Source organism: Eptatretus burgeri, chromosome 4 (genome assembly GCF_056783735.1).
Source record: "Eptatretus burgeri isolate ZD-2024b chromosome 4, Ebu_testis_v1, whole genome shotgun sequence".
Taxonomy (NCBI): Eukaryota; Metazoa; Chordata; class Myxini; order Myxiniformes; family Myxinidae; genus Eptatretus; species Eptatretus burgeri.
In genome coordinates this window covers 45,723,423-45,860,922 of record NC_140964.1, presented here as the reverse complement: position 1 = coordinate 45,860,922, position 137,500 = coordinate 45,723,423, and the positions used below count along the sequence as shown (strand labels likewise).

Genomic DNA, 137,500 nt, shown 5'->3' with positions numbered 1-137,500 from the left:
CATGTGGCACAGGAAAAAGGTTTATTGGGTGTGTTACGCAGGGGAAGATGAGAGAGGTGTGGTGCGACAATTATGCAAGCAACTTATAAAAGCAGACACAGTGCAGACTTGACGTGAGATTAATACAAACAACAATCACAACAATAAAGATCTTGAACAGGCTTATCTAACGGACAGGCACCACACTCTCAGACACACACTCACACAAAATAAACCCAATGAAAAGAAAAGGGGACCTTTTGCAGCCAGGAAGGGAGGGAGTTGAGGTCACAATTTCTCGTACCTGAGCGTTTCGGGGGAAAGGGTGCTCCGTGGTGCGGCATCTGACAAAGGTCGTGCAGTTCGGTCCACAGCCGCACGTGTGGAGATAGTGTCCATCAAGGAGCTTGAGTGGAGAGAACGGAGTCCAAGGCAAGAAATGGAGCAGTCGACAGGACCAGGCAAGAGACCCGGTCGAGGTCGGTGTGCGTGGACCAGCAGTCGGGCCGTCGAGGCGGGACGTGGTCAGAGCCAAGCAACGGAACACCTTCACAACGACCCCGTCAATAACAACTGCAACCTTCCAATCCTTCTCCCACTCCAACGAACTCCTTTTCATCCCATACCACCCTACTCTGAGGATTGCTTTGTATTTTATAGATCATGGAGCTAGGGGGTAGAGCCATGGCGAAGCCGATGTCATCGTTCATCCCGATTGGACCGGGCCTTCATGCGGTCCGCCTTCCTGGGTGGGGTCTCACCAAGGCTGGCAAGGCCCGTCCACACCACGTGTCTGAGTTTGGGAAGGTGGAAGCCGAGATGGAACTGCCACAGCGAACGTCAGGATTCTGACTCGGAAAACGAGCCTCTGGATAGGCGCTCGTCATGCTGTGGTAAGCAAGGCGAGGGTGCGAGGCAAGCGAGATGAAGGTACCGTGGTTCAAATAAAATGGGAAATAAAATAAAAGGGGAGAAAATGATTTATTAACCGAACTAAAAGCCCATCCCAACACACCCCCCGTGTTTTCCCACTACACACAACGAAGGGATCTATCTGCACGTATATTAATGAAATAACTGACTCGGGACAACTATATGTTGTATGCATACGGTTCTGAGAACCGTAACAATATATATATATATATATATATATATATATATATATATATATATATATATATATATATATATATATATATATATATATATATATTGTTGCGGTTCTGGAAACCGCATCCCTCCAACACCAATGACAGCCAACATCCAGTGGTCCCCAGACAGTTTTTTTCATTAATGTACGTTCAGGTAGTCCCTTCCTTTCTGTCTCGTGGGTCGAATGGGACAGTGTGTTGTGGAAATCTCATGTTTCGGTCTGATTAAATCTCTGAACTCATTTGTATTCGTTTTCTTTTATTCCTGATGTAAATACAAGCAAGGGTTGCTTGCGTGAGCCAGCAGGTGCTACGTTTGGACACCTCTTGGTAAAAAAAAACCGCAGCCTCGCGCCTGTACTAAAAAAAATAAATAAAGGAAATTAATTAATTAATAAAGGAATTTATTAATAAGAAAATAAAATAAACTGAAGAACTTTATTTCTTTGTGGGGTAAATAGATGAATTCAAATCAATCAAAATAATCTCAAATAAATAAAGAATTAAACAGGCATTGATAGAAAAACAAAGAGCAGATGCTTATCACTTTGCCTTACTTAACAATTAAACACGAGACAATGGTACCCAGCAGATCATTCAGGGGGAAAAGAAATCTGGTCTCGGCTTACCAAGTCAGAAGTCATCGTGCGTCCAATAAAATGTCCCAAAATGTGTGATCGTGCCTTGGTCCACTGCCAGCGCCCTGCCTCGCCGTGCACCCACCCGCAAACAGGCTCTAACACCAATAGTCCAGGAGCCCAGAATGTTTATTCAAGTGAAAAGCGCTGGAACGTTTGACCTAATGGGCTGATGGGGTCATCCACGAGACAATGGGTTGTCATCCATCCATCACAAAAATGCATTGCTGCCGGGTCTGACCCGTGGCTTTCCCCCCGAAATCACCCAATTAGTGACGCCATTACCGAATAACCTAATTTCCTCAATATCTAGCAAACTATGCATGATAATATCACGAATAAGGTGTCCATACCTATGTTTTCATGGCCAATCATTACCCTGACACATGTGTTATTACTGGGAAATGTGTCGTTTACCATGTAAATGTGTAGCCCACCCACTCATTAAGCGACACCATTACCGAATAACGATATATGGAAAACTTGCAAATGTGCAGTTCACATCATTAACTTGATGTCCTCTTGGCATTACAAGTCTTCTCTATCACTTTCATCACTCTCATCACTGTCTCTGTGTATGAAAGGTGGCTTGGCGGGTGACTGGTGGTAAATCATAAAATAATGAGTCGAGTTGAGTAGTGAGGAAGACATCACACTGGGGATACCCAAAATAATCTCAATGCATGTCCCCCCCTAAACTATTATCCAAGGGGCAAAGGTCTACCTACACAGAGACTCGTGAAATAATTCGTCCTCGGGTCTCCTACGTGTCCACGTATATTCTCCCCCAGGGTACATTTCCAAAACCGTCAAAATATATATATGTATGTATGTATGTATGTATATATATATATATATATATATATATATAGATATATGTATATAGATATATATATATATATATATATATATATAGATATATGTATATAGATATATATATATATATATATATATATATATATATATATATATATATATATATATATATATATATCTTTTGTGAACCAGAAAGTTCAGAGAACAACTTACCCTACATAGTCTTGAGAAACAAGGACATGGGTGGGGTCTATGAGTGGAAAATTTGAGTGGTCATGATGACATAAAATGCCTAATATTTTACGAAAGTACTGCTGAACAGAAGGGTTTTGAAAGTGACAAAAAGGAGATTTGTGTTCTTCAGTGTTCAAGTATATAATTCAATTTAAATACTAGAACGGCACTCGGTAGAGCGCATACCTCCACCAGGATAAACAGTTTATGTTTTGTATCCCACTGATCGGCCGGATATGCATCCAAACCTGAACCAAAATCGAATCGGCTTGTTCTTGTGACCTCCCTAACTCATCCACCAATTTTGTCATAATCCATCCAGAACTTTTCAAAATATCATGCTCCATATTATTTTTTGGTCCCATCTCTCAATGGCGAAGAATCACTTAAAAATTCTAGTGTTTGGATATAGATGCAGATCCTCACCAAAATCTAATCAACTCGTCCTTGTCACACACCCAACCTGTCCACCAAATGCCATCCGAATCTGTCCTCAACCTTTTGAGATACCCTGCTCACAGACAAACACACAGACAGGGGTGAAAACATAATCTCTGTCCACCTACATTGGCAGAGGTTAAAAATAAAGATTTTAAAGGTCGTAGAAAAAATATTTTTGGAAGTTTACGTCTGTTGACGCAGTCTTTGACACCCCCTTATTTAACATGTTACATTAGTTATTTGTGCCTGTTGTATGTATCGTAAGTCCTTTATGACGTCCTTAAAAACAGTGAATTTCCTATTTGGAATGATTTTCAATTTTGTTAGACTGCCAGACAGGCAGACAGTAACAAAATTATCTCACTTCTCTCTGTGTATGTCGATCTGGACGAATTCAGAGCCGAAGTACTGCTGAACTGCAGGTTCGTTTTCAGATTAATGTTGAAAGTATAACGTTCAATTGAAATGAAGTTGTTCGTCGATCATTAACTGACGCTTGTTCACAGACAGTCAGAATTGAAACAATTGGTTAACCCAGTTTTTCACTTTGTGTGCATGGAGTAAATATAATTCAGAAAAATATGGATTAATAAAGTCAATTTTTTTTTTTAACTGCGTTGCTTGTTGAAGTCATCGTGACCTCATTGCATTTACTTTAATGAACATCTAAAAATTTCAAATGTGCTTCTGGTCTTTGAGAAAATGTATATTTAACACTGCTGATTGTGTTTGAATCAAATCAAGGCTTTCATCTTGCATAAACAAGACATACTTGCAACAATGAATGTAATACCTCCCTATGGTGCATGGAGCCAGCAGGACAGGCTTGAACAGGTGTGATAGCTGTTTGATTGTCTTCGACATGCAAGGGTGAAACACACACACACTGATGTCTCGCCCTGACTGTGAAACACCAGGGTGACAGTTTATAGCTGCTTCGAGGTTCGAACCCAGGTAAGAGAGCTCAGAGGCATGTGCACGTTCCTCTCGGCTATCCTGCGAGCCGGTTAAAAGTGAGGACGAAAAATTCTTCTTTTTTTGTGTAAATTACAGGTGTCATGGCTCAGAGAAGCAGAAACATTTTATGGGAATAAATGAGTCAATCCATTGATTTGCATCGAAACAGACAGCATCGTCCAGGGAGGAAAACAACAAGTTTTTAAATGGTAAGGGAAATCATGATGAACGGAAAAGTATTTAATCATTGTCAATATGAAGCAAACAAATGGTCAGCCGTTGAAATTCCGTTTGAATATTTAATTTTCTGATCAAAGTTTTACAACTTCGTGAGTCAAAGCAACTCTTGCCTGTTGGCCTCATGTGAGTCATAAGGCTTCCAAGAGTTTGTTTGTTTATTGTTTTGAATGTCCCTTGTGAGGTCAGTTTTTTATGTTACTCGAGACCTACTTATTGCCTTCAATTTGCATTTCCTTTAACTCGGCAGCGTGGGGGGAATCACAAACCTGGCAGGTGAGCCCGATTCTCCTTGTCAATGTTGTTTTGGAGTCTATCCGTCCTCAGGATGAATTGTTTAACATCTCATCGAAAAGTGTTTCAGTCGAGCAACACCTGCTGGGAATCATCTCATCTCAATTTATTTGATCTTCGGTTATTGTATAGCTCAAGGTGGGGTCTGAATGAGACGTTTTGGTCGACCCTCTGGATATCGACTGACACCAAGAATGTAGATTTTTTTTTCAGGCAGGTGTATCTACTCCAAAAATTCTTTCTAACCTAGTACGTGCCGTACGTGCCGTACGTGCAAACCCCAACCCCAACAAAAAAAAAACTTTCAAACCGCGTGCCAGAAACAACAACCACACAGGCCGTTCCTTCGTTCTCGTAAACGATGACTGGATTGGGGCATTGTGTTTATCTATAAATGCACATAAGAAATCAAGAAATTATTAGAATACAGTAAGTTATCACTATCCGGAAGTCTGTACGTTGTAACCAGTCATGGGGAACGTAGCTGAGGATCTCTTCCCCAACGGCCATGCCTACGCAGCAACGTGTCCTGTTATTGGTAACTAAATGGTGCCCTTTCCCCCATCGGCCATGCCTACACAGCAACGTGTCCTGTTATTGGTTTGGTATATAAATGGCCATAACTTGGGCCAGTCCGATTAATATCAAACCTTGAAAAGGCACATACTCAGATCCCCAGCAATATACCTGGCAAGTTTCGATAAGATCGGACCAGTGGTTGTCGAGAAACAGCTGTCACTCACACACACACACACACACACACACACACACACACACACACACACACACACACACACACACACACACACACACACACACACACACACACACACACACACACACACACACACACACACTGCTGGAATTATAGATAGATAATAACGCGAGACCCTTGATTTCCTCAAGTGGGGGCGAGTAAGCAAGACAGCATGCTTAAAGCCCCTTCTGAAGAACCATACCCACTAAGCATTGTGCTGCACAATAGCAGTCTCAACCTCGATTTTCCCATCAAATCAATCACAGAAATTCACAGATGTGGTGAAATTATAAATAGCCAAATTAATTCGATGAAAAAGAACAACACGACAAACAACTGTTCTTTAAAACATAACACCTACTCAACTCACAATCCTGGTGTACACTCAACTCACAATCCTGATGTACACTCAACTCACAATCCTGGTGGACACTCAACTCACGATCCTGGTGTACACTCAACTCACAATCCTGGTGTACACTCAACTCACAATCCTGGTGTACACTCAACTCACAATCCTGGTGTACATAACTCACAATCCTGGTGTACACTCAACTCACAATCCTGGTGTACACTCAACTCACAATCCTGGTGTACACTCAACTCACAATCCTAGTGGACATAACTCACAATCCTGGTGGACACTCAACTCACGATCCTGGTGTACATAACTCACAATCCTGGTGTACACTCAACTCACAATCCTTGTGTACACTCAACTCACAATCCTTGTGTACACAACTCACAATCCTGGTGTTGCTTAACGGTTAAGGTCTGGGGTTCAAGCCCCCTGTCCACCGTTGAAATAACACCAGGTAGGTTGACTCAGCTTGTCATCCTTCCGAGGTCGGCAAAATGAGTACCAGCTTACTGGTAACAGGGCACTGCATCGGCGGCATGGCGGCGCTTCCAGAAGTGATGCAGCCAAGCAGCCAAAGGTTGCATACGAAATAAGAGCTCAACTCACAAGATGGTTAAACCACTGCTGGAGGTGTTCACCCAGGTACATGATTACCTGTATAATGGCCGAGAGGTATACACATTCGCCTCTTAAAACTGTCTCGTCTAGCCTAGGTTCGAATCCCGACCTACATATAAACTGCCATGTTGGTGTTTCACAGGCAGGGTGATTCATTTAGTGTGTGTGTGTGTGTGTGTGTGTGTGTGTGTGTGTGTGTGTGTGTGTGTGTGTGTGTGTGTGTGTGTGTGTGTGTGTGTGCCCCTCGACGGACGTTAAACCGGGCGTCCCGTCTGCAGCCATTAGTTGGTGGATGTTAAAGATCCCACGGTGTCCTTCGCGAATAGTAGGCGAGCTATCGCCGGCACCCTGAACAAATTCCAAATTCCTTCCCCTTGTCTGTGAAACACCAGGATGACAGTTTATAGCTGGGACCAGATTCGAACCCAGGCAAGACAGCTTCGAGGGAGGTGTGCGTACCTCCAGCTGTAAGCCACCCCGCCAACAACCCCACCTCGTGTTAATTCAACGACGGACGGGGATCGAACTCAGGGCCCGAGGACCCCAATCCAACCAGGCTTGATGGACAAATCGAGCGGGCCAATGCACGCGCAAGGAATTATGGGTCGCTCAATGTCTCGGAAACTCCCTCTTGGATTGTTCTCGGGATCGGGGAACTTCCCCTTGGTGTTCTATTAATGGATCAGACCCCGCCCCATGCAAGGGCAGATACGGAAGTCTTCCGTGTCGTTCCATTCAATGCTGCGATTAATCCGACGGCTGCCCATACTGCAGTGCGTTGGAGCACGAAAAGATATCCGACGGGTGCACTGGCCACGGTAAGGACGAAGCAGCTGGAGAGAGAGAGAGAGAGCCGGTTATGTGGAAGCGGGAGGGTTTAAACCCCCAGATAATTATATGTAATTATATAAACCGCGAGGCACAGCTCTTTGTCTTGTGTTTTTAATCTCGACGCGTGGGAAGTCAAAACTTGTTGCAAAGTGTATGTTTTCCTGAGCTCACATCACGCGTGTTAATAATAACAACAATGTACCCTTAGTGACGTGTGGTGGTTTAGGGGTGTGGTTTGAGAAGAGGGTCCTTGTGATGGGGGGGGGTGGTCATTTGAGCAGTAGACTTCCGCTTATGCACCCGCACTCGCGAAGCGAAAAGTAAATTTTCTTCAGGGGCGTACACATCAAGGACCGTTGAAAGGAGGAAATTGAAACTTTACCACATGTTACATGACCGTATGACAGAGCGCATATTGAACGTACATGGAAAACCGTTCGAAATTAGAATCATTATAATCCCTTCAGCCTTGATTGCACTCCGCTGGTAAAAAAAAAAAAAAACGAAGAAGAAGAAGAAGTACAATTAGGCGTTTTAATAACGATCTCGCGATTTATACATTTAAGCGATTCGATTCCGTCGTCTTTATCAACCTCGGTAGTTGAAAAAAAAAACTCGAGACCGAGAATAAAAGCCTCTTTGTAAAAGGTTTATGAATGTACTCCATGACAGAATTTTCAAAGTATCATTTGTACACATTTACCTCAGACTGCAGAATGGATAGGAATGAATTGGAAAGGGGGAAATAAACACCAAGAGTGGATTATAAGTCAGAGTGAGATTCAAGGGACGGGGGAGAAGGACGCATGGGGGCGAACAAACTGTACACAAACTACATGAAATGGAAAGAAGAGGAAGGGGAAAGCAGGAATGAAACAGAAAAGGAACAAACAACAAGGACGAATGTGTCCAAGAGCCGCGTCATAAAGGTTTTGTCTTCACCAGAAGAAGAACAAGAAGAACAACGCGGAACTCTCTTAAGCCGCTGTCACACCTTGTCGTTTTAGCCAGCGTATGCCGACGTATGAAAAAATTGGCGAATACGCTGGCACACGTCGAATACGTTATGGGTACGTTTTGTATACGTTCAGAGCACGCTGGCATACATTGTAGTACGCCGAGCTCGCCGACAAATTTTGTGCATGCACAAGATTTGTCGACGTGCTCGGCGTATGACTCACTCGTTCCGCATACGCTGGCCATAAGCTGTAGGCACGTTATGCGATCATTGACACACGTTGACACAAGTTACTTGTAAGTTACTCATAAGTCGAAATACGTCGAGGTAATGTTTAGCGTACCCGAAACTTATTTCTAACCTATGAGTAACGTGCTTTGAACCTATGAGTAACGTATCTCCAACGCATATTGACGTATGTAGACGTATTTGACGTCTTCGGGACGACCACAGAACTTACTGAACGTGTTTCTAACTTACAGCTACCGTATAATGGCGTATTGGCAGCGTTTAGGGGAATTGGTATATAAAAATGGGTTTCACAGGAGGAACCCGTCAGTGTTCCAGACTCCATGGTGAGCAGATGTCCATGTCATCCGAGAGATGAGGATCCGGCAAGGCTGGGACGAGAATACCTACTAGCTGTCCTCCAACAACAACATGACCTCATCGATTTGACACTGTACCAGTTGCGTGCCAATAGAGCCAGGAGAAGAAGAGGTCAACGGAGGAGAAGGAACTGGGTGAGACCATGGATCGGGAGACGACGGCAGTTTGGCATGTATGACCAGCTCATGGTGGAACTCCGTAACGAGGAGTTCTTCGAAGTTTTCTTCGGCATGACGGTGATGTTGACACTTCGATGTCGAGTGCGGTTATGATTTGAATCGTCGAGCGGCAGCCTTTTAATAGGCTACGCCACGTGATCGTCGGCGATACGCTGCCGCGCGCTCTGCATAAGTTAGACTATCGTTGGGCATAAGTTGTGAATGCCGACAACACGCTAAGCATTAGTTGGCATAAGTTATCTATAAGTTATCAAAACGTTCTGTGTACGTTGCTAATACGTTATGCATACGTCCAACTCGTTATGAATACATTATTATACGCCCAAAACTGAAGAAAATAATAGTTCAGCGTATGCCAGGGTTTTAGATAAATTTTGATACGTTGCCATACACTGGCTAAATCGTCAAGGTGTGACAGGGGCTTTAAAGCCAGCGCTTGGAACGTGGCGTGGCAAAAAAAAGGGGGGAAAAAAAGCTAAATATATAAATAAAGGTTTTGTCAGAAGAAGAAGAAGGCGGAGCTCTCTTAGAGCCAGCGTTTGCAACGCGACACGGCTAAAAAGAGGTGAGGGGGGGGGTAGAGGGGGAAAAATTACAATAACCTGAAAAATGGGTCATTTGGGGGTTGAAGATTTCATGAGTATCGACCTGAGGTAGGGGTGAACAATTAATTGTCTTGAAGCCCTGAAGGGAGTAATGACATTGAAGAGAATGTGGAATTTGATTCCACAGGTGAGAAAAAGAGGAACAAATGAGTGGAAGTGAGCAGTGAGTGTAGATTGTGGGATTTTAACAAGAAGAGGATTACTGGCAGACTGTCTGCGTCCTACAGAAACCTGGGAGGGACAGAGCCAAGAGGGGGGCAGGGGAGGTGGTAAAATCCGGAGAGGCCACCAACCTTCCTGCGATGTGAGAGTAACAAGCCTTGACACTCAGCTTCAGCACAGGAGATCCCTATGATTTTGAGAGCCTTGCCTCTTCACAGCATCGATGAGGTCAAGTTGTGGGGCAGGGGCACCAGCCCAAAGAGGAGAGCAGTACTCCAAGCTGTGAACGAAGGCCTTGTATGTTGTCAAAAGTTCAGATCGGCCAAGGAAAGACCTTGCACGACGGAAGATGCCCGGTCAACGGCTGGCTTTGGAAGCCATCTTGCAAATATTGTCTGCCCAAGAAAGATCATGGCTGATGGTGAGGCACAAAAGTTTGAGTGACTTAACCTCTTCAAGTGGTCCGTTGAGGAAGTAAATTGTGGGGTTTGTTTGACTTTAGTTGTATGGAAAGTGCTAGAATTGTTAATTAAGGATAGGAAAACATTTGAATAATTTCAAACTATTTAATGGTGGTCAGTACAGATTTACTTAAGGGAGATCATGTTTAATAAATTTATTGGAGTTCTATGAATCGGTTTCTGATTGGGTAGATGAGGGAAGTGCAATAGATGTAGCTTATTTTGACTTTCAAATTGCTATTGATGAGGTACCACATCGGAGGTTGTTATCTAAGGTGAGGACTTGTGGTGTGGCTGGTAGAGTAGCAAACTGGATTCGTGATTGGAAGCTAAGAGTGGCCTGTGAATGGGAGGATGTCTGACTGGGAGTACGTAAATAATTGGGTGGTACCCCAGGGATCAGTTCCTGGACCCTGACCATTCATCATTTACATCGATAATTTGGAAAGTGGGGTAAAGAGTAGGCTTTGCCAATTTGCAGATGACATGAAGCTTGGAGGTAAGATAGATCGCATGGCTGGGGAGGAGGAGTAGGAGGGGATCAGATACAGATACCTTTATAGATTGGGCAAAGATTGGAAGGTGCAGTTCAACACAAGGAAATGTAAGGTGTTGGGGTTTGGTAAGAATAATGAAAATAGGGATTACGTAATGCAAACAGCAGTCTTGGGGCGTGACTTGGGAGAAGGATCTGGAGGTGGGAGGGTGTTGTACATTAAGAAGACTGCATCGTGCCAGGCTGCCATAGGTAAAGCTAATGGTTTTTTGGTTGTATTTGTAGGATCCTAAGCTCAAATCCCCCTTCCCTGTTGAATAAATACCAGGTGGGGTTGACTCTGCTTGTCATCCTTCTGAGGTCGGCAAAATGAGTACCAGCTTGCTGGTATCCTGTGTTGGAGTGGCGACCCGTCCAGGATTGTTCCCAATAGCCATGGAGACTGCTTAGGTAGCACCAACGCTCTGCACAGAGTATGGTCCTAATGGATGGATTATGGTCTTTCACTCAAAGAGTGGTGAATGCATGCCATTGTTTCCCTGCAATGGTAGTGGCGGTTGAGTCAGTGGATAGTTTTAAAATTGAGCCGAATAGGTCTCCTGTAGTAGTGGGATGAGAATTGGTACTAAGATTTTGGTGTTACCGCCCAGGCTTGATGGGTCTAATGGTTTCCTCCAGCAATGAAGTTCCTTCTATTTCTTTGTGTATATATATATATACAACATGGTACACTTAACTGTACCGTTTTGTTGTAGGTGTGTGTAATGAAATGAAAGCTGTTTCCTCTCTCATCATAGCATTCAACGTTGTAAACTTCAGATGCTGACGCAATGTCATTACAATTCCGATGAAAAGCCAAGCCATACAATTCAGCAATGAAATACGTTTTGGACATTATCTAAATATGGGGATCATTGAGCAGTATTTTGAACTATGTTCTTCTTCTTCGTTCGTATGCAGCACGTGGTTGCGAGTGCCATCATTGACCGAGGGCAGGGCTGTGCCGGTGATGCTCCACCCTCTGTAGGCCAGGCAGGAATTTGTAATTTGTTCATAGTGCTGGCCATAACCTCGCCTACTCTTCGCGAAGGACACCGCAAGATCGTTAACATCCACCAACCAATATTGGCAGATGGGATGCCCAGTCTAACATCCATCCGAGGGATGGCACACACATTGATGAATCACCCTGCCTGTGAGACACCAGATGACAGTTTGTAGCTGGGCTAAGATTCAAACCCAGAATAGATGGCTCGGTGGCGAGTTTGCATACCTCTAGGCCATCCTTGCCTGCCCTTGAACTACATTGGAGTCAGGAGAAAGTGTGAACTTTCAGATGACCAATGGGGTACAGGTATACCCCCAAATCACGTTTGAGCTTCAATGTTTTTTATCTGAAAAGTTGGCCAAAGGTTAAAAGAACGGAACTCACTTATTTTATTGAAATCTGTCTCATAAAAGGTCCATGAATCACTTATTACGGACAGACAGGAAGGTTTAGGCATGGGGAGAGTTAAATTTCATTTATAAGGGAAAAGGAGGGAAAGAATCAAAGGAGGAAGGGGCATAGATGGAGCATATGAGAAAGTAAAGGAGGAGAGTCCAAATTTACACCATATTTGCATACGTAATACATAGATTGCCCCCAAAACATCGCCTCTCTTGGGTTGTGGGATTTATAATACTGTACTGAATTACAAATTAATATTTCCAGTGCCCTTGTCCTGATGTCTTCGGTTCGACATCTTGTCAGGTTTCACACATGAGGGGCACTTTTGTAATACAGTGCAGACATGTACTGATGAGGAACCACACACTTAATCAGAAACTTTATTAAATTTGGGCAATGAATGTACTCGTAATGTTTTTCAGCCATGCCACAATGGAAGTTATTGAAATATAGCAATATTGAAACAAGCATATCTATCTAAAGGTGTAAATTGTATGATAAAGTCCAGCCGGCTCCAGCAGCTGCGCAAAACCACATAATTAGGAAGAGGTTCTTCTGGGAAAAGCTGACTTTGTGTGGGAGGGCTTCAGAGGGAGTAAATATATGCTCCCTCCATTGAGCCCTCTATCTAATCCTTTAGTCCTCTCTGTCGTCCTTTCACCCTCTGTTTATCCGTCTATCTAGTCCTTTATCTGTCTATGTAGTCCTTTTGACCTCTCATTACCCCTATATCTAGCCCTTAAGCTCTCTATCTAGCTCTATATCTAATCCTTTCGCCCTCTCTTGCCTACTCCATATCCTACTCTCTACCCCTCTCTTTTCAGGTTCTGGTACATTCGCACGACGGGTGACATCCAGAGCAATCGGCTATTCACAATGGATGAAGGCGACCAATTGTTTCCATTCATTAGCGACCTAGACACACGTGAAGCTGTTCGTGAGTCTCAAGTGTTTTTTGTCTTGAGAGGCCCACCTGGCAGCGGCAAGTCGACAGTAGCGAAGAGTATCCATGATACATACGGCGACATTTCTACCTTGCTTTCTGCAGATGATGAGGGGTTGCGGCCTACCTGTACTCCCCACAGCGATCAAACCGATTGCGATACGCATGCAGGGTATTGGTGTTGTCCACATGGTGGTTCATCTCTCGATGGCATTTTTAATAACATATCATTGGAAGTAAAGTTCTTGAAGCTGATGGTTGTTAAAGTGAAATACAATTGCTTATCTAGACTGTGAGTGTGCTTGGAAAAATAAACATGCTGAAAACCGCATTTTACTATCTGATTAACTGCATCAGGTTTTCACGTATTATATTATCTTGAAATAACATGCAGTGATGAGGAGGGGGCGGTGGAGTGAACTTAAGCTCAGTCATAAATATAGTCCTCGATACCATTTTATGTACATCTGCACTCAATTTCTGTTGTGCTAAATATTGCAGAAGCCAGAAATAACCATGGTACTTATTTATATTATATTATTATTCATAGTAGAGATATTAATGATGATAGTTGTGTAACAGTTCTCCCCACTATTCTTGTCCCTACTTTCCTTCTCCCCCAACCCCATACCCCCATACTCAGGAGACGTTAAACGAATACAGAGTGCCCTTTAAATATCTATCCATATTTTATTTATTGAACACTATCAGGGGTACCCGGCCCGGCACTGCCCAGTGCTGTTCTTGTCCTGTTGGCATTTTGAAAAATATCTGATTTGTTTTTTTTGCGATTTTTTTTTGGGGGGGGTGGCGGGGAGAGGGGATCTGAAATACTTCCCTACATCCACTAAGTACTAAGGTCAGGGATAATTTAATATTACCTTTCACATGGTTACAAAGACTTCAGCACTGTAGAGCTATTTTTTAAAGTTTTTTTTTTAATCCAACTTGAAAGAATATATATATATATATATATATATATATATATATATATATATATATATATATATATATATATATATATATATATATATATATATTGTGTAAAACATTCCCTGACACTCACTGATGAACCTCTGGAAGTTTGACGAAGATCTGTTCAGCCATCTTTGATAAAAATGGCGACACAGACAAACACCTCTCTTATAGTATAGATATCAAGCATAAACAACTTTCCTGTTGAATATGGAACAGTTGGAGTAATTTTTGAATTTTTTTTTGTGTTCAGCACATTCACCTTCACTTTCAATACACGTCTGGAGACGTTGAACAAAATTGTCCATAACTTTTGTACAGGTGCCATGCCGTGAACAACATGAGCGATGTGATCTCGTAGCTCATACAAGGACTGCTGTATTAATTCATGTTCCCCATGTTTACAAACCAGCAGCCTCATCTAGCAAGGAACCAAGGATAATGGTGAATTAATTAGCATCAGAAATCAGTGATGACTTATTTTTATTATTATTTTGTACAGTATACAATATTATTAAATTATTTATTTAAACATGGCATACCGGGACATCACACTACCCTGGGGTGCTGCACAATATAACACACTTGGGGAAAGAATGAACAACTGAATTGGTAGCATGCAACATGTTCTCATGACTTGTGGTTATTGACTAAATAATAGCCTGAAGACCTGACGTGTTTTATCACTGTTATAACAAACCATTATTAGTGTAATAATGGTAAACTATGATTATTATTATTATTATTATTATTGGGATCTTTCTGAAGGAAAATAAAATGAATGTGAGGATATCAGGAGGTGGGCAGGAATGAGGGGCATCAGCAGAAAGGCACAAGAGGCCTGTCTGCATTGGTACAGAGGGAGTATGGGGATGTCAGGCAGGCTTTTGTTACCTCCATCACCGAATATGGATGGAGGTTGTGTTTTCACCCCTGTTTGTCCATGAGCAGTATATCTCAAAAAGTTATGGATGTATTCGGACGGATCTTGGTGGACAGGTTGTGTAGGTGACAACAAGAAGCCAATTCGATTTTGGTTAAGGACCAGATGCAGATCCAACCTATCGATGGAATACAAAACAAAATGTTCAGCCTGGCAGAGGTATGCACCCTACCAAGTGCAATTATAGTAACGGATGCATTTGGCAGGAGAAGGGGCAGACCAAAATGAAGGTGGAAGAAAGTGACATGAGTGGAGGGTTTGCGGGTGAAGAGAGAAGATGCCCAGGATAGAGTGGTGTGGGGAGGGAGAAACTAGTGTGTCTGAGCCCACAACTGGTGTGCCTGAAGGTGGGATTAATTGGGGCCATGAAAGTCGTGGTAGTATGAGTAGTCATAGTGGTAGATTATTGCTTCTAACAATGCACTTTAAGTAACTGTGGAACTATACCATCTGGAGTGTATATGATGATAGAAATTCTGAGAAAGCATGTGTTTTTGTTCTTATTTACATTTTGGGAGGGAGATGGATTGTAGAAAAGCATGTAAAGTATAACTTGCTTAAAACCTATAAGACAACTCAAAATAAGCCCAAAGTGAGCACAGAAGTGAGCCTGTTATCAACTTGCATAAAAACCCAAGGACCCTTCCTTACTTGTTGCCATGCAGGTTCCACACAAAGGTTTTGAAACAGTGCAAGGAGAGCAAACAGATCATTGTCGTTGATGATGCAAATCACAATGATTTACAATTCCAACGCCTGCTCAACATTGCATGCACCTTCTCATACGTGGGAATGCTGGTGGAGCCGCACAAGCCGTGGATGCCCAACCTTCAGGAAGTCTGTCAGCGCAGCCACTGGACCTTTACGGCAGATGAACTCTTGGAATTTAAAGCCAAAACTGAGGTAGGATTGGTTCATTCTTAATTGGACTTCCATTTGATTTCTTAATTAGGTTTCTTATGCTTAGCTGTTATTACCTCCACCACCGAAGGTGAAGGAGGTTATGTTTTCACCCCTTTCTGTCTGTTTGTCTGTTTGTCTACAGGATATCTCAAAGTTGTGGACGTATCCCGATTAAATTTTGTGGATGGGTTGGGTGTGTGAAAAGGACGAACTGATTAGATTTTGGTGAAGATCTGAATCCGGATCTGGATACGAGAAATGAGAGTTATTTAATTGTTAAAGTGATTCTTCACCATTGAGAGACAGGGCCAAAAATGATATAGTACTGTATAGCATGATATTTCAAAAATTTATTGGGCCTGATCTGTTCTCATGGATCAGGCATTACATGGCGGAGGATTGCGCTCTACCGAGTGCCCTTCTAGTTTATTTATGTTTCCATCACGAACTTTTTGTACTGTCGTTGAGGGTAACCTCTTAAATTGTCCTTCTAACCCCAGTGATGATGAATTTTGCACATGTCCATGCAGAAGCCAGTAATCGCACTGTTCTATGGCTGGTTCCTCACCAAGAAAAGCGTGGATTGCTTGCTGGAGTACTACAAAAGTTTTTTGGAAGATTTGCAGAAACGACCCCTGTTTCTCGAAGAGTTCTCTCCATACATTGTCCAAGACACACCTTTGGGTACATAACTTTATCCTGCACTTTGCGCATGCTTGTGGTCACTAAATCTGCACTTCTCACAACAAAAAATTAACAAAAAGAAAATAAATTAAGCAACAAAGGTTTTGAGGCTTTGATAGTTTTTTGATGGTCCGTTCAATACTTGGTCATATTCTGGTTGAAGAGGACCAATACGTTGATCTTTGTACTCCACAAACAAACCACTTCAGTGGAAGCGACAAAATAAGTTGGGATGGGAAAACAACATGGCTGTCTGAAATGATTGTGCAAATTGTCAATGGTGTCAGTCTACAAATGATCATTAAGAAGTTCCCATTGGCTTCATAATAATGTCTGTGGCACACAGTTAACCCCAATGCAAGCTTGTACACATCTTGCCATGGACCAAATTGGATGATCCAGCCCACGCTGTGGGATGTGCCATTCTTCGACCAGGGCCACTTCCCAGTTGATCTGAATATTGTGGGAAGATCTATCAAACCACAAGCACACTCCTAAACACAAGTACCAACTTTTTGAGATATCGTGCTTTATATCATTTTGGCTCTATCTCTCAATGGTGAAGAATAATTTAAAATATTCTAGTATCTGGATCTTCACCAAAATCTAATCAATTTGTCCTTGTCGCACAACCTACCAAATTTCTGCAACAAAGTCTACCAAATTTCGTCCGAATCCATCCACAACTTGATTGAGATATCCTGCTCACAGATGAGCAGACAGACGGATGAAAACGTAACCTCCGTCCCATTCGGTGGCAGAAGTAATGCTGTTATATCTGTATCTGGCACCAAGAATGATGACGGGATCAGTTCTTTGGCTGACAATTATTAAATGCCAGCCTGTCCGGTCAGGCTGGCAAAAAGAAACTGATCAAGCTACCAAATGACACGATTACAAAATCACTCCCCACCTCGTCTCCAGACTTCCGTCGAGGAAGAATAGGCATAATTTAGATGCGCCGGTGAAAAGAACATGGTGCCCGTTTGCGATGATGTGTCATCAATTGCAGGCACTGCTGCCGATGGCACTGATTTAGAGGGATATGGAGCAGTGTCTTCTAAATTGTACACTGCAATCAGAAAGCCTGTTCTGAATGGTCTGGGTTGAAATTTGATGGTCGATTGTTCTTTGCAAGTCATTTTCGAGAGATCGTGTTGTTGAAAAGCAGTTCCTTCGGTAAAGGATCACCAGATAACGATACAAACAAGAGGTTGTAACCCTTGGGTGACCCGAATGAGGTCTCTCCATGAACTGTCCAGTCTGGCGGTGTCTTTCCAGAGAAATGAGATTGTGTTGATTATTGTACTGGGAAGCAACGATAGTCTGATCAAACCCTCACCCCTTCTCGATGATGACATGAGCCAACTAATCTGGTGTTAAATGATTCCAAGCCAATTCTAAACTGACTGACCATCTGATTGGCCAATTTATAGAGGGCATTGATACGGGTCGTGTGCAAACTTGTCTGCAGATTCTGTCGGAGACACGATTTGTACGCAAATGTTCCATTATAATCAGTTAAAGGTGAGGTTAAGTGTGACATTACATGTCACACATTCAATTTCCTAATCAGGGTTTTTCCCCCCAATCAGCATGGTTTCCATACACAGTATGAATAAATTTCTGAACCTTTGAATCCATAATTTATTTCACAGTTTTAGAATTTTTTGCTCAATTTTTTTTTTTGTAAGGAGTATATGTTGAGTTCGCAACATGCTGAACAATTTCATGCATGTATGAAAGACGAGCAGTGTGGCTCAGCGGTAGAATGTTTACCCATCAAAGTGATAATATTACAAGGTTAAATGTACCATCAATGATGCAAGTTCTAAAGGACTATCTCGACCTTTACTCCAGGAGATCAGAAGCTACCTCCAATACTAGATATCTACTTCAGCCGATCCAAGTTTTCTGGGGGGAGAAACTTGCTGCACTGCACCGCCAACTTCACCGATTATGGACAGACGCCTGGGGCTGCTAATTACGTCAAATCATCGGTAAATCGAATCCTCCATCAAGGAGCATGCCAATTCAATCAGCCTCTACATCACCATTCATAAACTCATGGATGCCATTTTTCTTTGTTTGTGTTGATATACAAAGTCTACTCCCTCCATGAGTGGTGCTATATGATACACATTTACACTGAGATTTGCATGCTCCCTTCGCCCTGAACCCCGGGGCCTATGCATTTCTTTTTTAATCACTTTAAGCCTTCCCAGGAACACCCCAAGTGCAACTACCAGTTTTCAACTGATTCCGTTCAGGGGTTTAGGAGTGCAGAGAAGTCAAACAAACACTTTTCAAAGAATATACACTGTAGTTTGGTTGGAGGATAACATTGCTATTGCATTCTGCAACTTTTTCATGGCCTAAAATTAGCAAAATTATTCCTGTCAAGACTTGGCTTGGGCATTAGACTCTGTAAGGGCCTTCATTGAAGCCTGGTGTTCGTTTAATGGTTAAAGAGGCTGGTTTAAGATCTTAGATTGTTGAATTTGTGCCTCTGTCATGCCAATGCAATGACACCAGGTGGGTTGACTCAGCCTGTCATCCTTCTGAGGTTGGCAAAATGAGTACCAGCTTACTGGGCTAAAAAGCCATTCAAGTATCCTGCGTCAGAGTGGCGACCCATCTCGGGATTGTACTCTTTAGCCAAATGAAACTGCCTTGGCAGCTCTATACACTTCACGGCATGAAAGTGTGAGGTACACACACACACACACACACACACACACACACACACACACACACACACACACACACACACACACACACACACACACTTCTATCACATGAGGAGACTCAACACAGGAGGAGAGCATTTGGCCCCATCATGTCTGTGCTATATCAATATCATATTAATTCAATATATTTTCTTATCCACTTCTGGGGAGGAGTAAGGGGAAAGAAGGAAGAAGAGTGGCTTCGCCAGACACAGAGCCATCACCTGGCTTATATGTAGTCACATCCACAAATGGTTGTTGTACACTTCCCTTCTCTCCTCTCTTCCTTCCCACCTCCACAGCCATCCCTTGGCTTCACTTCCTTTTCTCAATTTCCCCATCCCAAAATATGTACATAATCTATTTGGGAGTTTGGACCTTTACCAGGAAAGTAAAGATCCCTTCAAAGTTATAACTCAAAGAGCAAACTATATGACTTTCATGAATATGTTTCATATTGTGAAAACTGTGCCATTTTATCAGGGCAATTAAATATATTTCCACGAGAGGACAAAACAAACCCAAAACTATTTTTGTTCCAAAACCTCATTGGCAGACTGTTCAACAAACTGCCAGCATTTTACTCGCATGTGTTATTGCGCATCCTGTTTGATTTCGAGTCGGAAAGCGAACGGATCACTTGTTCTTTTCAGCCATGAATGTTGTCAAAGCCAAGTCGGTTTCTCACAAATGAGGAATATTTAGTGTCTGATTACTTTTCCATGAGTTTTCCTTCTGCCAAGTGGGGGGATGTGCCTTTTTATTGACATAACATTCATGTAACATATTTGGGTAATGAAAAGCCAGTGTTCGTGTGATCTTTTGTGTGCGGTCCCACAGGTTGTGCAAGAGGGCTTGGGCAGAGCCTTCAAGCTGCAGCTCACAGCACTCTTTGTGACTCCACGTACCGTCGGAGCTCGAGTCAAACTCTCCAGAGCTCAGCTGCCACTCTTTAATTTTGACGAGTCGGTTTCAGAGCCGACCACTGGGGATCCGGTGACGCCAGATCCCGGTAGCCGTGCCCACGTAACGCTGGGCTGTGCGCCAAATGTAGAGCCAGTTCAAACTGGCTTGGACCTCATGGACATTCTGAGGAGCATCGAAGGTGATGAAAAACCTAGCATCACGTTGAATATGGACTTAGGAAAGCTCTGCTGCTACGGAAAAGGCCGCTGGATGCTCGACCTCACAAAACCCATCCCAGTCAACTCTCTTTTCTCTGGATTCTATGCAAAGTCTCCACCAAACGATGACTCTGCATCGCATACCTTGTGTGAAAAAGAAAGCTTTTAATTGGTTTGGTTGTTCAGATTAGATGCATTCTGGCTTTATGTTGCTGAAACACCCGACCTCGTGTGTCAAGATCCCAGTTCTATGTCCATCGCGCACTTCAGGCGAAGTGTGATGATCACTATCACTCAAATTTTTTTTTGTTTTGTTATACATTTTGAGCTTTTCTTTTCTCATAGATATATCCTAATAGATAGACCAGCTCGGTTTATCAACAATGGGGTATTTTGGTTTACCTTGGCGGAACCGTTTGTTTATCTGCAGGCTGAAGTTAATTGCGTCTATAAAGAAAATTGTTCGTTTACCTTGCTTTGTTTGTGTGCTTTGAGACGGTCAACACTCCGCTGGTACAACTCGGTCCACTGTACCACGGGGATGGTCTCCATATAAACGGCTTGGCATTGGGATTGCTCGGAATCTTAAATCATGCAAGAAGCTTCAAGGATATGAAAGAACAAAGGCTATAGATGAGCCTTAAAGCCTTCATGTAGTCATTAGCACAGAGTCATTTCCCAGATGTTTCCCGAGAAGTATAATCCCAAATGTTATTTCTACAATGATTTATTAAAAACAGCCACAACTGGTGTTCATTTTTTTTCTTCTTCTTCCTTTTTATGTCAAGAGTGATGTAGTTAAAGCTTTTGACAGAGCCCACATTGTACGAGCGTTTCAACCCAGGAAACCTTCAGTTAGGTAAGCTGTAAACCCGACTCCAGGAAATTGGATATTGTTATTTTATTTTTTTTTGCATTGGATATTGTATGTCAGACATATCATGTTATGGGTAAAACTATTTGACATTTGAGAGTCAAACAAAATTGGTTTCATTTCATCCTGCTGCCCCCATAGCAAATGAAGTGGAAGTAACACTTGCAGTATACTTGGCTTGGATTGTGGTATTGGTGTCTCTATTGTCAGGGAGAAATGAATGGGAATTACTTTCTGACTGGCTGTTGGGATAGCCTCGAGGTACGTGCACTTGTCTTTGAGCCGTCTAGTCTGTGTTCAAATCTCGACCCATCTATAAACCATCATCCTGGTATTTTGCATTGAAGCACCCTGGACATATTTCAAATCCCTGCTTGAACTGTTGAGTAACGAGTAACAGAGCGTCGATCGAGGTATGCCCACTGTAGTGAGAAGCAAAGAGAAGCTGACATTTCAGGCGTTAACCCTTAATCGGAGCATTTCAGGCTTCATTCCTTTCTTGCTCCGATGAAGGGTTAATACCCAAAATGTCAGCTTCTTGCTTCCCATGGCAATAAGCATACCTCGATTGACGTCCTCTTGACACAATTCAATTTGTTTTCATTCAACAACGGCACCGAAGCCCATTTCAAACAGGTTTATTAGAAAGGAAATATTCCATACCGTATATCGAAATATAATGTATGAAACTTTCAACTTTTTATTTTATTGTTTCTTATTATGGGATTGCTAATTGTGAACTGAATTATATAGTTAAGGATCCTGCAATGCACAGCAATTACTATAACCACTCGAAGAACCCACTCCTGCCGGGAGGGGGTGGGGGTTGGGGGTATGTTATTCTTTATGATTATTAATACCAAAGCAGCCTACCCACCCTACAGGCGTTCTTGTTCCAAGCTTGCGACACGTTCTGACATGTCCCTTTATTTGGGCGGTGTATAGGCAACAGACCGCTGCCTCAATTGCTCTAAAAAAAAACACCCCCAAAACCCAGATTACATGTATTAAGCAAAAACCTTTGTACTACTTATGTGCATATATAATACATCATGGTTATATGGCTTGGATAATTCCAATTGCACACCCCCACTTCCCCCAAAGGAAGAAAATGGCGAAAAAACATTATTCTTCAAAATTTGATGGAATCAAGCAAAACTTGCGCAAGCACAACTTCAAGGTGTCCTCATTAATGTCAGCTTCCCAGGTCAAATCATCTCGAAGGATTATATGAAACGTACAACGCACATGAATTCAACATACTTTTCATTGTATAAAGATTTTCTACATTTGGTCTGCTCTTCACGGTCCACAGTAACTGTCTTCGTTTTTTTTCCATTTCTGATAACATTAATGAATTCAAATAATAATATATAATTGTGGATAATTTTCTTCGTGGAGGGATCACCATGAGAATATCCTGGCTTCACTGATCAGTTTAGAACCATCTACGTCAAAGGGCAGGCATGATAAATCGATGAAAAGCAAAACAACTTCAAAGAATGGTTAATGTCCGAAACGTCAGCTTCTTCTTGCCTTCCATGGCAGGTTGGTGTACCTCGATCAACGTCTTGTTGATTCCATCCATTGGCCTCTTGTAGGGATTACTGCAATATATTCTTCTGCATGTAAACATTTTCAGTTCAACGGGATTACTTAAACTGGAACAGCTTCATTAACCTGAACACAGCATCCCATCCGTACAGCTTTGCTGACATTTTATTTATTTATTTATTTATTTATTTATTTATTTATTTATTTATTTATTTATTTATTTATTTTCTCCAAGTCTGTGCTCTATATTTTAAGCTGTCATCCAAAACAAATGACCTTTATCTTAAGATAACTCTGTAACTTGACTTGAAGGTGTTTCTACCCCAGAATTGTGTAAGTACATCCGATCAAAGGGGGGTGAATGATGTTCCTGATTTGGAGTTTCATTGAGGGGTTTTTGACTCATCAGGACCTGTACCTTAGGCTTGTTATGAATCTTTTGTATTTGGATGAGACTGACTGTTTCCCTCCAAACAAGTCAGGTAAACCCCTGGAATGTAAAGTCGATGCTTTCACTGGGTTTACCTTCAGTACTGGCAGATAAAGGGCAGTTTACTAGAGCAGTCAAGGTCATTCCAACGATGGCCATACTTGGCCATGGTGATGTGCACACAGTCTTCATCGCGGGTCTCACCCCGAGGTTCCCCCTCATAGAAAAACTTCCATCCGTGCTGCAGAAGCGTTCCGTCATGCCATTTGAATTGTCCTTCGTTGTCACGGTCGTCCAGGCCGATCCAGTGTGAGGTGTCCTCCACTCTCTGGATGTATCTGAAGAAATCACATGAGAGTCTATTAATAATAATATATTTGCTGTAAATAATTGTTGTTGGGTTTTTTTTCTAATTATACTGCTTAAATTGCTAAAAAAATAATAATAATAATTGTCAGTGGTTCAGTCCTGGAATGTTATCAAACTTCATCACTCCGGTGATGCGGACACTTTGTACTCCGGTGTGCTGAGCGAGCCAGGCATGTCGGAAGTACATTTCCTTTCAAATTGTATTTCTGTTCTTGACTGGAGGAGACATGCTGTACTCGAGGAGGGTATCCAAGTCGGTGCAGTGGAGGATGCAGTGATAATTATGCATGTTGACAATGTATTCTCAAGTCAAGAATCAAGAAAAAAAAGAAAATGGTGTGGGCAAGTGGAGGTGGGGATGGGGGGGAGAGGATGTTAGGTCATTTTTGGCCTTTACGTCCTCTCTAAAATCTGGATAATCTTCTGGAACTTGTTGTGTTTTGGGAGCTGTGTTCGGCTGTGTCATGCACAATGCAGCTGCTCTACCCTCCAAAAATGCCAATATTTAATGAAAACAATCAACCCTTGATGCTTTGAAGAAAAATACTGAGATGTTTCTTTGATTCTAAGCTTTTGTTGATGGGAGTTTCATAATGGAGTTTTTTGTTAAATATTAGCTTGTGGGCTGGCATGATGGCCCAGAGGTATGCACTTTGGCCTCTGAGGTCTCCACCCTGGGTTACAATCTCGGCCCAGCCATAAACTGTCATCTCGGTGTTTCGCATGCAGGGCAAGGTAACGACGCGTGCTCCATCGGTTCAGCAGATGGACTTTAAGCTGGAGGACCCATCTGCCAGAACTGGTCGGTGGTGAATGTTGAAGATCCCACAGTATATTTTCCTGGCACCTGGGGAAATTACAAGCTCCTGCCTGAATCATCTTCAATTGAATGTCATTCCTGACCAGCCGGTTCGTGAAAGACTTGGGCCCAAATTGTTCTGTGGCCAACCTAACAAGGTGGGAATAATTATTGTGCTAGACAAGTAATAGTAAGAAAAAGGAACTTCAAGGCAGGAGGAGACCACTCTGCCTATCAAACCTGCACAATTCTGCCAATACTCATGAACTATGTACCCACTACTTCTAGATACCTGACTAACTCAAATTTCAATCTCTCTACTGTGTTGACTGCCACTACTTTTCCAGAGAGACCATTAAATGCATTCAGCACTCTCTGAGGGAAAGACCCCTGCCTAACTCCCATCCTAACTCTCCTTTTTTTTGTATATATTATATAAAGAAACGGTCCTTTCGGAGAGATGTGAGAGTGTGAGATTTGTCCGGATTGAAAGAAATGTTCCACGTGTTGGACCAGTTTGTGATTTTATCCAGATCTGCAGAGAGCAAAGAAGCTGCGGCTTGCCGGTCTGAGGGATGACAGGTGGTACGACAGAGGGTGAGTCATCAGGAAAGAGATAAAGAAGATTTTTACAGAGAGTCGGAGAGATCATTGAAGAAAACCAGAAAAAGAACAGGGCACAGAACGCTGCCTTGAGGAACTCCAGACTGGACAGGAAAGAGGATGAGAGAACTCCATTTAGGGCCACAATTTGGCTGTGACAGGAGAGGAAGTCTGAGGGGAGATGGCCTTGGCTACCATCGGAAGAGAGTTTGGTGAGCAGGGCAGGGTGCCAGACCATGTCAAAAGCACGCGATATGTCCAGGGATATGGCTCTGATTTCATGTCTGGCATTGAGTGCGTCCATCTATTGTTGGGAGAGCAGAAGCAGCATATCCAGGGTAGAGTGACCTGGTCTGAAACCAAATTGATGATTGGAAACTAAGCCATTGGAGAAGAGGAAGGATTTAATGTCTGAAGCGATGATGGATTCCATAACCTTGCTGATGATTGGGAGAAGGCTGATTGGTCTGTAGTTGCAGGGATCTGTTTTTTCACCTTCTTTATGCAGGGTGGTGATGTTTGCTGATTTCCAAGCAGATGGCAGATGACCTTGAGCAAATGAGAGGGTGAATAGAACAGAGAGAGGGTGAACAAGAGTGCAGGAGCAGTTTTTTAGGACATGGGGGCTGATGCCGTCTGGACCGGTTGCAGAATCTGAGTCGAGGTTTGACAGCAAGCTCTCCACCTTGTCAGAAGAAAAGGACACAGAGTCCAGTGACAGTTGGGTGAGACTGGGTAAGGTGGGTACAGAAAGTGAAGGGTTTCAGACACAATATTTAGATGCAAACACCGAGTTTCGGCTTTCAGCGTTTTCATGTGCGGTATCAGCAGTGCTGCCATTTGAGTTAAGGGAGGGGATGGAGGGGGAGCATACACCAGAAACAGATTTGATTAGACTAGATTAGATCTCTTTACTTTTAAACTGTGACCCCTTGTCCTATCAGTCATTGTCCCTTCTGTTGAAAAACTCTTCTGCATTGATTTTGGCTGAACCCTTCATTATCTTAAAAATCTCCTCACAATCACCTCCTTTTTCATGGAAAAGGTCCCATCTCCTTCAGTCTAGCTCTGCCTGGAATGAATCTCATTGTTCTACACTGCAACCTCTCTATGGCAACTGTTCTTCCCCAGATGTGGTGACCAAAACTGAACACAATGTCCTCGATGAAGATCACTCAATTCCTGTATAAAGTTAACATCTTAACAGTAATCGGTTCAAATCCTGAAACAGCAAAAAAAAAACTCATGACCTCGATCCCACCCACCTTTCAAGGAACCTCTGAGTCTCCAAATCCTTGATGATAGCCAAAGTCCCGTTACGTCGAGCGCAATATCGCTCAGCGTCCCGAAAAGTGCGCCTCTGCTTTGTGACGTCATAGCAGGCCAATCGAAACTTTTTTCCCCAGCGGCAGATAATGGGTAGATCTGGGAGACATGTTACAGACACTTATAATTACTTTGTCCTGCAAAAATAAAGAACCCTGATACAATTGATTAGGATAGCAGATTGGTTCTATTATCGGAATCAGGAATGTAAGCATGAAGAGTGTCATGAAGGATTTACAATCTCGAACCCACCTTCTAACCTGCGTCTCAATAACGCGAGTCGCTGTCCCCAGGGCTCCGAACCTGTGACCTCTTCATTGGAACGGAAGCTGCGTGCAGATTCGATCCCCTCCAACGACTCTCTGGTACACCGTCACGAAAGGTTTGTACAATGTGCATTTAATAAAAACACCTTGATTTGGTTGATACGTTCATTTGTCTTTGCCAAGAACATTCCGATCTCTAAATCGAGCATAAACTATATAAATGAGAAAGTGGCATCATTTGGAAGACCATTGGTATTTCATAATGAGAAATGATATTGACTGAATATAGACTTTAGATAATGTGGAACATTTAGTGTGTGCACTTTATCAATGTTTCGTCGTTTCAAAAGGGAAGTTAAAGTCGTTTCAAAAAAAGTGGCATTCAAAAAGATTTAGAAACGACTTTTTGTATGAGTCCAAGAACAGCATTAAAAAAAAAAATCCAGCAAGTATAAAGAATTACTGAATCATCATCATCGTCATCAGCCTTTGACAATCCACCGCTGGACAAAGGCCTCCACAAACATCTGTTTTTGACAATTATCATCCAACTTGCTCCTGCAAACATTTATTTCATCTTGCCATGTTCCAAGAAGTCTTCTTCTCGGTCGTTTGTTGGTCCAACGATGATCATTTGTTGCTACGTGACCGGTTCGTTAACCTTTTAGTTTCTTTACTTTTCCAACTGGAGTGTTCATAAAACACCTTAGTCCTTACCCCACACTGTCTTTATAAAAAGGACATGGGAAGGCTGTTTTCAACTCTTGCTCTGCATTTCCGAGCATTGTCTATATTTCTTACCTACCATCCGTAGTTTTGTCTGAATCTCGATATTCCCAATGCAGAGAGTGCAATCAGTAAATTTGATTGGTCGAGATGGTGTAAAATGGCAATATATTTTGTCCAAGTACTACCAAACTGGAGGTTTTTGGAAGTGACAAGAGGGTGATTTGTGTCCTGCAGTGTTCAGGAATTTAATTTAATTTATATAAAATAAAGATTTTAAAGGCTGCAGAAACTTATTTTTTCAAACGTTTACGACCACTGATGCACCTTATTTTACACCACCTTATTTAACACGTTACGTTAGTTATTCGAGCCTGTTGTTTGTGTCTCATTTAAAACATCACCAAAAGCAGCAAGTTTCTTGTTTGAAATGATTTTCAATTTTGTTTGATTGTGAGTCTGTGAGACTGTGAGACAGGCAGATAGCTCGACTGAAATGATTACCTTACTTCTCTGTGCGCATGCGCGATTGGGACAAGATTCCGTACAATTTGCCTAATTCAGAGAAGTAGTGCGAAACTGCAGGTTTGTGTTCCATGGTGTTCAAAACATGAAATTCAATTTAAATTAAGTAGTTTCTTGATCATAGACTGATGTCTGTAGACAGATGTATAGAGTGAACCAATTGCTTCAGCCCGTACTTTGCGGTTCGCACGCAGGGTAATGATGTCAGGTACTCTCGTTTGTGCACAAGCTCAGATGAAATAGAAGTGACAGGAAACTTAATTAATGGGTTGTAATTAATAATGACAAAAATTGTATTTTCTTCCAAATTATATACAGTACTGACAGACACCGCTATCCGTGGGGGATACGTTTCTGGAAAAAGCCAGGAATAGCTAATCCGCGAATAGTGGGGCATTGTTTCAATGGAAAAATGGGGGGATAGCTTCCCAGCAGTTCGTGATTCATGAGGGAAAATCAAATATCCTGTGAAAAAGAGGTGAATACGTGAAGCACAGGGCCACGAATGTCAAAGGAGGTCAAATTTTGTAAACCGCGATTATGCGGGGTCCACGAATAACTAATCCACGAATAGTGGGGCATTGTTTTTGCAAAAACGTCGACGAAAACGTGAAAAGAAACGCAAAAAAATGCAAAAACGCGAAAAAACGCAAAATGGCCATGAAAATCCAAAGAAAACACGAACCCCCCCCCTTCGCGAATATGCGAAAAAAACGCAAATATGCTCGCGAAAAATTGCGAAAAAACCCCCAGAAAAACGCGAAGCGCAGATTCGCGAATGTCGAATTGGGTCACATTTTACACTACCGGTTGAAAGTTTCAGAACACCCCCATTTTTTGCAGTTTTTACTGAAATTTAAGCAGTTTAATGTTTCAATGTACACTGAAATTAAAGCATAGAACAAATAAACAATTGCAGATAAAAAATAAATCATGGAATCGTTTTGTTGAACAAAATTTAATCTAAATTTTTGACTCATCAAAGTAGCCACCTTTTGCAGATATAACAGCGGAACATACTCGCGGCATTCTTTCTACAATGGAAATCAAATATTGTTTGGAAAGTTCTTCCCTGAATCTGAATCCGCAGAAGTTCCCACAAATGTGTTGCACTTGTAGGTTGCTTTGCTTTCATCCTTCTGTCCAGTTCTTCTCAAACCAGCTCGATGGGGTTTAAGTCTGGAGACTGTGCTGGCCATTCATTGATTTGAAGCCTACCGTCTTGTTCTTTTCTTCTCAGGGAGTTCTGACATTGCCTGGAGGTATGTTTTGGGTCGTTATCTTTCTGCAGGTTGAACCCCTGATCAACTAGGCGTAGACTAGAGGGTATTGCATGGTGCTGCAAAATGCTGTGGTAGCCCTTCTGGTTCAGGGTGCCAGTCATCCTGTGCAAGTCACCGACTGGATTCAGCAAAAGAGCCCCAGATCATCACGCTTCCTCCTCCATGTTTGACAGTTGGTGTCACACACTGAGGAACCATCCTTTCTCCTACTCGATGGCGTACAAAAACCCTGCATGATGAACCGAAGATTTCAAATTTTTATTCATCGGTCCATAAGATCTTCTTCCAGTTTTCAGTAGTCCACTGGCGGTGCTTCATGCCCCAGGCAAGCCTCTTTTTCTTATTTTGCCATCTTAGCAATGGCTTTCTTACTGCCACTCGACCTGTCAAACCTGCAGCTTGAAGTCTTCTCTTCACAGTTGAAACTGAGACTTCCTTACTTCGACCGGTGTTAAGCTGTGCTTGAAGCTGCTGTTCTGTGAGCCACCTATCACGCAAGCTGTTGATTATCAGAAACGTGTCTTCTGATTGTGTTGTGGCTTTGGGTCTGCCAGACCTCTTCCTGTCAGAGTTTCCTCCAGTTTCCAAGTGCCTTTTGATGGTGTAGGAAACTGTACTCACTGACACATTGGCCTCTTTGCAATTTCTCGAAAGGAAAGACCGACACTTTTAAGGGTTATAATGGTCTGTCTGTCTTTCTTTGTTAATTGTCTTTTTCTTGCCATTATGATGGCAATATACTACCTCCTGCAGTGCAATATTGTCCAAATAATGCTTCAGAGGGTGCAGCAACACAGTCTGTTCCAACACTGCTTTCATACAGACAGATGATTTGTAACTAATGAACAAAAGTTGGGACACCTATAGAAATTGTTTGCATCAACTTTCAAGGCTTACTTCCATTGCTGCAGAATAGCTGCAGTTGCTAACCCATTACTTGTTCCTTGAAAAGGGCCTTTTTAACAACTCTAAAATTTACATTATTTTTCAGTTTTTGGTAACCTAAACTTTTTTTTTTTAACTATGGCAGTTTACCGCTTAGATTTTGTACCATTTCAGGTTATTCACTGGACTTGAACTGCTTACATTTCAGTAAAAACTGAAAAATGGGGGTGTTCTTAAACTTTCGACTGGTAGAGTATGAACCGCAAATATGCAGAGTCCATGAATACTGAATCCGTGAATAGCGAGGTCTGACAGTACAGTATTTACATATACGTATTGAAACATAAATGACCGTTGACATTTCTTTTGAAGAAGACGAAGAAGAGCCACTCCTTTCTCATCTTCAGATGCATAGGGCTGTCGAGGCAGTTTATCCTTGGCGAGGGGGCACAATCCTGGATGGCTCACCACTCCAACCCAAGATACTCAAATGGCTCATTCTTTCCAATAAGCTGGTACTTATTTAATTGCCAACCTTAGAAGGATGACAGGCTGAGTCAAGCCACCTGATCGGTATGACTCAACATGATGGGCTCAAACTCAGGACCCTAAGATCTTAAGCCAGCCACCTTCACCATTAAGCCAACAACAACTTTTTTGTCATTTCCTTTGGACTTGCATATCTCGTTTTTAGAACTTTTTGAATGCCAAACACACCTTTTCACATGGTGCTCCACAAACCAATTTACCTTCCATACACTGCCATGGGAATGCAGCAATTCTGAGTAAGTACACTCTGTATTCCCATTGCATTTCTTGGGAGGAAAGAGAAGGAAAAGAGTAGGGGAGTATGAGGAGGGGTAATTCGGATGGGCTCTCACCGCATATGCACATGTACAGTCCTGAGCTGGCGCATTTGCTCCCTCTGGCTGTGCTGCTCCTGGTTCAAGCGTACGACAATGCGCTCCAGCTCGACGAGTCGTTTCCACATAGACAGGGCATCGCTCTGCTCTTCTTGCATCCTTTTGATCCTCCTGCTCCTGCACCCAACTGGTTCCATTTCAGACAGACCATTCATGCTAAACAGACCACTCAAACCTGATAAAGTGAGCTCCATTTTTTTCTGCAAAGCCACAAATTGTGACATTGTTCTCTCTTGAACCTCCAGCCTGGATGAGCTTTTGTTCGTGGTAGATGTGGCTAACTCCAGCGCAGTGTTGAGCTTCTCTTCTTCAGCATGGATGGCATTGAGCAGTGAGATGTTGAGATCTCTTAAGTTCTCCAGAACATTTAACCTTGAGTCTCTGAGGTCCTTTAAAGCCCTGTCCAGGGTCCTCAAACCACGAGATAACCTCCAATTGCTCTCCCGAAGATCTCGAACTGCATTACTTGTGTTTCCTAACTTATAGATCTCATGGTACCAGTGGATCACATCGTCTTTCAAAACTGGGTCCAGCACCAGGGGATTATCTGCAAGTTTCAACCCATCATCTTCAGGAACCTCAATATTTCTTTGATACACATTAACTGTGCTGCTAAGTTTCTTGTCAAAGTGAACTTGGGCAGAATCCTTAGGATTGCTCAAATTCCCAGTCTCCATGCGAACAGTCGTTACACTCAGAATGAGGAGCACAAGTAGATGTCTGCTGGAAGTCATGATCGCACCATGTGGAGTTGTCCTCTACTGCAGAAAGGCTGAGCCACAAGCACTGCGAACTGATACTTCTTTCCCTGACCCCCCCCACCCCTCCCCCATCCCCCCCACCCACTCCAACCCTCAACAACCCAGCACCCGGGGCACCCATATGATCCACCTTACACCAGACAACAGTCCGGTCTCACCCGCCCACTTGCTTTGCTCCCCCCTCCCTTCCGCTCCATTCCGCAATAAACGCATGGCACTGTGCAGACCGGGATGTGGAGAGGCGTGGGGGGTTGAGGAGGAGAAGGGGAGGGTCAGAGCATTGCCAATGCAGAGGCTTACTGCAGTGAGGACGCCGGCTTAGAAAATACCGATCACTCTCATACAGTAAGTCTGCATGCAGTGCTTGGTTGACGTGGGTCTTCACCTTAAGCACCGTACGACTGAGTACACTTTGGACTTCAGTACTGTACAAATAATTACCTTCGCTTCTGTGTCACTTCCAAGGACACAACGGCCTGCTCTGTAAGTGGCTTTTGATTTGCCCTTCAACTGCCTTTGTGTTAAAGCTAGCGAACCTGCCTACTGTGTTTATTTTAAGAACCATCAAATCCTCCCTTACACAATCCCTGTCTGTAATGATGTATTGTTTATAATGCATTCTGAATTCTTTTCCTCTGTGCGAACATGTCACGCGGGACAGGTGGGTGCACCTCACGTGACAACCCCTGTTCTCCCCCTCTGCACTGCTGTGCAAGGGTTGGAACTTCACTGCAACAATGGGCAAGGGCTGCAGGGTTCTGGTATGCGGACTCGCATCTGTGGGCAAGACCGCAATCCTGGAACAACTGCTGTACGGCAACCACAAAGTCGGTGGGTGAGCTGGGTAGCCACAGCTTAACGTGGGTATAACCATATGGAAATGACAAACTACCCTATATTATGTATATGCTACAGATATATCAGATTGCACCAATGCTACTTGCTGTCGGTGTTGTGTACCAGGCCAACCGAGCCCACCCACAGTCGAGGACGTGTATGTGGCCTGGGTGGAGACGGAGCGAGGTAGCCGTGAGCAGATGAGGTTGTACGACACACGTGGCCTTCGAGGGGGCAGTGCGGCAGATCTCCCACGACACTACCTTGCCCAGGCCGATGGCTTCGTGCTCGTCTACAGCGTCGATTCCGTGGAATCGTTTCGTTGTGTGGAAGCGATAAAGAGGGAGATTGACCGTGTGCGAGACAAAAAGGAGGTTGTGCTTTCATGCCTTTTCTTCCGTTTGCAAGCTGTGCCATGCTGTGTTGTGTTTTGAACCCAAGCATAAACTTTAAATTTGCATTGAAGTTTGAGGTTAGGCGAGCTATCGTAGCAACCCTGAGCAAATTCCAAATTCCAGGTTTAACCTGCAAGGGGTACTGCATGAGCGGCGCAGCTGCACCCCCAGGAAATGATGCTACCCGCAGGCATGTGCTGCATACAAAATAAATAAAGCTTTATGTGTTTTGTCTTTTACAGGTAACAGTGGTGGTTTTGGGAAACAAGAGTGACACAACAGGACTGTGCCGTGCTGTGCGTCCCGACCATGCCCAGCTGTGGGCGCGTGCGGAGCGTGTGCGCCTCTGGGAGGTATCCGTAGTTGACCGGCGCAGCCTTAGTGAGCCGTTCGTTTACCTGGCCAGCCGAATGTCTCAACCACCCAGCAAACCCACTTTCCCACTGAGTCGACGCAGCAAGGGGGGTACTTCAGACAACTCGTCTCTGCATCAGTAGAACCGAGTCCTGGGTGGACTGCGGTTGGTAGGCATAGACCTCGCTCTAGTGTGGGTTTGTCCTCGGTCATGCAAAGTTTACCTCATCTCTAATTGTAAGATTGGTCATCTGACCTGAAACCTTGTTATACCGCTCAAAACACTAATTAGTCAGTTTTGTATTCTTGTTCATTGCCTATTCTAGCCAATCCAGATGTCTTCCTTGGGCTTCAAAATATTTCATTATTAATGTGGAAGTGTTTCCATTTTGGGAGCAATAATGTGTAACTCTCTTTTTTTTTTTGTTGCCTTGAGGCCTACCATCTAAATTTGCAGATCAGATTACATGTAACCTTACAATTATTTTCCTGTTTCTCAAGTTACATCATAGAACTTGCTGTGCCTTCATATAAGATATTCATGAACATATTATATGCCTTTCATTGACTCCATTTCGTGTAGTTATCGACTGTTTGTAAACCCCTTAACCTTCGCTTCAGCATCTAGTTTGGGGTCACTTATCAACAATTTATACTTTAATGACTATGACCTGATATGTATGAAACGATTTTAGTTTCATTCTTCCCAAATTATAACCTTGTTTTTCCTGTAATTTATGACGTAAGTATGTTATTTCCACTTGTACTTCAGGTCTGGGTATGTCATTTATCACCTCATATCAAAGCAGTAGCTTTTGACAAGTGCCATGCCAGACTTCACTGTTTTTTATTATTTATTTTGCAGATATTGAGGCTCATGGAAGAGCGGAAGGGTCAACAGACAGACAGAGGGATCTAATGGGGGAAACAGGTGTACAAGAATGCATGGATGCACCACGGCACGATCACAGGGGTTCCAGGTAGAAGGGGGACAGGATCTCAGTGAGTGGAGACAATATCATATGTAGATATGGGACACCCTGTGAGGTTGCAGGAGGCAGCAGACTCAAAGGCATAGAGAGAGGAGCTCAAGACAGCAAACTCTGGAAGACAACACTACAGGTGAGAGAAGACGTTGATGAAAATAGAGATGAGCATTAGGTTTAGCTGTGAGTAGAGAAACAAGGTAGGGGTTTGTGGTAGAATGTGTGTGATCCTGAAGAGCAGATCTTAAGCAGAGAGGTGAGAGGGCAGGAGGAGCAAGACCAAAATAGAGCCAGGCAAAGACCACGAGCCTGCCAACCTGACTGTGGTGAGTGGGAAGCAGACTCTGAGACTCAGATTCATGTTGCGGGTTGTCAATGACATGGAAGACCTTTGGCTCCACAGCCTCAAGGAGAGCAAAATGGGAAGTAGTAGCACCAGTCAACGGTGAGGAGTTGCATTCCATGATACTTTGGACAATGGAATTGAACACCAATGTATAAGTTGAATATCACAGAAAGATTTAGCCCTCTGAATAATTCCAAGGTTGTGGCATCTGCCCAAGACAGGTCTCAGCTAAAAGTAAAGCCCACCAGAGCCGTTCATTTACCTGGCCAGCCGAATGTCTCAACCACCCAGCAAACCCACTTTCCCACTGAGTCGATGCAACAGGGGGGGTACTTCGGACAACTCGTCTCTGCATGTGACCTCCCCCAGAGGCTAAGAACATAAATAAATTTGAGGATTTTCCAGACACTCCTTATAGAGAGACGAAGCAAGAGGTGGGACTTTCCTGCACTGAAAGATGTGTTCCAGGTGTAGCATGAGCAGCTGTTTATCTTCCCTAGATTGGAAGAGAGAGAGAGAGATAGAGAGAGATAGAGAGAGAGGACAGTGAGAGAGAGAGAGAGAGAGAGAGAGAGAGAGAGAGAGAGAGAGAGAGAGAGAGAGAGAGAGAGAGAGAGAGAGAGAGAGAGAGAGAGAGAGAGAGAGGAGAGGTGAGAGTGAAAGAGAGAGTCTGAGAGTGTGAGAGAGTGAGAGTGGAGAGAGGAGAGAGAGAGGAGAGGGAGAGTAGAGTGGAGAGAGGAGAGGGAGAGTAGAGTGGAGAGTGGAGAGTGGAGAGTGGAGAGTGGAGAGTGGAGAGTGGAGAGTGGAGAGTGGAGAGTGGAGAGTGGAGAGTGGAGAGTGGAGAGTGGAGAGTGGAGAGTGGAGAGTGGAGAGTGGAGAGTGGAGAGTGGAGAGTGGAGAGTGGAGAGTGGAGAGTGGAGAGTGGAGAGTGGAGAGTGGAGAGAGAGAGAGAGAGAGAGAGAGAGAGAGAGAGAGAGAGAGAGAGAGAGAGAGAGAGAGAGAGAGAGAGAGAGAGAGAGAGAGAGAGAGAGAGAGAGAGAGAGAGAGAGAGAGAGAGAGAGAGAGAGAGAGAGAGAGAGAGAGAAAACAGACACTGAGGCACCTTTCTGGCAGAGTGGTGAGGGAATATCCTACACAGTTACTAAATTAGATTATTGTATGAAGAATTCTTATTCTCATCACAGGTTTGTAGCCTCTGTATTCCATCATTAATCTTCAAGTCTTCCTCCCTCTGTCTCTTGCTATTCACGAGATATATCTAGGGACACAGTGCTGAACTCTAGTTTGAGATTTAGGGCCTCCAACCACAGCTGAGAGGGAAGCAGCAGCATGTCTATCTGTAGTTGAGTGACTGGAACGGCATCTAAACAGATGGTTTGCTGATCAGATTGCTTGAAAAGAGGAAAGACTTCACATCCACCGATTATGGTCTGCATGAGTTTGCATTCAACTGCAACTTCACTTGTTGGCCTGTTGGTGACGAGATGTGTTTTTGCACTCCTCTTGTGAATTTAAAGTGATGTTCGCTGATTTTGAGGCAGATGGGAGAAGCACAGGCTGAAGAGCTCAAACAGAGAAGAAACGAGAGTAACAGAGTGGGATTTGAGACACACACACACACACACACACACACACACACACACACTCATGCCCACCTGTACCAATTTCCAATGCTGGGTCGAGGCTGACAGAAGGCTCATAGATTTTTATCATTTCATGTAACAAAAAATTTCATAATACTTACTTTATCATCACAGAAGTAATCGAAAATTAGTTAATATGCAGGAAGCGTAAATTATTATGATATTATTATTTACTATAATAGAAGTCTGTTGTAAAAAAAAAAAAAAAAAACACAATATAAGGAAGAGAAAAGAAGTAAACCTTTTATTCTTATACTGGTTGAAAGAGCTCAAAAATGGGAGGTTTACAATGGCCTGCAAAAATATTCATCCCCCTTCCAAAGTTTTCACATTTTGTGCCACCTGAGTTTATTTAATGATGCTTTCAAATCAAACTTAATACACAGTCTTCACAAACTACTCCAACATGATAAAGCTATAAAAAAAAAATCCAGATTAAATGTGAATAAGTTTGATCAACACAGAAAATCAGATGATTCTCAATTGCACACATGGTATGGGACTGCTTTTCATCAGCAGGGACTGCCAAGCCGGTGAGGATAGAAGTGACAATGGACAGTACAAAGTACAGGAGAATCCTTGATGAAAACCTACTTGAGAGCCATGAATATGAAACTGGGTAAGAGATTCACATTTCTGCAGAACAATGATCTGAAGCACAAAGATAAAGCCACACTGGAGTGGCTGAATAAGAAGAAAATAAATGTTCTTGAGTGACCCAGTCAAAGTCGTGACTTCTTGAACCCAATTGAGCAATGGGCATCGGACTGCAGTGCTTATGACCCATTGGTCATGCCCTGCCTGCCTTGGGATTGCACCAAAGGCCTCCCTGGCTATCCTGGCTCAACCAATGGACTTTTCCACTTAATTATTGAGATATAATAATTTTAGGGTCCTTCATAAAGTACCCATGGGTGCTCGTATCCCTGTTGCCGATGTTCTTGGCAAATTTCATGACGTTGTCCTCGAAAACCAAGCCCCCTTGGCCTGGTATTGCCTCCTTGTTTTTTGTTACTTTGGCCTTAGAGTGCCTGATAAAGAGGTGCCGGACTCCCCCATGTCTCATTGACTTCGAAAGTCAAGCGTCAAGTGGCCGATTTTTTGGCAATGGACCTCTTGCCACCGCTTCCAGTCATCCTTTCTGGCAACTCCATAATTAACCCTCGTAAAGCCGATAACTCTCAATGTAACAACAGAAGAGTGAAAGCAAAACTTGCTGATATGGATATCAAGGGGGCCATCAGAGAGTTGGTGTCTTGTGAGGGGCATGCCTCACAATCAGCCAAAATGATTGAAGCCCTCAAAGCCATACACCCAGCTTCCTCACCTGACTTCAACCTACCGGCCGTGCCTGACAGAGAATTGGCCACTCCGGTGGTTCTTTCTGAGCATTACATTGAAATTGTTGTCAACCCTTTTCCATCTGGGTCGGCTGCAGGCCCCGATGGGCTCAGACCGGGACATCTTCAGGCTATTTTGGGCAAGGAATCTGCCGATGCGTGGACCCGCTTACTCTCTTCTTTTACCCTGTTCATTGACATGGTTCTGCAGGGAGAGGTTTCCAAAGCCGTGCATGCTGTTTTTTTCAGTGCAAATTTATTTGCTCTAACCAAGACGGTTGGTGGTGTTCGTATGATCGCTGTGGGTAATACATTGCACCAGCTCGAGAACAAAGCCGCAGTCCGATCCTTTTCTGAAGATCTCTGGGCTGAGCTACGTCCTGTCCAGTTGGGATATTCAACTAAAGGTGGGTGTGAAGCAGCTGCCCACGCTGCCAGACTTTATCTGGCAAATCCACCTTTTAATCGTGTCTTTCTTAAGATAGACATACGTAATGCATTTAATTGCTTGAGGCGTGACTTTTGTCTGAAGTATGAAGGCGCACCCCCAGTATCTATCCGCTCATCTGGCAGGCATATGCCAGGCCTTCTGATTTGTTCTATGACAATGAGGCCATTTGTTCAGCAACTGGCATTCAACAGGATGACCCCTTCGGGCCAGGTCTTTTTTCCATGGGCATCGACTCAATAGCCAGGGGGGGGGGGGGTTCAGTCAGAGTTCAATATATTTTACCTCGACGACGCATCATTTGAGGATGAACTCATGAAAGTGCTGGCTGACTTCCGGAATGTCATTGCCCGGTTGACCGGCATTGGCCTTGAGATAAGTGGTGGCAAGTGCGAGTTGACCATCCTCAACCATGCATCGCTTGATGACTGTCAGCTTACCGAGGCCATATTTGAGCTCGTGCTCCCTGATATTAAAATTGTTTTGATGAACGACTGTACTCTTCTTGGTGCTCCGATCTTCCCGAGGCCTTCTCCCAAAGATATTATCAAGAAGCACGATGACTTGATCAGTATGGCAGGCCATCTGGAGCAAATTCATGCAAACAAAGCATTTGTACTGCTCAAAAACTGTTTCACTACGCCCAAGCTTCTGTATATCTTGCGTGTGTCTCCCTCCTACTTGAATTTCTGCACAGCTAGGAGCTTTTGACCGCACCATTTGCAAAACCATCAGTAAAATCTCTAATGTTGCTTTCAATGATTCTACTTGAATGCAAGCTACACTCCCAGTTAAGCAGAGAGGTCTGGGTTTCAGGAGGGCTATTGATATCGCTCTGCCTGGCTTAATCTCCTCATTGCTGGCAGTCTGCCCCTTAGTTGATGCCGTTCTGTCCTGCATAAGTGGTTTGGCGCAAACGGGGAGTTTACAGCAGCGGTGTTGTCATGGAGTTCAGCCCATATTGGTGTTTGTGAACCCGAAGGCCTGTCCCGGCTTAGCCAAAAAGCATGGGGCATTGAGGTGGCAAAAGCTTCTTTTGTCAGCCTGTTGAACAGTGCACATCAGGTTACCAGAGCCTGCCTCTTGACTACAGCCACTAAGGAAAGTGGGATATGGCTTCATGCAGACCCTGTTCCCTCTTTGGGAACACAGCTTGACCCTGAGACTTTACGGGTTGTGGTTGCACTACAAGTTGGAGCATCAGTCTGCGAGCAGCATAAATGTTGATGTGGCAGTATGATGGATACACATGGGCACCATGGTCTGTCATGCCGTTTCAGTGCCGGTCGATCTTTTAGACATTCGACCTTAAACGATGTGGTCAAACATGCCCTTTATGGGACAGGGATCCCATCTGTCCTGGAACCCCTTGGTGTAGACCTTGGCGAAAACACCTGCCCGGATGGCTTGACCATTGTCCCATACAAGAATGGGAAAAGCCTAACCTGGGATTGCACTGATGTCAATACTTTCACCAAATCACACATTTACAATGTAGCCTCAATGGCTGGAGCGGCTGCCACCGATGCGGAAGTTCTGAAACGCAAGATATACGCCGGCCTCAGCCAAGCTTTTTTAATCAAACCAATCACCATCGAAAAAAGCGGAGTGTGTGGCCGATCTCCGTCCAACATCATTGGTGATATCGGTAGAAGGCTCGTTGCATCCACTGGCGATATAAGGCAACTGATCTGGTTCAAGCAGCGATTGAGCTTGGCCGTCCAGCAGGGAAATGCCATCAATATTCTGACTTCGCCTTGGGAAGAACAAAATCTCGCAATTGACACCATTTTAAAGTCTGGTTTTTTAGTGGGGGGCAGGGGGGAGTGTGGGGGTTTTACTCATTTATTTTGTTTTATTTTTTTATTTTTTTTCAAAACTTCCATTAACTTAGAGTAAAAAAATTATTTATTATTATTTAATTTAATTTGAAAATTTCTTTTAAAGTTAACAAATTCATTAAATTATTAACTTATTTATAATTTTTAATATAATAAAAATAATTAAATATTGTATATAAGCAAAAATAAACAACAAAATTGAGAATTTATCGTGAGACGAAGATTTCAGTCCATTAACGATCCCCATCAAACTTGGCAGAATTGGAGCAATTTTCACGTGAAGAATGGGCAAAGATTTGACCATCTCACTGTACAAAGCTGGGAGAGACCTTCCCAAAAATACTCAGAGCAGTCATTGCTGTAAACGGTGCTTCCACCAAATACTGACCCAAGGGGCTGAATACTTTTACAACCAGTGAATTGTGATTTGTACTTGTTTTGTTGTGGGTATCCCTGACATGGTAACCTCCTTCAACAATAACAGTGTTTAGTTTGATCTCTTCAGTTATGAATAAAAAAGTACCTTTGGAAAAATTGTTTCCACATAATTCGTAAATCAGCTAAATGTGGCATTATTGGGAGGGGGTGAATACTTTTGCAGGCTACTGTATACACTGATGAGCCAAAACATTATGACCACTGACAGGTGAAGTGAATAACATTGATTATCTTGTTACAATGGCACCTGTCAAGGGGTGGGATACATCCGGCAGCAAGTGAACAGTCAGTTCTTGAAGTTGATGTGTTGGAAGCAGGAGAAATGGGCAGGAGTAAAGACCTGAGCGACTTTGACAAGGGCCAAATTGTTTTGGCCAGTCGACTGGGTCAGAGCATCTCTGAAACGGCAAGGCTTGTGGGGTGCTCCGGGTCAGCAGTGGTGAGTACCTACCGACGGTGGTCCAAGGAGGGACAAACCACAAACTGGCGACAGGATGTTTTGGCGCCCAAGGCTCATCGATGCGCGAGGGCAATGAAGGCAATCCCATCTGGTCCGAACCGACAGAAGGTCTATTGTGGCACAAGTCACAGAAAATTTTAATGGTGGTTACGGGAGGAATGTGTCACAATCCACAGTGTATCACACCCTGCTGGGTATGGGGCTGCGTAGCCACAGACCGGTCAGAGTGCCCATGATGACCCCTGTCCACCATCAAAAGCGCCTACAATGGGCACGCGAGCGTCGGAACTGGACCTTGGAGCAGTGGAAGAAGGTCACCAGGTCCGATGAGTCCCGTTTTCTTTTAAATCACGTGGATGGCCATGTACGTGTGCGCCGTTTACCTGGGGAAGTGATGGCACCAGGATGCAATGTGGGAAGACGACAAGCCAGTGGAGGGAGTGTGATACTCTGGGCAATGTTCTGCTGGGGAACCCTGGGTCTGGCCATTCATGTGGACATCAATTTGATACGTGTCACCTTACGAAACATCGATGCAGACCAGGTACACCCCTTCATAGCAATGGTATTCCCTGATGGCAGTGGCCTCTTTCAGCAGGATAATGTGCCCTGCCACACTGCACACATTGTTCGGGAATGGTTTGAGGAACATGATGAAGTGTTCACGGTGTTGCCCTGGCCTCCAAATTCTCCAGATCTCAATCCGATTGAGCATCTGTGGAATGTGCTGGACCAACAAGTCTGATTCACTGCGGCTCCACCTCACAACTTACAGGACTTGAAGGATCTGCTGCTAATGATTTGGTGCCAGATATCACAGGACACCTTCAGGGGTCTTGTGGAGTCCATGCCTGGGCTGGTTGGTGCTATTTTGGCGGCACACGGAGGACCAACAGCATACTAGGCAGGTGGTCATAATGTTTTGGCTCATCAGTGTATAATATTTCTTAACAGTAAAGAAAAAAATTTTTGGGAGTGATCGAGGCAGCAGTCTGTTACCAATATGCCACCTGGGTTCAATTATTATATCTGATTAAAAAATATGTAATTTTCCTGTGGGTTTTGATTCATTTGAAGCAACTTTTACTTCGTATTTTTTTTTCTCCGAGGAGCATTTCCATGTTTCAGGGTGGGACAGATGGACAGCATTATCCGATTATATATATATATATATATATATATATATATATATATATATATATATATATATATATATATATATATATATATATATATCTTCTTCTTCTTTCGGCTGCTCCCGTTCGGGGTCGCCACAGTGGATCATCCGTATCATCCACATAGTGATTTGGCACATGTTTTACCCCGGATGCCCTTCCTGATGCAACCCTGGTCGCCTCTTACGACACAGGGATATGGTACACCGATTTTAACTGGGGTATACACCGGCCCAGTGCACTGGTACTCACTTCGCCGACCTCGGAAGGATGACACAGGCTGAGTCAACCCCTTGGTGTATTAATTCAGTGGCCCAACGGGGCTTGAACTCGGGACCTTTTGGATCCCAAGCCGCTGCCCGAACCACTGCGCCAACACCAGGCTCAGAGATATATATATATATATATATATATATATATATATATATATATATATATATATATATATATATATATATATATATATATATATATATATATATATATATATATATATATATATATATATATATATATATATATATATATATATATATATATATATATATATATATATATGTATATGTAAAAGAAAGAAGCAGCACACTGAGCAATAAAATTTAAATTCTTTATTTGAAGCATGACGATTCAAGAACAAACTAGTTCTCTTCCTCAGAGGCATTGAGAGTGCTTTGGTGATAACATCATGAAGTTCCGTTGGGGACAGTTCGTGTCATGGATTGGTCCCAAGTCCTAGCCAATCACAAGGCTTCCTTTCAATTCCAACGTCAACCCAAACAGCAGAGTCCTTCAAGTTGGAAATGTATGTTGAGGTATTATATGAATGTTGAAATGTATGTTGTTGAACAAATGAACTCAATATATATTTATCCTACTTTATCCTACAAATGAACCTACTTTATCCAAATGTATGTTGAACCATATATATATATATATATATATATATATATATATATATATATATATATATATATATATATATATATATATATATATATATATATATAGTAAATGTATGTTGAACCCTATTTATATATGTATATATATATATATATATATATATATATATATATATATATATATATATATATATATATATATATATATAGTAAATGTATGTTGAACCATATATATATATATATATATATATATATATATATATATACATATATATAGTAAATTATGTTGAACCTAATACATATATATATATATATATATATATATATATATATATATATATATTAAATGTATGTTGAAGTATATTTTAAAGGACACTCCAGATGTTATTGTTTAACCATGTCACACATGAAATCAATCTCCTGCTGTGGCAAGAAAGGCGGCTTTGTTGGTTTTTCAGTTTGAGTGAGTCAGAAACGTTTTGAGCATGCCATACTGCAAAGCTAACCTTCAAATCTTGTGGGCAAAGTCAATACAGTATATCCAAATGTCCTCATCCTTCATATAATTTATGTATAAGCTACTTAATGAGCTTTTGTCATTGTAGCTAACACAATCTAAACGTACGTTGGTTTCTGTAATTATGTGAAAAGTGCATTGGCTTGTTTTGGTGTTGTCATCTGAACCGATCGATTGCCCCTAATGTCTGAAACACAGGTGACAATCCCATATACTTTTTGTATTTAACTTGTGTCTCCTACTGTCCTTGTAATTCACATTAAACGAAACTGATATCTACAAATAATTTTGTCCTGTATGTGATTCATGTAAAAGCTCCTACCTGAGCCTGAGATCATTGTAAAAAGAGAAGAAAAAAGTGTAATTATTCGTTTCTACAAAAGGACGTTCCTATTGAACTACTTGGTCAATTTGCATATTGTACAGAAGCTGCTCCCCAGACCCAGCCAGCAACCACACTCTGAGATAGCAAGCAGTGTAACTTGGTGTCAACAAACCTCTAAGAAGACCTGACCACTTGCTTCTGGTGGTTTAGTTCAGCCAGGAATTTGCAGTTTGTTCTGGATGCCATGTCATAACTTACATACTCTTCGGGAAATACACCTTGGGATCTCCAACGTGCACCAACGTCCAATGCTTGCAGATGGGACACCCGGCTTAACATCATTCCAGTGAATGACACAGACACCGATGCCATTCCCTGCATGTAAAACAACATTGTGACAGTTTATGAGTGAGTTCAAGGTTTGAACCCAGGTTAGACAGGTCAAAGTGAAGTGTGTGTATATCCAAGCAATGAAGCAAGCCCATCAGTGTACATACATACATATGTATGTAATGTAAATAAATACCACCTCTTCACTGGAATGGTGACCATGAACCCATGGGTCACACCAGAACTTCCTGCCAAGTTCCTCACTGACAGCTCTGGAATCCATGCATCCACCCTTTTTTGTCCTCCATTATACAGGGTGTTCCAAAAAGACCTGGACAACTTTGGTTGTTAATATATTTAGTACCACAAATGATATAATGATACCCTTTATTTTATATGATACAGAAACTCATGAAGTTTCCTTTATTTTCAGTTCTGGTGCTTTAATGTAAAATAAAATGGCGACTCCACAGGAGAAAGCTCAGTGCATCGAATGGTTCATCGAGATGAGATCCGACACACAAGTTCAGCGTAATTTCTTCACAGGGTACGGAAGGAATCCACCATCACGGACTAGTATTAGAGAGTGGTACAGGAGGTTAAAGTGGAGTGGAAGTTGTCAGAAACAGAAAAGTACCAATTGAGCAAGCACAAGTGCAACAGACGTTGAACGAGTACATGAATCATTTCAACAAAATCCCAGAAAATCAATTCGCCGCTCATCCAGAGAACTGGGACTACCAACCACCACTGTACACAGGATTTTGCATGAAAGACTGAAGCCTTATGCCGATAAGGTGTAGATTCTGCAGGAGCTCAAACCAAAGGACTGACCCAAATGCAAGGCATTTGCCTTGGAAATACTCAGCCCATTCGAGGATGACGAAGATTATTTGAAAAAGGTCATGTTCACAGACGAAGCTTGATTTCATGTATCGGCGAAGGTCAACCAAAACAATGTGAGGACCTGGGACCCTGAAAACCTCCATGTGATCATTGAACACATACGCGATAGTCCAAAGGTCAATGTGTGGTGTGGTCTTCTCCAAGACCGCTTGGTGGGTTCGTTGTTCTTTGCAGAGGATACAGTAACCTCAACAATTTAAATGAACATGTTGGAAGGATTCGCCTTCACACAGGTTGAAGACTTGCAACCCGATGTCATTTTTCAACAGGACGGCACTATCCCTCACTGGGTCTTAGTCATTTGAGCCATCTTGAATGAAAATTTTCCAGGTTGCTGGATTGGCCAAGATAGCCCAACTGCCTGGCCCCCATGATCACCAAACATAACCTCCTTGATTTTTTTTTTCTTCTCTTGGGGTTTGTCAAAGATGCTGTCTGCAACACTAAGATGGCAAACCTGCAGGATCTTTGTTCTCGGATCACAGCTGCATGTGCACAAATTGAATCAAATCTTCCTTGTCACACACCCAACATACGGATGGTGGATGAAAACTGTGCTGAGCCAAACATGGCAAGAACTCATGTATCACCTTGATGTCCTGCATGTGACAAACGCAGCTCACATTGAAGTGTATTGATGGTGTGCACAAAATATTATGAATTTCTGTATCAACCTTTTAGAATTACCCGTGAGAAGTACCCTTTAGAACTTTAGAATATACTTTTTAGAACCCTTTATAAATGACCCTTTGGAACGGACTCTTGAGAACACTTTAGCATTACCCTTTAGAAGTTACTCATTCAAATTATCCTATAAAACCCTTCAGAATTTATTCTTTCAAATTAGCCTTTAGAACCCTTGAGCATTACCCTTTATAACCCTCCAATATTACCCTTTAGAACCCTTTAGCATTACCCTTCATAACCCTCCAACATTACCCTTTATCATTACCCTTTATAACCCTCCAATATTACCCTTTAGAACCCTTTAGCATTACCCTTCATAACCCTCCAACATTACCCTTTATCATTACCCTTTAGAACCCTCCAACATTACCCTTTATAACCCTCCAATATTACCCTTTAGAACCCTTTAGGATTACCCTTCATAACCCTCCAACATTACCCTTTGTCATTACCCTTTAGAACCCTCCAACATTACCCTTTAGAACCCTCCAACATTACCCTTTAGAACCCTCCAATATAACCCTTAAGAACCCTTTAGCCTTACCCTTCATAACCCTCCAACATTACCCTTTAGAATTACCCTTTAGAACGCTTCAGCATTACCCTTTATCATTACCCTTGAGAACCCTTCATCATTACCCTTGAGAACCCTTCATCATTACCCTTGAGAACCCTTTATCATTACCCTTGAGAACCCTTTAACATTACCCTTGAGAACCCTTCATCATTACCCTTGAGAACCCTTCATCTTTACCCTTGAGAACCCTTTATCATTACCCTTGAGAACCCTTTATCATTACCCTTGAGAAACCTTTATCATTACCCTTGAGAAACCTTTATCATTACCCTTGAGAACCCTTCATCATTACCCTTGAGAACCCTTTATCATTACCCTTGAGAACTCTTCATCATTACCCTTGAGAACCCTTTATCATTATCCTTGAGAAACCTTTATCATTACCCTTGAGAACCCTTCATCATTTCCCTTGAGAATCCTTTATCATTGCCCTTGAGAACCCTTCATCATTACCCTTGAAAACCCTTAAGCAATACCCTTTAGAACCCTCCAACATTACCCTTAAGAACCCTCCAACATTACCCTTTAGAACCCTCTAGCATTACCCTTCATAACCTTCCAACATTACCCTTTAGAATTACCCTTTAGAACCCTTCAGCATTACCCTTTATCATTACCCTTGAGAACCCTTCATCATTACCCTTGAGAACCCTTCATCATTACCCTTGAGAACCCTTTATCATTACCCTTGAGAACCCTTTATCATTACCCTTGAGAACCCTTCATCATTACCCTTGAGAACCCTTCATCTTTACCCTTGAGAACCCTTTATCATTACCCTTGAGAACCCTTTATCATTACCCTTGAGAAACCTTTATCATTACCCTTGAGAACCCTTCATCATTACCCTTGAGAACCCATCATCATTTCCCTTGAGAACCCTTTATCATTGCCCTTGAGAACCCTTCATCATTACCCTTGAGAACCCTTTATCATTACCCTTGAGAACCCTTTATCATTACCCTTGAGAACCCTTTATCATTACCCTTGAGAACCCTTTATCATTATCCTTGAGAAACCTTTATCATTACCCTTGAGAACCCTTCATCATTTCCCTTGAGAATCCTTTATCATTGCCCTTGAGAACCCTTCATCATTACCCTTGAGAACCCTTAAGCAATACCCTTTAGAACCCTCCAACATTACCCTTTAGAACCCTCCAACATTACCCTTTAGAACCCTCTAGCATTACCCTTCATAACCTTCCAACATTACCCTTTAGAATTACCCTTTAGAACCCTTCAGCATTACCCTTTATCATTACCCTTGAGAACCCTTCATCATTACCCTTGAGAACCCTTCATCATTACCCTTGAGAACCCTTTATCATTACCCTTGAGAACCCTTTATCATTACCCTTGAGAACCCTTCATCATTACCCTTGAGAACCCTTCATCTTTACCCTTGAGAACCCTTTATCATTACCCTTGAGAACCCTTTATCATTACCCTTGAGAAACCTTTATCATTACCCTTGAGAACCCTTCATCATTACCCTTGAGAACCCATCATCATTTCCCTTGAGAACCCTTTATCATTGCCCTTGAGAACCCTTCATCATTACCCTTGAGAACCCTTTATCATTACCCTTGAGAACCCTTTATCATTACCCTTGAGAACCCTTTATCATTACCCTTGAGAACCCTTCATCATTTCCCTTGAGAACCCTTTATCATTACCCTTGAGAACTCATTATCATTTCCCTTGAGAACCCTTTATCATTTCCCTTGAGAACCCTTTATCATTACCCTTGAGAACCCATTATCATTTCCCTTGAGAACCCTTTATCATTTCCCTTGAGAACCCTTTATCATTACCCTTGAGAACCCATTATCATTTCCCTTGAGAACCCTTTATCATTACCCTTGAGAACCCTTCATCTTTACCCTTGAGAACCCTTTATCATTACCCTTGAGAACCCTTTATCATTTCCCTTGAGAACCCTTTATCATTACCCTTGAGAACCCTTTATCATTACCCTTGAGAACCCTTCATCTTTACCCTTGAGAACCCTTTATCATTACCCTTGAGAACCCTTTATCATTACCCTTGAGAACCCTTCATCTTTACCCTTGAGAACCCTTTATCATTACCCTTGAGAACCCTTCATCTTTACCCTTGAGAACCCTTTATCATTTCCCTTGAGAACCCTTTATCATTACCCTTGAGAACCCTTCATCTTTACCCTTGAGAACCCTTTATCATTACCCTTGAGAACCCATTATCATTTCCCTTGAGAACCCTTTATCATTACCCTTGAGAACCCTTCATCTTTACCCTTGAGAACCCTTTATCATTACCCTTGAGAACCCTTTATCATTACCCTTGAGAACCCTTTATCATTACCCTTGAGAAACCTTTATCATTACCCTTGAGAACCCTTCATCATTACCCTTGAGAATCCTTTATCATTACCCTTTAGAACCCTCCAATATAACCCTTCATAACCCTCCAACATTACCCTTTAGAACCCTCCAACATTACCCTTTAGAACCCTCCAATATAACCCTTAAGAACCCTCAAGCATTACCCTTCATAACCCTCCAACATTACCCTTTAGAATTACCCTTTAGAACCCTTCAGCATTACCCTTTATCATTACCCTTGAGAACCCTTTATCATTACCCTTGAGAACCCTTTATCATTACCCTTGAGAACCCTTTATCATTTCCCTTGAGAACCCTTTATCATTACCCTTGAGAACCCTTTATCATTACCCTTGAGAACCCTTCATCTTTACCCTTGAGAACCCTTTATCATTTCCCTTGAGAACCCTTTATCATTACCCTTGAGAATCCTTTATCATTACCCTTTAGAACCCTCCAATATAACCCTTCATAACCCTCCAACATTACCCTTTAGAACCCTCCAACATTACCCTTTAGAACCCTCCAATATAACCCTTAAGAACCCTCAAGCATTACCCTTCATAACCCTCCAACATTACCCTTTAGAATTACCCTTTAGAACCCTTCAGCATTACCCTTTATCATTACCCTTGAGAACCCTTTATCATTACCCTTGAGAACCCTTTATCATTACCCTTGAGAACCCTTTATCATTTCCCTTGAGAACCCTTTATCATTACCCTTGAGAACCCTTTATCATTACCCTTGAGAACCCTTCATCTTTACCCTTGAGAACCCTTTATCATTACCCTTGAGAACCCTTTATCATTACCCTTGAGAACCCTTTATCATTTCCCTTGAGAACCCTTTATCATTACCCTTGAGAACCCTTCATCTTTACCCTTGAGAACCCTTTATCATTACCCTTGAGAACCGTTTATCATTTCCCTTGAGAACCCATTATCATTTCCCTTGAGAACCCATTATCATTTCCCTTGAGAACCCTTTATCATTACCCTTGAGAACCCATCATCATTTCCCTTGAGAATCCTTTATCATTACCCTTGAGAACCCTTTATCATTACCCTTGAGAACCCTTCATCTTTACCCTTGAGAACCCTTTATCATTACCCTTGAGAACCCTTCATCTTTACCCTTGAGAACCCTTTATCATTTCCCTTGAGAACCCTTTATCATTACCCTTGAGAACCCATTATCATTACCCTTGAGAACCCTTCATCATTACCCTTGAGAACCCTTCATCATTACCCTTGAGAACCCTTCATCATTACCCTTGAGAACCCTTCATCATTACCCTTGAGAACCCTTCATCATTACCCTTGAGAACCCTTCATCTTTACCCTTGAGAACCCTTTATCATTACCCTTGAGAACCCTTCATCTTTACCCTTGAGAACCCTTTATCATTTCCCTTGAGAACCCTTTATCATTTCCCTTGAGAACCCTTCATCATTACCCTTGAGAACCCTTCATCTTTACCCTTGAGAACCCATTATCATTTCCCTTGAGAACCCATTATCATTTCCCTTGAGAACCCTTTATCATTACCCTTGAGAATCCTTTATCATTACCCTTTAGAACCCTCCAATATAACCCTTCATAACCCTCCAACATTACCCTTTAGAACCCTCCAACATTACCCTTTAGAACCCTCCAATATAACCCTTAAGAACCCTCAAGCATTACCCTTCATAACCCTCCAACATTACCCTTTAGAATTACCCTTTAGAACCCTTCAGCATTACCCTTTATCATTACCCTTGAGAACCCTTTATCATTACCCTTGAGAACCCTTTATCATTACCCTTGAGAACCCTTTATCATTTCCCTTGAGAACCCTTTATCATTACCCTTGAGAACCCTTCATCTTTACCCTTGAGAACCCTTTATCATTACCCTTGAGAACCCTTCATCTTTACCCTTGAGAACCCTTTATCATTTCCCTTGAGAACCCTTTATCATTACCCTTGAGAACCCATTATCATTACCCTTGAGAACCCTTCATCATTACCCTTGAGAACCCTTCATCATTACCCTTGAGAACCCTTCATCATTACCCTTGAGAACCCTTCATCATTACCCTTGAGAACCCTTCATCATTACCCTTGAGAACCCTTCATCATTACCCTTGAGAACCCTTCATCTTTACCCTTGAGAACCCTTTATCATTTCCCTTGAGAACCCTTCATCATTACCCTTGAGAACCCTTCATCTTTACCCTTGAGAACCCATTATCATTACCCTTGAGAACCCTTTATCATTACCCTTGAGAACCCATTATCATTACCCTTGAGAACCCTTCATCATTACCCTTGAGAACCCTTCATCATTACCCTTGAGAACCCTTCATCATTACCCTTGAGAACCCTTCATCATTACCCTTGAGAACCCTTTATCATTACCCTTGAGAACCCTTTATCATTACCCTTGAGAACCCTTCATCATTTCCCTTGAGAACCCTTTATCATTACCCTTGAGAACTCATTATCATTTCCCTTGAGAACCCTTTATCATTTCCCTTGAGAACCCTTTATCATTACCCTTGAGAACCCATTATCATTTCCCTTGAGAACCCTTTATCATTTCCCTTGAGAACCCTTTATCATTACCCTTGAGAACCCATTATCATTTCCCTTGAGAACCCTTTATCATTACCCTTGAGAACCCTTCATCTTTACCCTTGAGAACCCTTTATCATTACCCTTGAGAACCCTTTATCATTTCCCTTGAGAACCCTTTATCATTACCCTTGAGAACCCTTTATCATTACCCTTGAGAACCCTTCATCTTTACCCTTGAGAACCCTTTATCATTACCCTTGAGAACCCTTTATCATTACCCTTGAGAACCCTTCATCTTTACCCTTGAGAACCCTTTATCATTACCCTTGAGAACCCTTCATCTTTACCCTTGAGAACCCTTTATCATTTCCCTTGAGAACCCTTTATCATTACCCTTGAGAACCCTTCATCTTTACCCTTGAGAACCCTTTATCATTACCCTTGAGAACCCATTATCATTTCCCTTGAGAACCCTTTATCATTACCCTTGAGAACCCTTCATCTTTACCCTTGAGAACCCTTTATCATTACCCTTGAGAACCCTTTATCATTACCCTTGAGAACCCTTTATCATTACCCTTGAGAAACCTTTATCATTACCCTTGAGAACCCTTCATCATTACCCTTGAGAATCCTTTATCATTACCCTTTAGAACCCTCCAATATAACCCTTCATAACCCTCCAACATTACCCTTTAGAACCCTCCAACATTACCCTTTAGAACCCTCCAATATAACCCTTAAGAACCGTCAAGCATTACGCTTCATAACCCTCCAACATTACCCTTTAGAATTACCCTTTAGAACCCTTCAGCATTACCCTTTATCATTACCCTTGAGAACCCTTTATCATTACCCTTGAGAACCCTTTATCATTACCCTTGAGAACCCTTTATCATTTCCCTTGAGAACCCTTTATCATTACCCTTGAGAACCCTTTATCATTACCCTTGAGAACCCTTCATCTTTACCCTTGAGAACCCTTTATCATTTCCCTTGAGAACCCTTTATCATTACCCTTGAGAATCCTTTATCATTACCCTTTAGAACCCTCCAATATAACCCTTCATAACCCTCCAACATTACCCTTTAGAACCCTCCAACATTACCCTTTAGAACCCTCCAATATAACCCTTAAGAACCCTCAAGCATTACCCTTCATAACCCTCCAACATTACCCTTTAGAATTACCCTTTAGAACCCTTCAGCATTACCCTTTATCATTACCCTTGAGAACCCTTTATCATTACCCTTGAGAACCCTTTATCATTACCCTTGAGAACCCTTTATCATTTCCCTTGAGAACCCTTTATCATTACCCTTGAGAACCCTTTATCATTACCCTTGAGAACCCTTCATCTTTACCCTTGAGAACCCTTTATCATTACCCTTGAGAACCCTTTATCATTACCCTTGAGAACCCTTCATCTTTACCCTTGAGAACCCTTTATCATTACCCTTGAGAACCCTTCATCTTTACCCTTGAGAACCCTTTATCATTTCCCTTGAGAACCCTTTATCATTACCCTTGAGAACCCTTCATCTTTACCCTTGAGAACCCTTTATCATTACCCTTGAGAACCCATTATCATTTCCCTTGAGAACCCTTTATCATTACCCTTGAGAACCCTTCATCTTTACCCTTGAGAACCCTTTATCATTACCCTTGAGAACCCTTTATCATTACCCTTGAGAACCCTTTATCATTACCCTTGAGAAACCTTTATCATTACCCTTGAGAACCCTTCATCATTACCCTTGAGAATCCTTTATCATTACCCTTTAGAACCCTCCAATATAACCCTTCATAACCCTCCAACATTACCCTTTAGAACCCTCCAACATTACCCTTTAGAACCCTCCAATATAACCCTTAAGAACCCTCAAGCATTACCCTTCATAACCCTCCAACATTACCCTTTAGAATTACCCTTTAGAACCCTTCAGCATTACCCTTTATCATTACCCTTGAGAACCCTTTATCATTACCCTTGAGAACCCTTTATCATTACCCTTGAGAACCCTTTATCATTTCCCTTGAGAACCCTTTATCATTACCCTTGAGAACCCTTTATCATTACCCTTGAGAACCCTTCATCTTTACCCTTGAGAACCCTTTATCATTTCCCTTGAGAACCCTTTATCATTACCCTTGAGAATCCTTTATCATTACCCTTTAGAACCCTCCAATATAACCCTTCATAACCCTCCAACATTACCCTTTAGAACCCTCCAACATTACCCTTTAGAACCCTCCAATATAACCCTTAAGAACCCTCAAGCATTACCCTTCATAACCCTCCAACATTACCCTTTAGAATTACCCTTTAGAACCCTTCAGCATTACCCTTTATCATTACCCTTGAGAACCCTTTATCATTACCCTTGAGAACCCTTTATCATTACCCTTGAGAACCCTTTATCATTTCCCTTGAGAACCCTTTATCATTACCCTTGAGAACCCTTTATCATTACCCTTGAGAACCCTTCATCTTTACCCTTGAGAACCCTTTATCATTACCCTTGAGAACCCTTTATCATTACCCTTGAGAACCCTTTATCATTTCCCTTGAGAACCCTTTATCATTACCCTTGAGAACCCTTCATCTTTACCCTTGAGAACCCTTTATCATTACCCTTGAGAACCGTTTATCATTTCCCTTGAGAACCCATTATCATTTCCCTTGAGAACCCATTATCATTTCCCTTGAGAACCCTTTATCATTACCCTTGAGAACCCATCATCATTTCCCTTGAGAATCCTTTATCATTACCCTTGAGAACCCTTTATCATTACCCTTGAGAACCCTTCATCTTTACCCTTGAGAACCCTTTATCATTACCCTTGAGAACCCTTCATCTTTACCCTTGAGAACCCTTTATCATTTCCCTTGAGAACCCTTTATCATTACCCTTGAGAACCCATTATCATTACCCTTGAGAACCCTTCATCATTACCCTTGAGAACCCTTCATCATTACCCTTGAGAACCCTTCATCATTACCCTTGAGAACCCTTCATCATTACCCTTGAGAACCCTTCATCATTACCCTTGAGAACCCTTCATCTTTACCCTTGAGAACCCTTTATCATTACCCTTGAGAACCCTTCATCTTTACCCTTGAGAACCCTTTATCATTTCCCTTGAGAACCCTTTATCATTTCCCTTGAGAACCCTTCATCATTACCCTTGAGAACCCTTCATCTTTACCCTTGAGAACCCATTATCATTTCCCTTGAGAACCCATTATCATTTCCCTTGAGAACCCTTTATCATTACCCTTGAGAATCCTTTATCATTACCCTTTAGAACCCTCCAATATAACCCTTCATAACCCTCCAACATTACCCTTTAGAACCCTCCAACATTACCCTTTAGAACCCTCCAATATAACCCTTAAGAACCCTCAAGCATTACCCTTCATAACCCTCCAACATTACCCTTTAGAATTACCCTTTAGAACCCTTCAGCATTACCCTTTATCATTACCCTTGAGAACCCTTTATCATTACCCTTGAGAACCCTTTATCATTACCCTTGAGAACCCTTTATCATTTCCCTTGAGAACCCTTTATCATTACCCTTGAGAACCCTTCATCTTTACCCTTGAGAACCCTTTATCATTACCCTTGAGAACCCTTCATCTTTACCCTTGAGAACCCTTTATCATTTCCCTTGAGAACCCTTTATCATTACCCTTGAGAACCCATTATCATTACCCTTGAGAACCCTTCATCATTACCCTTGAGAACCCTTCATCATTACCCTTGAGAACCCTTCATCATTACCCTTGAGAACCCTTCATCATTACCCTTGAGAACCCTTCATCATTACCCTTGAGAACCCTTCATCATTACCCTTGAGAACCCTTCATCTTTACCCTTGAGAACCCTTTATCATTTCCCTTGAGAACCCTTCATCATTACCCTTGAGAACCCTTCATCTTTACCCTTGAGAACCCATTATCATTACCCTTGAGAACCCTTTATCATTACCCTTGAGAACCCATTATCATTACCCTTGAGAACCCTTCATCATTACCCTTGAGAACCCTTCATCATTACCCTTGAGAACCCTTCATCATTACCCTTGAGAACCCTTCATCATTACCCTTGAGAACCCTTTATCATTACCCTTGAGAACCCTTTATCATTACCCTTGAGAACCCTTCATCATTTCCCTTGAGAACCCTTTATCATTACCCTTGAGAACTCATTATCATTTCCCTTGAGAACCCTTTATCATTTCCCTTGAGAACCCTTTATCATTACCCTTGAGAACCCATTATCATTTCCCTTGAGAACCCTTTATCATTTCCCTTGAGAACCCTTTATCATTACCCTTGAGAACCCATTATCATTTCCCTTGAGAACCCTTTATCATTACCCTTGAGAACCCTTCATCTTTACCCTTGAGAACCCTTTATCATTACCCTTGAGAACCCTTTATCATTTCCCTTGAGAACCCTTTATCATTACCCTTGAGAACCCTTTATCATTACCCTTGAGAACCCTTCATCTTTACCCTTGAGAACCCTTTATCATTACCCTTGAGAACCCTTTATCATTACCCTTGAGAACCCTTCATCTTTACCCTTGAGAACCCTTTATCATTACCCTTGAGAACCCTTCATCTTTACCCTTGAGAACCCTTTATCATTTCCCTTGAGAACCCTTTATCATTACCCTTGAGAACCCTTCATCTTTACCCTTGAGAACCCTTTATCATTACCCTTGAGAACCCATTATCATTTCCCTTGAGAACCCTTTATCATTACCCTTGAGAACCCTTCATCTTTACCCTTGAGAACCCTTTATCATTACCCTTGAGAACCCTTTATCATTACCCTTGAGAACCCTTTATCATTACCCTTGAGAAACCTTTATCATTACCCTTGAGAACCCTTCATCATTACCCTTGAGAATCCTTTATCATTACCCTTTAGAACCCTCCAATATAACCCTTCATAACCCTCCAACATTACCCTTTAGAACCCTCCAACATTACCCTTTAGAACCCTCCAATATAACCCTTAAGAACCCTCAAGCATTACCCTTCATAACCCTCCAACATTACCCTTTAGAATTACCCTTTAGAACCCTTCAGCATTACCCTTTATCATTACCCTTGAGAACCCTTTATCATTACCCTTGAGAACCCTTTATCATTACCCTTGAGAACCCTTTATCATTTCCCTTGAGAACCCTTTATCATTACCCTTGAGAACCCTTTATCATTACCCTTGAGAACCCTTCATCTTTACCCTTGAGAACCCTTTATCATTTCCCTTGAGAACCCTTTATCATTACCCTTGAGAATCCTTTATCATTACCCTTTAGAACCCTCCAATATAACCCTTCATAACCCTCCAACATTACCCTTTAGAACCCTCCAACATTACCCTTTAGAACCCTCCAATATAACCCTTAAGAACCCTCAAGCATTACCCTTCATAACCCTCCAACATTACCCTTTAGAATTACCCTTTAGAACCCTTCAGCATTACCCTTTATCATTACCCTTGAGAACCCTTTATCATTACCCTTGAGAACCCTTTATCATTACCCTTGAGAACCCTTTATCATTTCCCTTGAGAACCCTTTATCATTACCCTTGAGAACCCTTTATCATTACCCTTGAGAACCCTTCATCTTTACCCTTGAGAACCCTTTATCATTACCCTTGAGAACCCTTTATCATTACCCTTGAGAACCCTTTATCATTTCCCTTGAGAACCCTTTATCATTACCCTTGAGAACCCTTCATCTTTACCCTTGAGAACCCTTTATCATTACCCTTGAGAACCGTTTATCATTTCCCTTGAGAACCCATTATCATTTCCCTTGAGAACCCATTATCATTTCCCTTGAGAACCCTTTATCATTACCCTTGAGAACCCATCATCATTTCCCTTGAGAATCCTTTATCATTACCCTTGAGAACCCTTTATCATTACCCTTGAGAACCCTTCATCTTTACCCTTGAGAACCCTTTATCATTACCCTTGAGAACCCTTCATCTTTACCCTTGAGAACCCTTTATCATTTCCCTTGAGAACCCTTTATCATTACCCTTGAGAACCCATTATCATTACCCTTGAGAACCCTTCATCATTACCCTTGAGAACCCTTCATCATTACCCTTGAGAACCCTTCATCATTACCCTTGAGAACCCTTCATCATTACCCTTGAGAACCCTTCATCATTACCCTTGAGAACCCTTCATCTTTACCCTTGAGAACCCTTTATCATTACCCTTGAGAACCCTTCATCTTTACCCTTGAGAACCCTTTATCATTTCCCTTGAGAACCCTTTATCATTTCCCTTGAGAACCCTTCATCATTACCCTTGAGAACCCTTCATCTTTACCCTTGAGAACCCATTATCATTTCCCTTGAGAACCCATTATCATTTCCCTTGAGAACCCTTTATCATTACCCTTGAGAATCCTTTATCATTACCCTTTAGAACCCTCCAATATAACCCTTCATAACCCTCCAACATTACCCTTTAGAACCCTCCAACATTACCCTTTAGAACCCTCCAATATAACCCTTAAGAACCCTCAAGCATTACCCTTCATAACCCTCCAACATTACCCTTTAGAATTACCCTTTAGAACCCTTCAGCATTACCCTTTATCATTACCCTTGAGAACCCTTTATCATTACCCTTGAGAACCCTTTATCATTACCCTTGAGAACCCTTTATCATTTCCCTTGAGAACCCTTTATCATTACCCTTGAGAACCCTTCATCTTTACCCTTGAGAACCCTTTATCATTACCCTTGAGAACCCTTCATCTTTACCCTTGAGAACCCTTTATCATTTCCCTTGAGAACCCTTTATCATTACCCTTGAGAACCCATTATCATTACCCTTGAGAACCCTTCATCATTACCCTTGAGAACCCTTTATCATTACCCTTGAGAACCCTTTATCATTTCCCTTGAGAACCCTTTATCATTACCCTTGAGAACCCTTCATCTTTACCCTTGAGAACCCTTTATCATTACCCTTGAGAACCCTTCATCTTTACCCTTGAGAACCCTTTATCATTTCCCTTGAGAACCCTTTATCATTACCCTTGAGAACCCATTATCATTACCCTTGAGAACCCTTCATCATTACCCTTGAGAACCCTTCATCATTACCCTTGAGAACCCTTCATCATTACCCTTGAGAACCCTTCATCATTACCCTTGAGAACCCTTCATCATTACCCTTGAGAACCCTTCATCATTACCCTTGAGAACCCTTCATCTTTACCCTTGAGAACCCTTTATCATTTCCCTTGAGAACCCTTCATCATTACCCTTGAGAACCCTTCATCTTTACCCTTGAGAACCCATTATCATTACCCTTGAGAACCCTTTATCATTACCCTTGAGAACCCATTATCATTACCCTTGAGAACCCTTCATCATTACCCTTGAGAACCCTTCATCATTACCCTTGAGAACCCTTCATCATTACCCTTGAGAACCCTTCATCATTACCCTTGAGAACCCTTCATCATTACCCTTGAGAACCCTTCATCATTACCCTTGAGAACCCTTCATCTTTACCCTTGAGAACCCTTTATCATTACCCTTGAGAACCCTTTATCATTACCCTTGAGAAACCTTTATCATTACCCTTGAGAAACCTTTATCATTACCCTTGAGAACCCTTAAGCAATACCCTTCATAACCCTCCAACATTACCCTTTAGAACCCTCCAACATTACCCTTTAGAACCCTCCAATATAACCCTTAAGAACCCTCTAGCATTACCCTTCATAACCCTCCAACATTACCCTTTAGAATTACCCTTTAGAACCCTTCAGCATTACCCTTTATCATTACCCTTGAGAACCCTTTATCATTACCCTTGAGAACCCTTTATCATTACCCTTGAGAACCCTTTATCATTACCCTTGAGAACCCTTCATCTTTACCCTTGAGAACCCTTCATCTTTACCCTTGAGAACCCATTATCATTACCCTTGAGAACCCTTTATCATTACCCTTGAGAACCCTTCATCTTTACCCTTGAGAACCCTTTATCATTACCCTTGAGAACCCATTATCATTACCCTTGAGAACCCTTTATCATTACCCTTGAGAACCCTTTATCATTACCCTTGAGAACCCTTTATCATTACCCTTGAGAACCCTTTATCATTACCCTTGAGAACCAATGCAAGAACTGAAAAACAGCAACCACGTGCTGCATCCAAAAGACGACGATGATTGATTTCACACACTGGTTTGGGTGATGGGGGAAGCGTGGGGTTGTGGTTTGTGGGGATTGAACTGTCGAAGAGACTGAAAGGATTATCCGCATTCACGGTGCACGCGCCGTTGTGTCGCCACCTCACAGACTCTTTTCTTCGCACTCGCCGCCATGTTGCTCGGCCCAGTGCGTGAGTCACTGCATCCCGCGTTGCGTTTTGTTTATGTGAGAAAGTGTTCACATCGACTTTGACTTTCAACTCAAAATTAACATTCAACACTCAAGATCTCACGAGTATTTATCACGCGAGTCGAAATATATATATATATATATATATATATATATATATATATATATATATATATATATATATATATATATATATATATATATATATATATATATATATATATATATATATATATATATATATATGTTACGAGTGGGCCTCCCAAGATGGCGCTTGGTGGCAACAAATTGGCACGGTTCATAATCTTTCCAATTCAACAGAGTTCAACGCTTGTCGGTTGTGGGGTGTGGAGGGAGGATGCTTTGAACATCACTTCAACGAGTCTGTTTTAAAAAAAAACAACAACAAAAAAAATTGAAGTTCCCTGACCGGGAATCGAACCCGGGCCGCGGCGGTGAGAGCGCCGAATCCTGACCACTAGACCACCAGGGAATCCATTTTCAGGTTGATCAACATGTTATTTCTGACCACGAGGGCTATATCTATATGACAGAAGGTATGAATTATTGGGGGCGGGAAGTAGTTGGTAATTGTGAGGCCAAATGGTCGTTTTTAAGACGAAAATGAATAAAGGCACAAAGATCAACCAACCGACATATTTAAATAAGCAATTAGCACTCATACCTCAACTAAATAAACTTCTCTCAGTTTCATATTGTTTCTTGCATAATCTTTCCGTTGAGGTGCTGTTATTATTTTTTATCTATATATTATTTCTGTTAACGTCTGCGTGTAATTTGACGTTTCTCCTCCGATACTGCCGGACGGATTGTCACCACTTTCGGCATGAGGGTGTTCTGTGGTCGAATGAACAGCATGGGCTATGTGAGATAGCGCCACACGGAGAGGTTTGGGAATTTTTGGCGATTTCCTCATTTTTACATTCGTTTGCATGGCGACGTGTGACGTCACCGCTGAGAGGCGTAATGACGTCATGATATCATCGGTCATTCGCTGATGTTATTACGTCTGTCGTCGACAGACCGTCACCGCTGAGAGGCGTAATGCCACTCCGAGAAAACAGCGTCTGCAATGTAAAACCCTCTTCTGCACGTTCTGACTTCCTCAGAAAGTGAATTTGACACAAAAAATGTAACAAGAAACATTGTATATAAAGAAATTCGATAAATCACATTGTGAACACTGGATATATTGACGTCCTAATGAACCCTCACTTTCGAAACTTCGCGCAGAGCGCGGGTTTGGCATATATATATATATATATATATATATATATATATATATATATATATATATATATATATATATATATATATATATATATATATATATATATATATATATACATATACATATACATATATATATATATATATATATATATATATATATATATATATATATATATATATATATATATATATATATATATTTGCGAAGCCTGGTGTTGGCACAGTGGTTAGGGCAGCGGCTTGGGATCCAAAAGGTCCTGAGTTCAAGCCCCGTTGGGCCACTGAATGAAAACACTAGGGGGTTGACTCAGCCTGTCATCCTTCCGAGGTCGGCGAAGTGAGTACCAGTGTACTGGGCCGGTGTATACCCCGGTTAAAATAGGTGTACCATATCCCTGTGTCGTAAGAGGCGACCAGGGTTGCGTCAGGAAGGGCATCCGGCGTAAAACCTGTGCCAAATCACGATGCGGATCATACGGATGATCCACTGTGGCGACCCCTAACGGGAGCAGCCGAAAGAAGAAGAAGAAGAAGATATATATATATATATATATATATATATATATATATATATATATATATATATATATATATATATATATATATATATATATATATATATATATATATATATATATATTGTTGCGAATTCGCGCCCGCCGGCGTGTGGACGGCCGCGTAACTCGAATCGCGGCACGTCGCCCACCGGACGGACAATTCTGTCGTGACCCTCTCGGACCAACGCCGGGAGCTAGTCACGGGTGGGCCTTTCGACCTCACCACAATCGTGCCAATCGGCCACCTGCGTAGGATAGGGTTGTTCGCCAAACTCGACCTACCTAAGTACCCACGCGGATGGTAAACCGGGCGATCGTACCTCGCCGCAGGTCGACTTCGGACACGAGCCGCTTGGGCGGCCCGTTCCACACTATCGGGATAACCAAGCGGTGTTATCGTTGACCTGGACGGTTCAGATTAATTACCGGGATGTTGCACCCACTAGGAATCCCTTACGTGAAGCAAGATGGAGGGTCAATAAAGAAAAGACGAAGCGAAATGGGCACAGTTAAACAAGCAAGCATTTTATTTCCCGGCACACGGAAAGCACGTATATACAGCCATACAGAATCAAAATGCACATAAAGCAAATGTAAGAGTTACAACCGACTACGCGCACACACGCCAACACTTGTACAGTTTTACTTTAAATACAGCGCCAACACACATTTACACAAAAGCAAAGGAAAGAAGCCACCCTCACAGACAAGGAGGCAGACAGGCCCTTCGGCCAAAGGTGCGCGTGACCTGGAGGAGCGGCCAGGTCCGCGAGACCGGGGAGGTCTTACCCGCGTCCTTGTGAAGCATTGGCGGGCAAGCCGCAAATGTGGCCGCGCCACTGTGCCCTGACTCCGTGCTCCTTGGCGGGTTTCGTTGGCACCACGTTTGGAGTTGGGGGGGGGACGGGGCCCCCTTTTGCACTATCTCAGCGCGGGGGAAAGGGGGAATTGTTGATGCCCTAGGGGAGGGGAGTGGCTGGCTGGCTTGGGTCCCGCGATGAGACGAGTGATCCCCCACACCGCAACCTCATCGCCGACCGCCATCCTTCTTGCCTCGGACCCGAGCTCCCTTGCTTGCAGTTCCACCACGCACACTCGACTCCACTCCGCCAACGCAACGCTCCTTGTCCCCCAAGAGAAACCTCTCGACGACACTCTCCAAGCAACTCCAAAACACAACTCTCTTCATTCGCCTTGCGCTTGCCTTTTTATGGGCGGCAGGAGCAGCCAATATGCAAATTTTAGGATCAGAACGCGATTGGAGGCGGGGCCACGCCGCCCTCACCCCCGGTCAGCCATTGGTCGGGCAAAAATGGGCGTGAACCTCTCCTGATCCTAAAATTTGCATATACGGACTTCACATGCACACGCTTGGAGGCGGGGACAAGCCGCCCCGCACTCGCCAATTGGACGGAGGAGAAGTGGGTGTGAAGCATTTCTGATCCGAATTTCCCCTTGGAAAGGCTGCCATTCGCGCTCGCGGCTCGGTGCGTTCAGCACCAATCGCCGAACAGGCCCGAGACAGCCCGACGTTCAGTGTTCACAGGTGGTGCGGGAATGGCCGTGGAAGCGATGATGTGGGATGGATTCGTGAAGGTAAAGGCAAAGGTGGTGGAGGGTTGGTGTTGTGGTTGTTGTCTGCGGGTTGGAGCGTGGTTGTAGTTGGTGACGATGGCTGGCGTGGTGGTTAAGGTGGTTGTTGTGTGATGGTGGTTGGGACGTGCTTGGTTCAAAATAATGACAGAACAGAAAAACGGATATCTCAAAGCGTCGCAGCCCGGATGAATCACATAAATTCCCTCTATACAACGGGTTTGGGCTTACTACACATGTAGCTCTGAAGATATCTCACCTGAGGGTCCTTTATGGTGTGTTAAAACCCTCACCCTCACCATTACTCTCACCTGAGGGTAATGCGAATTTCCACAGCCGTAACAATATATATATATATATATATATATATATATATATATATATATATGTATATATATATATATATACATATATATATATATATATAAACACATATATCCTTACTTCATCGTTCAGTTGGTTCATCATCCCTCCTTTTCCAATTTTCCTTCGTCTCATAAATATAACCTTGTGTATGAAATTACTTTCGGGGAAATGGTCACTCCATCAAGATCAGGGATTTGTTCCATTACCAACTGGAAGGGCACTCGGTGGAGCATTTGTCTCCGCCACGTCATGCCTGATCTACAAGAACATATCAGGCCCATGACATCTTTGAAATGTCATGCCACACATCGTTTTTGGTTCCATGTTTCAATGGTGAAGAATCACTTTTAAAATTAACAAAATTCCTGCGTCCTGATCTGAATCCAGATCTTCACCAAAATCGAATCAACTCGTCCATGTCCCACACCCAACCTGCCCACAAAGTTTCGTCCAAATGCGTCCATAACGTTTTGAGATGTTGTGCTTTATATCGGTTTTGCCCAATCTCTCAATGGTGAAGAATCAATTAAAAAAAAAACTCTGGTAGCTGGATCCGGATCTTCACCAAAATCCTAATCAGTTCATCCGTGTCACAAACCAAACATGTCCACCAAATATCATCCGGATCTGTCCACCACTTTTTGAGATATCCTGCAAACACACAAATGAAATTGCTCGTTGAGCAAGGAATTGCCGGACTAACTTTGTCATATCTCCATGATCTCTGAAAAAACAAAAACCTGGAAATCAATTTGGTTCTTATAAGTCGATAGTGCTACTGTTTCATGAGTTATAGCACTTACTTTGGTCATGATCATAACTTGGAAGTCAATCGGACTTGAAATGGCGTTTTTATCACAATTTGAAAGTTTTGACCCGACCCCCCCCTGACATTTGACCCCCGATCGCGAAGAAGGCTGTTGGCGTGACACCCCAATGAGACATATGGTTGGATGCAGAATTGGAAGATGCACATTTTGGATTTGGTTTGAAGTCGATACGACCATTTTAGCGGACGTTATTGCGAAAATAACAATTTCGGTTTTTCGGTGACCTTGACCTTGACCTTTGACCTAGATTCACCAAAAACGACAAGTGTCTAAATTGGACCATGGCCGACGTCTCTACCCAGTTTGGTAATGATCGCTGAAATGGTGTGGCTGCTACAGGGTAAACAAACACACAAACAAACAGACAGACACACAGACACACAGAATGACACACACAACCGACCAACATAATTGCCGAAATCCAAAGGATTCTGGCAATTAATGAAAAATCACTCACGGAGTGACAACTTAGCAAAACAGCACAAAGTGGAACGGCACTCGGTGGAGCGCACACCTCTGCCAGGTGGAACAGTTGACGTTTTGTTTCCCACTGATGGGCTGCATCCAAACCAAAATCCAATCCCCTTGTTCTTGTCACCTAACCAACTCATCCACCTTGTTTTGTCATCACCTGTGCACGACTTTTTGAGATATCATGATATATATATATATATATATATATATATATATATATATATATATATATATATATATATATATATATATATATATATATATATATATATATATATATGTAATTTTTGGCCCTCTCTATCAATTTTAGAAATGAGGCCAATGATGTCCTTTGAACCTTAAAAATAATTGGTGGTTGAATTAATTGACTTGATATGCAAATCCTGCTCAAATTTCATGTTAATTGGATGAAAATTGAGGATTTTAGAAACTAAAAGCAAGCACTCCATTGAAATTGCTGATAAGGAATGGCTGGCTAAGCAGTTTTTAGTAACAATGCTTCACACCCCTGGTCATGGAGGACTGAGAGCCCTGCGTCCACTGCAAGGATGGCTGAAATTGAGATTAAAATAAAAATAAACAAAACGCAATGAAGGAAACATAGAATATTGTTTGTTATATGCATGGATCGTACATTGAGTTTCGATTCTACATTTTATTTTTATATTTTCTGCACAATTGTTGAAGAGCATTACGGTGTACAAGCAGTATTGTTTTCAGTGAGGATGGCGATTCACTTTTTTTTGTTTTTCTTCATCAGTGAAAAACACAAAACAACCATTTTAATGCTTCTCTTGTGTAAAACAAGAAAACCGTCCTGTCTTTTCCAGATGAAAATGTGTTGTTTTTTTTTTACCGTCTTTTGCGCACTTTATCAAGGCTTTTAAATTTTAAAACTGAACCGACTGAACCGAAATTTAAAAATTGAACGTATTATGGTCGATTTGGTCGACGACATCCTTCCAACCGCACTGGTGAATCGGCTTTCCCGTTGCAGGTTGCAGGCTGCCGCTGCTGTCGTTGTTGTCGTCGTCGTTGTTGTCGTCGTTGTTGTCGTCCAACATGTGGTGTCCCAGGGTATTGAATATTATTTCCTCCGTTTGTGAAATCAGGATGTATTTAAAGTGCGGTCCATGTGTGTTCCATTTCGCTTCGACGTTGAAATCTCTGCTGATCTCGGATCAGGACCCGCAGGTTCTCAGTCCTGTCTGAGGGAAGACTCTGAACACTTCGTGTGATTACACAGGGATTTACAAGGAACAGGAGGAGGTAATTTGGCCCGTCATGTCCACGCTCCATCTCCACCAATCACTCGAAACTCTTCATGAGATCTTATTAATAATTGTGACTATAAAACACCAATAATAATAATAATAATAATAATTTGTTTGTTACAAACGGTTCGGGTTGTCGCTGTTTCCGTTGCAGGTTGCAGGTTGCAGGTTTCAGGTTGCAGGTTTCAGGTTGCAGGTTTCAGGTTGCTGCTGCTGCTGATTTTGCAGGTTTTGATGTTTGTGCTTCCCGCGGGTTCTGCGGAGACATGACAGGTACGTTATTTCGTGACCACAACTTCTTAGTCTCCTCAACTGGTTTATAATTAATAAACCTCTTCTTAACGAGTGGGGAAGATTTTCTCAGCTGATTCGGCACCGACAATGGCGTGTGGTCCTTGGCCCACGTACCACGGCCCGCGTGTGGTCCTTGGCCCACGTACCACGGCCCGCGTGTGGTCCTTGGCCCACGTACCACGGCCCGCGTGTGGTCCTTGGCCCACGTACCACGGCCCGCGTGTTGTCCATGGCCCACGTACCACGGCCCGCGTGTGGTCCTTGGCCCACGTACCACGGCCCGCGTGTGGTCCTTGGCCCACGTACCACGGCCCGCGTGTGGTCCTTGGCCCACGGCCCGCGTGTGGTCCTTGGCCCACGTACCACGGCCCGCGTGTGGTCCTTGGCCCACGGCCCGCGTGTGGTCCTTGGCCCACGTACCACGGCCCGCGTGTGGTCCTTGGCCCACGGCCCGCGTGTGGTCCTTGGCCCACGTACCACGGCCCGCGTGTGGTCCTTGGCCCACGTACCACGGCCCGCGTGTGGTCCTTGGCCAACGTACCACGGCCCGCGTGTTGTCCATGGCCCACGTACCACGGCCCGCGTGTGGTCCTTGGCCCACGTACCACGGCCCGCGTGTGGTCCTTGGCCCACGTACCACGGCCCGCGTGTGGTCCTTGGCCCACGTACCACGGCCCGCGTGTGGTCCTTGGCCCACGTACCACGGCCCGCGTGTGGTCCTTGGCCCACGTACCACGGTCCGCGCGTGGTCCTTGGCCCACGTACCACGGCCCGCGCGTGGTCCTTGGCCCACATACCACGGCCCGCGTGTTGTCCATGGCCCACATGTGTTATTTGCGCTAAACTTGTGACATCAAAAGGGATGGGTTTATTGTTCGAAAATTTTGTCGTGTTTCACTTGATGAGGGATCTATTTATTATGTGTAAATATGAGAATTTGTCCTGACCTACTTCCCCTTCACACGGCGCCCCAAACGCCCCACACTCCATCCTATATACACCACACATGCATTCCCATTACAATTATTGCATCTTCCAAGGTTACTTCCTATCTCTCCCCCCCCTCCCCCCCACACTCCTTTCATTCCTCCTATTCTCCCTCTATATTATCTGTTTACTACAAATGAGAGTTCATAATGAATGGAAGTTTTTCCAGATTATTAAGGTCATGTAACTTTGTCATGTGTCATGTGGTGCACTTGGCAGTCAGGTGGGGTAAAGATGACCAGTTGGTGCTTCTGGAGAGGATAGAAAATACTTTACTTGATGAGGAGGACTCCGCGAACTACAAAATGACTGTGAGATGTCTGGACTGGAATTCCATCAGCTTTCCTGGTTATTCACCTGCTGATTGCAAGCAAAAGTTCACCGCTCTGTTAAAAGAGGTAAGCTTGTGATGCTGCACTTAGCCCTAAACTCTCAAATGGTAAGATTGAATGAACTGTCTTCTGGAATGATGTGAAGGAAAAGTTTGATGTTCAGACTTGAAATCACCTTTCCTGAAGTTTTCATTAACCTCACCAAAGGAGAGGGTGTTTCATTTCTGTCCATTTGTTGAATTCGCTATATATGCTAGATATCCCTAATTGTGTGTGTGTGTGTGTGTGTGTGTGTGTGTGTGTGTGTGTGTGTGTGTGTGTGTGTGTGTGTGTGTGTGTGTGTGTGTGTGTGTGTCTGCAACGCGAGGCTCCACAGCACGAACCAGCAGACCGATTATTTTTCAAATGGTAGTCCTTCAAAAATAGTGTGTCTATTCACCGTTATTTTTTACGAGAAGTGCCAGTTGGCAAAATACGCAAGAGGAAAAATCTTGCCAGGTAGAGGAACAATTTAATGTGAACCAAATCATCTTGGCAATGAATCTTCGTCGGTGGATCGGTCAGAATGAAAAGCATCGTATCCATCGCTTCGATCCTCGCGAATCCCTCATCGCCTACCGGCTTGTCCTTCCGTCTGTCTCTGTCTGTCTGTCTTTCTGTCTCTGTGTTTGTCTGTTTGTCCTCACATAACTTTCGTGTTTTTCTCCACAACCGCATGTTGGTTTGAGACAATTTTCACCACTGATAGTCCAGGAGCGGCAAGGGTGAACCTGGTTTTGTCGGATAAAGTTTTTTTCTCTCTCTTGTTTCTGGTAGCCTGGGGGTTGCTTATCAAGAATCAGGAGGGTGCCAGTTGATAGATATCCTTTGGGTAAATTTTGATATTAACCCCTTCATGTCCGACACGTCCAAACCGTGGAAACTTGGAAATTTCCTCTCGTTCCATGGTATTAATTCATATGAAATGCATCAAATTTGTGAAATCTGATATTTATTCACACAATGCTTAATGCTGGATGATATATGGATCACAATATAAAAAAAATTAACCCTTTCCTCGTCATTGATACGAAGCAATTTTTCACAATTCTATTAGCATAACTTCGAAGACCTGAAGTAAAGAGGAAAGAATAATGTAAAATAAGTAAGAAAGACAATAAGATGAAGTTTCAACCTACTTTTGTCAAGGCCCAGAAATCTAGCATCTGTAATCTGTATGCATTGTATATTTCAAAATGTCTCACTTTAAAAGCCCCAGAAGTGAGCACATGACCAAAACATGGTTACAAACACTTACTGGCAGATTGCTGGCATGTAGAGAACTGACATTCCGAGTTTAATGACACCTCAATGGCTAGTTCAGGTTACTGTGGTCCTCGAGCATCCTACACTGAAACATGCACAAAACATGGTGCAAGGTAAGCCTTTATCCCGACAACTGCATCGCTTGGAGCTACAAGGGGGTTCGCTTTTACAGCCGCATCTGATCATTTCCAATATGAAATCAGGGGCAGGTTTCGTGTTGGCCGGTAGAGCAGTTGGGCAAAGTGATTTGTTAGTTATGTCCCTCTTCCATCCAAAGTCTTCTGGGTTTAGTGGTGGAGGATTAGAACTTGGATTTCGCCATAGAATTGTCTGAAAATGGGCCCTCTTCACATTTTCAATGAATGCTTCTCTTGTTGGTGGAAGAGCAGCCAAGTTTATAGGGGAAGACGAATGACCCTTCCCATTCTTTTTACCCCATACAAGCAGCCTTGTGTTGGACATGTCTGTGCTGTCCTTCATGCCATAGCAAGCTGAAACGAAGCGAGTGGCTTGATCAATGACTTGTTGAATTGGAGCATATACATTTCCTATGGCTGATAAGTCATGTCCATCACCTTTCAGGATCTTGACTACTTTGCCCTTTCCAATACCTAGGTAACACGCCACTGTGTCACATCCTGATATAGCATGGGAACTAACAGGTTCTTCACAACTTTCTGGTGCCTCGCCAATGTCGATTTGATGTCAACAATTGCCCTTTCCTTGCTTGGAGATTCCATAGTCATTGGAACTTGCATCCCCGCCATTTGGTAGTGATGTCGTAGCAATACAAAGACTTGCAACTTGCAGCAACTTCTTCAGTTTGGACTTGGCTTTAGCAATCCGCATTCCATCCTTCGTGAACATGGCAGTTGGTACAGGTGCAAGCTCATAGGCAAACACCTCCTTCACATCAACATCTCTGTCACTGGCTAATAATGCAATGACCCTTGAGTAGATGGCATTCAGGTCATAAACTTTGGTGTCACCAATGTTCACAGATTTGCTGGTTACTGACATCGTTTCTACCGTCTTAGAGATGGTACTGTAAAATCCCTCAGGCCATGTATTGTCAAAGTCTTTTAACATTGCCTCTCCAATCATGACAGCATTTTCAACATTTACAGATGCTGGTGCTAGCATTCCACTGACAATGTTGACAAGACTCCCTTCAGGATGTTCCTTTGGATCCATAGGATCAGTGCAAGTCTCAAGTTTCTGATGCAGACCAGCCCTGTCCGTGGCATCAGCCAGTATTCTAGCCTTGGACTCCTTGTGATGCTTTTGCAGTCTGGTAGCATCAGTTGTTTCCTCTTCTTCTAATTCCATAATGTCCGACTCAATCTTGCAGCAGATATGGCGGCTCAGTGCCCAGACTTTCAGAGCATTCGACTTCAGGGTTATCCCAATGATTCCACCAGCACTATGACCGTATCTCATGAACGTGGACTCGATGAACTGGTCGCTCCAGATGCCATTACACATCCCTCGAATATGTCTCGTCACATGCTGTCCCTTGAGGAATAGACTTTGGACTTGGTCAGGCAGCTTCTCCATGGACCTCAGATAGTACAAACCATATCTGGCATAGTTCACGTGCCTGGCCGCAACCTAATAGGGCAACATTTTTTCTAAATGTTGCCAAGTGAAGTAACCAGTCACCCTCTCGTTCAGCCCTAATATAGGACATCATCAATAAAACAGGGTTCACCAGTACCTCCACCCACAGTTTTACCATCCTGCTCTCTCTTGCACTCTGATGCAAGGCCTTCATCAGGTCATCCTCATTCTCAAATTGATGATCTGCGAACAAGCTGCGGAGCATCTCCTCGGACAGCATCCGCAGGGCACGTACATTCTGTGGGAACTTTTTGCCACTAAGCATCTTTGGAACCCCGCCAAATACTTCTGAAAGGACATCCGACAGCCCACTATCGGCCATTAGGGAGCCAATAGCCCCAACAAAACTCATCAACGCATGTATGCCTCCGAGACGCAAGAACATATGCTTGAATCTTTCTGGTTGATTCCAGGACACCTGGACAGCGACTCGATAGAGCTGTTGGTCACATGTCAAGACGCTAAACTTCTGGCCAGTTTTGAATGTCAGATCTTGGACTCTTTCCATTGCTGTCAACATTGTATCAGGATCAGAAGGCTTCATATCGATCAGCGGTAGGTAGAAGGCTTTTGTCTTGGGTTGTGGAAGATGACCCTGCTCTCTGCTTTCTTTAGTGTTGTACCCATGGAATTCTGGGCAACTGTCCTTTGTAAGGATATCCTGTAGGAAGCTATGATCAATCTCTGAAGCTCTCCTAACTGCAATCACTTGTTGTGCAAGTGACTTCAGGGTGGGGGTTGGCCTTGATAGCATCATGTTTTGGCATGGGTGGCTGTTTTGGTCCTCGGTACCGGTGGATGTCGACGTCATATGGAACCTCCTTGGAATCTTTGGGGATCCTTTTGATTGTTTGACTGGCCTCTCCCTCTGGTGGTGTATTTGAGTACTGCGCTAGGAGGACTGCAAGTGAGTGGGTGGACTGCCTACCGTTTTGAGAGGATATGTCGGCGTCGAAGTTGTCCACAATACCCTGAACTCGGCCATCCGCAGCATTTGATATGCCAGCCATTTTCATAGCTGCCACCGCTGATTTCTTGAAACGTCTGTACTCAATATATGAGCAACAGACCTCATATGAATATAAATTATTGATAAGCTTCTTTGACTCTAACATCTTTCCAGCTAGGCCCACTTGCAAACTGGTCGCTTGGGATTTAACAACACTTGTTACAATTGAACCAATGAGTAATGCTGGAAGTGTACAATCAAGTTTTGGAGAAACCTTTCCTAATAATTTGAGGAGAAAATCACTAACTGTCTCTTTGATAAGGTCTATGTCAATGTTTTTTATCTCTTGAAAGATGCTCTTACTGGCTTTTTCAATCAAAGTTTCCATGTCATCTTCTTCAGTGTTCACAAGTCTAAGAATCTGTGAGGCACAGCTACGAAATGCAATAATATTAGCAATGCCTGGCGAAGAAAGAACCATGAGATCATTGCCAAATAACTCTTGAAGTTTAGACACCAGTGTCCGACGACACAGTTGGACTCCACCGAACTGGGAATAAGAGTCAAACAGTTCTACGGAATTCCACATTTGTGATCTGTCACTTTTTAGCATTTCAACAACTGACAGAAAAGGACAATCTTCATCACTACCTTTTGACTCCTGGCTACTGGCAGCACCTTCCCCAGGAAGTGACCTAAATAACACAAATCTTTGCCGACAGTCCAGATGGTATCTCGCATCTGCTGCATGGAGATCACTCAGTGCCCCCTCAACACGCTGCTGGATAATTTTCGCTACAGCATCATTTCGCTTGATACAAGTTTCTATGAGGGACTGCTTGTTGTCTATCTCACGAAAGAGGTATGATTCCCTCCATCTCGAAGGGTGTTTCTTGTCTTTCTCAATAATACAAGTTTCTCCACAGAAAAGACAGTGTTTCTTAAAGTTGAAGGTTTCATCAGAGCATCCTGATAACGAACGCCTCGTGGCTTTCTGGGAGATAGGATCAGTCTCTTCATCACAGTGACGGGTGTGACTTTTAGATGTGTAGGAGGAGACAACTTTTGTGGCATTTCAAGGTGAATTCATTGTTTTTAGCAGCGTCTCACATAGCGAACGCTGCTCATAGAGAGCTCGGCGTTGTTGTTGTTGTTGTTGTTGTTGTTCCTCTTCCTCTTCCTCTTCCTCTTCCTCTTCCTCTTCCTCTTCCTCTTCCTCTCGGACTCGGCTCTTGTATATACAAGATCCGGATCTCCTTAAATACTGAGCATATGTACACATCCTCACATAGACGGTGCCTTTTGAGAGCGTCTATCATGAACTTTTAAATATATTCGGACATTTGCTTTAAAGTTTCGAAAAGTTCACGTTACTATTTAAAGATTATTCCATTTATCGTATTGTAATTTCGTAAATACATAAATACATTATGACTCGTTTCACTATTGGCTTAATCAAGGCACGTGACGAAATATTCAGAAATTGTTGTTGTTGTTTTTTTTTTCTTTTTAATTTATTTTTAAAATATATATATATATATATATATTTTTTTTCCGACAAAACCTTTAGGACGCTGCTCGTGGACACATTTGTCCTTGTTCTCCAACGCATCTTCGAGCTCAAAGTGCTTTTCATCACCATATATCTTGCTACATCGGATGATGTTGGCTATTCGGATAGCCGTAGCACATGTAAGCTTCCCTTTCTTGTCTTGACAGTTGAACTTCTATTTGAAGTAGCATTCATCAGTATCCGATTCCATGACTGCCAAGGCTGAAAACGAAATGCAAGACTGTCAAGCTCTCTTCTATGGCATTTTTCTAACTTATTGCATCAGTACTAACATTGAATTTAGAAATGGAGTGCTTGCCTAATCTAATTAAAACCATTAAAACTGGCCTTAAACTGTATCGATGTTTTAACATGCATCATTCTAGTGATGCTTTAGTATTTTTACTTACATGAGGTGCCTTCAAAACGGTCTAAATTCGTGGTCTGATGTCTTGGCTGAGCAACAAGACTTAAAACAAATGCATGGTAAACACATGGATTAAAACAGGAAGTAAAACAATTCTGCAATGCCATCTGATGTACTTTTCAGTAACTAGACTAATTTCTAAGACATGAGTGGTGAAAGAAAGTGGGAAGCCATCATTCTTTTATGGCCAACACCCATCCCACATGCTACAAAATTGAGTGGAAAAGGGTTAATCCCCCAAATTGTGCCCCTAAAATTATTTTAACATTCTCTACAACATGAATTATTGCAGAATGTAAGTATATTTGAGCTTTTGTTCAGCAAACTTTCTTGAGAAACAGTGGAAACTTGAGTCTTTCAGAATTTGGCTGTATTGGATATAAAAGGGCTAATATCAAGAGTTCCCCAAGGGATATCATCTGGCACCCCCCTGATTCATGATAAGCAAGCCCTAGACTACCAGAAACAAGAGAGAAAAAAAACTTTATCCGACAAAACCAGGTTCACTAAAATTTGGGGGTTTGGCTCCCGGACTATGATGCGACTACTCATGTAGAATGTTTCAATAATAATTATGACGTCATAGGTCACGTGGTGTGGCAGCAATATTTGAAAAACGGGGAAAAAATTTGACCTCTGTATCTCTGAAACCGCACCAAGGAGAAGATTGAAACTTGGTACATAGCAAGTACTCTTCATGGGGAATGAGTGTGATTCTTTCATGATGTTTTAGGTGCCCTCGTTATGACTTCATAATTGCATATGTATAACGCCACATCTGATCAGTATGAAAAATTTTGAGGGTCATCTAGGGATAAAATGGTCCACAGGAAAAAAAAAATTCATGATGCCATCAGTCACATGATTCGGCAGACATTTTGTTTAAAATAAAATAAAAAAAACCTTCAAAAATCTTCTCTGTAATGGCTGAACAGATCTAGGTGAAACTTTACACGTATGACCGCCTATCCATGATGAACAAAAGCCACACATATGACGTCATAGGTAACATGGTTTGGCAGCCATATTGGATTTACCTGAAAACCTATAAAAATACACCAATCAAAAGTCCTGGCAAGGGTTTGCATTCTGATTGCTCTTTTTCTTGTCTGTTTGTTGGTTTGTTTGTTTTTTTCTTTGTTTGTTTGTTTGTTTCTTTGTGTTTCTTTGTTTGTTTGTCTGTTTGTTTCTTTGTCTGTTTGTTTCTTTGTCTGTTTGTTTGCCTGCACAGAACTTTAGTGTTTTTCTCCACAACCGCCTGTCAGATTGAGACGAAATTTTCACCATTGGTGCGACTACTCCTGTAGAATGTTTGAATTGATAATCCACGAGGGAGGTAAAGGAAATTTGTGTTGAGGTCATGAACCTGTGCTCACTTCAATATACTTGTACCGACATTTGCCGGCCGCTGCCGTCTTGATAATGGAGCCTTGGCAGATGGCGACGGCTTGAGGTTATGGTATGGTTTCTCAAAGAATGCCCATCGATCCATTCATAAATACTGTACCCGGTACAGTGAGGCCTGTTGCAGATATCATTGACTATTGGAACCTGTAATGTCTTGTAACATTCCTCAAGGCTAATCATGCTCCTCTGGTGTTGGACAGAATTCTGTCATTGCAGATTTATTTATCCCTGCAGATCCGCTGCTTTCGCACACTAACTGAACTGATCCAGGATGTGGAAACTTCATTTGGGACGAGTGTCTCTGTAAGTCAGGTTTGAACCTGCGTACATTGAAATTTTGTCAATGATGCAACAACTGAGTTTTTCCTTGTGAAAAAGATATTGTGGATTCCTGTTTTGTAGCTTCATCAGTTAATTACTAAAACCAAGGGGAAGCTCCTGGTTGCATAAACTAGGTTCTCTGCATGTATGTTTTTATTTGGTGGGACAAGGAGTCAGGTCAGGTCAGGTATGGGAGCATGTGCCAGAACAGCGCGTTGCTGCATCCACTTTCCGCCGGTACTCCAGGGGCCTCCGTCTGGCCATCCCCCAGGCAGATGCCAGGCCCATCCCCATCCCCTTGAGATGATGGTCAACCTGCTGCAACCATGAGGCACGTGGTCGGCCCACTGGCCTCCTCCACTCATGAGACTCCCTCGCTGAGAGAATCTGGTGAGCAGGATCAGCGTCAGGAAAATGAGCCACATGTCCATACAGCCGCAGCTGATGCTCACGGACTATGCAGGTAACAAATCTCATCCGAGTCTCTCTCAGCCACCGCTCGTTGGACACAAAATCCGACCAGCGATAGCCAAGGATTCTTCGAAGAGACCTGGTACCAAAGGAATTAAGTCTCCATCTCAGATCCTTGGTCAAAGTCCAAGTCTCGCACCCATAGAGCAAGACTGGAAGTACCAAGGACCTGAAGACTCGGACTTTCGTCCTCCCGCACAGGTACCGGCAGCCCCACACCCCATGATCCAGTGAATCCATGACTCCCCAGGCCCGACCCAGACGTCTATTGACCTCCGGCTCACAACCTGCGGAGACATGAATATCACTGCCAAGGTAAGTGAATCTATCCACGACCTCAACATCCTCACCACAAACAGACACAGACAGGACAGCAGCATCCAAGATGTCACCGAAAGCCTGGATCTTAGTTTTGACCCAAGAAATCCGTAATCCCAACGGCTCCGACTCCTCATTCAGCACCTCGAGGGCCCCCAAGAGGATGTCTAAAGTCTCCGCAAAGATGACTGCATCATCTGCAAAATCTCGGTCCGAGATCTTGACATTGCCAAACGATGCACCGCAACTTGATCTCTCCGACATCCTCCCAAAAATCCAGTCCATACAAGTGCTGAAAAGTGTGGGGGCAAGTACACATCCCTGACGAACCCCAGTAACAACTGGAAATAAGTCAGAGATGGTACCACCACACTTCACAGCATTCACACAGCACTTCACAAACAAGGAGTGAGGACTAAAGAAACAAAAACTTCTATCACTTTTTATATTTAACAATCCGGCATGTGACTAGATCGAGAAGAAATAAAGGTGCATCCAACCAAAGAGTGATGAGATCTACTCTGATAATCCAGTCTCGGGCGATGTTTCACCCACTTCCCAGCGAGCTTCCTCAAGCCAATCCCTTCGGCATGTGTCCGCTTTTATTCCCGAGGTGACAATTCATTCCTGGTCACAAGCCGCTGTGAGAGGTCAAATGTGGAGATTTTTTTTTATTTTGCCAAACCTTAAGCAATAAACACCAATCGCTGCACGCGTACATGCGTGCTAGTTCTTAGTTTTACAGGGAATGATCATGGCTCGGTTTGCTTGTGGGGTGTGTGATTGGTTGAGTTTCTCTTTGGTGTTGTACATGTTTCGGTATGGTGTTGGGGATCGAGCATTGTTGTTTTTGCTCACCTTATCCAGTTGCTTGCACAATCCAGTTTTTACCATTCTTATGAGAGGTGTCTGTGTGGGTATGTCCAGTCTTTCCAGTTAGACCACCACCTTGGCTCTTGACCTGCCGTGCGTGCCAGAGCCGGACACTGGCCCCATCAAAGTCAAATTTGTGGCCACATTGGAGTCATTGACGTGCTATGGCAGACTGCATCGTCTTTCCAAGCCTCGTTTCTCGATCATGTTCACCTTACCTTTGTCTCAAATTCCTTCTAGTTCCACCAATGTAGAATTGTTCCTGATTTATCACCAATTGATATGCTGCCTTTTAGCTATGATACGACATTACACATGGTGCGTAGCGGCTTGCACGATCTTGCCAATCCTTTCAGAAAGGCCTGGGCAGTACGGCAGTACACAGTGCCCAAGCGTGTCTCGCTCCTTCAGTTCTGCCCATTTTGGTTCTTTCAGGGTAGTGAGTATCCCTTTACGATATACACCATTGAGCAGGACTCCTTTCACTAATCTTTAATTACATCGACTTTTGAAGATGACACTTCATGTCTGAGCTGCCAAAGTCCGTGCTGCACTGCGTTTGTGGGTTATTGGGTTGCAGTAGTTACCATTCGTCATGCAGAGACTGTGACGATTTCTACATCGGTGTAACTGGAAGAATTTGAAATAAACACCAGATGAACATGACAGAACAAGTGGACTTGGAAAGGTGACTCAGTCGGCCATATTGGCACATCATTGCCTGCAATCTGGCCACAAATTTGACTTTGATGTGACCCGTGCCGAAGACATGACATCCAACAAATGACACAGATCGATACTGGAGGCAAGGCATGACACAAGAAGGTGGTCTAACTGGGGAAACTGTGCATATACCCACAATGCATACCTCTGATTAAAACTGGATGGTGCAAGCAGCTGGATAATGTGAGCAAAAAACCCCCCAATGCTCAATCCCCAACACCATGCCTATACGTTTACAACATCCAACGATATCGTCACTGATCACGCAACCCACACATCACGATGTCCAACCCGGACGCAAGTCCAGCTGTGCTCGTTACCAGGAAATACAAAACTAGAACTAGTGAACACATCCACTCGCCCCCATACATACAATACCAGATCATGGGTATATAATAAAAAGAGCAGACCATTGATGATTCGATTGGCGTTTGCTGCTCAAGGTTTAGCAAAATCAAAACGCTCGTCATTTGACCTCTCACACTGGCACATGACCGGAAATGAGTCATCCTTCTCATGATTCCAGAGTAAAGTTTTCCACTTGAACAACATTCATTACAACTACGCAGCACATTTTATGCTGTGGAATCCTTGAGACCATCTGGTCCACTAATGAGAATGTGTGATTGCTTGTGCTGTGCCTGGACTCTATCTACATTGCAATTGAATAGGGGGTGGAGGAGAATGGGACAGCAATCTCGGGCCTAATTTTTTTTTTGCCAGCAGCAAGACTTTATTTGCTTGTGTTACAAAATGCAAATTGTGCCATAAATTGATTTGGAGGTGGGATTGGGGGGGCAGGGCAGGAGGGTAAGAATTCATATGCTTTTTGTTAGGAAGGCAATAACACGAGCATAATCAGAATTTCAGGTTCAATAGTTTCCTTCCTCCTCACTTCCTTGGGTGTTTTGTGGTGCTTTAACCTCAAAGTTTGGAACTTAATCAGGACTCAGGAGTTGTAAAATCCTTGTTTAAGCATCAGGTTAACTTTTACGATTTTTTTTTTTCTTTTTCTGCACCAACATTTAGCCAAGATGTGCAGATGATGTGTGGTCAGTGACTTGTGCATATAATTATGTCTCGCTCCGTTTTGTTGGTGGGACCTGAAGTGTGTAAAGCGGAAAAAACCTGTGAAGACGAAGCGTCAAAATGTGAAGCAACTTATGTCCCTTTTCAAGTCCAGACACCTTGATCTGGATCTACCCGACTATTACATTGAATGCTTGATGCAGAAGGCCTTGAAGAGAATATCCCATTGTTCACAAGTAAGTGCATTCCTCGTGTATAACGTAAAGCGAAATGTGAGAAATGACCAATTGCATTGGCTGAATAGGCAGTTGGAACGCAGCACTGCACCTTGTTTCTGCCACCACCAAAGTTGGATGGTGGTTGTGTTTTCACCCATGTCTGTTTGTCTCTGTTGGTCTGTCTCTGAACAGGGTATCTTAAAAAGTTGTGGACAGATTTGGCAGAGAGCTTGGGTGTGTGTCAAGGATGAAATTATTAGAATTTTGGTGAATATCTGGAATTTTAAAAGTAATTTTTTTTCACCATTGAGAGATGGTCCAAAAACGATATGTATATATATATATATATATATATATATATATATATATATATATATATATATATATATATATATATATATATATTGTTGCGGATTTCGCGCCCGCCGGCGTGCGACGGCCACGTAACTCGAATCGCGGCACGTCGCCCACCGGACGGACAATCCAGTCGTGACCCTCTCGGACTAACGCCGGGAACCAGTCACGGGTGGACCTTTCGGTCTCACCGCGATCGAGCCAATCAGCCCCCGCGTCGGATAGGGTTGCTCGCCAAATTCGACCTACCTAAGTACCCACACGGAGGGTAGACCGGGCGATCGCACCTCGCCGCAGGTCGACTTCGGACACGGGCCACTTAAGCGACCCGTTCCGTACTATCAGAATAACCGAGCGGTGTTATCGTCGACCTCGACGGTTCGATTAATTATCGGGCGTACTCAGCCCACTACCAACCCTTTACGTGAAGCAAGATGGGGGTTCAATGGGGAAAAAGACGAAGCGAAGCGGGAAACAGTTCAACAATAAAGCACATTTATTCTCGGCACACGGGAAGCACACAAATACAATTCCACCAAATGCACACAAAAAAAAGAAAACACAATTCCATTTACACAAAAAGCAAACATAAAAGTGAAAACACAGTGCAGAGCTAATTCCGACTACCGAGCACACGGCAACACTTATACAATTCTACTTCACAGACGGCGCCGACAACACATACCCAAAACCAAGGAAAAGAAATACCCTCAAGAATGAGGTAGGCCTGGGGCCGAGACCTGGTCGGGCCTACCCGTCTGGTGATGAGACGCGGAGCGGCGATGGCCCCGCAACCCGCGGGCCTCGTGGACAGTGCCTGGCTGGGGGTGGGAACGGGGCCCCCTTGGTCGCACTATCTCAGCGCGGGGGGAAACAGGAGGGGGTTGCTGATGCTCGGGGTATAGAGGATCTTTATTATGTGCGACGAGCGTCTCCACCTCGGCCAGGTCGCGCTGCCGGCCTCCCTCGGGCGCGCAGCTCCTTGCACGACGCGAGCACCCCCTCGTCCGGTGTCGCCGCCTCTCCACAGCTCGTCCCCTCCGTTCCGACTTCAACGCACACGACGAGCAGCTCCACCGCCCGCGAAGTCTTGACTCTCTGTTCCGACTCCTTCGCCTCGTTCCGACTCCTTCGCCTCCGTTCTGCTGACTCTTTCTCGTTCCCGTTCTGCTGACTCTCTTCTGACTCCTTTGCGACTCCCTTCTTCCTCGTTCCGACTTTTACGACTCCTTTGACTGACGAACACCGTCCTTTTATCCCCCCGTAACTTCGCCTTTGACCCCCTCCCTTTGACCTTTCAACTCGCTCCCCATTGGCCCGAGAAAAAGTGGGCGTGAAGGCTTTTTGATCCACAAATTTGCATATATCGATCGCCCTGGGGGCGGGCCAATTCGCCCCTCGCTCACCGATTGGACGGCAAAAAGTGGGCGTGTGTCGTTTTGGATCCGTTTTTGAAGCAGAAAATCCGTGATTTTGTACACGCTGTTCAACGTGCGCCCTACACGAGTCCAGCATCGGTGCCCATGAGTGGCGCGAGATGACGGTGATGCGATGGTGGCGAGTTGTGACGGTAAAGGTCGTGGCGGTTGTGGTGAAGCGGTGGTTGTGGTCGGTGGTTGATGTTGTGGTTGTGATCATGGCGGTTGGTCCAAAATAAAGATAGTAAAAGAAAAACGGCTATCCTGAAGAGTCGCAGCTCGCATAAATGACATGTATTCCCACTAGACAACGGGTTTGGGCCTAACTACACATGCACTTACCGAGATACCTCACCTAAGGGACCTAAATGGTGGTTTGCGAATTTGGTAACCACAACAATATATATATATATATATATATATATATATATATATATATATATATATATATATATATATATATATATCACGATATCTCAAAAGCTATGGACAGATTCGGACAAAACTTGGTAGATGAATTGGTTGGGTGACACGAAGAAGCCAATTTTATTTTGCTTCAGGTCTGGATCCAGATCCTACCGATCAATAGGATACAGAACATAAACTGTTCAGCCTGGCAGAGGTATGTGTTCTAGTTGCCTTATCCTTTGTTTTTGTTACCTTGTTTTATATATTTTGTGTTTCCTTTTTCTTATGTAAGCCTTGTATTTTGTTACCTTATGTGTTATCTTGGGTTATGTTTTCTCTCCTCTCTGTTTGACGTCTGTTTGTTTGCATGTCTCTGAGCAGGATATCTCAAAACGTTTTGGATAGATTCTGATGAAACTTGGACAGGTTGGGTGTGTGAAAAGGAGGAGGTTAGCTAAGGTAAGGGCTTGTGGCGTAGCTGATCGGGTAGCTAACTGGATTGGTGATAGGAATCAGAGTGGCTGTGAGTGGGAGGATGCAAGCAGTGGGGTACCTCAGGGATCAACACGAGGACGATTATTATTCTTAATTGAAATCGATGATTTGGATAGTGGTGTGAAGAGTAGGTTTCTAAATTTGCAGATGCACAATTCTTGGAGATAAGGTGGATAGTAGGATGGGGAGAGGAGGATGATCAGAGTCAGGAAAATCTACATTCTTTCAGCGATTGGGTGAAGGATTTGGCAGATACAGTTTAACATAAATAAATGTAAGGTGCTGGGGACAGGTAGAAATAATGAAAATAGAGGTTGCATGTTGCAAGGGGCAATCTTGAAGCACGTCACACAGGAGAAGAATCTGGGGGTGATAATAGATAGGGTAGGCAGATGGCACCTTTACCGAGAGCTGACTCTAGGCAGTCAACTCTAGGTAAAGCTCATAGGGTTTTTGGATGTATTCGTCAGGGGATAAATGATCAATCAAAAGAGGTACTGTTAACACTGTATAGGAATTTAATGAGGCCTCATATTGGGTAATGTGTACAGTTTTGGTCAACACATCTAAAGGCCCTGTCACACCTTGACGATTTAGCCAGCGTATGCTGACATATGAAAAATTTGTCTAAAACGCTGGCACGCGTCGAATACGTTATGGGTAAGTTTTGTATACGTTAAGAGCACGCTGAAGCACGCTGGCATATGTCGTAGTACGCCGAGGTCATCGACAAATTTTAAGCATGCACAAAATTTTTCGACGTATGCCAGTGTATGACTCTCACATTCTGCATACACTGGCCATAAGTTGTATGCACGTTATGCGATCGTTGACACACGTCGACACACGTTACTTGTAAGTTACTCATAAGTCGAAACACGTCGAGGTAGTACCCGAAACTTATTTCTAACCTATGAGTAACGTTCTTTGAACCTATGTGTAACGTAGGTTACAGCGTTTTACATACATTTTGATACGTTGCCATACGCTGGCTAAAACGTCAAGGTGTGACGGGGCCCTAAGGAAGGATGTAGTTGCCATACAGAGGGTTACAGCGTCGAGTAACTCTTGATTTTGGGCCAAGAAAGAATAAGCTATGATGAGTGGCTGAAGAAGACAGGACTTTGTCCATTAGAAAGAGGTGATTATGTGGTGGAATTACTCGAACCTCAAGTGGAATCGTATGTCACTCCAGTAACTCCAGTCCCAGTGAGAGTTGAATTCATTTATTTATGTGCAGAGAAAGCACCAAGATGTATCCACATGCACCTTCTCCTCTTCAGAATTCTGTTTCCCAAGCCTAGTTTCTTTATAGAAAAGTTATTTGCATAAAGAGGGGGCATGGGTTGGACAAAACAGTACATGTTATCTGAGCAAAACTACAAATCACTCAATGTTCCTCAATCTCTTAATTGGCAAACACCATATATGGTTAGTGTGCGAGAATGGGAATTCATCTCCCACTCATTACAAGCAAGCAGTTTGATTGTATGTTGCAAAATGTGTGGGCTGCTTTCTCTCTTCAAGGATGTGATCTAATACAAACAAGCTCAAATGAGCTAAGATCCTCGTCCTCTTAATGATGACATCATAAAAACGAATATGATGTCATTGTGATGTATCGGGTTTGCGATAAATTATCTGCTAATGCCCGGCTTGATTCCCACAAAAAAATTCAAACAGCTTGCCTCGTTTCGGAGATAATGGTATAGGCGATTACCATTAGCGGCGATATTATGACGTCAACTTTTTTTCTAGGAAGAATTTCCAAAATCGGAGATGGTTACTGCCTGCGCGTGGGCTTTCTGCATATACATGGCAAGTTTCACGAAGATCCGATGAAAACTCTGGGTTGTGAAACAAAAAATGTCAAAAAATTGATATGACGTCATAGTGATGCATCATATGTGTGGTAATTCATCTCTGCTAATGCCCTGTTCGATTCCCACAAACAGAATTTAAAAAGCTTGCCTAGTTTCGGAGATAATTTTTTCGGCGATTTCCATTCGCGGAGATATTTTGACGTCATAACTTTTTTTTTATAGGAGGAATCTTAAAAATCGGAGATTGTTACTGTCTGCGCAGGGTATTTTTACATATATGTGCCAAGTTTCAGGAAGTTTCGATGAAAACTTTAGACTGTGAAACAAAAAAGTCCACAAGAACAACAACGTGAGTAAGACTTGGAGATCCTCCACGAGGATCTAAAAACACTTTCATTTGCCTCAACTTTAGGTTGGGTTAGATCTTTTACCCATGATCCTTCTTGGTGAACAACTCCATATGTGGTGACAAAACGTCTTTCGTTAATTACAATGCTTTGCAATAGACTTTATACCTTTACAAACATTTAAAAGCTTTTGAAAGCATACAAGAGTATCATCATCTTAAATGAGTTCAAGTGGTTGGTGCACCATATTAGCCGAACATTCCAACTTGCTAAGCCTACTGGGCGAGTGGGTTCATCATGTAGTACCCCACTTTCACCCTACATAATTAATATTTTGTTAGTTATTAGTTTTAAGCTGCAACAAGAGTACAGAGCTGTAACAATTTTGTCCCCATGGACCTTATATGCATGTCCATGGGACTCGTTTGTAATCAAACAAGCTTCAATCAAATGATATACAAACTCATAAAATGAATGCAATAATCGTGTTTCTAATGAGCTTCGAAATCAATCATTGTCTATCATCTAGGTTTTCACGAATATATTTATTATATCGGCTAAAAGTCTTTATTTTCAAAGTTAAATCAATCGTTAGGCTTAATTGGGCCACAGCCAAACGAAGAAGAAAAAAAAAAAGAACAATAAAATAGAAAGCTAATATTTTAAAATAAATTTTCCACCACAATTACAAGGGGATTTGATAAAGATGTTTCACATAATGAAGGGTAGAGACAAAATAAGTGCAGAGGTTTTCAGCAGAATAGCCAGTGATAGGACCAGTAACCACAGATTGAGGGAAGAGAAGATGAGGGTTAGGATAGTAATAAGGCAGGGATCTTCCACTCACAGTAGTTAATGTATGGAAAGGTCATGGTAGCAGAAATGGGAGATGTTTACTTTGGAATTTGATAAGTACATATAAGCATTGGAGATGGAGGTATACAGGTATATTGGGAAGACTAACTGGCTTATGTGTGGATGGGTCAACCCCCCACCCCCTTGTATACATGTGTAGTTATAGTGTTGTCTGCTTGGGTCTTGTTAAAAGGTGAATATATAATTGGTGCATGCATTACTCACCTTACAACCACTTTCATCCCCCCACACCCTCCCCCTATATATATATATATATATATATATATATATATATATATATATATATATATATATATATATATATATATATATATATATATATATATATATATATATATATAAATTAAATTATATATATATATATATATATATATATATATATATAATTTAAATGATGATAAAAACGTTTAGATTTTATATTTAATGAGGTTTATTTATATCTACTGTAGAACACCTTTTCCCTCCTGCCAGTAAAATTAGTCTATCACCCCACACATTTATTTAATCTGGTGTTCGTGTAGCACAGGCATGATGGGCCGACTGGCATAAAGGTTCCTTGTTATTTTACAGGTTTTGTTGTACATCTCTATTACCAACACTAATACTTGTGTGGCCTTTTAATATAGCAATACATGAAAATTTAATCAGTGACAATTGGCAAAACGGAATGGCACTCAGTGGAGCACGTACCTCCACCAGGCTTAACAGTTTACATTTTGTTTGCCACTGATAGGTCAGATCTGAATCTGTAGCTGAATCAAAATCAAATCTGCTTGTTCTTGTCACCTAAGCAACTCATCCACAAAGTTTTTTGTCATTACTCGTCCACAACAATTTTGAGATCTCATGCGATACAAAGTTTTTGCCCCCATCTATCAGTGATGAAGAATCACTTGAAAAATTCTTGTATCCGGATTTGAATCTTCACCAAAATTGAATCAATCCATCCTTGTCACACTCCTAACCTGTCCACAAACTTTCTGCAGATATTGTGCTATATGTTGTTTTTGGCCTGATCTCTCAATAGTGAAGAATCGCTTGGAAAAATTATCGGATTCGAATCAATTAGTCCTTGTCAAACACCTAACATGTCCACCAAGTTTAATCTGAATCCATCCACAACTTTTTGAGATATCGTTCAATATCGTTTTTCGCCCCATCTCTCATTGGTGAAGAAGCGCTTAAAAATTAAATAATTCTCTTGTCTGGATCCAGATTTGGATTGTCACCAAAATTGAATTGATTAGTCTTTGTCATGCACCCAACCATTCCAAGTTTCTTCTGAATCCATCCATAATCTTTTCAGATATTTTGCTATATATATCATTTTTGTCCATATTTCTCAATAGCGAAGAATCACTTAAAAAAAAAAAATTCTCAGATACAGATCCGGATTCGAATCTTCACCAAAATTGAGCATTGCTGTCCTTGGCCGGTCAACTACATACACAAAAAAAATTCAGAACGATTGTTTGAAAACTGTGGCCAAAAATTGTGTGACATGGGGGCGGGGGAGGGGGGTGCTACATCAGTGACACAGCCACACTCCGAGCAATGATGTGAAACCCATAGCCACATGTTACTTCCAAAAGAATAGAAGTGCAGTTTTGAAGCCATAGAATTGTAGATTAAAAATGTGCTCACTGTCTGCCTGCACTTGCCAGTCTCATTGCGATGGTCGTCTGCATTTGTTTTGAAACAGGAGCTTCCCCAATGCGTTTCCCCGGACACGAGAGATGAACCAAAAGCAGAGCCTCTCCAGCTTCCATCTCGACCGCTTTCATGTGAAGAGATTTTCTGCAAACACTACCTCTCCAAATTTATGAACAAGAATGGGGTATGTCATCTTCCTCCTCCTATTACCCTTTCAAAAAACTTAATTATAATGTATGCATAAAATGTGTCTTTCCTCTTGCCAACAGGAAAATTTTTTTGAAGTACAACAGATGGTACATGCAAAATGGAAGAACCTTCATGAAAATGCTATCCGTAACTGGAAGAGGAGAGAAAAACAAGACAAGATTCGCTTTCAGGTATGGTGTAAGGCACAACTTGCTTTTTGAGTGTGACGAAGAGGCGAGGGTGGGGGTAAAGGGAAAGGTGGACCTTTGTTATTTCACATGCATATGGGATAAATTTGCTCATTATTTCCTTCTCACTATCATGTGAACCATTTTGCCCTCGTTTTTGCACATTGTTCCCTTTTAAGTTCAATTTAGTCTTTCAATCCTGAGAACTCTCTCTCTCTCTGTCTCTCTCTGACTCTCTCTCTGACTCTCTCTCTCTCTCTCTCTCTCTCTCTCTCTCTCTCTCTCTCTCTCTCTCTGACTCTCTCTGACTCTCTCTGACTCTCTCTGACTCTCTCTGTCTCTCTCTGACTCTCTCTGTCTCTCTCTGACTCTCTCTGACTCTCTCTGACTCTCTCTGACTCTCTCTGACTCTCTCTGACTCTCAGACTCTCTCTCTCTCTCAGACTCTCTCTCTCTCTCTGACTCTCTCTCTCTCTCTGACTCTCTCTCTCTCTCTGTCTCTCTCTCTCTCTCTCTGTCTCTCTCTCTCTCTCTCTCTCTCTCTCTCTCTCTCTCTCTCTCTCTCTCTCTCTGTCTCTCTCTGACTCTCTCTGACTCTCTCTGACTCTCTCTGACTCTCTCTGACTCTCTCTGTCTCTCTCTGTCTCTCTCTCTGTCTCTCTCTCTCTCTCTCTGTCTCTCTCTCTGACTCTCTCTCTCTCTCTCTCTCTCTCTCTCTCTCTCTCTCTCTCTCTCTCTCTCTCTCTGACTCTCTCTGACTCTCTCTGACTCTCTCTGACTCTCTCTGACTCTCTCTCTCTCTCTCTCTCTCTCTCTCTCAGACTCTCTCTCTCTCTCTCTCTCTCTCTCTCTCTCTCTCTCTCTCTCTCTCTCTCTCTCTCTCAGACTCTCTCTCTCTCAGACTGTCTCTCTCTCTCTCAGACTGTCTCTCTCTCTCTCTCTCTCTCTCTCTCTCTCTCTCTCTCTCTCTCTCTCTCTCTCTCTCTCTGACTCTCTCTCTCTCTCTCTGACTCTCTCTCCCCAAAAGGACTGTACCATAAACACTCCCATCTACTTTCGCAATAACCCTCTTGAAGAGATCATGCAAACTATTGGGTCTCACTGTCAGCCATGATCTCTCTTTGGCACAAGCCACATTTCAAAGTTGGCCTCCAAAGTCAGATGCCGACTGGGCATCCTCTGTTATGCAATTCCTTCCTTGGCACATCTGAGCTCCTATCCGTGGCTTGATGGAGAATGACTCTCCCCTCTGAGCTGGCTTCCCTGCCTCATACCTTGCTCAAGCTTGACACTATGGATACCAAGGCTTTCAACATCATTTGAATATCTCGTGATGAAGCTGAGTCTTCGGGCCTCTCACATCACCATCGCCAACAGTTCGGTGGTCTATCTTCTTCCGCCTCATTTCTGGTCTTGCACCTTCTGCCCTCTCTGTGCTTTGTCTCCTGAGGTGATTGCAGGATGCATGCGGTCCACCAGCATCCCCCTCCTCGTGAAACTGCCTAAATTCAGAACCACTGCTCACCTCCACTCATTTATTAGGGTACCAAGCCCACAAGGCTGGGTAACCTATTGTTTGTCTTCTGTTTATTTATAAGGGTACCATTAGCCTTACAGGCTGTGGTACCCTGTTGTTTCTGTTAAGATTATTTTTTGTGTTGTTTTGATTAAGTGTTGCCTTCTGTGAATCATTCATCCAATGGCTGTTCCCCTTGGATGAGTTCGTTAAATGCACGAGCGGAGTGAGGGTGGAGAGTATGATGTAGTTCCAGCCAGACGTTTGGAATCCCTTCTGGACCTGGGCATTTGAGGTTCGGTTTTTTTAAACGAGATGTTTTCTAAATTTTTTTCTTCATCAATTGTCATTGGTTGCATTCCCTGGAGCTGTTGCTTCTTCTTTTCCAAGTGTTGTATCCAATCTGCTTGGTTGGTGTGTTCTGTTTCATCTTCAAGTATACCATTCCAAAATTTTTCTAGGTCCTCTTGTAAAAAAAAAAAAAAAAAAATTCTTTTTTTTTTTTAGGGGGAGTTGTCACATTTAGTTTGTTTCACTAGCTCTCGGTAGAACTTTTTTCGGGATGTTTTCAAACTTTATTTTGATTTGTTCTGTTGTTAGCCTCATCATAGTTTTTTTTAAATTTAATTTTCCCTGCTATCTGTTGTACTTGGAGCTTATTTTGGACAGCTAATGGTTCTCGTCCATTGTTTTCTATGTTGTGTTTATTTTTTTATTTGTCTCATTCTTTTCATAAGCTTTGGACTGCTGTTTCTCCTCTTTAATTGTCCTATTTGTCCCGTTTCCATGCTCAGTTGGGCTCTGCTTCTCAAGTGTTTCCTTCCATGGTGGTATCTTTTTTCTGGTCAGATTATCAGATCGATATTTTTTAACCTCCGCCATCGAAGATGGACGGAGGTTACTGTTTTCACCCCTGTCTGTTTGTTTGTTTGTGAACAGTATTACGGAAAAACTCCTGGACGGATTTCGACGAAACTTGGTGGGGGGATTAGGTATGGTCCAAGGATCAGGCCGTTAGATTTTGGACTTGGTCCAAAGTCCAATATGGCGGCCAATTAGAAAAAATATTTGAATTTTTGTTTTTGCATTTCTACATGTTTCAAGTGATTTCCAACAACAACAACAACAACAACAACAACAACAACAACAACAAAAAATGTTAGAGAAAAAAAAACAAATTTTGCACCTTTTTTTTTTCAAAAAAATTTCGATTTTATTTGAAAAATATTTGAATTTTTTTTTTTGCATTTCTACATGTTTTAAGTGATTTCCAACCACCCCCCCCCAAAAAGAAATTGTTGGAGAAAAAAAACCCAGAAATTTTACCTTTTTTTTTTCAAAAAAATTTCGATTTTTTTTTTTATTTTTTATTTTTATTTTTTTTGGCATTTCTACATGCGCGTCGATCTAGTTTAGTTTGTTCAGTAGAGTCTGATCCGTTTTGACCTACAATGAATAGGATATCAGGTTCACTTAAGTGACCCAGCAGTATTTGCAGCGGAGGTTTTGCACTCTACAGAGTGCTCCCCCTCTAGTTTTTTTTGTGCGTTATTGTTTGCCTGTTATTTTCTATTGGACACACAGTGGCTACTGGAAAACTCGTATCGTTGATTTTCTCTCAGATTCGGTGATTTTTTTTTGGGTGGAGTATTTTCGTGAGTGCTTGGTTTATTCTCCTGACTTCTATCTTCAACTGTTTTTATTGTTGTTTATTCAGTGGAGATGTAGTCTTTGGTTGGATGATATTAATTTGATTTCCTCTATTTTATTAGCCAGTTCATCTTCTAGCTTACGCTGTTCATTGTCAACCTCCTCTTCCTCGTCTTCATTCTCTTGTCCGTTATTCTCCTCCTCATTGTGATCTATCCTTGTTGATCGTTTTTTGTTTTATTTGCAAAGGTGCTATTTGATCTGAGTTGGTAACTTTGAGTTGATCTTTCTCAATGGGTGTTGCCGAAACATTTCATTTTGTCATTCTCTCATCCTGTTGTTGCGGAGTTTTCAGTTTTGTTTCTCGATTCAATTCTCCCATCTCTTGCCCAATACAAGTTCTGTTCCTGTTATTAAATTTGAAATCCCATCTGTTTCTGTTTTCCTCTCTTGTTCTATTTTCTGTGTAGCACCAGTAAGTTCTGTTGGTTGTTCCTGTTCTTTGGGAGTTTGCACTCTGGGAATCTCATCCCAAACGTATATCCCACCGTTCCATTGGTTGGTCACCATTTATTGGTCGGCATTGGTCACCATTTTTAGGTAAACAGTCATTTTTTTTTATTGCCTCGTCAGTTTGTTCATCTTATTCTTAATTCCTCCTCTGTGATTATTTTCTGTTTGAGAATATTGTTTTTTTTTTTAGTTTAGTGTTGCCCTATGAAAATTACCTTTATCAGGGCATACATAGTTCTAAGCTGTTTGCACTTTCTTTCCTCGTGCCTTTTTACCTGCCATATTCCATTGCCCATAATAATGTCCATTTTTCATGCCTTGTCCAGATTTTTTTTTTACGCTGATTCTCTCTTCTTGGGCCATCTGATTTGTCTTCAATTGCTGGCTGCCTTGCTTTGTCAGTTATTTCCTTTATTCTTTCCTGGCTCAAGTAACTTGGGATCATTGATGAAGCTACTGCAGTGAATTTTCTTCGTGCAACTCTTTCGGCCTTGGCTGCCAGCTTTGGTTGTTTCAATTGGTTCATGAATCTTTCTCCTTTACCAATAGTCCCCCATGCTTCATGCGCAGAATACGCTTTGCAGTCTCAGCTGGAACCCTGAAAGTTTTAGCGTCCGAGGTCAAATATTCTTGGAGGAATAGATGATACATACATACTTTCTCCTTTCTCATACATATCATAAATAGATGGTGGTTCATTTGATTTGCAGACATTTGTGTTGATACAAGATAATTATTTTCAGGTGTTCTTGTCTTAGCTGCTGGGTAATGGCAACAGGTGTTTCATTCACCGCTCAAATTGTCCATGTACAAATACTTGTAGCTTGGTGGACATGGTGTTCGTTTCAAGCGACTGCTGCTTATTCCACTTAATCGTGGGGGTGGCATCCTCTCTCAATCGTGGTGGATAACCCCAAGATGTAGTCATCTCTGTTGTTTCATAACAGTGCTCTAACATGGTCCGAGCACAAAAGTGAACATTTTGTAGACCCGATGCACACTCAGATATTTTGGACAAACCTCGTCCAATTTCTGGCAAACCTAAGGTGTTTTGGCAATTGGTGTAGCATGAAACCATCTTGGTTTGTATCGCTATACAAGCACCAAGGAGTGTTTGGTTACCCCTTTAAGATGTCGTGGAAAAGAAAGCCCATCACTGACACACGCAAGCACACACAGACAACATGAAAACATAATGCCTCTGGTGACTTCGTCAATGGAGGCATTTCCTCTTCCCTTTATAAGGGGTGAGGTCCAAAAGCACCAAGCCTCTGCCCTGCTGCCTTGTCCACAATACTCCTCCACTCCACTCGTACATTCCTCCCATCTCAACTGCAGTCTACCTCTTTTCCTTCTACCTTGCTCCCTCAACCTATCTGCTCTCTTTGCCAGTCTCTCTTCCCCCATCTGCACCGTGCCCAACCTATCTCAGCCGAAATTTCAACAATCTCGTCAAGCTCATGTGCACACTAATCTCCTCCGTCAGCTAATCATTCATCCATCCATTGGGACTCTACTCTGTGCAGAGCATGGGTGCGGCCTAAGCAGTCTTCCTGGCGATTGGGCACAATCCTGGATGAGTCTCCACTCCGACACAGGATAAAAGCAAGCTGGCACTCTTTTTGCCAACCTCGGAAGGATGACAGGCAGTCAACCCCACCTGATGTTTATTCAACACCTGAGTGAGATTTGAATTCAGGATCCTAGGATCCTAAGCTCACCACCCAAACCATAAAGCCAACACCAGGCATATGTCGGTTCAACCATCCTCCTATCCACTTTCTTCACCCTCACAATCCTCCTGACCGAGTTGTTCTCGCAAACGTGCAGCCTCTGCTGTTGTCTGTCAATGCCAGTCTCCAGACCGTAAAGTTAGGCCGATGTTACACATGACATCAGAACCTTCTCTTTCAATTTCCTCGATCTTTGTCTGCCATTATTCCCTCCACCACCCCCATGCATTCACATCCACCTGAATCCTCCTGAACCTCTGCCTTAAACATCCCCAATCACTGCCACCCCCCCACCCCAGATACTCGAACCTATTTCACTGTTTGATCTCCCTGTTAACCTGATATTAATTTATTTTCTCAACTGCCCAACTCACATCACCTCAGTTTTCTCCATACTCATCTTCAGCCCATGCTTTCCAAATGCCTCCTCCACTCCCCCAGTACTTCCTGCATCTCCGACCCTCTCTCCACGACAACAGCCAGATTGCCCACATACAGCATCCTCCCCATACTACCCCACATGTTCACCTTCCTGCTTACCAGCTCCATCACCATGATAAACATGAGTATCTGAGAGTGCTTTCCTGTCTCAAAGCGATGCTCACAATGAAATCCTCAGATATCCCAGGACCAACTAAAACTCTTCCCTTCGTTCCCTTGTGCATTCCTTCCACCAACCTAACTTCTGTTTTCGGCACTCCCAATCCCCATCCATCTGTGTCACCATCTCTCTCGGGAGTGTCATATGCCTTCTCCAGGTCCACAAATCCCAATGCCATTTCACCGTGCACCTCCAACCTCTTCTCCACCAGCTGTCTCAGCATGAACATCCCATCCGTCACCCCCTGCCCTTTCTAAACCCTGACTGCTCTTCTCCGATCTCCATCTCCACACCATTCCTTATCCTCCTATCCCGAATCCTCTCCAGCACCTTCATTATATGACTTGGGAGCAATAATGCCCCTGTACTTCCCCAGATCTTGAACATTGCCCTTCCCCTTCCATATCACCACAATTAACCCTGAACCTCCTCTTCATACATAAAAACATCCAACAGCCTCTTCATCCACCTGACTCCAACTTCTCCTGCTGTATTTATCATCTCTGTATACACCTCAAAGCCTGGTGCTCTTCCATTCTTAATCCTCTTCGTTGCTATCTGCACCTCCTCCTCCTCCCCCATCATCTCCAATAGCTCTACTTTCCCCCATCATCTCCAATAGCTCTACTTTCCCCCCATCATCTCCAATAGCTCTACTTTCCCTTCTACGTAACAGTACCTCCAGCTCACAGCCGCCCCCTCCCCGGTTCAATAGCTCCCCAAAATATTTCACACACCTTCAATACTGCCCCTCCCACCACCCCCTGCTCTGTCACGAGCCAGTTTATAAATAATCTTCATCCTACCATCCTCTTCCAGCGAGCACACCTCTTCCATATCATTCCTTACCTTATACACAGCTGTCGTTTCTGCTTTTTAAAAATATTTTGCACATACAGGTGCATCAACCCTGCATCCAGTTGCCTCCCTCTATCCTCTTCTAAACCTCCTCTTCACCTTCTGCGTTCGCTACTTCCTTCGTCCACCATACCTGATTTCTATCCCTTGACGATGCACCCTTTTCTGACGTTCTGCAACACAAAACTTCTGCAATTCCCCCAAAACACCTCTCCACTTCTTCCATTGCTCCTGCACGCCTACAGGTAATCTTGTGGCTTTCCCACTTTTGAAAGAATGAACCAACTATGGCCATCCCATTCCTCACCACAAGCTGCACAAGCTTTTGACCCTCTCTATTCCTTGTTCCCCAACCAAATTTACCAACACCTTCCTCTTCACCTCGTTCTGCTACTGTCATATACATATTGAAGTCTCCCGCAATGCAGAGAATCACCTCCAGCTCAACCACTCCCGTCATCCTCTCCAGTGCATCCCTGAATTCCTGCTTTTCCGCCCCAGTCCTTCCCGTTTGAGGCCCATATACCAACATAATCCACACTATTTGCCTCTATTACCAACGATGCCATAACTATCCGTCCCTCCCATCTTTCCATTCTGACCACCTGCTTACTGATCTCTTCCGATGCAATAAGTCACATGCCATTACTCCTTCCATCCCCACCCACATGCAGTAGCTTTTACCTTCATACCAACCTCCTCACCCTGTCTTTCCATTTGGTCTCCTACACACACACACTTCCAACCTCCTTCTCTGGTCATCTCCACCACCTTGACCCCCTCTCCCCCCACAATGATCCCATATTCAAACAACCTAGCTGGACCTCGCTTCTGAACCACTGCCCACCTGGAAGAGCTTGTACAATCTTGATGAATTTGGGACATTCAATATAATAAAATAAAAATTTTAAGGTCTGGAGAAAAAAAATCATTTCCAGAAGTTTACTGCCACGATGCACCCCCAGGCATTCCTTTCCTGTAGTAATTCTTGGCAGACTACTGTAGTAGGACCTGTTACCAACTTTAGTATCTGAAAGTACTACTCTCATATACTATAGTTCTAACTGAGGAATTTTTGCCTGGACCCTCTTTTACACCTCCTTGTACAACACATTACATTAATTATTTGTTCGTAAAAACTAAGTTTTCTGTTTGGAATGATTTTCAATTTTATTTGACTGCAACGCAGACACGGACGGTGAAAAAAATTCCTTTAGACGCGCTCGGGATGAGATTCCTTGCAATTTGCCAAAGTACTGCTAAACTGCAGGTTCATGTTCCGATTCATGCTCTCCAGTGTTCAAAATATAACATTCAATTTGAATCAAGTAGTTCCTCGATCACAGACTGACAGAGTGAAGCAATTTCTTAACCTCACTTTGCGCTTCGCTCCCGGGGTAATGAGACTTTGACCTTTATGTGAACATCTCATCGAGCTTTATTCATATACTGTAAACAGCATGTTGAAATTGCACAACAGTGCCCAGATCCCTTGCGTTCACCCTCATTTGTTGCTTGTCCTGCGCCCTTACCCCCTCCCTTTTCCTTGTCATCGAAATGCTTCATGAATGAACCACACTTGTCTCATGCAGGGAGAACTGAGCAAGTTTGAGTACATGCCACCTACTCGTACAAAGTATGTATTATATGCCAAGCTCTTTAAATGTTTTACCTTGATTTCATTTGTATGAGATGATTCACACCACCACCATGATGATGCTGATCAACTTTAAAGATGAGCAATTCTCATTTTGCATTGAATGAATCTCAATTGTAAACGTACAAACACACCAAATTGGTTTCATCCCCTGAACTTGGCCCTACCGTATAGTGAATTTTTTTTTTAATCATAGGTATCTTGGCCCGAAGGTTGGTATACAAATCTCCTTTAAACATTAAAAAAAAAAACTGCGAAAATTTTTTTTTTTTTTACAACCAATGAAGTCACACAATCAGAAACAGTCTTCAAAAAAAGATAATCAAGTGAGATGATATATACAAACACACACACACACACACACACACACACACACACACACACACACACACACACACACACACACACACACACACACACACACACACACACACAGTCTTTGGCTCAAAATTTACATACACCAGCAGAGTTCTCAACCGACGGGCGATCTTGTCCCAAGCATGCAACATGTTCTTCCAACACATACCTTTATTTGGGTGGTGTATAGGCAACTGACAGCTGCCTCAAGCGCTCCAAAAAAAAAAAAAACCCCAGGTTGTGTGCATGAAGCAAAAACATGCATACTGCCTGTAATTCTAAACACCTCATCTCACACCAACATCCTTTCTGTAGAAGCGATGAATCGAGTTATTAATCGTGTAATGATATTCCCTGCAGGTTTGCTCTTGAAGACTCTTAAAGAAGACAGCACTGAGCAGAATCTTGAGCCTGCAACCTACTTTGAGGCTCAGAGCCAAAACAGCAGTATTTCAGGAATGAAGCTGAAGCAGTTCACATTACAACTGTCATTTGAGTTGCAATTATAAATGTCACATTTCCAAACCAAAGTCTTGAGAGTTACTAAAATTCCCACTCGACCTGAAAAATGACTTCAAAATTTCAATTTACTCAAAAAAAAGAAGAAGAAAAAAAAGTAGTACATATTTTTCCCAATTTATCTGATGAGCATTACTGTACTTTATAACAGCCCCCACATCCATACCTTCCTCAAATTGAAATGTATTATGAAGGGGTTTTGACATTTTGTTCTGAACTGGAATACCAAGTACTATGCATTTTCATGCTCTGATAACACTTTTGTAAACATGCACAGCAATTCCAGGTTTGGATGTATAAATATCACCCGATTCAAAAATGAAGTTGTAAAATTCTTACTTCATTGGTAACCTGTGAAGTTAACCGGAGATTTCTGGGGACCATGCATTTCCAGTCATACCTTTGGCAACAACCATTGGTAGCAGTGAGATGGTTCAGAATTGCAAGCTGCTTTTGTCGACAAATTGTGAAGTGGGCAAATGCAGCTTGCAATCCTCCAATTAGAATAATACTGCCAAAGTTAATGACATGAAGTGCAGTGTGTTCAGCATATAGCCCTCCGAAATGAAAAGCATTCCTCAAGTCAGATACTTAACTGCTATGTTTAAAAACCTGAGTAAGCAATATTCTTGGGAAATGCCTCAACCTACAGCGAATACAAGGAATGAATTGCAGCAGAAATTAGTTACAAGTAATTTAAGAGGCTTGATGATGGCGGGGTTTAGTTTATTACTCAAATACGGGGGGTACAACAGTAACTGTGGTTGGGGGGGAGGAGGGGGCAACCTTTGAAATGGCTAAATCCCACACCCTGCAAACCCAAAAGAAAAGAAAAAAAAACCTTTTTGGTACATTATTTCATCCTCGTTGAAACCCAAAATACCACTTGCCATCTGTGTAAGAGTAATCATCTATGCTGTAGTTTGACCACAATGAGATGACATTCACATTACACAAAAACACACACCTGTTCAGAGCTCTTATACATATAATAAGATGTTTTTGTTTTTTTTTTAAAGGAAAAGTTAACACGACTTCAACACCAACAACAACAATGACGACGACAACGAAAAATAACTTGCAGCTTTTGGAACCAGCAAAGCCTATTGCAGTTTTAAAACAATTGTTTTAAAAGGATTCTGGTAAAGCCAAAAGCAGGCAGTAAATATGACTCCGAGTGTCCGTTATCCAAATTTGATTTCAAACCGGTGGCCTGAATGACAATTCAAATGGAAGAAGCTCTTTCAAACAGGAAACCATGCCCAGCCTAAGTCTCGTCCTTAAATGATTTCCTTTAAAACACCCCCCCCCCCCCCGACATGAAAAGAAAATATTCACCCTCTCCCTTTCCAATTCACAACAAACCTGTCTATCCTCTACCCTAAGTAACCCACAAATGCCATTCACCACCCTCAACTGTCCCAAACACAATCGTTAAAAAATTTCTTATAAAGTCCTCAGTTCTTGAAGCTTGTTCTGCAGATACTTCTTCACCTCTTCGATCCCATTCAGCTTCTCCAACTCATGGTAGGGAAGCTGTAGAACAAGAGAAAATTAACGACTTGTCTGCATTTTGGCATTCTGTAGGTCGGCGCCGCTCCAGACACTGCTATGCACACAACTTACCTGGATTATTTCGTAGCCCATCAATTTGAGATGTCGATCACGCATGGCCCTCGAGCCCACCAGCACGTCCGAGTTGTGGCAGTAATGCCACTTATCGTTCACAGACATCACTACCCTGAAAGGATCATTGGTCAGACAGGTTCAGCACAACCCCCTCCCCCTCCCCTTCCCATAACCTTCTAGCCCCATCAAGCTGCACCTGTAATGTTCTCACCTCTGCACTTTCTCCAGCATGCGTGCCTCATTGTTCCTCTCTGGAACAGGTTTCTCGCAGACAGCTTGTGCCAGTGGCAGTCCGTCAGCCTTCTCGTGTGAAAATGGTGGCTTGTAGTAGCGCTGCACAACTTGCTCGTCAGTACCAAACATTGTTGCCATGTTGGGCAATACCTCCGGTGGTCCCCCAAGACCGTTCGGGTAATAATGGTAGAAACCCGTGGGCGAGAGCACACCCGGGCACTCGGCTGGCAATAGTGGAGTGGTCATCATTTCCTCCTGGCTGCCAGAGTCGCTCTCTGGCGGTCCAGCAGACTGTGCCACGCGTAGAGTAACGCAGTGCTCTACCATGGGCAGCCGCGGTCTCGGAGCAATCGTCGCGAATGGCACGGGGCCCAAAGCGGGGGAGAGGAAAGACGCTGACACGCAAATCGTTGACGTGGTCACAGCTGTGCTAGCAATTGTGTTCGGAGGAATGACTGGACTGTGCAAAGTGTCCTGTGCGATTGTCATTTCAGCAGCTTCATTTCTGAATGGAGAAAGCCGCTGTAGGTCTGAAGCAAGTGCCGTAACAGTCGTGTCTGTGCTGATGGGTTTTGTTGCACGAGATTGGGCTTGCGAACTGCACATTGCCTGATCCACGTCATTCCTGTTACTGGAATGTATGGGAAGTAGTGAACCATCCGCATCCAAAAACAGCAAGAAGTCTGAAACGCATGATAATGAAGGAAATATAATGCATGTTTCCAGCCAACTTCCATGTAATGTTTGTATCTTTAAACCATTGTAACATCGGCTCATCATCACTGCATGGTGTAGAGGAATCTCACCCGTGTAGTACCCTGGCGGAAGAACTTCGTCTTGTTTGTAACTTTCAACCCCCACGAGTTGCCGCAACGCCTCTGCCACAAGCCCTTTGTAACTGCATGCAAACAAAAAAGGCAAACTCCCTGAAGAGAAACGAGTTATCTCTTCCATTGACTGTAGTGAGGTGACAGGGCAATACTGTCATCCTCAAAAAGACTTCATTAATGGTTGAAGATAAAATAAAAAAACAGCCTACCTGTACTTGCGATTGACTTCGTCAGCGGTGAGCGCGTGGTCAAACATGGTGACCTTGTACTGCTCGGCCAGGCGAGGCCCCACATATTCCCCAAACTCCAACTCTATCGCAGTGTCAAGGAGTGACAGGTAACGGCGAACGATGAGCCCATATGGACTACCTGCAGCACGAAGCAAAACCAGCTTTGTAAACACTGTTCAGCTGCCAAGCCACTCAAAAAAACAAACAAGCAAAGCTTTTTGGGTTTTCCAATGAAGAGGTGAGGCTTCACAAGGAAAGTGCAAGACCTGCCATCGCAAATGGGACAGAGCAAGAGGATAGTGGAAATTAAATGGCCACTTACTCATGACATTGCGGATGAAGGGTGGCGAAAAGACCTTGGTCAGGCTACAGCTGGGGAAATGTCCCAACTGAACCATCGACATGATGATGTTTACTGTGGCGAGAGGAGATTGCAAGGCCTTCTGCGTAATGGCACTCTCAAGTCTCTCAAGCAGCCTTTCATCGTTGGTTGGGCGGTAGTTCATGCGGCTGAAGGGAAACACCAGCTTTTGCAGCAACTGCACATGGAAGAAGGAATGGACAGGGCAGAAGAGGTAATGCATGTGAACGGCACAATGGCGGTCAATACGCACTTGGAATTGCACGTTAATCGCTTTAACAACTGCACATGCTCAAGATGGGCTGACCTTGCTGTCGAGTTGGTCAGCCCGGCGGACGAGAAAAGTAGCAATTGCATCCAGCAAGCGGGGTTCCCTCAGTCGGTGTCGAGCAAGGTACTTAGCAATGAGACCGAGGGTGTAGGGAGTCAGAGATCCCACCTTTCGTGGAAGTTCTTCTGCAAAGGGAAGTGATCAAATTGCTCATCACAAGGGAACACTTTAATGCTTCCCCCTCACCTCACCCTCTAAAACCTTCCCACACACCCTAAACTCAAACATTCCCACACACCCTAAACTCAAACATTCCCCCACACCACTCACACTCAAACCTTCCTCCGCACCTGACACTCACAATCTTTCCCCTGCACCCCTTACTCACACAAACATTCCCCCACACCACTCACCCCTCCCCCCCCCAATCCTGCACCATCCCAATGCCTCCTCTCCCATCTCCAACTGTGTGGACCTCAAACATTTGAGGTCTCTGCTCTAACCTAACAGATCTCTCAATCCAGGCTCCTGTCAATAAATCAGATATCTATTCAACAGAATCATTCTGCCAACAGGACGTCCCCAACTCATTGCCTCTCCCAGGTAACTGTCTCCACTGACTGGATAGGCCTCAACCATGCACTGGCAGTGGTTGCACTTTACATCAAGAACTCAATTTTTTAATGCCCCAGTACTGACCTTACACCTCCCAACTCCCAGGAATACCTCTGGGTGCGACTTCCCCTCCACTCCCGCCCCTTTGTTCATTTGTGTATTGTACCGTTGTCCTAAGAGTGATGACTCTTTACATCTCTGACAACATGGACAAACTTTTAAACCCTCATCCCAACTCTCTCTTCCTCATATGGCGATTACAATTGTCATAATGCAACTTGGCTCGGTGTTGGGACCTCTCTCACCAGCCATGGCACTTCAGTAAAGGACGTTTTACCTGTGCCACCAAAGTTGAAGGAGGTTGTTTTCACCCCTTTCTGTCTGTCTGTTAGTTTGTGTGCAGGATATCTCAAAGTTGTGGATGGATCCGGATTAAATTTGGTGGACAGGTTGGGTGTGTGGCAAGGACAAATTGATCGGATTTTGGGGAAGATCTGGATCTGGTTCTGAGAATTTTTTTAAGTGATTCTTCAACATTGAGAGATAGGACTAAACAAATATAAAACACGATATCTCAAAAAGTTGTGGACGGATTGTGACGAAAGTTGGTGCTCAGGTTTGGTGTGCGAGAATTATTTAATTTTAATGTGATTCTTCACCATTCAGAGATTGGGCCAAAAACGACATAGTACTGTAGACGTAGAGCATGATATTTCAAAAATGTATTGGGGCCCGATCTGTTCTCGTGTATCAGGCATTACGTGGTGGAGTTTGGTACTCTCCCGAGTGCCCTTCGAGTTTTTTTTTTTTGTTTCATTTCCATGACTCTATGGGACTGACTCAATCTGTGAACTTTCCAATCCGGATTTCTCCCAATTCTCCCAAATCCTTCCTTCTGGATTTGCTGATGACCAACTTTCCTGCAAATATCTGCTGCTTTTCCTCTGCTCCAGTTGGTTCACTTTATCATACGCTTGTAAAGGTCAACATCTCTCTGGCTATTCTCAGAGAGCTGCCTCAACACTGCCGATTCTGGTATTTTACTCAAGCATATTGGCAGGGACTGTAAACAGCCATCTCTCTTCAGGACTGGTCTCCCACATCTACTGCCCCTGATGTTAACTCAGCCTGGGAATTCTTCCAAAAAACGTACTCTCGCTCATGCACAGTCTTCAATCCTATCTTCAACTATCCTCCCCATCTTTCCACCCAAGGTACACTGAATTCTGTGGTGGGGCAGTTGCTCTGAAACAACTTGCCTTCTCTTTGTGGAAGGCTAATCTGACCGAAGGCAATCTCAGTGCTTTCCAAAACGTCGTGTGTGTGTGTCCGTGTCCTCCACTCAGGAGAGCCAGAAAACATGTTGTCTCACATCAAGAATGAACTTTCAAACTTGTCACCCTCTAAAACCTGGTGGCATCTTGTTAAGTTTGTCTCTGGTGTTTGGTCCCCTTCCATCCCTTCCCTCTCTTTAAATGGCACCACAGCTGACTCCACTCATGAGAAGGCTGAATGGCTCAATTCTGTTTGTTTCCAAATCTTGTGTCCCTAACCCATCGCTCTCGATACCCATCCTTCCCTGTCGTACCCAACTGCTCCTGGTTTCTGTGTCTTTTGCATTGAGAAGGTGCAGAAGGTTCTTTCAACCCTCGATTTCTGATTCTGTTACTGGACCGGACGGCATCGGCTCACGTGTCATGGAAACCCGCTCTTCTGGTCTTGCACATACTCTCTCTGACCTTTTCACCCTATCATTTGCATGATGTCATCTTCCATCTGCTTGGAAATCCACCAACATCACTGCACCATATAAAAAGATGCAAAAACAGATCCCCTTCAACTACAGACCTATCAAATTACTTCCAATTACACTGAACAACAAATTTCAAAAAATTTTTTTTACTGGAGATGTGTAAAGTGATTAAGACTAATTTGGGTACGCTGATTTCAAAAATCATAACCGTTTTGCTGTATCACGTCAGGATTTTCAGGAACAGAAATATTCCCATTGCCTAGAAGTCAGGATTTCAATGAAATTTACATATGTCTTTAACATGTCTATTTCGTACAATTGTTGTTAACTTGTGTTATATTTCTTTCTTTCAGATAAAGATGAGTAGGCGTTCCTGTACCAATCATCCTGACAACTTCTGTTATGTCTGTGGTCAGTATACCAAAAAAGATCAACAGCGAAGTATATCTACAGCAGTGAAAATGAAGGCCGCCTACTTTCACTACTTCGGGTGTAAGGTGGGGGACCAAGAACAGGGCTGGGCACCACACATCTGCTGCACAAGCTGTCACACAACCTTGACTCAGTGGTTGGTGGGCAAGCGCGCGAGCATGCCATTTGCGGTGCCCATGATATGGGTGCCCATGATATGCCCCGCAGAATCATCATGATGATTGTTATTTCTGCTGCACAAGCATCGCCGGCTTCAACAAGAAGAATAAAGGTCACATCAAGTACGCTGACTGCGTCTCTGCTCGTAAACCTGTGCCTCATGATGACGAGAACCCCGTTCCAACACCTCCAGCTGATCAGAACATAGCTGTAAGCAGTGGTGAAGAGGATGGTGATGATGAACCTTTTGAACCCGACACTCAAAAATCACACCTTCTGAACCAGGGAGACTTAAATGATCTTGTAAGAGATCTCTCGCTGTCAAAGGCGAAGGCAGAGCTGCTTGGATCAAGGCTGCAGCAGTGGAATCTACTTGAACCTAACACCAAGATATCCTTGTTCAGAGCACGTCACAGAGACATGGCTGAGTTCTTTGAGATGGAAGACACGATGACATTCTGCAGTGACATCAACGGTCTGTTGAAAGAACTTGGGTGTGATCACGATCCTGCAGACTGGCGCCTCTTCATCGACTCGGGGAAGAACAGCTTGAAGGCTGTTTTGCTCCACAATGGCAACGAGAAACCATCAGTCCCACTGGCTCACGCGTTCGGCATGACAGAGACCTATGAGACTATGCGGCAGCTGCTTGATTCCATCAAGTACAATGACTTCAACTGGCACATCTGCGGAGACTTGAAAGTGGTGGCGCTGTTGTTAGGGCTGCAGTCAGGCTACACGAAATACATGTGCTTCCTTTGTCTCTGGGATAGCAGAGACGACAAGAATCACTGGACGAAGAAAGATTGGGAAGAGCGAAAAGAGCATGTACCTGGTCGACAAAACGTGAAGCATGTCGCCCTTGTCGACCCAGCCAAGGTTTTCCTTCCACCACTCCACATAAAGCTCGGCTTGATGAAAAGTTTTGTACGGGCAATGGATCTGAATGGGCGTGGGTTTTTATACCTCAAGGAAAAGTTTGGCAACACCTTGTCGGAGGCCAAGATCAAGGCTGGTGTCTTTGTTGGACCGCAAATCCGACAGATTATGAAGGACAAAACTTTTCCGACAACTCTAAACCCCAAAGAGCTGGCAGCGTGGAGGAGCTTCAAAGCTGTGACGGACAACTTCTTGGGGAACGAGCGCGCGGACAACTATGAAGAAATAGTGCAGCAGCTGCTGGAGTCCTTCAGGAAACTTGGCTCCAGGATGTCCCTGAAAATCCATTTCCTACACCAGCACCTGAACTTCTTCCCTGACAACTTGGGAGCAGTCTCGGACGAGCACGGCGAGCGATTCCCTGAGATTACACACATGGAGACGCGTTACCAAGGGCGGCACAACCCGAACATGATGGGTGATTTCTGCTGGTTCCTGCATCGTGAAACTGACACAGAGCAGCACAAACGCAAAGCCAAATGCCTAAAGCATGTTTAATTACATTCTAGTGGAGTTTTTCTGTAATTTCTATAATTTTGAAGCATTCATGATGAAATAAATGAATAAATGAATTTTTGTAAATTTCATTGAAATCCTGACTTCTAGGCAATGGGAATATTTCTGTTACTGAAAATCCTGACGTGATACAGCAAAACGGTTATGATTTTTGAAATCAGCGTACCCAAATTAGTCTAAATCACTTTACACATCTCCAGTAAAAAAATTTTGTTGTTCAGTGTTACCAGTCTGGTGATGGAATCAATCATCGCAGTTTATATGAAATCCTTCCTCTTCTCCAACAACCTCATCTCAGTTCACCAATTTGGTTTCAGATCAGGCCACTCCACCTTGCAGATGCTACTTCTACTCACCCAACAATGGATGGAGGACCTCAATGTCAGACGAGTTAATGGCCGCCTCTCCGGACGTATCTCATGCTTTTGATATAGTCTGGTATCCTGCCTGGCTCTCCAAACGGTTTGCCTATGGCATCCAAAGCCAACTCCACACATGGCTTACTGACTTTCTCTACACTCATAACAAATGTGTGACTCAATGGAATCCTTTCATCTCCTCTCCCTGTCAAGGTGGAAGTGCCCCAAGGCAGTGTTCTGGGCCCAGTCCTATTTGCTGATGACATCCCCCATCATTCAGACAAGCAGGCTGCAGCCTCTTCTCTCTCCTCAGACCTTGACAAAATCATAATCTGGTCAAACACTTGGAATATGTCTTTCACTCCTGACATTCACATTCTCTGTCTGTCTGTGTGTGTGAAAGGACCATCTGGCAAACCTTCCGGTCTACTTTCTTAACAATCCTCTTGTGGAAGTTCATTCAAACTCCTGGGTCTCACTGTAAGCCATGATCTTTCTTGGGCAAACCACATTTAAACACTGGCTGACAAAGCAAGTCCCTGACTGGGTATCCTCTGCTATACAAAGTCCCTTCTTGGCACACATGAACTCCTATCCACCTTCATCCACAGCTTGGTGGAGTACTGTTCTCCCGCTGGGCTGGCTCCCCTGCCTCACATCTTGCTCGCTTTGATGCTGTGGTAACCTAGGCTTTCACATCATTGGAATCTCCTGCACTAAAGCAGAGACTGGGCTTATCACTTCACCATTGCAGACAGGTCGGCGGTCTGTCTTCTACCGCCTCTTTTCTAGTCTTGCACCCTCTACTCTTTCCATGTTTTGTCCCCCACCCCCAGGTTTCAGCAGGGCTCACATGGTTCACCATCACCCCCTTTGTGATGAAACTACCTAAATCAAACATCACTGCTTACCTCCACTCATTTGTTCCTCTTCCCCCCACCCCCCCATCTGGAACAAACTTCCACATCCTCTTGAATCTCATTCTTCCCTCCAAGCCTTCAAGACAGCTGTACACCACCATCTCAGGTCTCTGCTACGATCTTTTCAACCCCCATGAAAGCCTCCCCAAACTCACCTCTTTCTGGGTTTACAATTTTTTTTCCCCCTGCCTGTGGAACCAACTTCCACATTCTCTTCAATGTCATTACTCCCTCCAGGTCTTCAAGACAACTGTTCACCACTATCTTAGATAGTCCCCAATGCAAAATCATGATCTTTTCTTTCTTTCCTCTTTAACTCATCCTCCCCACCCAACTCCCTCCTAATTTTCCAGTTTATCCTCCTTGGAGTTTCTCTCTCCATGAATGCGTGTGTTATGTCCTGATCCGTTCAGTGTACTAGCGCTTGTAGAAGCCTCGACTGTATGCAAAAAAAGGAAAGAAAAACAACACAAGCTTTGTCATGCGCAAATAGCGATTTCTTTTGTACAATACCGGTTGAGTTATTCAAATAGTCCACCCAATCACTTTACCTGCACTCTTTCATCAAACTTATGAACAACCTCCTACAGCGCCTTTGCAGGAGACTTCAGTTTTGCGATGTCAGTTTCCTCTCCTCGTTGCGACAAAATCACTTTCACCTTGATCTCTTTACGGGACAGATTTGCCTTGTAAAATACCCACCGACCCATATTTACGCAAAAAAACTAATTTGCCTAATGATTTACAGATGGATTGAACCTTACCTGCCAGCTTCATGATGAACTTCTCATGCCGATTTTCGTAGAAGAGCTGGGAACTGAAGATGGCCTCGAGCGCGCGGTTGGACACTTGGGACGCGCAAGCTGCAAGCATCTCGTCGAGTAGTGAGAGCTCGTGATCACGCACGCTGCCGACCAGCGCAAGTGTGTGTCGCACTAGCCGCAGGACCTTCCTCTCTACATTCGCTTGCATGGTGTTACCAATGCCTTCAGACACGAGCCCATCATTACCGCTCCCTTTCCCTGCTGAAGTCACGGTCCCAAAGGAGTGGCCCACAGCAGTGGTAAGCAAGCGGTAATAAGATAGTAACAAGAATAGAGTCTGTGGGTGCCGCTCTCGCTCCATGTTGCGTTCCAAGCAGTTAAGGCATGGGGCAACAAGAGGATGTGACTGCGGGGCTGAAGGATGGAGCCTCATGATGCTGCTGAAAAGCATTGATATGTCCTTGTGATTGAAGTGAGGCAAGCGGGCCCTTGCCTCATCCTCCAACACTCGTACGACAGGAAGCTCCCCCGAAATGCCTAGGAGTAAAAAGGTTTCATTGTGAGGAGGCACAAATTGCATCAAAATATAGGGAGAATTGCACATTCAATGACTTCCTTTCGATAGGCAAGACAAAATTTCGATAGGCACAAGAGGGCGTGCAATCAAAATCTACTTTTGTGACATGTGATTGATGGACACTCCCCCCCCCCCCCAACCATGCCTCAACCTTCGAGATTCGAAGTTTAACATGGAAAATTGGAAGCTTCCAACTTCCATTAATTTTTATTTTTTTTACCTTTCTGTAAAGTTTAATTCTTACGAGTACTGCAACGACCTAAACAAGTGCTCGGCCTAAGTGATTAAAGGGATTGAGAAAATGTCACAACCTCACGCGTATAGTCAGAAGCATCACAAAACTTCATGAAAAACTCATTCAAAAAACATATCCTTTGCAAACTTCCCAGCAGCCACCACATTAAATACAGTGAGGTTGAGTACGCAGAAATGACTTGCTCTCACCCATTGCGGCGAGTGCGTACAAGCAGTTGACGACGCCATAGTTGTCGAATTGCGGACAATGCTTTATGATTCCCTGATAAAGCATTTGCAGTTCCTGACCATTTGTTGTCAGGGAAGATCTGTCATCCTCTGCTTTCTTATTTCCAACTTCCTTAGCCATGCCTTGATGCTGTTGTTGCAAAAGTTGTGCCAAGCGTTGCAGCGCCACCGGGTAGTGGCTCGGCGACACTTTTGTAGGATTCTGCACCAGCCAACGCAACAGCTCCTCGGGAGTGCGAGATCTCTCGAGGAGTCGTTTCATCGTAAAGAACGTGTCATAGTTCACTTTGTCACGACCCGGAGGTGCGCCTCCACGCCGTGGCCCTCCACGCATGCCTACAGGGTAACCACCGTAGCCATTTCCCTGCAAGGGGGCCTGCAAAGGAGGAGTCAGCAAGATAGAGGTTGAAAAGTCCAACGATTGTCCATGTGGTTTTAAAGCTATTTACTCATTCAGAGATGCCACACATCTTTATCCCCATGTTAAAAATAAAAAAAAAAACTGGGGGATATTTTAATTGTCTGTCATCCTGACCATCCATGCTACTAGCTCCTCTTAAATGGTTGTGCAGTAATTCACCAAACTTGGTATGAAGGTGTGAGAGCAGTTACCATTTTTGGCCTCACCCTCAAAGGTCAAATACAAATATATATTTTGCAATTCCAGGCATGTTTAAAAACTTTTTTTAATGAAACTGTATGTAATCAACAGTGGGGACGCATGAAATATGTAACACTTCTTTTGGGGTTTGATCCTCGGGGGTGGGGATTTTGGGTTACGGGCCAAAATGGAAGTTTTTTTTTTGTTTTTTTTTTAAATAAACTCGAAATGTGAAATAGTAATTTTTGGTGCAACATTTTGCCATCTTTCAACTTTGCTTTTGGCGGGAAGCATGAGGATTTGTGATGACGTGCCATCGACTTTGCTCGAGTTACATTTCTGAACAACAATTGTCTTGGATACAGTTTGCTTGTGGTGAGAACAAAGGATTATGATTCCAAAGGTTGTGGATTCAAATTTAACTAATTTTTTGTGCATCTCTGGGAGCATGGCTGTGTTGACAAGGTGCCCCCTGTAGGTTAGAGCAGGAGTTTGGAATTTGTTCAGGGTGCCGGCGATAGCTCGCCTACCATTCACCGAGGACAGTGTGGGATCTTTTAACATCCACCAACTAATGCCGACAGACGAGATGCACAGTTTAAACTCCATCCGAGGGACGGCACCCACAATGATGCCTTGCCCGACGAGCAAATCACCAAGATGAGAGTTTAGAGCCGGGTCCGGATTCAAACCCAGGCTATGAAGCTCAGACTTGATCATGCATACCTCTAACCTATCCTGCCAGCATAAAAATTAGCTGAAAGGAGAAGAAATGAGGAGTTGGATTCAAAGCTGTTTGTCTCAGAAAAGATGTGCCATCATTACTGGATTATCAAAAACATCCAGCTGGATAACCAACACGTTTTAAGCCACCCACACACCAGAACAAACAGTCCATGTGAATCGTCGTCGATTCACCTCGATGTTGCTGGGATTTTGCCCTCGAGTCGCCTCACGATCAAGTGTGTTACATGAGACTTGACCCTGAATACCTTCTTTTACCTGAGAATCCCCCCCCCCCCCACGGTGATCGTTGTGGACGACATAATTGATCTACTTGGGCGATTTAGCAAAACCATTGACCAAAACCAAAGCATATCCAGCTAAGATTCCCAAAAATGTCACCTCATCGATGGTGAGTCAGACAGTTTTTGTGGAATTGTCTGCTGGGGGTGGGGGAGTAAATAATAAAAAAAGCAGATTCCGTCCGTCTTAAATATATATATTTTTTTTAAACAGATATTAAAGTCAATGTGTTTGAATTTAATATGGAAGATGTTTGGGCTTGGCACAGGTTTATGTTTGCAGCACTGGCAAGCGTCACATGGATGAGTTAACATCTCGTGAACAATTTCCTAGGATTCGTACAAAGAATCGCTCCAATATGTGGAACTTTGGGGAGATCCGCCTGCTTGCCTCCACCTGGTCATGTCTACGTGTGACACCAATCAGTACTGGTTGACTCGTTGCTTTTAGGGCAACGTGGAACCGATGTACTGTCAATATGTAACCCCCCTCTCCACCCCTCCCCACACATGAACCTTGGGGAGAAGTATGTAATGTCAGATTTTGATTTGAGGCTTCATCAAATCTAACCTCAATTCTTACAGCATATAGATTAGGGAGGATACTTCTGAGAAAAGGTGGAACACAACACGCTTCATTACCTTTTTAGACATCATGCGAGTCGTCGCCACATAAGATGAGATCTCAGATCGAAATCCATATACGGTGCTTATTTATCCGTGGATGCACCGTTATATTAAATGTTCTAAATCTCATATGCAGCGAAGATCAAAAGGCATTTATTCCATGCACCACCGCGCTCGATTTCAAGATCGATCGAGTCACGTCACTCCGAACTTAGATCAGTCCTTCGTGCCGTACCAGTTGAACACAAGCAAAAGCTTTAACAACTTTAAATCTACTGGTAACATGGCAAGTTGACGTGACCTCAGTTTTATACGAGCTGATATCTGGCCTTGTTCCTCCTGCCCTTACAAAGCCATCCCTGGTCACTCATGTTCCTCAAGAAATCCTCACCAAGTCCAGACTGGTCACTGGTTACCAACCTCCAAAATCATACATCCCCTTATTCTCCTGATTGTAGAATAATCTCCCTGTATTCGTCGTCCTCACTTCACTCTTCCAAACGCGTTGCCCATCAGCACTTCATGCGCTCACCTGCACACATCCATGAACCCTTCGACACTCACTCTTTCCCATTATGTCCCTCGTGTTGTTGTTTTTTTTTTTTTCCTTACGTACACCCCACCCACCCCAACATCCTTGAACCATTCCTTCCGCGCTGTCAGATACAGAGGTCCCGAAACAATATCATTGGTGAAGGGTCACCACTCCAATGCAGGATATTCAAATGGCTTATTTCCTCGAGCTGGTATTCATTTTGCCGACCTCAGAAGGATCACTTCTGATCCTGGTGTTATTTGAACGACACAACAGGGTGGCTTCAACTCAAGACCCTAAGATCTTAAGCCAGCGACCTTGACCATTAAGCCACCGCCAGACGATCCATAGTCTTTGATCGTTTGTAAACATGCTGTGCCCATTTAGAGAAAATATAATCTTAACCATATTAAAATCTCAGGAATTGTCCGATGTCGACGAGGAATATGTGACAGACCAATAAGCACCAAAAGAACACGTTTCACCTGCGTGTAGAGGAAGTCTTGGTGAAGTAAGCGACTCATAAGGTGAAGCGGTCTGCAGGGAGGCTTCCCGAGCGCCCTTGGAGCATACATGGCACGCATGGGGTTCTGAGACATGGGTCCTGAACCGAAGTTTAAAAGACCATAGCCTTGGGCCGGAGGGGCCCGCGAGCCAGGCATGGCGTGCCGCAAACCGTTCATGCTGCAAGTGGAGCTCCACAGTGGAAGCTTCTGCATCATCCGCACCAGCTGGGCGACTGCATCCTCGGATACCTGCCAGGTGTGGTGAGCAGCAGTTAGCGAATCAAATAGCATATTTACCACCACCACCACCACCACCACCACATTTGCCAAACCAGCATCTTAGGACGAGCCTGGCTGCATTCTGTGGTTAAAAAACCAACCAATACCACATTTCGTGGTGACACCTACTTACCCCCCCCCTCTCCCCCCCACCACCACCACCATGCCCACCACCTTTCATTTCTTGAACTACAGGTGTTTGACACTTCAGGTCGAATCACGTCAATGGGATTTGTGTGAATACGAACTGAAGTTCGGGGTGGGGGGCATGGAAGTAATGCCATGTGAATGGAAACAAACGCCACGGGGAGAAAACGACGACGACGACGTCCGAGGAAAACAAACAACGCAAGAACGTGACAAACAAAAACAAAAACACCGGAAGCATCTGTCATCGGCGTTTTCACTCGATTCGAAGTCCGTGTGGGCGAAATGGGACAAAGTGGGTAAAGGCGTCGGGGAATCGCACCAAATATCCTCACCCTGACGTGTGAAACGTCGTCATACCCGCACCCCTGTCGCGATGCGATCCGCCATCAAAAACCCCGAACGAGAAACGGCTTCACTTCCGGGACACGGAGGGCGGAGGTGACCCTGCAACTCCTCTGGTCGTCCGTTTATTCTTCCTTCCATCGGATTTGTGAATTTAAAATGATTTATTGATGTTAAAAACTGATTATAGCTTCTCAAAAGGGGAATGACGCAGTGAAAGGGCAATGCTTCGAACTACACCGTCGTGGCCGTTATGAAACGATTAAATTAAAAATTTTTTTTTTTTTTAAATCCATAACTAATTAATACTACACGAAAATAGAAGTATAGCCAGAAAACACCATGCACTGTAATTTAAACGAATTCTGGTGGGTGGACAGATACTGCGAATCAATATAATCAAAATCATCGGGGAAAGACTTGCGTTTTCAACCTTGCACATTCACAATCGAACAGCCTACCGTGGGATATTAATAATGTTGACGTCACAGCAGGAATAATATCCCATCCAAATATGAGAGCAGAAATTTTATATCCCAGTTACATCCTCTACGCTCCACTGGTGACCTGAAAAAGTTGCTTTACCCCCCTCTCCAGTAAAGCATTCGTTCTTAAACTCTTAATATACAGTACTGATGATAATTAATCAGTCATTGTGTCTGTACGTGCTCCATCATTCTCCTTGCCTCACTGAATTGGTGAATACGGAAGGTGGAAGAAATTTAGCAGCGGTGAAGGGACTTTCGGGCCACCGTGCGCAATACTACATCCAAGCACGTGTATCAACGACAGCTGTTTTATATCTCATTCTCTGAGCAAAAAATAAATTCAAACTCAAACTTTGCTATATTACAATAAAATTAACAAGCTAAATTATTTGATTGTCACAAGAATCAAATCTCCTTATTCCCATTGGCGTGCAGGTACAAGAAGAGGAGTGGTCGTCGTCGCTTGGAAACATTTTGCGGATAAAGAGTAATACTTTATTGAAGAGGAGTATTTGTTAATTTAATTTCACACAGTCAAGAATAATAAGAAGAAAATACTAAAATAGATGGTTCATTTTACACTTTACTTGAAACAAGACTGAAGTTCTTTTTAAATAAACAACGAAAATAATATATAATAATAAAGGATTTTCCTTTTCATTCAAAGAAAACTACAGAAAGTGAAAATATCAGAAAAAAACATTATTTTTCCCCAAACTTGCGAACGTGGAAGAACGAGCAATAAATGCAGTTCACAAAACCATGAACAAGCAACGATTGAGCCCATCACCGGCAAGTTTGGATTTCGGTGAGAAGGGGTTTGTTTCAAAAGCAAAAGTACCATTTCTCCGAGCAGAAGAAAAATTGATAAAAACAATTGAAAATAGATCCGAGTTTGAGAGTCAGCTTCAAAAGTTATGTTACAATGATTACATTACCACCACCCAGCAAGCCTTCCATCAAACACACGGGCCGTTATTCAAGGATCTCAAACACGGCGCTTCTCGAGACAAAGGCATGCCGAAGACCCAAGTCATCGGCGATAAGTATTAAAGACGAAACAGCCAAAAAGAAGAGTCATTCCAATGAGGGATACGGTAGCAGGTGCCGTAAACAACTGCTTGTAAGCGATGCGGAAGTACCACATGACGCTCAGCATGAAGAGAGACAGAGGCAGCATGAGATTGCCCACGTTCAACAAGGTGTCTGCACGCATGGAAAACTCGTTGTAAAGTCCGCCCTCGAAGTGACGCCTCGGAGCCGTTCCTGCGGTGGTGCGAGCAATGTGGCAGTGTATCACGCAGTCTGCGAGAACGCCGTACGACATCAACGTGCGCCATTCGTCCTGAAGGATCTGACCGCCGTAGATAAACCTCACCTGTGGCTCCTGTCCCGGGAAGTGTGTCCTAGGGATTTGGAGAGGCATGAAAGAGGAGTTTGGATTTGCTTATTCGCGATTGTTCTTAAAAAAGAACCAGAGAGTTGGTGTCAAAGCCACCCAATGCTCGCCTGTTTATACTTTTATCGTTATTAAAAGACTAGTCTAATTATATTTTTTACAAAGCATTGCAGTGAAGTCTGATCCAAATAATTTTAAAGCAATATATGTATTTGTATATTGTAAGCAGTAAAAAATAGTGTTGTAGATAAAAACATTATAAAGGAAATAACTTGCACCAAAAACTTTAACATTTTCACGCTGACGCTGACGCTGACGCTCACGCCGGGGGTATCGCTATAGCTCTCTGTTTTATGAACAGGTGACCTAACTAAAAACTACGACACTGATTAAATATTGCACGATTGAAGGACTGTCTGCAATCTTGTTTGTTGGGATTGCATTATGGTTTACACATTACAACTTACTACTGTATTATTATCATCAAGAAAGCACGTAATTAAAAAAAAAAAACACCCCGTTAAGAAAATGAGATAGAGATTTTCTTTTCACCACAGAGCAAATCACGCTGACAATGACTAAGCTTATTGCCATGCACTGTATATGTGATGCACATACAATGAGAAGTACTTTGACAGTGCATGCTAAAAAATTACATTGGATAAGAAATAGATAATAAAGTAGAACGGCACTCGACAGAGCGCACATCTCCACCAGGCTGAACGGGTTACCTTTTGTATCACACTGATTGACCGGATCTGGATCCGGACCTGAACCAAAATATAATTGGCTTGTTCTTGTCACTTAACCAACCCAATCCACAATGTGTTGAGATATCGTGTGATACCGTATATCGTTATGGGCCTTATCTTGTCTCTCAATGGTGAAGATTCATTGAAAAAATTCTCAGATCCAGATCCATATCCAGATCCGTGGTGGAAACTGCAGAACTTTTGAAAAAGAGGAAAGCAACGAGCAAAACGACTCCATATTTGGGGGGTCCCAGGGGCTTTGAAAAATTTGTCAAAATATGCATTTTGGGGGTGATCCTGTCCAAAATGAAACAAATTTTTAGTTCGCAAGTGCAGCATTTTGTTTTCATTAAAAAAAAAATGAATACTGAATTCCACATACCTTTCCAGGACTTTTAATACAAGGGATTTAAGAGGGTGGGAGTGTCACACAATATGTAGTGGAGTGGATTATCAGGATCACCGTCGCTCGTGATGCAAAACCAGAGAATTCACGACCCCTTTAAACTCACGAATCATGTAATGGAGGGGTTTTCCTGAATTACCCTCGCTCCTGTGTAAACCAGAGAATTCACTACCCCCTTATGTTTTCTGCGCACTTCTTCACAATCCTGTTGATTCGGGAACGGTCGTCCCGCGTCGAACTGCCGTACCAAACAGTCAAAGACAGCGCAAGACACACTCTATCACTGCCCGATAGAACTTGATTAACACAGCATGGCTGACACCAAAACTCTTCAACCTTCTAAGAAAGACCAACTGTTGCTGAGCCTTCTTCACACAGTAATTGGTGTTTATCTCCCACTTAAGATCATTGGAAATATGTATGCCTAAATTTTTTAAAGAAGTGACAATCTCAACTTCAGCATCGTGAATAACCAAGGGTTGAATGGGAGTTTTTTTTTTTTTCCAAAAGTCAACCATAATTTCCTTTGTCTTCATGACGTTGAGTTTGAGATCGTTTAGAGAACACCATTCCATAGTTTTTTTTAGGTGTGGTGCCCATGACCTGACCCTGGGTACCAACAACATATATGCAAAATTTGGTGAAGATCTGCACAGCCCTGTTTCTTTTTTGTATGATTTTCGGATGTACACACATACAGTACATACACACAAATAATTGACTTATTTGATACAAGCAGGGGTACCTGGTGTTATCCAGTGCTGTTTTAATTCTGTCAGCATTTCGTAAAAATGAAATTTTGATTTTGATTTTCTAATTTAATACCAGCAAATACCACTCACTTGTCAGTTTTCAGACAGGAATACTGAGAGGGAGAGGGAGAGGGAAAGGGAGGAGTGAGAGAGAGACAGAGAGACAGAGAGACAGAGAGACAGAGAGACAGAGAGACAGAGAGACAGAGAGACAGAGACAGAGGTGGGAGAGCGAGGAGTGGAGGTGGGGGGAGGAATGGTGGAGGAGTGAGGAGGAGGAACTATGAAAGGGGGGGACCGAGAAGGAGGTAGCGAGGAAGGGGGTGGGAGAGGGGAGGTAGAGGGAGGTGGGAGGGGGAGAGAGGAGTGGGCGTGGGGGGGAATAATGCTGGGGGAGCGAGGAGGAGGAACTATGAAAGGGGGAGCGAGGAGGAGGTAGCGAGGAAGGGGGTGGGAGAGAGTGGAGGGGAGTGAGGAAGGGGAGCGAGGAAGTAGAGGGCGAGAGCGAGAGCGAGTTAGGGGAGCGGGAAAGAGAGAGGAAGAGGAGGGGGAGAGCGAGAGTGAGGAAGGGGAGGGGGAGAGCGAGGAAGGGGAGGGGAGAGTGAGGAAGGGGAGGGGGAGAGCGAGGAAGGGGAGGGGAGAGTGAGGTAGGGGAGGGGGATAGCGAGGAAGGGGAGGGGGAGAGAGGAAGCGGAGGGGGAGAGAGGAAGGGGAGGAGGAGAGCGAGGAGGGGAGGGAAAGAGCGAGGAAGAGAGGAGGAGAGCGAGGAGGGGAGGGGAAGAGTGAGGAAGGGGAGGGGAAGAGCGAGGAAGGGGAGGGGAGAGCGAGGAAGGGGAGGGGGAGAGCGAGGAAGCGGAGGGGGAGAGCGAGGAAGGGGAGGGAGAGAGCGAGGAAGGAGTGGAGGGGGACAGTGACGTCTCACTTCATGTCGCTATACCCTCTGGGAGGGAGGGGGTATGAGTGAAAGAAAGAGAGAGGATGGTGAAAGGGGTTGGGGGAGAAAAAGGGAGAGGAAGGTGAGGGGGGAGAGGGAGTTAGCAGAGAATGTTATGTTATGCTTTATGACTGACCACACACACATCTCTCCACAAGCACTTCCCTATTTACATCATCGATGCGTTCCTTGAAAACATGATTTAAGTTCTGCAATGTAAATAAAACTTCAAAATCACATTGACATAATGTATTAAAGGGGGAATGCTTTCCTGACAGAATAAAAAACTGAGTGGAAATTTTTCAAAGAGCAAATTAAATAAAATATTATTTCAATACAGAGTAGAAGTCAGGACATCACAGCATCACCATACATTGGGGTCTGGTCGCCTTCTTTTTTTCCTGTGCAGCACAAGGCTGCAAGTAGTATAATTAACTGAGGGTGTCGCAGCGCTGCTGATGCAGTGTCCCTGTAGGTTAGAGCAGGAATTTGGAATTTGGCCAGTTTGCTGGGAATAGCTCCCCTACATTTCATGAAGGACACCGCGAAGGGATCTTTAATGTCTACCAATTAATTTCGGCAGATGTGGAGCCCAGTTTAACATCCATCTGAAGGACAGCACAAACATTGATTGATCACCCTGCCTGTGAAACACCAGGATGACAGTTTATAGCCCTGTTGAGATTCAAACCCAGGCTAGACAACTTAGAGCGAGTGTGCGTACTTCTCAGACATCCTGTCGTGGTGTAGGGATGCATGGTATTGATAATTCGTTAGACAGAGGCTCAGGGTTGTCTGCTCCTTCCTCCATGTCTGACAACTCCACAAGAGGACATGCTGGCTTCTTCTTTGCACTTCTTCTTGGTGGTGGAGTTGGTGTAATAGAGGATGTTGATGCTGGAGGTTCATCAGTTTGAGGCATTTCAACCTTCTGAAAGAAGCTAAAGAAAGTCTTCTGCACTGCTTTGTTCTTTTTTTTTCAGCAAGCATTGCTTTGTAGCCACTGAAAACATTTTTCAATTCTCTCTTGAACTCAGAGTTTACTTGTCCAGTTGTTTTACTCATCCTCATCCTTCCGTTATGTTAATCATTCTTTTAATTTGATCATTAATTTATTTTGTCTTCCAAACTCCAGGGATTTTCCCACGGAGAACCCAGCCGTGTTCGCCATGTCCACCACTCATGCCGCAGGAGCCTTCACGGCATTCTCGCGGCCGAACTTGTCCCGCTGCTTATTTATTTTCGTTACAGTCAATGAAGTTACACTTTGGGCACATTCTTTAATCTTTTCTTCATTCAATACAATTGTCCGAACAGTAGAAAAAGTTAAGTTTAATGCTTTCGCAATTTCGCATTGTCTTGTGTAAATATTGAGAAAGAGGGAGCACAGCCTTGCTTGAAGTAAAGACATTTAGTTGTAAGAATCGTTAATTTCTTTAAATTTTCAGATTTCACTCCAGATTTTGACACTCAATTAGTCCATGAGATCCTATCCTCAAATCAGAAGACAGATTTTGATTATGTACTTTAATTAGTCCATAAACCGGGCGTAGTGGCGTGCACCTGTAATCTGGCTACTCGGAGGCTTGGGTTGGAGGATCGCTTGAGGACGGGGGCTCTGCGCTGGGTCGTGCTATGAGTGGGTGTAGGGCAGCCCAGAATCATGGCGAACCCCAATCCTTATCCCCGTGTTGTAAGAGGCGACCAGGGTTGCGTCAGGAAGGGCATCCGGCGTAAAACCTATGCCAAATCAGTATGCAGATCATAACGGATGATCCACTGTGGTGACCCCTAACGGGAGCAGCCGAAAGACGAACACAACTTTAATTAGTCCATGAGAGGCCACCATGGATAATTGCATTATATAATTTATAAAAATCACTCCAATCTACAAATTTGAAAACTACAACACCTACAAAAGTGATGTATACAGAAATTCATTGCTATGAAAACGAGGCATTCGTTGACTTGAGTGAGGAAAGTGAGGTGACAGTGGGCTGACCAAGATGGCACATCACCATCTTGGTAAGGCTTTTTTATGATTAGAACCCTGTTAATTATCTTCAAAGGGGGTGTTTAAATTTTACCCCTATACCCAGTTATCATTCGTGAACTCCCTTCGAGTTCCCTTAGTATGAACGCAAAGTTTTGGGGCACTAGGTTGTTTCATGGCTCTGACCTGGCGTAGTGGCGTGCGCCTGTAATCCGGCTACTCGGAGGCTTGGGTTGGAGGATCGCTTGAGGACGGGGGCTCTGCACTGGGCAGGGTGTAGAGCAGCCCGGAATCATGGCGAAACCCAAATCCTGATCCCTGTGTCGTAAGAGGCGACCAGGGTTGCGTCAGGAAGGGCATCCGGCGTAAAACCTGTGCCAAATCAGTATGCGGATCATAACGGATGATCCGCTGTGGCGACCCCTAACGGGAGCAGCCCAAAGACGAACAACAACAACAGGTTGTTTCATGGCTCTGGAGTTATGGAGACGACGCACACACATACCACCATCATCGTTTTACAGCCGTTTCTGTGCTTGCAGACACACACTTATCATAGATTACCTTTCACATAGCTATAAAGGCTTAAGTAGTAGGGCGATAAAAAAAATGCAAAAAGATGAAACTTTTTTGCAAAAAATTGCTTTTGCCGAAAACACTCCCCAACACTCACTGATGAACCTCTGAAAGTTTGACGAAGATCCGTTTGGCCATCTCTGAGAAAAAATGGTGACACACACACAAACAGACAGACGGACAGACACACAAACATTAAGATATCATGAAAATAAATTGTGGGGACCATGGCCAAATCGATAGGTTGTGTGGGGATTGCCAACTGGAATTCCAGAATCATTAACCATATGCTCAGAATGGAATGCTAAATAGGCACAACTATGCCATTGCAAACGAACCACCTTCCTCCTGAAAATGTACAAGCATTTACACAAGAAACCAAACTAAAGTAAAGTCACCTTTTTATGTGTCCAATTGTATCTCCAAAGTTCACTTCGACAACACGTTCAGTGTCATTGAGAAACTTGAGTCGAATCCGAATCTGCTCAGCCGCTTGACTACCAACTTGCCGTTGACGAAGTCTCGGTGAGCCACTGGGATCTACACCCTCCCCAGGATCGCCATCAACCCCAGAACGCAACTCACGCTCGGTCTCTTTCTCCTCCACCTCCACGTCATGCCCCTCCTCTCCCCCCTCCTCCTCCTCCTCCTCCGGACCTCCAGATGGTGGATGAGTGGACATTGTTGAAGCACCATCACTTGGTGAGAGTGGAGTCGTGGAGACGACGTCTCTCTCCCCCTGATCACCAGACCGTCGAGAACTACTGCCCCAGGGTCCATCTGGGCCACGCACATGGGTCGACAGCCAGGCAAGTCCCAAGCAAAGCAGCATCAAGACGAAGGCACCGACATACACCACCTCGTTCCCAAAACCTTCAAAAAGGCTTTCCTCCATTGTGACGTAGTACAAAGGAGCTAGAACAAACGACACGGTCAAAATAGGTCATGGGGGGGGGGGGGTCAACGTTCAAATCACTTTTCGCATTTTACATGTGCTGCTGCACGTAGACGTAGTCTTCAGTGAGCAACGGATTTACTTCATGGTTATAATGGCATTACGTTTGAATCAACAGGCATTCAAGTATTGACAATGGCAAGTCAAGGCTCAAGCTCTCCAGGTTAACACCATTTATTTACTGAATGACTCACGGAGTTGTAAATGACAGCAGGAGACAAGTTCAGGCTCCAAGAAGATCGAAGTGGGTCCTGGGGAGGCAGCGACAAGACGAGGAAATTAAACTTTGTCTGCTGTAAATATCAACCGTTATCCTTCCCTCATCGTGCTCAATCTTCCGAGATCCCACGGCACGCACGCACGCACGCACGCACGCACGCACGCACACACACACACACCTCATTACCGGAAGTCTCACGCCGCATGTACTTCCGGGTCGTTACTTTGACGTCCATTTGCCACTTCACCAACGTTGAAATATTGTTTGAAAATGATTATTATTATTATTCACACAGGGAATATCAGCACAGCAAAGGAATAACACACGGCTGTAAATCGTTGTGGGTAGCTTGTGAGTGGTGATGTTGTTGTTGTTATTGTTGTTAATGATGATGATGTTGTTGTTGATGTTGTTGCGCAGGTATGATGGGCCAAACGGCAAAGTTTTTTGTTTGTGCTTTTTTTTAACCGAGCAGACAGTGTATTGACACTAATACACCGCAATAAATTATTGTACAAGACTTGATGCTTTTTCCTTTATTTAATATGCTACTTTGTTGATATGGGGTCCACTTATTGTCCGGTGAATACAGATACGTGTTGTGTCGTGTGGAGGTATCAAACCTTTCACTGATTTACCCTTGCGGTATATCATGGTCATTTGATGCTTATCTTTTGGTAAACATGTTGCTGGATATATATATATATATATATATATATATATATATATATATATATAATGTGGTAATGGACTATTTAATGTTGTGGCATTCCTTAATAGTTCCATTTGCGGTGGCAGCAGTCGATGTGGACGTTTACGGGACGTATACATATTACGTACTAAAACTGAGGAGATTTTCATTCCTCTCGCCCAATCAGCCTGCTCAACCGGGGCCCAGCGGGGATTTCGATGGTTTGGACTGGCTGAGGTGGGCTTGGTAATATTGTTACGGATTTGGAAACCTTGTGCACACAGAGCCACAGTCCCTCCCGGTCGTTCAGTTATTTCGAGAAGTATTTCTTTTTTTTAGTTGGAATCCTTCCTTCTATCTAATGGGAATTACGTGTGTGCGCTACGGGTTATTTTTTTAGTGAAGTTTTTACATCTTCAACAACTACATCCTCCACATCAACATCAACATCAACATCAACATCAACATCAACATCAACATCAACATCAACAACAACAACAACAACAACAACAACAACAACAACAACAACAACAACAACAACAACAACAACAACAACGCCATCGCCCACGTGCATCGTGTCACGTGTAGGGGTGAGGTTCCCTCCGCCCACTGTGAGCTCGTCCAATCAACGGCGGCCACGAGTCGCCCGCCAACCCTCCTCGTCCAATCCGTAGGCGAGTACCTCAGAGCTTTTCCCTCGACCCGTGGGGGAGGGGAAGGATAGTCGAGTGCATTGGGGGCGATTGGCTTGGTCTACGAGGGTTCTGCAGAGCGATCGTGGCGACTGCAGAGTGGTCGTGAGGAGCAGGTTTTTCAGCAGACCGGTGTCTTCATGGCGACTGCGGAGGGTCTGCAGTCTGGTGGTGATTTGCTTCATCTGCGGCCGTGCTGGCTGGCGTCGGTGGCGCCGTTCTTGGTCCCCGGAGCTTGGTGCGGCGTTGTTGGCGGTGGGTTCGAGTCCCGCCACCGGACAAGCTCGAATAGACCGCACGAGGCGGGACAGGTACCCGGCCCAGCTGAGGACCGAAATAGACTCACGGGGTCGTTTCTTTTTTGGTGTGTGTGTGTGTGTGTCCGTGGGCCCAGTCTTTTTCGTAAGAGCTGTTAAGTGTTTTCGTTCCTTGTACATTACATTTCTTATTTGGATAACTCTGCTCTTTGTGTGCTTCCCTCCCCGATTATATTATTATTGTAAAATATATCCACTGTTAAATGTTCCAGTTCGTTGTTCGTGTTTTCCTTCATTGACCCAGCATGGTTCGGACTTGAGAAATAGCGAGGCCGATTGGGCCGGTAAGTTGTCATTGGGACCAGCGCGGCTCTGGTAACTCTGCTCGGTTACGCCGGATCCAAGTCGGTACCTGTGACTCGGTCCGGACAGAGTCGGCCGACGGTGTGGTTTTCCCCGTAACTTGGACGACATGGGTACTTAGGTATATTGAAATTAGGCAATTAACCCTACCCCACACCGTTGAAGTATTGGCGACCACGGTCCGCTAAGGGACCCGTGACCTTCGGAGTTATCCGAGAGTCACAACCTAAATTATGGGTGTTCGGTGGGAGACGACTCCACTGCTCCATTTAGTGGTCGTTTATCACCACCGAACCCCGGCCCACAACAATATATGGGCTGTGGGAGGTGTGGTATTAACTGGGTTTTACATGGGTCCCATCTGGGCTGCCCACGTCATTTTACAAATTTAAAAATGAACAAAAACAATCGTGTAATATACAGTTTGGTATGTTTTACTCTGTAATCCCAGACAATGTATGAAGTGAATGCGAGAGAAAAACCTTCGGAGTATAAGGCTTTATTTCACTTGATTGAAGCCGTCTCTACAGACGCAAAAGGAATACATGTGCAGTGAGGAATACATGTGTAGTCGATCACTGCAAAATATATCAGCAATTGGCCAGCATAAGCACGGAGTCCGGTATACTCTCAATTCTCACCATTCAACGAGCACCAAGTGAACCACCGCCGTAAATGACAATGCCCCAGGGACAATCCCACCGACCGCGTGGCATCTCGGTTTTATCTGTCCCGTGTGCGAGCCGCGTCGATGTCGATGATTTCGACATCCCACCGAAATTTGCTTTCTCGAAGGTTCGCGGTTTCCACCATTGTTCGATTACAAATCTTTTTTTTTACAGCGCAGCGACATCGCGCTGTTATATAATTAGCTATTCTGTCCTTTGTTTTCTGTCGCACTTATTGTTGGGTGTGATGTGGGCGGAGATTGCCAGGTGAATTGTGGGCGGAGATTGCCGGGTGGATTGTGGTCGGAGATTGCCGGGTGGATTGTGGGCGGAGATTGCCGGGTGGATTGTGGGCGGAGATTGCCGGGTGTATTGTGGGTGGAGATTGCCGGATGAATTGTGGGCGGAGATTGCCGGGTGAATTGTGGGCGGAGATTGCCGGATGGATTGTGGGTGGAGATTGCCGGATGGATTGTGGGTGGAGATTGCCGGATGAATTGTGGGCGGCGATTGCCCGGTGTATTGTGGGTGGAGATTGCCGGATGAATTGTGGGCGGAGATTGCCGGGTGGATTGTGGGCGGAGATTGCCGGGTGTATTGTGGGTGGAGATTGCCGGATGAATTGTGGGCGGAGATTGCCGGGTGGATTGTGGGCGGAGATTGCCGGGTGGATTGTGGGCGGAGATTGCCGGGTGTATTGTGGGCGGAGATTGCCGGGTGTATTGTGGGCGGAGATTGCCGGATGAATTGTGGGCGGAGATTGCCGGATGAATTGTGGGTGGAGATTGCCGGATGGATTGTGGGTGGAGATTGCCGGATGAATTGTGGGCGGAGATTGCCGGGTCTATTGGGGGTGGAGATTGCCGGATGAATTGTGGGCGGAGATTGCCGGGTGGATTGTGGGCGGAGATTGCCGGGTGTATTGTGGGCGGAGATTGCCGGGTGTATTGTGGGCGGAGATTGCCGGGTGTATTGTGGGCGGAGATTGCCGGATGAATTGTGGGTGGAGATTGCCGGGTGAATTGTGGGCGGAGATTGCCGGGTGTATTGTGGGCGGAGATTGCCGGGTGTATTGTGGGCGGAGATTGCCGGGTGTATTGTGGGCGGAGATTGCCGGGTGTATTGTGGGCGGAGATTGCCGGATGAATTGTGGGTGGAGATTGCCGGATGAATTGTGGGCGGATATTGCCGGGTGAATTGTGGGCGGGGTTAATGCGGAAGAGCGACGTTTTTTTGTGCTGAATAGTTTTCTCTGTGACGCCGGAAGTTGATTTTCTGAGCAGGAAGTGATAATCTTCCTGTTGCATTTGTTGTTGATGTGCAGCGTTGTAACTCTCGTTACAGCGCGGCAACATCGTGCTGTTATATAATTGGCTATTCTGTCCTGTCTTCTGTCACGTCTTCTGTCACACTTATTACAGCGCGGCAACATCGCGCTCTTATATAATTGGCTATTCTGTCCTGTGTCTTCTGTCACACTTATGGCCGTGTACGTCCCTTTGATCTGAGGGCTATAAATAGAAATTTGTCTAACGTCACAACTCTTCCCATCATGCATGCTAATTCACCGTGTCTACATTTAAATTTTATAATTGCAAAATTGTTTCATCATTCTTAACCTAGACTTTTACTGCCCCCAGCCGCGCGATATCGAATATTCGCTTCTTGTTTTTTTCGTTTCTACCTCTGAATGTGAACGTTTTTTTTTCTTCTTTTTTTGCTCGTGTACACATTTGTCTCTCGTATAGTAACGTGTCGACAAACGTGAAAAATGATCGACGTCCTGCAAAGTGTTTGAAGTTTAACAGCCGAGCTCTTCTTCTGAGGGACGTGAGGTAATAAAACCTGCAACATATGTCGACCAATGATAGGAGCTTTCAGGTAAGGATTTGAACCTTGTAGTCCATTTGCCATTTTGAGAAGCCATGAATTGTCAAAGGTACAAGGTTTTTTTTGGTTGATTTGTGATCCTAATGGGTCCCTTAAGTATTCCAGCTGGGTTGTCCTCAGGACAACTTTGGGCAAACTTTTTTATCTGCAAATTAGGGCGGCCATTACTGAAAAATCGATTTGTTAAATATCTCTGCAACTTTGCATGAGAATGTCACAGAAATGGTATCTATACCCATGTTTTCATGGTCAAGGAATAAGATAAAGGTATTAAAAAAGTTACCACATCCATATATTTTGTCTTTATGCAAATTAGTTGCCGCCATTACTGAAAAATCGACTTTGTTGAATATCTCTGCAACTTTACATGATAATGTCACAGAAATGGTGTCTATATCTATGTTTTCATGGTCAAAAATTAAGATAAAGGCATTAAAAATGTTACCCTATCCATATACTTCAAGCTGTACACCATGTTGGAGGATCATGACATTTATTACAACGACAAAGTAACAATCGAATCACAACAAAAACGGAAATCATGGAATTGTTAATGCAGTAATAGTGTTGCACAACATATTCATTCCAAACTAATGTTGCATGTGCAAACTAATCCATAAATTATCCTCCAAACTCCTCAACCCTAATCATCATCATCATCATCATCATCATTCTCCGCATCATCCTGTACATTATCCTCCACATCATTCCTTGCCGTAAAAGGGTTAAAACAGCCTTCACCACCAGCGCACACGCAATAGGCCATACATGACATGGTATGTCTGTGGCAGCTGCATCCCTCGGTACTGCATGCCTTGCCCTCTGCTTTACATCCACAGCTTATGACATCGATGAGCCCTTGTGGAGCCGGAGGACCTATGTCAACGACAGGTGATGGAATACCATCATTTAATTCCCATCCAAATTGTATGATGTCCACACAAGGAGGAGCCTGCTGATCAGCAGCCTTCCACAGCATCATCTGATGGTGTGCTCGGCGAACATGAAGAAGCAGATTCACTTCTGTTGGAGGCAATGCCATGATCTGCATTGGCTTCCCCTTCTTCCGGGAGTATAGCTGATAGCGTGCCATACTCATCGAAGTACCTGGCGGTTGACCATATAAGGCCGTGAAGAACTGTTGGCCTGTGTTCATTAGATCCTCGTGTGTGGCATCTTCCTCGCCCAGGACCTCAAACAGCCCTGGGAAGTCACCTTCCTTCAAAACATTCAGAGCGCCGATCTTCCCCTTGTTGAATGGGTAGGAAACTGTGTCGCAGCCACTCAGTGCATGCATTCCAGGTAACTGGAGGCACTTCTGTCCCAGAAGCATACAGCTCGCGTTGATGTCAATCACTGCCCCATTCCAGCATTCCATCTGGATACTGCAAACATTGTGCAGCTGCATCGCCCACACCCAGTACATCAAAAGCACAAATGCATCGGTGTCATCGCTCAGGATTCGAATCACCACCATACCAGATTTGGCAGCTTGTAGAAGGTATGAGATCATCGTGATATCTGCCTCATCATGTGCAAAGCCACCATCTCTACTCTCGATCGATATATCAGCACCCATGTTGAATGAGGACAGCACCCGTGAGAGTTCCCGCTTGTTGTGCTTGTTCTTAAGAATGGCATCACGATTAGGAAGTGGACTGCTGATGGTCAAGTTATAGTCTGTTGAACCCTCGCCACCACGTCGCTTCCTCTCGTGGTCTTTTGCTGAGATATCATTATACCTGTCAATACTAAAATCTTCTCGGTACCATCAGGTTAACATGAGAGACGACGCTTGATACTCTCAATGACAATGGAGGCATCCCCTCCATGTGGCCATATGATGTGGTAAAGCAGCTGCTGTGCATCTACGATCACGATGTCTGGTGCTGGAGCATCGAGTTGTTTCACACCCAAACGATTGGCAAGAACAGATTTGTTGCCCTTGCGTAAGCAGCCATACTCATCGATGATTGAGGGTGGGAAAGCACACATTTCGTATTGAAAGATGGGTGCTAGCTTTAGCTGTCGTTGTTGTCCGACCATCAGAAGGCAGATGAAGATGGCCTCCATGTCAAAGACAGTCTTACTGCCAATCTTCATGCCTCGTTTGAGTTGTTCCATCGTCTTGACCTGGCTGGAAATCTTGCCATGGAAGCCGGACGGCAGAGAGTTGCAGAATGACATGACCATCTTTTCTCCAATGACTACTGCATCTGCAACATTGACTTCCTTGGGAGCGACTTGGCCATTGACAATGTTGTAGAGGACATTGCTCTCCACTGCCAATGGGTGGGAATGTTTCGCTAATTCTGCAGCAATAAGGTTCCTGTCATCAACATCAAGCTTTCGCCGCTTCATACCTTCCTCTTTGTGTTTGGTCTGCAGTGATGCAATGGGTACTTTCTCAGAATACATGTGTTCCATGGCATCAGAGAGGTAGACCGAGATTGGAAATGAATCGATCCATTCTGTAACCAGCTCAGGTGAGAGCGTCATACCCTTCAATCCACCCTTTCCAGTCCTGATAGCTGTCTGCTCACCAAATTGGTCACCTGTAAATATATATTGATATAATAGTTAGATCAATTAATCATACAAGGAAAAAGACAATATAAGGAATGAATCCGCATGTGTTTAAGATGAACAACCCACCTGATACTGAGTTCCAGTAGTCCTCGCTGTGACGACAGACATGTGCTTCCGTGATGAGGTCAGTCTTGGCTGCTTCTGGCAGTAGGTGTCTCATTTCTAGTAAGTGCCACGAGATATAGCGAGCATAGTGAACGTGACCTGCACTAAAGAAGTAGGGCAACATCCACTCCAAGCACAGTTGTTGGAAGAGCCAGTTTCCCTCTCTCTCTACTCACAGGAACTGATGAGCCAAGAGCGTCGGTTTTACCAGATTATCCACCCAGTGTCTGCCCGTAGGATTCTGCCTTGCATCTTCCATGTATGACACGATTTCCTCAAAGCTTTTTTTCACCACCTTGTAGACAGTTCTGCAGCAGTGCCACTGACACCATGCGAAATGCTCTCATGGCTCTCACCCATGCCTTCCCATTCATAATCCCTGTCATACCTCCGAATGCTGCTCCAACCAGAACATCCAGACCCGATCCCTTCATCAGCATTCCGATGCACCCTAAGAAGGACATGATAATGTGCATCACACCAGGACGAACGATAACATCCTCAAACCTTGTCGGATCCCACCACTTTACCTGCTGCACAACCATGTACAGCTGCATATCGATGGACAGATTTGCATAGCTCATTCCCAGTTCACTTAGTGATTTCTTCATGTATAGTAGTGATGTGAGTACTGTATCAGGATGGGATGGTGGGGCATCTATGAGAGGACCAAACAGGTACACTGTAGCAGCCTTGGAAGGAGATGGAGCTTCCTGCCTGGCAAGTTGATTGTTGAATCCGTACCACTCCATGCTCTCGTCGGATCTTAGCGAATTCAGCCACTGTGTGTCCTTCAGCTGAGCAGCGTTGAGACTCTGTTCTCTGGTACAAACATCAGCATACGAGACTCCTGATGTCATTGGAATCATTGGAGGGTTGATCTTCTTCGGTCCCATGTAGTGCTGCAGTGGGATTGATCGACTGGTGCTGATGTTGAGAGAACGTGCAGCTGTTTTGAGCAGGCGCAGGATGACAAGGCTCATGACTCCAGGCTGAGCACTACCTATCTGTATGATTCCAGCGGGATGTTACTGAAACTTGTGAGCCATGACGTGGGTGGCTCGGCGTCCATTCGGGGTTGACACTAGAAGATCAAGATTGTCAAACCAACCAAAGATTGGTCCAACATTTCGCATCAAACCCATGGCCTGGTGTATCATGCTGCTTTTGTCACCCGAAAACTTTTGCTGCTGATTTTCGGAAGCGAATGACCTCTTCATAGGACACAATGAAGTCGTGGTCATGCAGCAACTTGATCATCTCCGAGCTACCATGCCTGTGTTGTAACTTCACTGTTAGCCCCAGCGTTGTCTGGTTTCTGATGCCGGTGATGTGGCCTTGAACCGCTTGGGTCAGGCTAAGAGACTGCTGGGTCACTTTTCCACTAGAAATCAATTCAGCAATTAGTTTCAACAAAGGTGGGCTTGTCTGTTTGAGCGTGTTGCTGTGAGTGAAGTCACCCATATCATAGCCTGTATTGTTGACATGGACTGCTCGTGCCTCCACCCTGACCTACCGGACTACAGTGTCCACACTCTGCTCGTTGACTGATTCATCCTTAACTAGCTTCAGAGACTTGCCGATAAGATGCCTGAACCCCACAACAGATGCACAACCCTCTATTCGTACTCCCACAATATCACTACCTAAATAGCTAGTGAGTTTCGCAAACATCTGTTGGCGAGATAGTAAGCCACCGAGACCACAATACATATCGTGCAACTCAATGGTGGTCCAGGTACTGACATGTTGATTAGCATACATGTCATCCACTACGACCTTCAGAGCATCATCATCGAGCACAATAGGATCAGAAGATAAGTCAGCACACTTGGGAATAACCATGAACTTATGAAAACACTTCTTATGGTATTGTGCTTCAGCGGCTGTTAAATCTGTAAGAGCACCTTTGATGCGGATTTCAACCTTTCTACCCCAATCATCATGCCTCTGCTCACATTCATCTAGAAGCACATCTTTGAATGATGTAATGCCAGGACGATCACTGGTTTCACACTGGACTACACGTTCTCACCTGTCGGGGTGCTTGGGATCTTTCGGATGGTCCTCATCACCACAAATGAAACAATGTTTCTTAAAGTCGAATGTTGGAAGTTGCCATCGTCTGATCCTACTTGTCTGCGGCTCACTCTTGGACATGGGAAAACCTTCTTTCCATTTCTTTGCCACGTATTTCGCCACATTGTGTTTAGATGTGTACATGCAGTAGCATGTCTTATGACAGCCTATGGATGCATTGTCTCCTTGTGTGTCCAGGACGGTCTGTAACTGGATACAGACATCATCGTCACCCCGCTCCGTGCTCCTCTGAATCAGAGTGTGGATGCCTTGGATTCTAACTGTGTTGTGTGATCCTTTCTCATGGCAGCCCAGGAGCAGACACATTCCGCTAGCCATCGTTATATCCTGAAGACAGAATTGGATATTATTGATAGTTGCCACATGTACATCAATTAAATAATATCAAATACATATAAACCTTGATGTGGTAACATTTTTAATGCCTTTATCTTAATCCTTGACCATGAAAACATAGGTATAGACACCATTTCTGTGACATTATCATGTAAAGTTGCAGAGATATTCAACAAAGTCTATTTTTCGGTAATGGCGGAAACTAATTTGCATAAAGACAAAATATATGGATGTGGTAACTTTTTTAATACCTTTATCTTAATCCTTGACCATGAAAACATGGGTCTAGACACCATTTCTGTGACATTCTCATGCAAAGTTGCAGAGATATTCAACAAAATGGATTTTTCAGTAATGGTGGCCCTGATTTGCATATAAAAAAAAATTGCCCAAAGTTGTCCTGAGGACAACCCAGCTGGAATTCTTCAGGGACCCCAAAGGATGACAAATCAACCAAAATACCTTGTACCTTTGACAATTCATAGGTACACTACAGTGAACATAGGAAGGGCAAATGGACTATTGGTGTTGTTTTAACATTACAAACAATTTTTTTTTTAATACAATGTCGAAGTTCGTGGAAGAGCTTGTGCATTGAACAAAATACAGAACACAGCAAAACGAGACGAACAAGGAACAAAATTGAGGGAGAACATTATTTAAGAAAAGCAATAAAATAATTGAAAAGACTAAGATCGAATTTTAACGATCTCTTGAATGAAATATTTCCTTTCTGCTTGAGTCCGTGTTGAGCAAAAATTATAAACCGTTCAAATCTCATTCTATGTAACATCATCATGTGCATGCTGTGATGGTATGGCATTGGTTTGCGTTTGCTTATGAGTATGCGCGGGGAATTATGGGTATGCGTTCACGGGAGCACGACGCCGTGATGTTTTGTGTGCCTGAATAAATGATCATTCTCTTCAGACTTTGCCTCTTTATTTATCATCTGCAATATAATTTTACATGATGGCAACGGGTTTATGACACATGTTCGAGGCCATCAAGGTAACAAGCCGGTGTTTCCCGAGCCTTTTGTAATCGGCTCGTTCCTCGTCGACCTGTGCAGCCGCCGATACTTCGCGTGATACCTTACCTGTGGACAGACGGCTAATTCGTATCAGTGCCCTCAGCGCACACTTGGATTACTGCCAAGCGTTACAGTGAGTGTGCGCTGGCTGACAAAGCAAATTATTGGGGTAGAACTTCCCGTCTAACCTTACTTGTGCACTGTATCGGACCAATAAAGGAAAAGGCAACCAAAACGGATTGGAAATGACAACAAACAATTATTTATTACAAACACACAAGCAAGCAATAATTGAAAAGCAAGTATTTATAAGCAAAAAAGGCACATCCGAGTAGATTTAACCATAACACGTATTCTTCTTCAATCTTTCTTAAAAAAAAGACAGCCATTGTTCATTCAGGGTCAAAGAATAAAACTAGGACTTGAAAATAAAATAAAAGTAATGAATGGAGAAAAGGAAAGCAGTCTTTCATTCTCTCCCTCACCTCACACACATGCATGATAATGCAGAAGAAAATGGATGGGGAAGATTGGCAGTGGCGATGGGAACACGCAACCACGTCCTTGCGGTGCCCAGACCCAGTAGGCGAGTCCTCTCTGGCATTCCATATATACGAGCTGGATAGGCGCCTCGCCCTGCTCTGCATCAGATTCTTCCTCCTCAGGCCCTCGTGGATGAGGTGCGCCGCCGTTCACTCTCCTCGTCCTTCGTGGCTGACAGGATGATGCTCGTGAAAGGAGTGTTATTTTTTCACAGAAGCTCGACACCAACTGCTTGTGAAACTTTCCTTTCCTTCCCTCACGAGCCTTCTCAGTCTTTTAGTCTTCTGCTCATGCAAGCTTGTCCTGTTCGTTTCACCTTTCTGCTTCGCTCAGCCTTCTGTGTCTGCTTTCTGCCTTCTCTTCTGCTCTCTGCCTTTTGCTTCTTCCTTTTCTGAGCCATCTGCTCAGGAGCACTCTTCTCCCCTGCGCTCTAGAGCTCATACCGTGTGCTTCTCTGCCTCCCTGCTTCTTCACATCACATTTTTCCCCTCCTCCCACAATCCTTCCCTTCCCATTGGTCCACAGCCAATTCGGGTGGGTGCATGACGTCACTTGTGGAAATTGCCACGCCATTCTGAGGGAATGTTCCTTCCCTGCCCTTTGACAAGGGACGAAGGGCTATACAAAGACTAATGAAATCACTGATCCTTGGGTCACCTTCGTGTCCATGTATGCTCTTCCCCTGGGGTAAGTTTTCCAAAACCATAACAATGTTTTGCGTAAATGTAGCCTAATGTTACAGAAAGATGTGACATGATCCTGAGAGTTATCAGGTATCACGTGACCTGGCAGTGATTAACTGTTTTTACTCAGTCACGCCATGGCGGAAGAACGTGCGTTTCTCATCGAACATTGCATCAAGCATGCATCCTTTCGGGAATGTTAAATTGCATTTAAAAATCGCTTTGGTGGTCATACAAAATCTTCAAAATCAGTGATATGGAAACTGGTGAAACGGTTCAGAAAGATAGGTTGCGTGAAAGTTAAAAAGCCCATGCGCCGGCCAAGTGGTGGTACATCAGAGAAAGTGGATGAAATGCGGGAAAGAATGGAAGTGAGCCCGAAGAAGCCTCCGAGGCATTTTGCACAACAAGCTCACTGTACTAACTCCAGTGCAAGGAAGGTGGTCAAGACAAACTTGATCCCGACAAAATTCATGCAGTGCATCAGTTGCTGGAGCCAAATATAGAGAAATGTATAGCCTACTGTGAGTGGCTCCAGAGGATGGTAAAAGAACAAGACAATGTTTGGATGTTGTATTTTTTTTTACAGACGAAGCATGGTTTCATCTTTCTGGTTATGTGAATTCACAAAACAGTTGTTTATGGCGAAGTGAACAACCTTGTGCAATGCATGAAAGGCCATTGCATTCCGTGAAAATTGGTGTTTGGTGTACTGTAAGTCGCCAAAGAATTATTGGCCCAATTTTATTCTCAGAAACAGCAAACTCAGGACGTTACATCAACAATCCATGAGTTTATTGGACACCTTACAGAAGATGAAATCAATGAAGATTGGTTTCAGTAAGATGGTGCCATGAGTCGTACTGTTGCAAATCTGGAAACCATGAGCACACAACATTCAGGTCCTTTAGAGCAGTTATATCGCTAGGTATGTGTTTCTCATCAGAGTTCCATCCCTTTGTTTAATGGGTGATTAATTGTACGTGCGCTGCTGAGTTATTGTCTCGTTAGGATTTTTCTTTTATCTACAACAACAACACGCCTTCGCCTCCCTCCATCCTGACGCCATAACGCCACGGTGGGCGGAGTTCAAGGAGGAACCTTGCGGCGGCTCTCGACGAATCGGGGAGATGCGAGCGAGTTTGCCGTCATTCGGCCAATGGGACTCCTTCACTGTTTTGAGGGGCGGTCCGCCGTGATGTCACCACGCCCCCGGACCAATCAATGGACTTGGCACCCCTTTTGGCCAGTCACAGAGGCGATGAGCGCATTTGCGCGCCAAAACCGTCCAGTGAGGGAGAGCGGGTCGCGCAGGGGCGGCTCCTCCTCTCTGGAGAAGGAGGGGATAATTGTCGGCGCGATCGGACGAGAAGTGAATTGTCGGAGCTGGTGTCGGGGCTCGTGTTGGTGGTGCTCGTGGTTGGTCGAAGTGTCGGAGTTCGTGGTTCCTGAGGTGGTGGTCATGTTGTTGGTCGACCACCCGCTCCCCGGTGTTCTGGCCTGCTGGGCGCTCCTTGATGGTCGCCTTTCTTCACCCCTGGTCTTCTCCTCGGCGCGTGACGCAAAGCTGACTGTGTAGGTTCGGGTCCCTCCACGTGGTTCACAAAGGAGCTCACAGGCCCTTCGACAACCCGAGCTCCGAAAGTGTGATCGACCAGCCGCGCGCTCGTGGCCAGGAAGCCAGCCGTTCTGACTCCCAGCCGAACTATCCTCCTCGGCTGGAGAGCCGAATAAAGACCTGGCGGGGTCCATTTCTTTTTTTGGGTGTGCGTGTCTGTGTGCGGGCCTGTCTTGTCAAGTAGAATTGTCAAGTGATTCTTGTTGTACATTATTTGCCTTGCTTATTCGGATAACTCTTCCCTTACGTGCTCCCCTCGTCCCCCGACTATTGTTAATAAACACCCCTCTTGTTGAATGTACCAGCTCGTCCTTGTCCTTTCTACCATTGGTTTGCCACGGTGCGTATCAGGGATTAGGAAGGCCGTTGCTGCCGTAATTGTGCATTTGGACCGACGGACCTCGGTAACCATCCGCTCGGCTTACACACGGTTCGAGCACGGTAACGGCTCGTTCCGCTCGAGGCCTGCCGAGGGTGTGGTTCCCCGGTAGTTAGACTGCATGGGTATTTAGGTATATTGAAGTTGGCAATTAACCCTACTCCACGCGGTCGAATTATTGGCGATTCATGGTCCTGTAAGGGACCCATACCTTCGGACTTATCCGAGGGTCACGACCTAAATTCCTGTGTGTTAGGTGGAGCCGACTCTACTGCTCCCCCTTGTGGTCGTGCTCGCCACCGATACCCGGCCCTACAACAATACTTCACGATGCAGCATGAATGAACATAGGCTACTCTTTGGTGACCATGTAGTGTCCAAGTCATTATGGCCACCTCACTCCCCAGATATTGTCGCATCATTAATTTTTATGGGGATATTTGAAGAATATAGTGTATGCTACAAATCCATGCATTCTTGGTGAATTAATTGCAATAATCAGTGAGAAAATCAGCAATATTCTTCAAGAAATGCTACACTCTGTATGCTGCGAAGAATGAATTTCTGCCTGCAACATGTTGGGAGACACTTTCAGCACTTCATTAAAAGTAATTGTATGGATCATGTCACGTCTTTCTGTAACATTAGGCTACATTTATGCAAAATATTAGGTTCCTAACTGATATAGATTTTAGTGTATGTGATTTCGGTTTGTATATATATATATATATATATATATATATATATATATATATATATATATATATATATATATATATATATATACACACATACATGTATGGTGTAAGATTAGAGTGGTAGGGATTTTACATTTTTAAAGAATAAAGATGCTTCCAACCAAAAGTAAACTAATGTACTCCACTAATTTGAGCAATAAGCAAGAGCAGACCCGGTCTCAGGAGACATTTCACCTGCTTTAAAGCAGGCTTCCTCAGGTCAATAGAGGTCAATGCATAAATTCAGGGTGGTTGGGATCATCCATAGTTCAGTAAAAAAATAGGCACATCCAACCAAACATTGTGCTATGGTCCTTAGGTCTCATTGATATGGAACGGTACTGTCACAAACTCGTTAGTTGGGTAGTCTGTTAAGAAATGGAACAGATTCTGTAACTTTATGGCTGTAGGTTACATTTTCTTGTGAGGATATCAATATTCTGTCACAAAACGATTACGGATTCTGAGTGCCAAATCGATTACCATAAAAATAATATTTTGCCATTCACCTCTCACTTGAATTCATCCGATGAAAATAGCTTCAACACAGTCATGAAATAGTTTATATTTAAATACAAGGTGGTCATTTGTATCATTGAGAATTTATTGTGCTGAAATTAAATTTCATCAAACGAGAGGATGTTTACACATATCAAACCGCTGTGTTGCTTTAAAAATATTTTATTTTGAAAGCACCAGAGGGCGACACTTGCGCGAATGACTCCTTTATGACGTCAAGAAAGCATTTCTTTACTTTAAATATATTGTGTTGCAAAAGGGGCTTTATGGAATATCGATGAACTAATATTATTCTGTGTAGGCACTTGCATCATTCTAAGATTATATAATCATCCCTAAACAGTGAAACTATAACTCAGCATCGGATATTTTATCTTTCAGTGTCACCTATCCCTCATGTACATGCCATTCCTAAACGACAACCATATATATATATATATATATATATATATATATATATATATATATATATATATATATGTATATATATATATATATATATGCACAATAAAAAGTATGAGCGGTTATTAAAAGAGGACCATAAAGAAAACACGAGATCAATTTAGTAATACTAGTGCGTGCTCGTACGTGCGTGCCCGTACGTGCAAAAAAAAAGAAGAATTGTGACGTCAATCGTGACGTCATAGCACCGTCCGTGTCCTGTCATTGGTTTGGTAAATAAATGGCCATAACTTGGGAACCACTTGTCCGATTAATATCAAACCTTGACAAGGCACATACTCAGGTCCCCAGCAATATACCTGGCAAGTTTCAATTAGATCGGCCAGTGGTTGTCGAGAAACGGCGGTCACAGACAGACAGACAGATACACACAGAAATTGCTGAAATTATAGATAGATGAATATAAATAGATTACGAGGTATTTTCTCTGAATTAGTCGAGTTGATGAGGCATCTCAGTTCCTGTAATAGGTAGCCAAGGAGCGAATGGACACCAGTGCTGATTGTGATGTAATCTAGTTCTCTAGTTCTGTTATGTTGTCGCAGAATTCTGCTGACATTCATGATTTTTTTTTATATATGCATATATAACAGATTCTGTAACTTTATGGCTGTCGGTTACATTTTCTTGGGAGGATATCAATATTCTGTCACAAAACGATTACGGATTCTGAGTGCCAAATCGATTACCATAAAAATAATATTTTGCCATTCACCTCTCACTTGAATTCATCCGATGAAAATAGCTTCAACACAGTCATGAAATAGTTTATATTTAAATACAAGGTGGTCATTTGTATCATTGAGAATTTATTGTGCTGAAATTAAATTTCGTCAAACGAGAGGATGTTTACACATATCAAACCGCTTTGTTGCTTTTAAAATATTTTATTTTGAAAGCACCAGAGGGCGACACTTGCGCGAATGACTCCTTTATGACGTCAAGAAAGCATTTCTTTACTTTAAATATATTGTGAGGCAAAATGGGCTTTATGAAATATCTATGAACGAATATTATTCTGTGTAGGCACTTGCATCATTCTAAGGTTATATAATCATCCCTAAACAGTGAAACTATATCTCAGCATAGGACATTTGATCTTTCACAGTGTCACCTATCCCTCATGTACATGCCATTCCTAAATGACAACCATATATATATATATATATATATATATATATATATATATATATATATATATATATATATATATATATATATATATATATATATATATATATATATATATATATATATATATATATATATATATATATATATATATGCACAATAAAAAGTAAGAGCAGTTCTTAAAAGAGGACCATAAAGAAAACACGAGATCAATTTAGTAATACTAGTGCATGCCCGTACGTGTGTGTGTGTGTGTATGTATATATATATATATAATATATATATATATATATTTTTTTTTACGAATTTCGGTCCGCCCGGCGTGCGATTGGCTGCGTACCTCTAATAGCAGCCACATCGCCCACCGGACAGACAATTCAGTCGTGACCCTCCTGGAACTACCGCCAGGAGCCAGTCACGGGTGGGGGTTTAACCTCACCTCACCACAACCCAGTCCGCATTCGACCCGCGCGAAATAGGGTGAATCACCGAATGTCGATATACCTAAGTACCCGCGCGGGTAGCGTACCGAGGAATTGTACCACACCGCAGGTCGGCTCTGGACACGAACCGCTTAAGCCGCTCGTTCCGTGCTTAGGCGATAACCGAGCGGAGTTATCACCGACCTGGACGGTTCAGATTACTTACTGGGTGTCTAAACCCACTACCAATCCCTTCCGTGATGCAAGATGGAACTTTCAAACGAAGGAAAGGATGCAACGAAAGGGATCACAATTTAACAAGCACATTTTATTCCACACTCAGACAAGCACGTATTTACAGTTATACAAAAACAATGCACGTATACAGTCAAAGCAAGAACACATCGCAGAGTTACAACCGAATAAAAAGGGCAATTATTTTCAGCACACTTATACAGGTTGACTTACAAGACTGGTGCCACACATACATTTACACAAAAAGCAAAGAAAACAAAAGCCACCCTCCATAGGCAAGGAGGCAGACAGGTCCGTGGACCAAATGCGCGTGGAACCTGGTTGAGCGGCCAGGTCCACGAGACCGAAGTAGTCTTACCCGCGCCCTCGTGGCACGATGGTGGGCAA

General features: G+C 43.5%; 6 protein-coding genes, 1 long non-coding RNA gene, 1 other non-coding gene and 1 pseudogene across 24 annotated transcripts; 4 read left to right on the top strand and 5 right to left on the bottom strand.

Annotated features, from left to right (window-relative positions):
- Nucleotides 1-3,509: 3,509 nt before the first annotated feature.
- Nucleotides 3,510-4,409, top strand: LOC147027958 (uncharacterized). Its single transcript, XR_015057349.1, has 3 exons — nucleotides 3,510-3,681; nucleotides 4,076-4,213; nucleotides 4,313-4,409. It is a non-coding gene; the product is annotated as an uncharacterized LOC147027958 (long non-coding RNA).
- Nucleotides 4,410-7,145: 2,736 nt separating this feature from the next.
- Nucleotides 7,146-21,286, top strand: CNP (2',3'-cyclic nucleotide 3' phosphodiesterase). Its single transcript, XM_085877832.1, has 6 exons — nucleotides 7,146-7,301; nucleotides 13,059-13,349; nucleotides 15,761-15,998; nucleotides 16,529-16,682; nucleotides 18,543-18,682; nucleotides 20,252-21,286. The coding sequence occupies exons 1-6, from the start codon at nucleotides 7,180-7,182 to the stop codon at nucleotides 20,702-20,704; spliced, it is 1,398 nt and encodes a 465-aa protein (XP_085733958.1). The 5' UTR covers nucleotides 7,146-7,179; the 3' UTR covers nucleotides 20,705-21,286.
- Nucleotides 21,287-22,031: 745 nt separating this feature from the next.
- On the bottom strand, nucleotides 22,032-31,915 carry LOC147027956 (uncharacterized). The gene is made up of 4 exons (XM_085877834.1): nucleotides 31,057-31,915; nucleotides 26,743-26,852; nucleotides 26,430-26,589; nucleotides 22,032-23,731 (listed from the first exon to the last, which is right to left on the bottom strand). The coding sequence occupies exons 1-4, from the start codon at nucleotides 31,830-31,832 to the stop codon at nucleotides 23,491-23,493; spliced, it is 1,287 nt and encodes a 428-aa protein (XP_085733960.1). The 5' UTR covers nucleotides 31,833-31,915; the 3' UTR covers nucleotides 22,032-23,490.
- LOC147027955 (NF-kappa-B inhibitor-interacting Ras-like protein 2) lies at nucleotides 26,791-35,649 on the top strand. Of its 5 annotated transcripts, none has more exons than XM_085877837.1 (4): nucleotides 26,791-26,872; nucleotides 32,521-32,690; nucleotides 32,823-33,070; nucleotides 33,334-35,649. In XM_085877837.1, the coding sequence occupies exons 2-4, from the start codon at nucleotides 32,597-32,599 to the stop codon at nucleotides 33,586-33,588; spliced, it is 597 nt and encodes a 198-aa protein (XP_085733963.1). In that variant the 5' UTR covers nucleotides 26,791-26,872; nucleotides 32,521-32,596; the 3' UTR covers nucleotides 33,589-35,649. The 5 variants fall into 5 exon arrangements, with proteins under 5 accessions (XP_085733963.1, XP_085733964.1, XP_085733961.1 ...); XM_085877838.1 differs by lacking the exon at nucleotides 26,791-26,872 and adding an exon at nucleotides 32,106-32,342 and having other exon boundaries at nucleotides 32,576-32,690; XM_085877835.1 differs by lacking the exon at nucleotides 26,791-26,872 and adding an exon at nucleotides 32,107-32,342.
- Nucleotides 35,650-60,120: 24,471 nt separating this feature from the next.
- Nucleotides 60,121-60,192, bottom strand: TRNAE-CUC (transfer RNA glutamic acid (anticodon CUC)). The gene has a single exon. It is a non-coding gene; the product is annotated as a tRNA-Glu (tRNA).
- A 5,381-nt stretch (nucleotides 60,193-65,573) lies between these two features.
- LOC147027953 (nucleolar transcription factor 1-A-like) lies at nucleotides 65,574-96,347 on the top strand. Of its 11 annotated transcripts, none has more exons than XM_085877822.1 (10): nucleotides 65,575-65,770; nucleotides 65,959-66,042; nucleotides 66,202-66,320; nucleotides 67,548-67,726; nucleotides 75,155-75,223; nucleotides 78,736-78,891; nucleotides 86,297-86,431; nucleotides 86,517-86,627; nucleotides 95,088-95,131; nucleotides 95,870-96,347. In XM_085877822.1, the coding sequence occupies exons 3-10, from the start codon at nucleotides 66,314-66,316 to the stop codon at nucleotides 95,889-95,891; spliced, it is 723 nt and encodes a 240-aa protein (XP_085733948.1). In that variant the 5' UTR covers nucleotides 65,575-65,770; nucleotides 65,959-66,042; nucleotides 66,202-66,313; the 3' UTR covers nucleotides 95,892-96,347. The 11 variants fall into 11 exon arrangements, with proteins under 11 accessions (XP_085733957.1, XP_085733948.1, XP_085733956.1 ...); XM_085877830.1 differs by having other exon boundaries at nucleotides 65,585-65,747; nucleotides 66,216-66,320; XM_085877828.1 differs by having other exon boundaries at nucleotides 65,585-65,747; nucleotides 66,209-66,320.
- A 390-nt stretch (nucleotides 96,348-96,737) lies between these two features.
- FASTK (Fas activated serine/threonine kinase) lies at nucleotides 96,738-111,311 on the bottom strand. Of its 2 annotated transcripts, none has more exons than XM_085877816.1 (11): nucleotides 111,156-111,311; nucleotides 110,374-110,643; nucleotides 107,062-107,476; nucleotides 106,041-106,577; nucleotides 99,620-99,768; nucleotides 99,274-99,490; nucleotides 98,931-99,090; nucleotides 98,698-98,789; nucleotides 97,869-98,574; nucleotides 97,655-97,769; nucleotides 96,738-97,564 (listed from the first exon to the last, which is right to left on the bottom strand). In XM_085877816.1, the coding sequence occupies exons 2-11, from the start codon at nucleotides 110,608-110,610 to the stop codon at nucleotides 97,475-97,477; spliced, it is 2,718 nt and encodes a 905-aa protein (XP_085733942.1). In that variant the 5' UTR covers nucleotides 110,611-110,643; nucleotides 111,156-111,311; the 3' UTR covers nucleotides 96,738-97,474. The 2 variants fall into 2 exon arrangements, with proteins under 2 accessions (XP_085733942.1, XP_085733943.1); XM_085877817.1 differs by having other exon boundaries at nucleotides 111,143-111,161.
- An 814-nt stretch (nucleotides 111,312-112,125) lies between these two features.
- Nucleotides 112,126-119,865, bottom strand: LOC147027951 (transmembrane and ubiquitin-like domain-containing protein 1). 2 transcript variants are annotated; one of them, XM_085877818.1, is made up of 4 exons: nucleotides 119,827-119,865; nucleotides 119,615-119,671; nucleotides 118,864-119,380; nucleotides 112,126-113,059 (listed from the first exon to the last, which is right to left on the bottom strand). In XM_085877818.1, exons 1-4 carry the CDS (start codon nucleotides 119,843-119,845, stop codon nucleotides 112,687-112,689), a joined length of 966 nt encoding a protein of 321 aa, XP_085733944.1. In that variant the 5' UTR covers nucleotides 119,846-119,865; the 3' UTR covers nucleotides 112,126-112,686. The 2 variants fall into 2 exon arrangements, with proteins under 2 accessions (XP_085733944.1, XP_085733945.1); XM_085877819.1 differs by having other exon boundaries at nucleotides 119,819-119,854.
- Nucleotides 119,866-124,844: 4,979 nt separating this feature from the next.
- Nucleotides 124,845-129,488, bottom strand: LOC147027950 (uncharacterized; annotated as a pseudogene).
- Nucleotides 129,489-137,500: the final 8,012 nt, after the last annotated feature.

Bases quoted from the DNA above. Each gene is read 5' to 3' on its own strand.
- LOC147027955 (XM_085877837.1), top strand. From the start codon at position 32,597: ATGGGCAAGGGCTGCAGGGTTCTGGTATGCGGACTCGCATCTGTGGGC. The intron at 32,691-32,822 runs GTGGGTGAGCTG...GTTGTGTACCAG, and splicing joins GTACGGCAACCACAAAGTCG to GCCAACCGAGCCCACCCACA. The intron at 33,071-33,333 runs GTTGTGCTTTCA...TGTCTTTTACAG, and splicing joins GTGTGCGAGACAAAAAGGAG to GTAACAGTGGTGGTTTTGGG.
- FASTK (XM_085877816.1), bottom strand. From the start codon at position 110,610: ATGATGCAGAAGCTTCCACTGTGGAGCTCCACTTGCAGCATGAACGGT. The intron at 106,578-107,061 runs GTGAGAGCAAGT...TTTTACTCCTAG, and splicing joins GTACGCACTCGCCGCAATGG to GCATTTCGGGGGAGCTTCCT. The intron at 97,565-97,654 runs GTAAGTTGTGTG...CTTGTTCTACAG, and splicing joins TGGGCTACGAAATAATCCAG to CTTCCCTACCATGAGTTGGA.
- LOC147027951 (XM_085877818.1), bottom strand. The intron at 119,381-119,614 runs GTGAGTCATTCA...CGTTTGTTCTAG, and splicing joins CTGCTGTCATTTACAACTCC to CTCCTTTGTACTACGTCACA. The intron at 113,060-118,863 runs GTGACTTTACTT...CCAAATCCCTAG, and splicing joins ACAATTGGACACATAAAAAG to GACACACTTCCCGGGACAGG.
- CNP (XM_085877832.1), top strand. From the start codon at position 7,180: ATGCAAGGGCAGATACGGAAGTCTTCCGTGTCGTTCCATTCAATGCTG. The intron at 13,350-15,760 runs GTATTGGTGTTG...GTTGCCATGCAG, and splicing joins GATTGCGATACGCATGCAGG to GTTCCACACAAAGGTTTTGA. The intron at 16,683-18,542 runs GTACATAACTTT...CCTTTACTCCAG, and splicing joins TGTCCAAGACACACCTTTGG to GAGATCAGAAGCTACCTCCA.
- LOC147027956 (XM_085877834.1), bottom strand. From the start codon at position 31,832: ATGACTTCCAGCAGACATCTACTTGTGCTCCTCATTCTGAGTGTAACG. The intron at 26,853-31,056 runs GTGAGAGCCCAT...ACGGTGTACCAG, and splicing joins ACTGTACATGTGCATATGCG to AGAGTCGTTGGAGGGGATCG. The intron at 23,732-26,429 runs GTGGGTGGGATC...TGATTTCTTCAG, and splicing joins ACTCAGAGGTTCCTTGAAAG to ATACATCCAGAGAGTGGAGG.
- LOC147027953 (XM_085877822.1), top strand. The intron at 78,892-86,296 runs GTAAGTGCATTC...GTTTTGAAACAG, and splicing joins GAATATCCCATTGTTCACAA to GAGCTTCCCCAATGCGTTTC. The intron at 86,628-95,087 runs GTATGGTGTAAG...TGTCTCATGCAG, and splicing joins AAGACAAGATTCGCTTTCAG to GGAGAACTGAGCAAGTTTGA.